The sequence below is a fragment of the Rattus norvegicus genome, chromosome 1 (assembly GCF_036323735.1).
Source record: "Rattus norvegicus strain BN/NHsdMcwi chromosome 1, GRCr8, whole genome shotgun sequence".
Lineage (NCBI taxonomy): Eukaryota > Metazoa > Chordata > Mammalia > Rodentia > Muridae > Rattus > Rattus norvegicus.
Window position 1 is genome coordinate 76,473,396 of NC_086019.1, and position 126,842 is coordinate 76,600,237.

General features: G+C 43.9%; 3 protein-coding genes, 2 long non-coding RNA genes and 1 pseudogene across 16 annotated transcripts; 2 read left to right on the forward strand and 4 right to left on the reverse strand.

Moving 5' to 3' along the window:
* Positions 1 to 1,975: 1,975 nt before the first annotated feature.
* Positions 1,976 to 49,893, reverse strand: Smim17 (small integral membrane protein 17). 4 transcript variants are annotated; one of them, XM_017589551.3, is made up of 4 exons: positions 49,760 to 49,893; positions 9,913 to 10,146; positions 7,590 to 7,666; positions 1,976 to 4,709 (listed from the first exon to the last, which is right to left on the reverse strand). In XM_017589551.3, exons 2-4 carry the CDS (start codon positions 10,052 to 10,054, stop codon positions 4,599 to 4,601), a joined length of 330 nt encoding a protein of 109 aa, XP_017445040.1. In that variant the 5' UTR covers positions 10,055 to 10,146; positions 49,760 to 49,893; the 3' UTR covers positions 1,976 to 4,598. The 4 variants fall into 4 exon arrangements, with proteins under 4 accessions (XP_017445040.1, XP_006228256.1, XP_017445041.1 ...); XM_006228194.5 differs by lacking the exon at positions 49,760 to 49,893 and adding an exon at positions 22,569 to 22,951; XM_017589552.3 differs by lacking the exon at positions 49,760 to 49,893 and adding an exon at positions 12,115 to 13,177.
* Zfp28 (zinc finger protein 28) lies at positions 49,384 to 66,442 on the reverse strand. 3 transcript variants are annotated; one of them, XM_006228205.5, is made up of 9 exons: positions 66,087 to 66,441; positions 65,399 to 65,490; positions 60,353 to 60,479; positions 60,079 to 60,162; positions 58,889 to 59,046; positions 57,375 to 57,489; positions 57,005 to 57,091; positions 50,932 to 56,408; positions 49,384 to 49,893 (listed from the first exon to the last, which is right to left on the reverse strand). In XM_006228205.5, exons 1-8 carry the CDS (start codon positions 66,289 to 66,291, stop codon positions 54,721 to 54,723), a joined length of 2,556 nt encoding a protein of 851 aa, XP_006228267.1. In that variant the 5' UTR covers positions 66,292 to 66,441; the 3' UTR covers positions 49,384 to 49,893; positions 50,932 to 54,720. The 3 variants fall into 3 exon arrangements, with proteins under 3 accessions (XP_006228267.1, XP_063141470.1, NP_001414668.1); XM_063285400.1 differs by lacking the exon at positions 57,005 to 57,091 and having other exon boundaries at positions 66,087 to 66,442; NM_001427739.1 differs by lacking the exons at positions 49,384 to 49,893; positions 57,005 to 57,091 and having other exon boundaries at positions 53,131 to 56,408; positions 66,087 to 66,358.
* A 3,681-nt stretch (positions 66,443 to 70,123) lies between these two features.
* On the reverse strand, positions 70,124 to 84,657 carry Zfp78 (zinc finger protein 78). Of its 3 annotated transcripts, XM_063286999.1 has the most exons (6): positions 84,520 to 84,657; positions 83,655 to 83,899; positions 78,083 to 78,172; positions 76,838 to 76,964; positions 74,627 to 74,722; positions 70,130 to 72,159 (listed from the first exon to the last, which is right to left on the reverse strand). In XM_063286999.1, exons 3-6 carry the CDS (start codon positions 78,113 to 78,115, stop codon positions 70,499 to 70,501), a joined length of 1,917 nt encoding a protein of 638 aa, XP_063143069.1. In that variant the 5' UTR covers positions 78,116 to 78,172; positions 83,655 to 83,899; positions 84,520 to 84,657; the 3' UTR covers positions 70,130 to 70,498. The 3 variants fall into 3 exon arrangements, with proteins under 3 accessions (NP_001414718.1, XP_063143069.1, XP_063143066.1); NM_001427789.1 differs by lacking the exon at positions 83,655 to 83,899 and having other exon boundaries at positions 70,124 to 72,159; positions 84,520 to 84,590; XM_063286996.1 differs by lacking the exon at positions 83,655 to 83,899 and having other exon boundaries at positions 74,432 to 74,722; positions 84,520 to 84,609.
* Positions 72,155 to 82,158, forward strand: LOC134482882 (uncharacterized). The gene is made up of 2 exons (XR_010059554.1): positions 72,155 to 74,557; positions 78,266 to 82,158. It is a non-coding gene; the product is annotated as an uncharacterized LOC134482882 (long non-coding RNA).
* Positions 84,274 to 96,149, forward strand: LOC134482884 (uncharacterized). Of its 4 annotated transcripts, none has more exons than XR_010059558.1 (3): positions 84,274 to 84,674; positions 87,710 to 87,900; positions 95,724 to 96,149. It is a non-coding gene; the product is annotated as an uncharacterized LOC134482884 (long non-coding RNA). The 4 variants fall into 4 exon arrangements; XR_010059561.1 differs by lacking the exon at positions 84,274 to 84,674 and adding an exon at positions 85,054 to 85,090; XR_010059559.1 differs by lacking the exon at positions 87,710 to 87,900.
* Positions 93,021 to 118,461, reverse strand: Znf829l-ps1 (zinc finger protein 829 like, pseudogene 1; annotated as a pseudogene). The gene is given in 5 exon segments (NR_175270.1): positions 93,021 to 95,671; positions 113,941 to 114,036; positions 114,350 to 114,466; positions 115,799 to 115,894; positions 118,377 to 118,461. The product of NR_175270.1 is annotated as a zinc finger protein 829 like, pseudogene 1 (transcript).
* Between the last annotated feature and the right edge of the window lie 8,381 nt (positions 118,462 to 126,842).

Here is a 126,842-nt window from a genome sequence, read left to right on the forward strand (position 1 = left end):
CACACACACACACACACACACACACACACACCAAGCATCAACAACGCTAATTGAATTTAGTGGGTTTTTTTTTTTTTTAAGACACAAAGTAGGAGATATGATTAAAAAAAAAATGTAGGGGTGGAGGAAGCTATAAGAAAGGGTGGAAATGGGAATAACCAAGATGTAAGGAGCCATATTGGATTTGGGCCTGGCCGCTTTGTGACTGCATAGCTCAAGGTGGCTACGTGACTCTGGGCTGCATGGCCTCAGAGGTTCAACCTTGAAATGACTGCCATACAGACATGAGATTGTTGAACTAAAGCCTCTCCCAGGAAGACCCTGGGAGCAATGACAGGATGTTTCAGCCTGAGCAAAACACCGGATGTCCCTGAGCAGATTCCTGAGAAGGGTTTGACCTTTTCAAAGAACAAAGTCCCCGGAAGACTGTTGCCTCTGTTATAGGAGGATATCTTGCAGTGTGGTGATTCACCTTATATCCTTGGGCACTTCCCAAACTCCCCCACCCTAAGCTTCAGTTCCCACTTCTATTCCTGCCTCAGCTTTAAATGCTGTACATTTCTCTCAATAAACAAGTCCTTGACAACAGAACTTTTGCTTGGTCTCCTTCTCTCGCCCCCCATTTAGGCCCAAGGGTAGCGCCCCTTCGGAACCCTGAATAACTGGGTCCCTGCTGGCGGGGACACCAAGATACATTATATACATGTATGACATTTTCAAAAAATAAAAAATAACTAAGGGCTAGGGAGATAAGTCAGTTAAGAATGCTTACTGCTTTCAAAAAATTTTTTGTTTTGAGAAAGGGTCTCAAAATTGGACCCCAGTTCAATCACCTTGTCCAGTTCCAGTGAATCTGATGCTGTCTTCTGGCAGGTCCTACAAGCATGTAGTGCACAGACAAAACACTCATACACATAAAAATAAACATCTTTCCAACACACACAAAAAGTAACAGTAAAACCAATGATTCCCTGAATTCCATGAACTACTCTCAGAAATCCTCACACTCCAGCAGAGAAGGGGCATGGGAAACATTCTATCTCTCATGTAACTCTTTGTAGCTGTCTAGAATGTGTCAAAGGAGGGATGTGTGTGGGAGGGATGTGTCGAAGGAATTTGCTTCTCCTTATCTCTGAGCTTGCCTGTGCCCCTCTTAAGCCCCTGTGCATGGCTGCCTCCTCTGGCTGATGTCGAATACTATCCAGGGGGTACAGTGAGTCACAACAGCCACAGAGAAGGGCCACATAGCTTGAGTTACCAGGGCAGAAAATGATACTGCCGGGATTGCCTGGTGGCTGCGATTACCCATTCGGGGACCCCACGAGGCTTACTTGGACCTGAAGACCCCTGCTGAGCTTCCTCCATGAGCGGGGGACACTGGCTAAATCCCCACTGATATACACACAAGATCCTGTACATTCTGAGGAGAGCTGCCTCTCCACACACACACACACACACACACACACACACACACACACACACTAAATAAACAAATAAATAGTTTTTTAAGAAAAAAAGACTTGCACACACATACACAAAATATATAAACAAACAAACAAAGTTTTTTTAAAGAAAGAAAACTCTATATGCTGGTGAGATGGCTCAGGAATTAACAGCACTGGCTACTCTAGTAGAGGGCCTGGGTTTGGTTCCCAGAACCCAGAGTGACTCACAACCATCTGTAATCCACTTCCAGGGGAGTCAACACGCTCTTCTGACCTCTGTAGGCACCTGGCCCACATGTGGTACACAATCAGGTAAAACACTCTACCCACAAAGTAAAATAAATACACCTAAAAAAAGGAAAAAGAAAATCCACAAAGCAAAATAGTACAGTAGACAGATTCTGTGCACGCCCACAGGGCTTTGAAAATAGAGAAGGATACTCGTACCAATTTATACTTGACCAGGAGAATTTCAAATTATTGAATTGGCTAAAGGAAATCATTTCTCACGCAATAAAAGAGTCAGAACCTGGTTTAAACTGGCATTTATTGAGTGATTATTATATGCCTGATGTGCTTGGTGTTTTACATATGTCATCTAATCAGCAAGTTATAAGAGTTCCGGATTTGTTAGTATTGAATTACACAATTTGTATATACATAAAGCAAATATTATAAAAAAAAAACACTGATGAGTTAAAGAACAGATGAAGCAATCCAAAGCCGGGTGAAGCTGAGCTGCATCGCTGATGAGGCTGGGTTGACAGACATACATGGAGTTCTAGTCTTCAAAGAGTAGGTATTCAGCTTTAACACCCATCAAACAGGTATAAAGTCCAGACACGCTCTTGGCCATAGTTGAAGCTTCACAAATGTTTTGGAAGCAAATATACCATAGGTTACATTCACAAGAATTAGACGGCTCCATTTCCTTTTGCGTGTAGGGGGGGAATGCATGGATGGGGGGAGGGGGATTGGTTGCATCCATGTGAGTATGCATGTGCTCACTCATGCATGTGTTTGTGGAGATCAGAGCAAGACATGATGTCTTCCTCCATTGCTTTCCAACCTGTTTGTTATGTGGATCCCAGGAATTCAAACTCAGGTCTCCATGTTTGCAGAGCAAGCGCTCTTACCCACTGAGCCATGTCCCCAGCCCCACAGCCCCGCAAAAATAATGTTAGACAGAAAACAAACTAAACCACTGGACTTTGACGCATCTACTAGGGCTGCTACAAAAAAAGTCAAGATGAGCAAGGATGTAGATTATTATATAATGTCATGACATGGCCAGTGTTATTAAATCCAGAAGGGCCTTTCTATTATTAAGTATGTTATTGCAAATACAGAGAGAATGCAAATTAAGTATTCTGCTTAAAATGTGACACAAGAAATAAAAGTAGTCAGAACTAAGCACAGTATGTATAGTCTGTAAGTTAACATATTAGAAATAACAAAAGAAATAATAAATACAAATATTTATAATTTTACAAACTATGAATACATATAAATAAAGCCAAACACTAGATCTTTGGGAAAACAATAATAAACGCCAGATAAGTGTTTGGTAAAAGCAAACAAATAACAAGGGAGCAACAATGGCAAGTTAAAAGGAAAACAGTGATGGGGGGGAAATGCAGAGAATCTTTTTGTTTAATTATAAAAATAGTGTTCATAACTAAGCTTATAATCTCAAAAGATCTACAGAATGAAGGACTCTCTAGAAGATAAAAGACTATTATAAATCATCAAAATGAATCCAAAAAGTAAAAAAGTATTCATAAGGTACCAAGATAGAATTATCATAGTAATGGCTTGCGATAATTCAAACTGCTTTCCAAACATCATCTGAGATTTCCCTCTCACAAACCTTGGAATTGATTACCGGTGAATTCTTTTTAAAAAAAAATTAAAAGATTTATTTTTTAATTATATGTATGTGTGTGGGGGAATATGGGTGGGTATGTGCATATGGGTGTCATGTCCCCAGAGGCCAGGAGGGGGAGTCTGAGTCCCTGGAGCTGGAATTATAGGTAATTGTGCACTGTCTTGATGTGGGTGTCAGGAAGCAAATTGCAAGGGAGGTATACACTATAAACCATGAAGCCATCTCTCCAGACACAGTAAATTTTTTTTAAGCTGTCAAGGACCTGATATTCCTCAAGCTACAGAAATTATTCAAAAGCATAAAAAAAATTACTCAGATCTCTCAGTGATGTAAGGTTAAGCCATGAGTCCAAAACTTCACAAAAATAGCACCAACTTAACACATCAAGATAGAGGCAAGTGTGCTCATATAAAATAGCAAGAAAAGGAAGTCTATATGGAAAGACTACACACTGAAGATGCTGTGATAATGGGGCGGGAAGATGGCTCCACGGTTACGAGATCTAGCTGCTCTTCCAAAGGATCCAGGTTCAATTCCCAGCACCCACACGGTGGCTCACAACCATCTGTCACTCCAGTTTTAAGAGATCCAACACCCTCTTCTGGCCTCCACAGGAACCAGGCACACACATGGTACATAGACACATAGTCAGGCAAAATGTTAAATTGTACAAGGATAATTTTATAGAAGACAGAGATGGTTCGACATTGATCCTAAGTTGCACATTTTTTAGCTTCTCTGAAGAGATGTCTTCCAATTCATAATGTCTTATAATTAATTCACATTTTTTTCTTTCTCAGCAGTTTCTTACACAACTTCTCAATAGTGTGCAAAATAATGTTTTTATGATCAATGATGTATTCATTTAAATAAATTTTAGTAATACAGAAACCTCATAATAAAAAGTTTTATGGGGGGGGGGGGATCTCATAAAGCTACAGACACAGCTCAGCAGTTAAGGGTACCAGAGCTCTGCTCCCAGCACACATATCGGGCAGCTCACAATTGCCTACAACTTTAGCTCCAGGGGCTTGATCAAACTCCCTCTGCTGGCTTCTGCGGGTACTGCACTCACAACAACAAACACACACAGACACATAATTAAAACAAATCTTTCGGATAAATAAATTACAAATAATTATAAACTCATCTCGATGGATGTGAAAGGCATTTCTTAATGCTCGGTATCCATTCCTTGTTTCTAGCCAGGACAGTTTCTTAACGTGACGCGGGATTATGTTTCCATACAGCGGCTTCTGTGGTAGTTAAATGTGGAGCATCATGGGCATCCCAGTTAAAACCAAGAATAAGAACAGCACGCACACTACCAGCACGATGGTGGTTTGCTGTGGAGCCTTGGACCACTCCACAAAGCCCTAAAAGAGGGGGAGAAAGAAAATATCAGTCCTGGAAAGGAAGGAGGTTGACACCATTAACCACAGGGAAAGATGACCGTATGATTAAGGGTCTACCAGCAGAGAAACTGTTGGAGTTTAAACTGCATGGCACAATAACCAGATGTTAGATAAACATGGAGGCAAGCAATGTACCTGTGCTTTGAAGAAAAGAAATTCAGAATAAAGGATGAAAATTGTGAAATATCACTATATAGAAAGACTGAGTATTGTGACACGGGTGTGTGGTTCTTGACCCAACCCCTCTTTTAAATTCCCAACCGTCTATCTTATTGTATGAACATTCATTTATAGATATAACAGCAGCTTTGAACTTTTCCCCATGTTTGTGGCATTCGTGTTTGCATGTGTATAGGCACACATATATATTTACACAGGCGCGCGTGCACGTGCGCGCGCGCGCGTGTGTGTGTGCACGTGCGTGTGCACATTTAAATGCCTGTGGAAACACATATATATTTACACAGGCGCGTGCACGCGTGTGTGTGTGCGCACGTGCGTGTGCACATTTAAATGCCTATGGAAACCTGAGTTAACATTAGCAATCTTCCTTAGTTGATCTCTACCTTATACATTGAGGCAGGGGCTCTCAATCAAACCCAGAACTTGGTGACATAGGCTAGTGTAGTTAGGTTACTTGCAACAAGGATTCCCCAGTCTCTGCCTTCCACATTCAGAGTGCTAGAATTACAGGCAGATTGCCACATGCACCCAGCATTTACATGGGTTCTGAAAATCCAAACTCGATCCTCACTCTTGCCAAGTGCTTCTCCTCTGAGCACCACAAGTCGTTCCTTCAAACCCCCTCCTCTAAAACATGGCTCTGGGCTTCCTTTCTCTCCACCCAAAAAAGGGCATCAGCAAGTGCTGTTGGCTTTGCCTTCGAAGCATTTCCATAGTTAACCACTTTCTTTTATTCCTATTACTGTAGCCAAAAACATTGCCACATCATCCTATCACTACAGACAACTGTTTCCCTTCTTTTTAAAAAAAAAAAATCCGTTTTAGTTTTATAAGCTTTTACTTTTATTTTTTTTTATTGTATATAGGGGAGGGCATCTTGCCTGCGTGTATCTCTGTGTCCTGTGTGTATGCCTGGTGTCCCAGGAGGCCAGAAGATGGATTCAGGTCCTCTGGGGTTAGAGTTACAGATGGTTGTAAGCTGCCATGTGGGTGCTAGGGACTGAACCTTAGTCCTCTGATTCAGTTAAAGTTAAGACTGGTGCTCTTAACTGTTGAGCCATCTCTCTAACCCCATATTTATAATAAATTACAGGTGTATGTGTGCCTGTTGGTGGTAGTGGGTTCTGTCCACATAAATGCAGTACCCACAGACACAGAGGCCGGAAGAGAGCATTGGATCCCGTGGAGCTGGAGTTATGGGTGGCTGTGAGGTATTTGACATGGGTGCTGGGAACAGAACTCAGATCCTCTGGAAGAGTGGAAATCACTCCTAACCACTGAGCCATCTCTCCAGCCTCAGATACCTGCTTCTTAATACTCAAACTCCTTTTTTCTCTTCCCAGGTCAGACGGTGCTTGTTCTGGTCTACTTCTGGATATCTCCACAGAGTCCTGCCTCGCGTGTTTGTTCACAGCCTTGTTCTGGGAGGCTTCGGGAGATGGGGAAAGCTGAGGGAAGTAGTCCGGGTAAACCTATGCAAAGCCCTGATTCCCCATTGTTTTGCTTCCTCCTAAAATCCTCCTAAAATTCCCCCCTAAATCATGAGCCAAAGTAAATCTTGCCTCTCATGCATCATCAGGTGTTGTGGTAGCAATGACAGGAATGCTCACTAATACGTTGTTTCTTCTAAAGTTGAAGTAAATTTGAAAATGACCAATATGCATGACCAATATGTTTTTGTGTTTTCTGTATTGCCCTATTTAAATAAACCTTTTTTTACTTTACATCCAGATCAAAGCTTCCCTCCCCCCTCTCCTCCTAGTCCCTCCTTCTCACCTCCATCTTCCCACTCCCCCTTTCCCCTTCCCCCTTCCATTTCTCCTCAGGGAAGGGGAGACCTCCCATAGATATCAACCTGCCTTGGCATATCAAGTTGCAGGAAGTTGCAACTGAAATGTAAATTAATTGATTGATTGATTGACTGATTGATTGACTAGTTAATTAATTAATGGAAAAACATTTTAAATTATTTTTTTGAGACAGCCTCATGTAGCCAAGACTGACTTCAAACTCACTACATACTCAAGGATGATCTTTGAGCTTCCTATTTCCTGCCTCTACTCCCTAAGGGCTGGGTTACAGAATCATGCTATGCAGGAGATCGAACCCAGGGTATCAGTGGGAGAGAGTGACTGCATGAAGGGGGTGGGTGGATGGGTAGGCAGGCATATGGAGGGATGCATGCATGGTATTATAGGTGGGTTGGCGGGTGGGTAGATGAGTGAGTGGATGGATGGATAAGTAGATAGATGAGTGGACAGGTGAGTAGGTGAATAGATAATGGATGGATAGATGGGTGAATGGGTAGATGAATATGTGGATGAATATATGAGTGGCATAGGTGAATGGGCGGGTGTGTGGATGGATGGATGGATGGATGGATGGATGGATGGATGGATGGATGGATGGATGGAAGGATGGATGATTATGAGTGGAAAGCTATGGGTGGTTTGTGTCCATAAAGATACACACATATCATATGGTCGTGTGTGGGGTGTTACTATGTCTGATCATCACAGGAATGTGGAATATCTCCCACAAGAGAGCACTTGGAACTACTGAGCAGAGAAGTCATTCCAGGCTGAGGAATGAAATGTAAGAACTCACTGGGATCCTCAGGGTAACATTTATAATAAAGGAAATAATCCCTATACACACCTGAGAATCCTCTGACTCCTCATCTTCCTCCACTGAGCTCCACTCCTGAGAAAGCCCAGTCTCTTGAGAAGACAGATCTGTGAGGCAAAAGAGCAGAGAAGAAAAGGGCTGTGGATGAGCAACCAGACTCGGGGGTCAGCTCACCAAGCTCTCTCCATGGCGTCCAACGACCTGACGCGTTTAAACACACACACACACACACACACACACACACACACACACAGACACACACACACACCAGAGAGAGACAGAGAGAGAGACAGAGAGAGAGAGAGAGAGAGAGAGAGTACTTGTGTGGCTAATAACATTATCATGATTTGTTCTGATCCTACAGCTGACTATATGACTAAAACTGGGCCATCTGATGGGCTCCTCCGTTCACCTGTCCGGAAGGTAAAAGTTCCCTAATGGGCTTCCAGCTAAGATCTGAGTGAGGCAACAAAGAGAAATTATTCCAGGATCTTCCCTACCTTCCACAAGAGAAACTTCCAGGGAAGAACTCCTCACACAGTTACTACCCATGCATCCTTCTCAATCCTGAGCTGAATGAGGTTAGCAGAGATTGTTTTGTTTTATGAAACTCAGGTTGGCCTGGAAACCTCTCTCTGAGCCAGGTGAGCCTCACACGCATGAGCAATTCTCCTGCCTCAGCCTCCTAAGTACTGGATTACAAGAGTCAGTCACCATGCCCAACTTAGAGTCTACTTTTTTTTTTCTGTTAACACTTTGAGGGGTGAGTGGAGGCACACACCATAGCACACGTGTGTAGGTCAGTGGGAATCAGTTATCTCCTACCGTGTGGAGGTCAAACTCAGCCCGTCAGCCTTAATAGCCAGCATCTTTATCCACTGATCCAGCATGTTGGCCCAGGGGTCTGTCTTAACTGATCTCTTACCTTTCACCTTTGACTTCCTAAGCCAACCTGTGTTCTAGAAAGCAGCTAAAAACAGGCTTGATGCCCTCAATCCATCTGACATTTAAGCTGCATAATTATTAGAATAAGGGCCTGAATCATTTGTTGTGGGTTTAACAACACGTTGGCCTCTGCCCATTCATGTTCTTGTTAGTAACTTCATTTGTGGGTTCCCTATCTGAGATAAGTAGGTAAGGGTGCGTGTGTGTGTATGTGTGTGTGTATGTGTCTGTCTGTGCGTGTGTGTGTGTGTGTGTCTGTCTGTCTGTCTGTGTCTCTGTGTGTGTCACTGTGTGTGTTTTTCTGTGTGTGTCTCAGTGTGTGTGTGTGTGAGTGTGTGTGTGTGTGTGTCTGTCTATCTGTCTGTCTGTGGGGGGGTGTCTCTGTGTGTGTCACTGTGTGTTTCTCTGTGTGTGCCTCTGTGTGGGGTGTGTGTGTGAGAGTGTGTATGTGTCTGTCTGTGCGTGTGTGTGTGTCTGTCTGTCTGTCTGTGTGTGGGGGTGTCTCTGTGTATGTCACTGTGTGTGTTTCTCTGTATGTGTCTCTGTGTGTGGGGTGTGTGTGAGAGTGTGTGTGTGAGTATGTGTGTATCTGTGTGTGTGTCTGTGTGTGTCTGTGTGTCTCTAAGTGTGTGGGGGGATGAGTGTGTGTGGGTGCACGCATGCACGCAGGCACGCACGCACGCGCACATGCATGTGTGTTGTATCTCCACGTGGAGTTTCATACAATCACATAGGATCATCAAGCTGCTAGCAAAGGCTTAAAAGTGCCTAGGAGGGCTGGAGAGATGCTCAGTGGTTAGAAGGGCTTGAGGGATGCTCAGTGCCTAGGAGGGATGTGAGGATGGATGAATGGAGAGATTCTCGATGGTTAAAAGCAACCACATCAAACATAAATGCCTTTAACTCCAGCTACAGAAGACCTTGCGCCTTCTTCTGGCCTCTGTGGGTACTTGCATACACTTGCTCATAGACACACACACACACACACACACACAATTATTTTTAAGTTTAAGTGTTTGGGTATCCCAGCATTCCCTGTTCCTCACTACTCTCCAAGGACCCGTGAGAACAAACCTCTTGGAGACACAAGGCTCGAGTATTCCAGATAGTCAACCAAGCTGTGTGTGAAGAAAGCCATCTAAGAAACAGCTCTGCCGGCTCCCTATGACCCCACAGGCACATGCAAAAACAGACAACAGGAGAAATGTCCCCTGAGGTCACGTCAAACTGTTGACCTACAGAAGTATAAACCCATAGATGCGTGTTGCATAATGTGACTAAATGTTATGCAGAGAAAAAAATGACCAGTTCAACATTCCACAAGTCAGTGAGTGACGAATGGATGTTCAGCTCCTCCTAAGCTCTGCCGAGAGCATCTCCCTTGCCCAGCTCCCACAGGACCCCTCACCTTTCTCATCACTGTCACAGCTGGAGGCCCCGACCTCCACAGCCTCCCAGTCCTTGGGGAAGGTGGAGTGGCATGGCTTCTCCCAGGCCTTGCTGTCCCGAGGCAGTAGTCCCTGTGTCTGCTCAGTCCTGAGGCTCTGCATCTCCTCAGGAGGAGGCGTGGCTTTTTTCTTTTTACTTCTCCTGCTTCAGTGTCCTGTGGGTGTCTTCAGGTACAGGATTCAAAACCTAAGGACTGAGGGACAGTGGTCAGACAGTGAAGGGTGCTAGGCAAGGTGCTGAATGTTAGAAAGACAGCAGGGGCCCAGAGAGATGGTTCAGTGGTTAAAAAGGAAGGGTTTATTTTTGACTCACAGTTTGAAGAAGCAAGCTACCACTGGGTGTGGGGAGGGGCATGCTGCAGGAGCATGAAGCAGCAGGGAGCATTGCGTGCACAATCAGGAAGCAGAAAAATGTCGGATGCTAGTGCTGGCTCACTTTCTCCTCTTTACTCAGCCCTGTACCCCACTCCCTGGACTGCAGGTGTCATTCATGGTGAGGTTTCCTAATCTGTTAAACCAGTCTGGAAACATCTTCATAGATATAGCCAGAGGGTTTCCATGGTGATTCTAAATTGCCATCATAGCTGGTGATTTAGATGACAAGATTAACCATCTTGGTGGCAGATTCCAAGCAGTGTGCTATGAAACAAAACAATACTTATTGAAGAAAAATCTAGAAAGTGTATGTGGGCTTGGGATTTGATTAAACCCAGTGTACGTCACAGACATACATTGATTGTAGGGGAGGCATACAGAAATGTAAAAAGATGTCTGCCTGCCTATTGGTTTGTCTGTCTGTCTGTCTGTCTGTCTGTCTGTCTATGACAAGGTCTTGTTATATAGAGCAGGCTAGCCACAACTTACTGTATAGCCAAGTCTTGACTCCAAATCACAATTCTCGCATCTCAGCCCACAAAGTGCTGTGATTACAAGTGTTTGTCACCACACCAGGAATACCCAACTTTGTTTTATTAAAGGTGTTCTTGAAGTAGCTAGGGGAAAATTGGTGTGATGGCTACAGAAACACTTTTGCAAAGATAGACACCTCATGATAACACTTATACACTGGGATGGTCAGCTTTATTAGCTTGACACGACATAGAACCGCCCGGGGATAGAGTACTAGCGAGGGATGGTCTGCGTTGGGTTGGCCTGTGTGCATGTCAGTAGGGGATCATCTTCGTTAACTGAGTGGGAAGATCTAGCCCACTGTAGGTGACACCATTCCCTAGGCAAGGATACCAAACTGTGTAAGAATGGAGAAACTGAGCTGAGCATCATCAAGCAAGTGAGCACGCAATGCACTCATTTCTCTCTGCCTCTCCACTATAAATCTGATGGACCACAAGTCTCACGTTCCCGTCAGCGTGACTTCTCTGTAGCATGGGATTGTGTTCTATAGTAAACTCTCCAAGAAGCTGCCTGTTGTTAAGATATCCTGTTGCAGTAACAGAAATGAAACTAGAACATATGTGGAAGCTAAAAAGCTGATGTCGTGGAAGGGCATTGTTATATTGGTGTGAGGTAGTATCTGGAGCCTGGGGAGAGTGCAGGGGAAGGAGACAAAGTAAGAGGATGAAAAACAGACTAAAGTGCTTGGTTTTTTATTAATACAAATAGCTGTTGGGTAACTGTAGTTGACCTCAGTTAGTTAAATGATTAATGCAATTAATTAATACTTCAATTAATTAAAAACAAATAGGATTTTGAACATTCTTGTATAAAGAAATAGCCAGTATCTGAGGGGATAGACAACCAATGACCCTGATCTGGTTGGTCATAATATGCCTATTGTAATGCATTTAACCCCTCGAGTGTGTTCAACAACCATGTATATGTTTAAAAAATACTTCTGAAACAAAAAGGAAATAAACGGCCACCAAGCTGGCTCAGTGGGTAGAGATGACTGCCAACCAAGTCAAATGACCCGCATTTGATTCCCAGGGTTGTGTGACAGGAGAGCACTGACTCCTGTGAGCTGTTGTCTAGCTACCAGCTGTGCCTGCCAACATGCTTGCAGGATACATACACACAGATAAATAAAACACAATACAGCTAAATAAATAAAATATAACAGAACATTTAAAATTTGCACTTAAGGGGGGAAAGGAAAGGAAAGGGCAGAAGCATGAAAATAAAGCAATGACTCTGGGCATTAATACCTGAAAACTTTTCATAAGTGAGATATGTGTCCCAGGGAAGATGGCTCAGTCAGGAAAATGTTTGCTATCCAAGAATGGGGGCCTCACACCCAGGAAGGAGGCTCTCTGGGACTCACTGGCTATCCCTAACCAACAAGGCCCAGGCTTCAGAGAGACCCACAGTGGAACCTGAGAAATGACTCCCAAAGTTGTCCTCTGACCTTCATACCCCCCAACACACAAACATGCACACCCCCACACACATGTGCACTACATGCGCGCGCGCACACACACACACACACACACACAGCATACAATTTACACTAAATTATCTCTATATTAAATAAATGATATAAGAACACATATTTATGTTAAATTGTGTATACTGGCTGTGTGAACCATATATTTTCTATCTGTATGACCAGTTATCACTGAGGTTGTTTGAATAGGAAGAGTCCCCATAGACTCATGTGTTGGTAACCTTGGCTCCATAGGGAGTGGCCTTGTTGGAGGAAATGTGTCACTGTGGGAGCATGCTTTGAAGTTTCACTTGCTCAAGATACTCCCGGTGTGTCTTACAGTCTTTCTCTGCTGCCTGAGGATCAAGATGTAGAACTCTCAGTTCCTTCTCTAACACCATGTCTGCCTACACAATGCCATGATGATAACGATCTAAGACTCTGAAACTGTAAGCAAACCCCAAGTTTTCCTTTATAAAAGTGGTTTGGGGTCATGGTATCTCTTCACAGAAATAAAACCCAAACTATGACAACTACTTAAAGAGCTTTGTTTAATTTTTAAATTATATGTATGCCTGGGTGTCTTTGCGTATGTGTGCCTGAGTGCAGTGCCCTTGGAAGCCAGAAGAGGGTGTCAGATTCTTCAGGAGCTGCAGTTAGAAGAGGTTGTGAGTTGCCCAACATGGGTTCTGGAAGAGCCACGTGCTCTCCTAACCGCTGAGCCATCTGCCCACCAACCACTCTGTTTCTCTTGGAAATGTCTCAACGGCCTCTGAAACCTACAACTAAACGCATCATTTTCCAAGGAAACTCAGCTCTCTGTACCTCCAGCCCATTCTCCTCCCACCCCCTCCACTCTTGCTCAGGACCCCTCCACCCTTCTAGAAGCCTTTTCTTTGCCTCATGCTGCACACAGCCAGTCAGCAAGCCCGCCTGCTGTTCTGTTAAAAAACGCTCTGCTCTCTGCCTGCTGTCCCGGCCTTCACCCTTGTCTGAGACTTTGGTCCTTAGATCCAGAAGCTTCTGTCATGATTTTCCTATCTCCTGGGATTCGCTCACTGCTTCGCCTTGATGATGCCAACCATTAAACCTACTCCCCAGTTCACTCAATAGCTTTGTGCTGGCAAGATTGGTTCAGCGAGCAAAGATGGCGGCTGCCAAGCCGGATGCTCTGAGTTTGATCCCTGGAACACTTGGTGGAAGGAGAGAACCGCCTCCCTTAAGTTGATCTGTGACCTCCATATGTGTACCGTGACCCATCCCACCCCACTCCACCCTCCACACACAAAAGTAAACAGCTAAGTATAAAATACCTACCAGCTTTGTCCTTCTCTATTCTGGTTGGTTGCAATGGCATAGGCTTGGGCAAAGGGTACCATCTCTTTACCCTAACATCCAAAGATAAACAGGCAAAGATTTTAGACCCCCACCCCAAGAATTCCTGAAAGAAAAACACCTGCTCTCAACTGGGACCAGGAAGAATGCCTCAGCTTGGTGACAATGTATATGCTCTCTGTTTAGTTGGTTGGTTTTAAGATTTGTGTGTGTGTGTGTGTGTGTGTGTGTGTGTGTGTGTGTGTGTGTACGCACATGCACATACACATGTGTGTGTGAATCAGAGGACAGCATTCAGGAATCAGCTCTGTCCTTTTTCCATCGGACCAAGGAGTAGAACTCAGGTCACCAGGCTTGTGCAGCATATACTTTTACTCCCCAAATCATCTCGGCACACCTTGTTTTATTTTGTTTTTAAATGCTGCCTAGGTAGCTCAGGGTAGCCATGCACTCACAACATATCCCCCAGCTGGCCTCAAACTCCCGATCCTCTTGCTGCTGCCTCCTGGACACTGAGGCTGCAGGTATGAGATGTCACGCTCTGCGGCTCTGTCACCAGTCTCTTTCCTGTTGGGGTGCCCCTCGGTTAGGAAGCAGGGAGCAACTTCAGCTGCCAATGGGGCAGCCTTAGCAGGAATGCTCAGAACACAGTCTGGTATCTGCTTACTTTTGCTGTGTTTGTTTGCATTATTATTCTCAAGAACTATAAAAAACTAAAGATGAAAAGAAGCTGCCTGGCGCTCCTCCCACTGTGATAGAAAGTCTTCCTGGGAAATCCCCAGAGGTAGCTTTTAAAAGCAAGCTGACTCACAAGCTCTGGTGGGAGTGTCTGTAGCCCAACAATCACTTAGTAAAACCCCACAGCACCATCTGCTAAGGCTGATTATAGGCCTACCCTCCTGAAAGCGATGTTCCCATCCTGGGCTCTTACAGAAAACAGAGAGAAACCCGCGGATCCCGGCCCGCAGCAGCTCTCTGCTCCCAAACCCCGTGGGAGAGAGACCTCACCGCCTGATCAGGTGGGCACTCCTGAGGCTGCAGAGCGGAGGAGACCACCAATACTGCCCACCCCTGCCCACATCCCTTGCCAAAGAGGAAACTGTATAAGGCCTCTGGGTTCCCGTAGGGGAGGGCCCAGGAGCAGCAGGACCCCTGCGCCTGAGACACCGCCAGAACCTGAAGGAAACAGACCGGATAAACAGTTCTCTGCACCCAAATCCCGTGGGAGGGAGAGCTAAACCTTCAGAGAGGCAGACACGCCTGGGAAAGCAGAAGAGACTGCACTCTGCGCACATCCAGACGCCAGAGGAAAGCACCAAACGCCATCTGGAACCCTGGTGCACGGAGGCTCCCGGAAAGAGCGGCGCAGATCTTCCCGGTTGCTGCCGCCGCGGAGAGGACTTAGGCAGTACCCCACGAGCAAACTTGAGCCTTGGAACCACAGGTAGGACCAACTTTTCCCCTGCGGGAAACCTGCCTGGTGAACTCAAGACACAGGCCCACAGGAACAGCTGAAGACCTGTAGAGAGGAAAAACTACACGCCCGAAAGCAGAACACTCTGTCCCCATAACTGGCTGAAAGAAAACAGGAAAACAGGTCTACAGCACTCCTGACACACAGGCTTATAGGACAGTCTAGCCACTGTCAGAAATAGCAGAACAAAGTAACACTAGAGTTAATCTGATGGCGAGAGGCAAGCGCAGGAACCCAAGTAACAGAAACCAAGACTACATGGCATCATCGGAGCCCAATTCTCCCACCAAAATAAACATGGAATATCCAAACACACCAGAAAAGCAAGATCTAGTTTCAAAATCGTATTTGATCATGACGCTGGAGGACTTCAAGAAAGACGTGGAGAACTCCCTTAGAGAACAAGTAGAAGCCTACAGAGAGGAATCGCAAAAAAGCCTGAAAGAATTCCAGGAAAACATAAATAAACAAGTAGAAACCCATAGAGAGGAGACACAAAAATCCCTGAAAGAATTCCAGGAAAACACAATCAAACAGTTGAAGGAATTAAAAATGGAAATAGAAGCAATCAAGAAAGAACACATGGAAACAACCCTGGACATAGAAAATCAAAAGAAAAGACAAGGAGCTGTAGATACAAGCTTCACCAACAGAATACAAGAGATGGAAGAGAGAATCTCGGGAGCAGAAGATTCCATAGAAATCATTGACTCAACTGTCAAAGATAATGTAAAGCAGAAAAAGCTACTGGTCCAAAACATACAGGAAATCCAGGACTCAATGAGAAGATTAAACCTAAGGATAATAGGTATAGAAGAGAGTGAAGACTCCCAGCTCAAAGGACCAGTAAATATCTTCAACAAAATCATAGAAGAAAACTTCCCTAACCTAAAAAAAGAGATACCCATAGGCATACAAGAAGCCTACAGAACTCCAAATAGATTGGACCAGAAAAGAAACACCTCCCGTCACATAATAGTCAAAACACCAAACGCACAAAATAAAGAAAGAATATTAAAAGCAGTAAGGGAAAAAGGTCAAGTAACATATAAAGGCAGACCTATCAGAATCACACCAGACTTTTCGCCAGAAACTATGAAGGCCAGAAGATCCTGGACAGATGTCATACAGACCCTAAGAGAACACAAATGCCAGCCCAGGTTACTGTATCCTGCAAAACTCTCAATTAACATAGATGGAGAAACCAAGATATTCCATGACAAAACCAAATTTACACAATATCTTTCTACAAATCCAGCACTACAAAGGATAATAAAGGGTAAAGCCCAACATAAGGAGGCAAGCTATACCCTAGAAGAAGCAAGAAACTAATCATCTTGGCAACAAAACAAAGAGAAGAAAAGCACACAAACATAACCTCACATCCAAATATGAATATAACAGGAAGCAATAATCACTATTCCTTAATATCTCTCAACATCAATGGCCTCAACTCCCCAATAAAAAGACATAGATTAACAAACTGGATACGCAATGAGGACCCTACATTCTGCTGCCTACAGGAAACACACCTCAGAGACAAAGACAGACACTACCTCAGAGTGAAAGGCTGGAAAACAACTTTCCAAGCAAATGGTAGGAAGAAGCAAGCTGGAGTAGCCATTCTAATATCAAATAAAATCAATTTTCAATTAAAAGTCATCAAAAAAGATAAGGAAGGACACCTCATATTCATCAAAGGAAAAATCCACAAAGATGAACTCTCAATCCTCATCTTTGGTCGGTTTATATACAAGTGTGCAATTTCTAGGCTTGAAAGTAAAATGATGCTATCTGGTGCTGGATAGAGGAGCCTTATTTTTTATTATGGCAGCTTGCTATTTTTGTAACATGGTGATTTGGTTGAACACAATAAAGTACAGTAGTAACTGATCTCCCCTTCTTCCTGGATGAGTGAGGAGATGATTAAATGTTGATGTCAGCATCCTTGAGCATATTCAGATGAGCTTCTGCTTCTGTTGAAAAGGATGCTGTGTTTGATTGTGGTCCGAAGCTTTGAAGCACTACTTGGCATCTCCTTCCTTGGAGGTCTCACTGTTTAAACATAACAGATTTGATTGCTTGTTGGTAAGGTGAGGTCCAGCTTGTCTCCACTAGGTCATATTCATGTGAATTCGGTGGTTATACGGTTTTGTTTTAGGGATATTTCATTTTTTTAATAACGGTTTTAGCTGACATTCATGGAGAGAATGAATCCTTAGAACTGTGCCACTAGTGAAAGGAAATCCTGTCTAGAGTATGTTTCTTTACAAAGCTGTGTCACACCATCCTTTGGGCCCTCTGCTGGAAAAGTAGAATCAAGTCTCAAATAATGCCTTTTAAATTGTATCCTGTAGTATTATAGATGTAGGACAGTACTGTATCATACCTCTGTGGATGTAAAATAGCTTGTACCTGCTTTATGATACGTAGTAGTGACCGTGCTTTATCAGAGCTGTTTTTAATGATGTTGCTCAGAATGTTTTCTTTCCAGATGATGATTGAGAAGCTAATTTAAAAAAAATGGTGCCAGGTACCACAAGAGTAACAGAACTGTGCTGTTTTCTCGGGTTTTGTTTTTTTACTTTTTTTTTTTAATGGAGTGTGCTGGATGTCTCTACAGTTTTGTTCAGATGACTGCAGAACCTGGAAAAGCTGTTGCTGCTGTTGATGCATAACACACTGCTATTATTGGTCTTTTTATATAAATATAAATATATATATACAGATATATAATTTGAATTTTTTGAAACTTTAGCTGTGCTGTCAACTTTGGAAAAAAGTATCCCCGTTTACTGTGTTGAGTTGGCACTGTACAGAAATTAACAGCCATATTGGTCTAGAAATGTTGAACTTAAGTTTTTTCCATTTGTACAGGGGTAACACACTGTATTAAATATGTAAGGTCTTATCTACGTGGGTTTGATTACAAAAACTAATAACGTATTCTCTAAATTAAAAAAAAAGAAGAAGACAGAGGGAAAATTATCCTTTGTCCGCTTGTTTGTGGAAGCCATCACGCCTCTGTCTATGTTAAAAGACAAAGCTGTCTAGGCACACGGCTCAGTGGGCAGAGCATGCTGCGCAAGCATGAAGACTTGAGTTCAAATCCCAAGCACCCATATTTTAAAAACAAAAGTCAGGCAGCACGAATCTGTAACCTCGGCGCTAGTGGAGGAGCAGAGACAAAATTTCAGGAGCCTGCTGGCCAGCAATGCAACCAAACAGCGAGCATTCACCAGGCTCGGCAGTTTTGAAACTCTGGTTCAGTTCCCAGCACCCACATCGTACAGCTCGTGACATTCTCTAACTCCATTTCCAGGAGATCTAACATTTTCTTCTGGCCTCTGAGGGTACTTCCGTGCAAATACACGTACATACTGATTTTAAATTAAGTAACATTAAAGAAAAGGAATTGAGGAAAACAGCCTTTGGTTTTTGTGTGCCAACATGGGCTACTGTGTGTGCACATTTGCATATGCTATACACAGAAGAACAACACAAGAGTATTTGTATTCAGAATTGGAGCTACAGCTTTATAGCTAACTGGAAAAAATGGTTCAGTGGTTACAAGCACTGGCTGCTCTTGCAGAGGACCCCGGTTCAGTTCCCAGCACCCACATCCGACAGCTCACGACATTCTGTAACTATTTTCAGGGAATCTAACATCCTCTTTTGGCCTCTGAGGGTACTTGCATGCACACAGATACGCAAACAAATACAATTTTTAAAATGCAAACATTTTAAAAATATTACCTGCTGGGGCTGGGCAGTGGGCACTTGCCTGGCATGCTCAAAGCCCCAGGATCACTCTCCAGTTCTACAAAGTGGGCACAAGCTGCGGTGGTGCAGTCCTCTAATCCCAAATTTCAGAGAGTGGAGGTAGCAGGAAAAGAAGTTCGGCTACATAGCCTGTTCATTATACCAGCCTGGGCTACATGCGACCAAAACAAATCTTAACAACCACTGGATGCAGCCAGAACATCTGTAATATCAGCATCCCGAAGACCAACACAGGATCTCAAATTTGAGGCCAGATTAGACTGTGTAGTGTCTCTCAAGAAGTTAAAGCATTATAACTTAGATGTCTATCAACAGGAAGTGGGTAAATAAACTCTTATTCATATATACAATGGAAACCAGTGTGGATTAACTTGAAATATATATTTGCCTGCATATTACCTGCATTACCTACACATATGTATGTATACGTGTGAATACATGTTATATATTTAAATATATAAAGACCCAAGTTCAAATCCCAAGCACTCATGTTTTTAAAAACTGCCAGTACAGTGGGAAGAGAGTGGCTACAACTTTCTGGCTGCTGACCATCACCGGTGGCAGGTAAAGCCCAGGGATAACTTGTGCCCTTGAATGTAACCTCCACCATGCACTTGCTGTGTGTCCTGGGACACACAACCTCTCTGAACTTCAACCCCCTCATCCATGAAAGACGCCGGTGGCAACAGCAGCCAACCTCGTGCAGGCATTTTGAGATTTCTGCAGGGACAGATCACCCACTGATCAAAAGTTTAAAGGGCACGTTCCTTCTCCTGACATAGTGGGCTGCACCCTGCCTTCAAGGCTAACTGTCTTAGAGTTTCCATCACTGTGAAGAGGCACTGTGACCAGGGCAACTCTTGCGAAGGAAAACATTTAATTGGGGCTGGCTTAGAGCTTCCAAGATTCAGTCCATTATCACCATGGGGGAAGCATTGGGAGCATCCAGGCAGACATGGTGCTGGAGGAGGAGCTGAGCGCTCTACATCTAGAGCTGCGGGCAGCAAGGAGGAGACTGTGTCCTACACTGGGCAAAATTTGAACAAGAGAGACCGACCTCAAAGCCCGTCCCAACAGAGACACACTTTCTCCAAGGCCACACCAACTCCAATAAGGCCACACTTCCTAATAGTGTCATTCCCATTGAACTGATCATTCAAACATATGAGTCTATGGGGAGGGGAGGATACCTATTTAAACCACCACACTACCCTTAATTTAAACATCACCTCTCCTTAATTAAATACTTGCACCCATTTTGAAATTTCCCAAAGATTTCTCAACAGAACTTTGGGTCAGGCCCCTGTGGAATCTTGAGAGCCTATGGATGCACCGGTTGCACACTGGATAGCTCCAGACTTCCTGGAGGTGAGCGGGCAGGACCATCCAGGGCAGCCCATGTGTCTGTGCAGCAGATGGAAATGCTGTCCCCAAGGATCAGAACACAAGCACCTCCGGAGCACATCAGAAACGGAGCAGGAATAAAATAAATCAACCAACAACCTCCCTGTGGCTTTCACTTCCACAACTGAAAAACAAAATGCAAACCCAGAGGAATACGTCACAGAACAAATAAGAATGAACAGGCACGTCGTGGCGTGGGAGGAACAACTGAGGATGGTAGGAGACCAATCAAGTGTCCTTTTGGGAGGGGCTGCCCTGCCTCTGCAGCCTAGCAAACACAAGAGACACATGGCTGCCACCTGATTTCTCAGGAGACCGGAAAACAATCTCAGATGACATCGTTTGCACTTTTAAATTGTTTCAACAACAACAACAACCAAAAAAAACGTTTTTTTTCTAATGAACTCACAAATAAAAGCATTGCAAGGTCAGGTTAATGAAGCCACTCAAATACATGCCCAGCCCCCCAACTATGTTGGTTGGTTGGTTATTTATGTCATGGTTCTTATTGCTTCAGTATCCAGAAAGTCGAATTCACTTATACACCATTTAAAAAACAAAACTAAGCAAAACAAAACAAAAAACTAAAAAAAAAAAAATCTTTTTAACATCTTTCTAACTCATGTCCTTTTGCCTACATTCCACCCTTCCCTTCCTCATCTTCATATTACCCTCTTGTGGTCTTCTTTCTTCTGACTTTCATTTATTCATTCATTCATTCATTCATTCATTCACTCTTTTAGAGACAGAGCCTGCAGTTTATAATATCCATTTTTTCAAATGACATCTCATGAAACAAATAGCAATGTCTGACTTACAGTAGACCCTAGGGCTGACAGTTTGCAACCTCAGTGAGAGTTGGGGTGTATGTGGTGGGGAGGGTGAAAAGATAAGACTGTTGGTGTGGACATAACAGGGATAGGGATGTAGCTGGATGGCAGAGTGCTTGCCTAGAACTCCGTCCCCAGCACTGTGTTGGTAAACACAGCACAACTCCCCAGCAGCTCCAGCACTTAGGAGGTAGAGGCAGGGGGTCAGGCCAAGATCATCCTCACCTACATACATAGAGACTTTTGAAACCAAATTAAGATACAAAAGTGCGAATGTGAACAATGGTTTCTCACAGGTTCAGGCTGAGAAGCAGGAGCTGAAGAAGAAAACTACAGGTGTGGGCAAGGGAGAGTGGCAATATGGCTCAGCCAATAAGAGGCACTTGCTGCCAAGTCTGACAGCGTGAGTTCAATTACCAGGAGAACCAACTCCCATGAGTTGTCCTCTGAATTCTGTGTCCCATACAAATAAATGTTACTTTAAAAAAAAAAATAAGAAAAGGCAGGTAGGAGCCAGTGGCACATGGGGAAACCTGGGGGAAAGATTAGACCCTGCAAGTACAGTGTGTGGAAGGGGCAGAGAGCGAGGAAGTGAGAGGGAACCAGGGGGTTCATGTCGCACTATCTGTTGGATTCTTTGTGAATTAGAAAACGTATCACCTGCAGATGGATAAGGATGAGAGGCGTGAGATCGAGGAAAAGCCTCATGATAGTGGTGATGATGATGACGATGACGACGACAATGACAACAGTAACAGAGCACTGTTTCCTGGGGTAAACGTTCTGATTGTAGGCCCTACTTAGTAGTTACAGTTACGGTTCCATTGCACGGATGGGCAAGGGGGCTCCATTACAGCCTCAGAGCTCTGGAGAGTTGAGATTGTCTCTTAAACCCTGCACCTGTGGTACTTCACGACCCATGTTCCTGGCCTGTTGCAGGATACCACACAAAGAGCTCAGGGCAGACACAATGCATGCATGCAATCAGATACCCAGGTGCAGCAAGCCCAACAGAAAAATGGGAACCTCCCTTAGGGGACGGAGAGACAATGTGCACGTGCACAGACCCACGAAGGACCACAGACGCCAGAGTGTAAGCTCCCTGTAGGATCCCTTCTCCCTGGTTGCTGAAATTCCTGTTCGATGTTCAGACACCGAGTAAACGACCAGGTTAGCAGAAAAGAGGACCCAATCTAGTTAGGCGCCCCTCCCCGCCACCTTCTCCCACATGGACCCTCCATTCCCATACCCCAGACCTAGAGCAACTCTACTATGAACCCGCCCACCCCAGAAACACGCATGCACACGCATGCACAGTCACACGTGAATGCACCTCCCCGGATCACTGCCCACGCCCCCAGCCCAATCTCCCGCCCCCTTCCCGCCTGCGGGGTCCCTCTAAGGACTCACCCTCCCCAATCAGACCCTTCCAGGCACTGCAGAACTGGAGCTGCAAGGACTGCGGCTGCGCAGACGCGGAAGCTGCGGGTGGGAGGTGGGACGTCGGGGGAAGAGAAGGAGGCGGCCTCCTTTCTTCCTCCTCCTCCCTGCTGAGAGCCTGCGTTTGAAGAAAACTGGAGACAGAACGCAGTAGTGACAGAGGCCGCTGGCCTGTGGTATAGTTGCCGGGAGAACGGATGTAGTGCAGGTCCTGAGAGTCTAGCCAAGGTGGAGTTTGCCCTCCATCCCCAATTAAGTTATGTCACAGTCCAGCGTGCAGACACCTGCTATGCTCAACATTTTTGCACATGCCTTTTCTAGGTTCTCTCCTCTAAAAACCCCCGGCTCTAGGATGAGAGAAGACTGGAAGGAACTAGGGCAAGGGCCTGGCAGCCCGGAGACCCTGAGGTTCCAAAGCTGGAGTTAGGAACTGTCATCTAGGGATATTACTTAAATTTCTATGCCTCGGTTTTCCATTCTGCTAAGTGGTAATAATAGGAATAACTACCACCACTCTCAGGATTTCTGTGAAGGTAAAAATAAGAAAATAATACATGCAGAGTTGTTAATTGTTGTTCTGTTTTCTCCGAGGTCAGATCTATAGCCCAAACTCTGAACTCAGTATGTGGCCTTGAACTTCTGATCCTCCAGCCTCTACCACCCTATCGTTGGGGTTATTAGGGATGTACCACCAAGCCCCATTTAACATTCAGAGTTCTTAGAAAGTGTCCAATAACTGTTAGTGGTATCGTAATCACCATCATTCGAATTTTACAACAGAGACCATTGCCAAGTTGCTCTCAGAAAAGTCACATCAAAAATATTTTAATTCAGGTGGATGGAGAGATGGCTCAGCAGTTAAGAGCACACACTGGGGCTGGAGAGATGGCTCAGAGGTTAAGAGCACTGACTGCTCTTCCAGAGGTCCTGAGTTCAACTCCCAGCAACCACATGGTGGCTCACAACCATCTGCAATGAGATCTGATGCCCTCTTCTGGTGTGTCTGAAGACAGCTACAATGTACTTATATATAATAAGTAAACAAATTTAATAAAACGAGCACCCACACACAACCATCCATAACTCCAGCTCCAGGGGATTTGACACGTGAGCAAATGAGCTCATATGAATATAATTTTTAAATAAATGTTTAGGGTTATAACTGAGCTGTAGACAAGGAAACTTATTTTCTTTTTCCCCCTTTTTTCAAGGTCCCTGCAGTTGTTTATTATATATTTCCAATACTTTAAACTGGAATGTAACCACATAACTAATAGTCATAATTCTCAAATAGCCCCAGGATTATATTGAAAGGACAAACTGCCCCTGACTTCTTTTATTTTTTAAATACTTTTTATTAGATATATTTCTTTATTTACATCTCTCTCTTTTTTTTTTTTACTGTGTGGAGAAGTTTATTAGGGCACTATAAATAAGATAGAATTGATCTAGGAGCCCACCAAGGACACAATGAAAAAGATAACAAGTGTGGCAGGTAGGGGGTTGATCTGTACTCAAATTAGAATATATATGAACGGTTGTACAGCATCCTTTTACTCACAGATAAACTTGAATTGGAGAGCATTTTACTAAGTGAAACGAACTGAGCAAATTGAGACAGTGCTGTCTTTGTCTCTTACGTGGAAACTTTGAATTGGAAAACTGGGCGTAGAACAGTAAATACTTTACTTACATTTCAAATGTTATTCCCTTTCCCGGTTTCCTGTCCATAAGTCCCCAACCCCTCCCCATCCCCCATACAGGTGTTCCCCTCCATTCATTCCCCTTACTGCCCCCTCATTCCCCTGCACTGGGGAAGGGGGGTCCAACCTTGGCAGGACCAAGGGCTTCCCCTTCCACTGGTGCCCCAATAAGGCTATTCTCTGCAACATGTGCAGTTGGAGCTCTGGGTCAGTCCGTGTATAGTCTTTCGGTAGTGGTTTAGTCCCAGGAAGCTCTGGTTGGTTGGCATTGTTGTTCATATGGGGTTGCAAGCCCCTTCAGCTCTTTCGATCCTTCCTCTAATCCCCCCCCCAAGGGGTCCTGTTCTCAGTTCAGTGGTTTGCTGCTAGCATTAACCTCTGTATTAGACATGCTCTGGGTGTGTCTCTCAGTGTCAACGAGGTTGCAGAGGGTACCTGGAAGAGAATGGGGGACAAGAGATGCAAAGAAGGACGCCAAGACAAGAGTCTGATCAAGGTGACAATTTTATTTTTTCCCAAGACTGAATTTATACCATAACAGGGGTAACAGAGAGATGGGGGAAATGGGAAACATTTATGCTGGCCAAGGACATAGCTCTCTTGTGGTCAGGCAATCGGCTGACGTTAACAGGATGTTAGAAAGGTCACAGGTTTGTCATATCTATTAGTCAGCAGGATGTTAGTATTTCAGAAAGGTTACAGGTCATCACGTTGGGCATCTTGTCATCAGATGTATTTCTCAGCAAGGTCACAACTTTATCATATCATTATTCATCCTGACCACCAGATTTGTATTAGTCTTCTGCAGCTGGCTGGGGATTTTCCATGAACCCAGTCATACTTAACTCTAACCATACTATTAACATCAATAATGGAGGGTTTTAAGGGCGTCGCTCCCAACATCTCAGGAAAGATCTATATCCCGTCCCTTTCAGCATGCACTTTTTAGCTTCATCAATCTTATCTAGTTTTGGTGGCTGTATATATATGGGCCACATGTGGGGCAGGCTCTGAATGGCCGAGGAAACTTATTTTCACTTATGTCCCTGGAAAATGTATTATCACCTCTCTAATTTGTAGTAAAATAGAGCAAATGTGACCATCAATCAGATTAATTTTCTCTAAGAACAAAAACACTCTAGCCAAATCCAGGTGACAGGAAGAAAGGATTTGTTTGGCTTACAGTTCCAGGTCACAGGCCATCAGTGAGGAAGGCTAGGACAGGAATCTAAAGCAGTAACTGTAGAACACTGCCTGCTGGTTCACCCTCAGGCTCATCTCAGCTAGCTTCCTTACACAGCCCAAGGTCACCTGCCCACGGAATAACAGAATAACGATGCCCACATTGGGTTAGCCCCTCCCAAGTCAGTTAACAATTAAGGCAATCCTCCCACAGACACGCCCACAGATTAACAGAACCTCTAGTGGTGGTTCTCAATCTGTGGGTCTCAAACCACTTGAGGAGCAAAAGACCTTCTCGTGGGGGTCACATATCAGATACCCTTCCTATCAGATATTTACATTTTGATTCATAACTAGCAAAACGACAGTTATGAAGTAGCAACAAAAATAATTTTATGGTTGGGGGTCACCACAACATGAGGAACTGTGTTAAAAGGTGGCAGCATTAGGAAGGTGGAGAGCCGTTGCCTCTAGATAATTCCTCAATCAAAGCTTTCCTCTCTAGGCTGTGTCAAGTTGATGAGTTAAAGATGACCAGGACACCTAGGAAACAAGGGTCTGGGCATGCCTGTGAGAGATTATCTAGATCAGGTTAGCTGTGGTGGTAACAGTGGTCAGTAACATCCCATGCTCTAGGGTTCCAGACAAAATGAAAAGGGAGACGTGAGCTGGGCACAAGCATCCATCACTCCCTGCCTCTGAGTGTAGATGCAGTGTGACTAGCTGTTCTAAGCTCCTCCTCCTGTGGCTGTCCACACCCTCAAAGGGTGGAGCCAAAATAAACCCTTTCTTCCTTTACTCGTTTTTTTTTTAATTTATTCATTTATTATATATAAGTACACTGTAGCTGTCTTCAGATACACCAGAAGAGGGCATTGGATCTCTTACAGATGGTTGTGAGCCACCATGTGGCTGCTGGGAATTGAACTCAGGACCTCTGGAAGAGTAGTCGGGTGCTCTTAACCACTGAGCCATCTCTCCAGCCCCCTTTATTCATTTTTGTTGGCTATTTTGTCATGGCACCATTGAAAGTAACTAAAAGAGGTATGCGTTCTCATTGGAAGATGATCCAAATGGAAGATTTTATCAAGTACATAGCAAACAAAAGAAAAAGAAAGAATGAATGAACAAATGAATGAATGACAAATAGCAGACAGACAGCAAGACACATCAGGTGTTTCCAACACCCAGTGGGCAACTGAAGTCACCTGACAGAGGGAGCAAAGGTGGCTTCAAGCTGACAGTTCTAACATTCAGCAGAAGTGACACATAAAGGCTTTAACAGGGCTTAACTACTAATTGCTTTAACTGTGGTCACTGATTGAGAGTCCCAGGAAGAGTTCAGTTTACTCACTACACGACCTTCCAACATCTCTTTCCCACCATGGGCATTTGTTTGGTTTGGTTTGGTTTGGTTTGGTTTGGTTTGGTTTATACCACAGAATAAACAACAGTAATGTCTATTACTAATGGTTTACCTGCTGGCTTTTCTCCAGGACAGTGTGGTTGGCTGGCTGGCTGGCTGGCTGGCTGGCTGGCTGGCTGGCTGGCTGGCTGGCTGGTTGGTTTGGTTTGCTTTTGGTTTTTCATGACAGCGTTTGTATGTGTAGCTTTGCCTGTCCTGGACCTTGCTCTGTAGACTAGGCTCGCCTCGAACTTTCAAACATATGCCTGCCTCTGCCTCCTGAGTGATGGAATTAAAGGGTGTGGCACCACTGCCTGGTAAACAGTGTGTTTTTGTAACACCCTTAGCTGTTTACCATTCTCTGTCTTCCCTGTTACAGAGCCAGGGGGCCAGGCTGCCTCCGGTCTGAAAGCCTTGGAGGACATTGAAATAAATAGGATGGAGTACGGGACACGCTGCTCTTTAGCTCCGAGTCTGGTTTTAACAAGCACAGACAGCATGTGTTGGATGGAGAAGGGACACAGGGGTGGTTCTACCTCTCACTGCTTCACTGTTACTCTGTCTGATATATTCAGAGAACAGGAAAGCTACTGCCCCCTGTTCCTCCCGATGACCCCCTCCCAGGATCCAGGGGATAGGGCCCTGGTTAAAATAGCAAAACAAAATATCACAAAACAAAGCCAAAAGTCATGAACCTGCAAATTGTTGGGTCTGGGGTAGGGATTGATAATCACAGGAGGGAGATAAGAGACTGTAAGGGGGACAGAGTCATGGAATAAATATATGTATGTACGAAATGGTCAAAAATCAAAGTAATGTTTTTAAATACAAGACAATTTGCCAATATTTACCATTTATATTTCATTGTTCCATGGTTGTTGGGAGACACTTTGTGTTTTGAAAATTAGGAGATGAGCCTCCAAATGTGAACTGGAGGAAGATGAACGGCAAACCAAAACACTCCAGTCAGGTCTCACCATCTCCTTTAGTACCAAGAGGTTAGGGAAATGGCAGATTAGCTTGTGATGTTGTGAGGAATTAACAAGCCAGGATCCTGAATGGAGATTCAAGTGTGTAGTAGTGTAAAATTAAGATGTTGATTAACTGGATCCCAGTTTCTTTGCCTGAAATGAAAAATGAGGATAAGAATATTTCCTGCCTCAGAGGGTTATTCTGAGGGTTAAATGAATTAGTACTCATTTCTTATGCAAAGTGAGTGTTTAGTAAAGCATTCTACAACCAGGGACCAGGGAGGTGACTTAACAAGAAAAAGCACTTGCTACTGAGACCTGAGTACAATCTCCAGGACCCACATGGTGAAAGGAAAAATCCTCTGACCCTGAATACAAGCACCATGACACATGTGTGTGGGGACACACACACACACTAAACAAACATACTAATTAAGCAAATGAGTTTCTATCAGATTATTATTTTAGTTTTTTTCTTTGTACATGTGGTGTATGTAGGTATAGAGGGAGGAACCCTCATTTATACATGTGCTTGTGGAGAGTAAGTCCCTGGAATCCATCTGTCTCCCAAACCTCTCACTGCTAGCACTGGAGTCACAGGTATATGCCACCACCCCTGGCTTTTATACAGGTGCTGAGGACCTGAACTCGGGACATCAAGAGTTTAACCCACTGAGCCATCTCTCTAGTCCCTATTATAACTACTGAACATAGGGTCATAGCACAGGAAAGAACTCTAGTTTTGATCTTGAGAGTTCTTCGAAAATGGGCCTGGGAAAAATGATGTCACAAACAAATTCCTTGGGACAGTTTCTCTTTCAGAAAGATAAAAGGACTGAAGAGATGGCTCAGTGGTTAAGAGCACTGGCTGCTCTTCCAGAGGACCCGGGTTCAATTTCCACAACTCCCATGGCAGCTCACAACTGTCTGTAGCTCTAGCTCTGGGGTGGGCAGGTGGTGGGGGGAGAGGGAGAGGGAGAGGGAGAGGGAGAGAAGGAGGGAGGCAGACGGACATGAAGAGGGTATCTGGAACTTAAGCTAATATTTCAACTTTACTCAGACTCCAGTCTCCTGCCCGCAGGGCAGTCAGTGGAGGTTGGGGACCACCTAGGAGAGAATGGGGTACAAGCGACGAGAAGAAGGACGCCAAGACAAGAGTCTGATCAAGGCGACAATTTTATTTTTTCCCAAGGCTGATTTATACCATGACAGGGGTAACAAAGGGAGGGGGGAAGTGTGAAACATTTACGTAGGCCAAGGACACAGAGCTCTTGTGGTCAGCTGATGTCAGCAGGATATTGGTTTCTCAGAAAGATCACAGTTTTGTCATATCACTGGGCATCCTGACCACCAGATTTGTATTAGTCTTCTGCAGCTGGCTGGGGATTTTCCATGAACCCAGCCATACTTAACTCTAACTATAATATTAACATAATGGAGGGTTTTAAGGGCATCGCTCCCAACAGTCTCCCAGGCTCCCTTCCTCACCTTGGGTCCTGTTTCTCCATTAGTGAGAGATACATTCTTCATGGATGCTTACACTTCTATGTAACACAACAATACTATTTGTTTCCATTTATTTTTCTTTTGGTTTTTCTTGAGACAAGGTCTCATATAGCCAAATTAACCTCAAACTTGCAATATGACTGAAGGTAACCTTGAACTATCTATCACCCTGCCTTCACCTCCCAGGAGCTGGGATGAGAGGTAGGTGCCACTATTTGTAACTTACTTAGCATTTTTATTTTAAAGTAATTCACTTTCCAAAAACCCTTTTCAGAAGTGTAGTGGTTTGAATAAGATTGGCCCCTACAGGCTCATATATTTGAATGCTTGGGGGGGGACATCAGGAGGTGTGGCCTTCTTAGAGTAGGTGTGGCCCTGCTGGAAGAAGTGTGTCAGTGGGAGTGGGTTTTGAGGTTTCAAGTGCTCAAGGCATGCTCAGTGTCACTCTCTCTTCATGCTGCCTAGAGATCCAGATGTAGAACTTTCAGCTCCTCCTTCAGCACAATGTCTACCTGCATGCTGCCATGCTTCCTGCCAGGATGACAATGGACTAAACCTCTGAACTACATAAGCCAGCCCCAATTAAACTGTTTTCTTTATAAGAGTTGCTGTGGTCATGGTATCTCTTTAAACAATAGAAATTAAGACAAGAAATAAGTTTATTTATTTTACTTGAAGTTCTGGGGATTGAACCTAGGGTCTCAGGCATGATGGCTGCATAGTAGGCAAGTACTTTCCTATGAAGTTAGAAGCTTTCCTATGAAGTCAGCCGCTTTCTAGAAAGTGGGCTTCTAACTTGTTGAGACGTGGTGTCTTAGGGTTTTATTGCTGTGAAGAGACATCATGACCAAGGCAACTCTTGTGAAGACAACATTTAATTGGGGCTGGCTTACAGGTTCAGAGGTTCAGTCATTATCACCATAGTGGGAAGAATGTCAGAATGTAGTCAGACACGATACTGAAGAGCCAATAGTTTTACATCTTGATCTGAAGGCAGCCAGAAGGAGATTGTCTTCTACAGGCAGAAAGGAAGAAGCTGGAATTCTGTACTGGGTAGAGCTTAAGCATAAGAGACCTCAGAGCCCATGCCCACAGTGACCACTTCCTCCAATAAGGCCACACTACTTCAACAAGGCCACACCTCCTAATAATGCCACACCCTGTGGGCCAAGCATTCAAACGCATCAGTCTATGGGAGCCAAACCTATTCAAACCCCTACACATAGTCTCACCAAGTTTCCCAGACTAGCTTGGTACTAACTTTGCAGCCCAGCAGGGTTTGAACCTGTGATCTTCCTGCCTCAGTGCTGCAATTATCTTCCATTGCAGACATCTCCCACCAGGACCAGTCAAAAATGCCTTTAATGGGAAATTGAACGCATTGCAGTGTGCAGAAAGGGATTTTCATGTGCTATGGTCTAAATGGAAATGAAAGGAAAATGGATTAACCAAAGCTGTGTGCCACTAATTGGGGTGATAGATTCTATTATTGGGGTCTCTCTCTTTTTTTGCTTACTTTCCATCCCCCTTCTTTCTGAGACAGTGACTCTCCAAGATGCCTTGGCTAGCCTGAAAGTCATCATGTAGACCAGGCTGGCCCCAAACACACACATTAGCTTACCTCTGCCTCTCAAGTGCTTGAGAGGGTTAAAGTGGGTTAAAGATGTATGCCACCATGCCTAGCTCTGTTCTGTATTCCTCATTACCCTGCTGTTACATAATGTACCATGAATGGCAACACAAATTACCAAGAAACAAAGCAACAATATTTTACTCCCATGAGTCTTTTCCTTTTGATGACCGTATTGTAATTTTTCCCCACTGTGATAAATCATCGCTCAGAGTATGGTGACTATAAGATGAGGAGTTCTTAAGTCTTCCCAGTGAATTATCAAGTCAGGAGGATGGGTTGATCTTGAAAATCACAACAAGATCCCCAAGCCTTGGGCCATGACTCAACAAAGCAATGAGGCCTGTAAGTATCTTGTTGGGGTTCCATGATTAACTGACAAAAGGCTGATCAATGTGAGGCTAGAATTTCATTCAATCACTCATTTAAAACATTTGTTCAGCAAATACTTATTAGACAATTGATATGTAGTAGGTCTTGGTGATTGGGACAATGACTATCTATGGTCCACCAATAAAATGTATATCCTTTAAAATACACATAGCATGTCCTTCTAGTATGAACCAATGCCCCGAGCAGACCGTGGGCTCTGTCTGTACACCTGGTCCCACAAGGGGGAGCCCAACTCTGAAGCGCCCAGGATCATAAAAGAGGCCACATTATCTGCCCCAACACCCGGAGTAACTGGGTCCCACAGGAGCAAGAGACACAGGAACCACAACCCCTGGCCCATTGCCCAGCCAGTGGCACAGATCCCTCTGGTCTGAACCAATGCCCTAAGCAAACCTTGGGCACTGGTTCTATACCCAGTCCCACAACACCTAGAGGAAGCCCAACTCCCAGGTGTTTTAACATGCCCAAGGATCACAGTGGCACAGGTTCCGTCCCATTTGAACCTGCACCCAGAGGAGAATCTGAAATGCCCAGGATCACAGTTAAGGCTACAACATCTTTCCCAACACCCAGCAGAACTGGGACCCCACAGGAACCAGGGAAACCCAAACCCCATCAGCCAGGGGCACAGGTTACTTCCAGCTTGCAGACTCAGAGCTCTGTTTTCCAACTCACTCCTGCAACACCCAAAGAAAGCTTTACTCCTAGGACCTCTGACACAACAGGATCTCAGGAGCTGGACCACATCAGGATTTCAGGATCCTAGAGGAAGCTAGACTCCCAGGAACTCTGACACACCCAAGATCTCAGGATCACAGGATCCCTGAATCATAGGATCAGAGAGACAGCTGAACTCTGAGGAGTTCTGACACAAACAGGATCACAGGAGGAAAGGCTCCAGTCAAACACAGCAAGGGCAGGTAGCACTAGAAATAACCAGATGGCAAGAGGCAAGCACAAGAAGAAAAGCAACAGAAAGCAAGGTTACTTGGCATTGTCAGAATCCAGTTCTCCCACCACAGCAAATCCCAGATACCCCAACACACCAGAAAAACAAGATTTGGATTTAAAACCACATCTCATGATGATGATAGAGGACTTTAGGAAGGATACAAATAACTCCCTCAAAGAAATACAGGAGAACACAGATAAACAGGTAGAAGCCCTTAGATAGAAAACACAAAAAGCCCTTAAATAATTACAAGAAAACACAACAAAACAGGTGAAGGAATTGAACAAAACCACCCAGGATCTAAAAAATGGAAATAGAAACAATAAAGAAAGCTCAACAGGAGACAACCCTAAAGATAGAAAATGTAGGAAAGAGATCATGAGTCATAGATGAAAGCATCAGCAACAGAATACAAGAGGTAGAAGAGAGACTCTCAGGGGCAGAAGATACCAGAGAAAACACTGACACAACAGGCAACAAAAATGCAAAATGCAAAACCCCCTAACCCAAAACATCCAGGACACAAAGAAAAGACCAAACCTAAGGATAATAGGTACAGAAGAGAGTGAATATTCTCAAATTAAAGGGCCAGGAAATATCTTCAACAAAATAACAGGAGAAAACTTCCCTAACCTAAAGAAAGAGATGCCCAAAAACATACAAGAAGCCTACAGAACTCCAAATAGACTGGACCAGAAAAGAAATTCCTCCTGTCACATAATAATCAAAACACCAAATGCACAAAACAACAAAAGAATATTAAAAGCAGTAAGGGAAAAGGGTCAAGTAACATATAAAGACAGACCTAACAGAATTACACCAAACTTCTTACCAGAGACTATGAAAGCCAGAAGATCCTGAACAGATGCTGTACAGACCCTAAAAAAACACAAATGCCATTCCAGGCTACTATATCCAGCAAAACTCTCATAGAAAGTTTTCTTAGACTTCTCTCATAGAGAACTACAAAAGCCTACATTCAACAAAACTAGAAAATCTGGAAGAAATGGACAATTTTCTAGACAGATATCAGGCAAACTTATGAGACACAATGAAAGCAGTGGTAAGAGGAAAACTCATAGCTCTGAGTGCCTCCAAAAGGAAACTGGAAAAAAGCTTATATGAGCAGCCTGACAGCACACCTGAAATCTCTAGAACAAAAAGAAGCAAATACACCCCAGAGGAGTAGACAGCAGGAAATAGTCAAACTGAGGACTAAAATCAACCAACTAGGAACAAAAAGAGCTATACAAAAAAATCAACAAAACCAGGAGCTGGTTCTTTGAGAAAATCAATAAGGTAGATAAACCCTTAGCCAGACTAATGAGAGGGCACAGAGACAGTACCCAAATTAACAAAATCAGAAATGAAAAGGGAGACATAACAACAGAAACCAAGGAAATATAAAATATCATCAGATCCTACTCAACAATGTTGTTGTAAAAATATAAAAAGTAAAAGAAATATGGGTTGTCTTTTACCCTGCTAGGTCCTGCACTGTGGTGCCCCAAGATATCTGCTAGATAGCTTGGCAGAAACACGTCCCAACTCCTCGGCAGCCCAGTGTCTCCTGATGCCACACACTTTCCTACACTCAAATCGTCACATAAAAGAACACATAACACAATAATCTTTGACCCAATTGATAAGATATAATTGCCCACCTAAACATACAAAGCCCGGTACCATCCATCCCTTAGGAACATTAATAACAACCTGTAAATACACAGAGCAGAATCTTAACGTCAGCCTCCATTGTCCTGTTATGGCTTCTCTCTCTCCTCTTTCTCTCTCTCTCCTGTCTCTTCCTTTCTCTTCTAGTCTCCTCCTCTTCCTTCAAAATTCTCTCCTGCCCATCCTTCCTTCTCCTCCAATGACAGGCCTCCTTCTATCCTGTACCTGCCCCTCACCTGTACTTTACAAATTCAATGGAGAGAAGGTTCTGGTGAAGTCACCTGATTGCTGAGTATGTGACTAGGCAGCTGTCCTTGGGGCACTGGAATTAGCAGCAAAATACAGATAACTTCAGGGCAAACCACAACACGACAAAACTAGAAAAAGGACAATTTTCTAGACAAATACCAGGCACCAAAGACCTAATACCAATACTCTCCAGACTATTCCACAAAATAAAAACAGAAGGAACCCTACCCAATTCTTTCCATGAGTTTCCACAATGAAACTTATACCTAAACCTCACAAAGACCCAACAAAGAAAGAGAACTTCAGACTAATTTCCCTTATGAATATCAATGCAAAAATACTCAATAAAATTCTCTCAAACAGAATCCAAGAACACATCAAAACGATCACCCATCATAATCAAGTAGGCTTCACCCCAGTGATGCAGGGATGGTTAAATATACAGAAATCTATCAACATAATCCTCTATATAAAAATACTCATAGAAAAAAATCTCATAATCATCTTATAAAATATGAAGACAGCATTTGACAAAACTCAACACTCCTTCATGATAAAAGTCTTGGGGATCAGGAAGTCAAGGCCCATATACCTAAACATAGTAAAAGCCATATACAGCAAACCAGTAGCCAATATCAAACTAAATGGAGAGAAACTTGAAGCAATCCTACTAAAATCAGGGACTAGACAAGGAGGCCCACTTTCTCCCTACCTATTCAATATACTACTCAAAGTCTTAGCCAGAGCAATTAGACAACAAAAGGAGATCAAATGAATACAAATTAGAAAGGAAGAAGTCAAAATATCACAATTTACAGATGATATGATAGTATACTTAAGTGACTACAAAAATTCTACCAGAGAACTCCCAGCAAAGTGGCTGGGGATAAAATTAACTCAAACAAATCAGTAGCCTTCCTCTACTCAAAGTATAAATAGGCCGAGAATGAAATTAGGGAAATAACACACTTCATAACAGCCACAAATAATATAGAATACCTTGGTATGACTATAAGCAAGCAAGTGAAAGATCTGTATGACAAGAACTTCAAGTCTCTGAAGAAACAAAGATCTCAAGATGGAAAAATCTCCCATGCTCATGGATTGGCAGGACTACTATAGTAAAAATGGCCATTTTCACCAAAAGCAACCTACAGATTAAGTGCAATCCCCATCAAAGTTCCAACTCAATTCTTCATAGAGTTAGAAAGAGCAATTTGCAAATTCATTTAGAATAACAAAAATAGAATAGCGAAAACTATACTCAACAATAAAAGAACTTCTGGAGGAATCACCATCCCTGACTTCAGGCAGTATTATAGAGCAATAGTCATAAAAACTGCATGGTATTGGTACAGAGACAGACAGATAGATCAGTGGAACAGAATTGAAAACCCAGAAATGAACCTACACACCTATGGTCACTTGATCTTTGACAAAAGAGCTAAAACCATCCAATGAAGAAATTTTGATTTTCAACAAATGGTGCTGGTTCAACTAGAGGTCAGCATGTAGAAGAATGCAAATCAATCCATTCTTATCACCCTGTACAAAGTTTAAGTCCAAGTGGATCAAGGACCTTCACATTAAACCAGATACACTCAACCTAATAGAAGAAAAAGTGGGGGAAAGCCTTGAACACATCGGCACGGGGAAAATTTTTCTGAACAGAACATGAGTGGCTTATACTATAAGAGCAACAATAAACAAATGGGATGTCATAAAATTACAAAGCTTCTGTAAGGCAAAGGACACTGTCAATAGAACAAAATGGCCAACAACAGATTGGGGAAAGGTCTTTACCAATCCCACATCCAATAGAGGGCTAATATGAAATATATACAAAGAACTCAAAAAGTTAGACTCCAGAGAATTAAATAACCCTATCAAAAAATGGGGTACAGAGCTAAACAAAGAATTCTCAACTGAATAATATCTAATGGCTGAGAAGTACATAAAGAAATGTTCAACATCCTTATTTATGAGGGAAATGTAAATCAAAACAATCCTGAGATTCTACCTCACACCAGTCAGAATGGCTAAGATCAAGATCTTAGGAGACAGCAGATGCTGGTGAGGATGTGGAGAAAGAGGAACACTCCTGCATTGTTGGTGGGATTGCAAGCTGGTTCAACCACTCTGGAAATCAATCTGGAGATTCCTCAGAAAATTGCACATAGTATTATTACCTGAGGACCCAGCTATACCACTGCTGGGCATATACCCAAAAGATGCCAACATATAATACAGACACATGCTCCACTATGTTCACAGCAGCCTTATTTGTAATAGTCAAAAGCTGGAAAGAACCTAGATGTCCTTCAATAGAGGAATGTACACAGAACATGTAGTACATTTACATATAAAGTACTAGTCAGTTATCAAAAAACAATGACTTCATGAAATTCTTAAGCAAATGGATGGAACTAGAAAATATTCTGAATGAGGTAACCCAAACATAAAAGAACACACATGATATGCACTCACTGATGAGTAGATATTAGCCCAAAAGCTCAGAATACCCAAGATACAATTCCCAGACCACATGAAGCTCAAGAAGAATAAAGACCAAAATGTGGATGCCTAAGTACTTCTTAGAAGGACAAAATACTCACAGGAGGAAATACGGAGACAAAGTGTATAGCAGAGACTAAAGGAAAGGCCATCCAGAGATTACCACCCATGAGGATCCATCCTACATGCCGTCACCAAACCCAGATACTATTGGGAATGCCAAGAAGTGCATGCTGACAGGAGTCTGATATGGATGTCTCCTGAGAGGCTCTGCCAGAGCCTGGCAAATAGAGTGGTAGATGCTCCCAGACAACCATTGGACTGAGAATGGGGTCCCCAATGGAGGAGTTATAGAAAGGTAGCTGAGGGGGTTTGAAACCCCTTAGGAAGAACAATATGAACCAACCAGATTCCCCAGAATTCCCAGGGACTAAAACACCAACCAAAGAGTAAACATGGAGAGACCCATGGCACCAGGCGCATATGTAGCAGAGAATGGCCTTGTCAGGCATCAATGGGAGGATAGGACCTTGGTCCTGTGACAGCTTGATTCCTCCATTGTAGGGGAATGCCAAGGTGGGGAAGTGGGAGGGATTAGATGGGTGGGAGCACCCTCATGGAGGCAGGGGGTGGGAGTATGGGATAGGGGGTTTCCAGAGGGGAAACAGGGAAGGGAGATAACATTTGAAATGTAGATTAAGAAAATATCCAATAAAAAATGAAAAAAATACACATAGCATTTATTTTATTTATTGAGTGTGTGCATTACACATGTGCATGAAATGGTATGCTTGTGAGAGGCAGAGGGCAACTTGCTGGAATTCGTTCTTTCTCTCCACCATGTAGGACACCAAGCTTGGCAGCAATAACCTTTACCCACTGAGTCATGAAAGTACAAAGAGACACACAAAACAATAAAATGTAACTCATACTAAAGCCTATGAGATGGTTCAGTGTGGTAGTGACTCCAAGAGTCTGTCTACCTACTCATCTACATATCTATCATCTGTCATCTTTCTATCAGTGAGGGGGGGCTACTGGAAATAGAACTAAGGTCTCATGCATGATAGACAAGTGTTCTTACACTGAGCTACCAGAGCCCAGAGAAGACCTACGTGGCACTTGTACTAAGACCTAAAAGATGGGATGGAGCTAGTTAAATAAGAACCCATGGCAGAATGAATCAATAAAGCCACAAAGGAATAAAGAGAACAATGTGGGTAGTGAAGCTAGACAAGGGACAGAAGTGAGATATAAATTCTGAAAGGCATCCAGGGACTTGAAAGCACAAGAAGGTTGTTGGGTTTGATTGTGGGTTGCTTGGGAAGCAGTAGCAGAGAACTGAGGAGTGTTGGGATGAACTCTAATTTACATTATGAAAGTGTGCCCAAAATCTCTGTGTGGGGAATGCAACAGAAGGGAGCATGATGGAAAGACTGTATAAGAGGGTCCTGCAGTGACAGTTGTGAGAGGAAATGGTGGCCTGAAGTGCAGTGGTCATTAGATGACAAATGTGGATATATTTGACACTCACCATATCTAGCCTCACTACCCACATTGTTCTCTTTATTCCTTTGTGGCTTTATTGATTCATTCTGCCATGGGTTCTTATTTAACTAGCTCCATCCCATCTTTTAGGTCTTAGTACAAGTGCCACTTAGGTCTTCTCTGGGCTCTGGTAGCTCAGTGTAAGAACACTTGTCTATCATGCATGAGACCCTAGTTCTATTTGGTCTTGGAGCTAAGAAGGCTGATAAGCAGATTGCTTTGATGTATAAAAGCAAGGGATGAATCTAGGAAGACCTGGGCCACGAGTCCATGCAACTGAATGCCATGTAGTATATTGAGTGGTATCAGTGTTTGTTTGTTTGTTTGTTTGCAGTGAAAACCCAGACCTGTGTTTCTGTGGGTGAGGTCCAAGACATCCTTGAAGGAAACAAATATCCCCAAGCAGAAACTCTACGATTCAGAGATTGGAGAAGTAGGCTTAGGATACTGCTAAAAAATAAAAATAAAAAAGCTGCAATTTGATCTCTGATGCTGGAAGTTCCCTTTGAGCAGCATGCTGTGCTAAGCCAGTGGAATATGTCTGACCTGCTGAACCATTTGTAGGTGAGTTGTCTCTGGTCCTAACCAGTTTGGGGGTGGAAGGGAAGAGCCAGAAACTGCAGAAACCACTCACCTACTCAACCACTGCAGAAACTGCTTTCCTTCAGTGTTGGTCAGAGCTAAACAGCTTTGGGGACTGTCTGCAGTTCTGAAACCAAGAAAGTATGCTGTCCGTGGTGCTGAACCACGGTCCGTAACGCACCAGACAGCGACTACGCTATCCGTGGTGCTGAACCACAGAGCAATGTATGCGGACTAAAACGACTGCAGCTATGCGCTGTCCGCGGTGCTGACTCACAGCACCACGAATTGCCCCAACCTAGGACCAGTTACTACATGACCTATATTGGTGCTGATTTTATGCAGTATAACAGAGAGATCTCCTTAACCTCCAATACAGACACCTCAAGTAACTACCTGAGTAGGAAAAAACCCCGCTGTTGGGGCTGGGGATTTAGCTCAGTGGTAGAGCGCTTACCTAGGAAGCGCAAGGCCCTGGGTTCGGTCCCCAGCTCTGAAAAAAAAAAAAACCCGCTGTTGCTGGGAAACACAGTTCTCTGGAGACTGTGGAGAGCACAGGACAGAAGCTAATTAAGACAAAAACTGCAGAGTCACTTTAAAGAGGCAGCTTTAGTCCTCAGTAGAGTACGGTCAGATGTCTCCTTCAAGTACTCTCCACCTTCATATATAAAGGTGGAGATATATTTAAATTTTATTACACCCTCTATACATTTTTTTAACTGAATTTCTAAAACATCCTTGGAAGGCAATGCAGGAAAAAAAACTGGAATGACCTGCCTCTGGTTCAGGCTGCTGATTTTCAGTATAGTAAAGTGTGATCCTGAGTTCTTATGGTTATTTTTATGTTGTAGGGTGGGGTCATAAGAAAGGTGTAGATACTGGGAGCTAAGGAAGTAGCCCAATAAATAAAAACACCTGCCATGACAGTGTGAGGACTGCTATTCAGATCCCCAGCACCAATGTGAATGCCATGTGAGTATGGAAGCCTTCCTGTATTCCCAGCGGTGTGGGAAGCAGAGACAAGGATAACCCAGAGCAAGCAGGCTAGCCTATCTATCCAAAATGGTGATCTCCGGGTTCAGTGAGAGGCCCTTCCTTGATATATGAAGGTGAAGAGTGCTTGAGGAAGACATCTGACATCAACTTTGGTCTCCCACATGCATGTGCACCTTCATACATGCATGCACCCATGTACAGTCAAAAACATGCATACACTAAAGGTTTGCATCTGTGCGCTGTCCACGGTGCTGACACATGGCCCCTAACCTCAAACCAGTAACTAAATTCGAAAAAGAGAGGGGTGTGATTGCTAATTTATAAAGGTATATCATTACTACATATTACTTTGAACACTTGAAAAGATGAACTTTGAATGGTATTTTATTTTTTTCTAAGTTTTATTTATTTGTTACATAAGAGTACACTGTAGCTGTCTTCAGACACGCAGAAGAGGGCATCAGATCCCTGTATGGATGGTTGGGAGCCACCATGTGGTTGCTGGGAACTGAACTCAGGACCCCTGGAAGAGCAGTCAGGGCTCTTAACCACTGAGCCACTTCTCCAGCTCAAGTGGTATTTTCTTAATGATAAAAAGGTTTGCAATTTAAAAATGCTTCAGGTACCTGTACTTTAAAATGTAACCAAACCTATCTTGTAAAGTAGTAAGTACCTTTGTTGTCTTTTGTATCCCCTTAAGTGAAGAATAGGCATATCTATTACTGTCTGTCAGAATTAGCTTTGAGTTATGTGTGTTTTGAATTATGCAGGCTCTTTAAAGAAAAAGTCACTGGAATAAAATCCACTTCCTAAAAACATGAATTAATTAATTAATTAATACACACATACATACATACATACATACATACATACATACATACATACATACATACCTAAATAAATGAAGATTTGGTCACCAGGGAGAGGTACATCATCAAAGATATGAGGAACCTTTGTCCTAAAATGGCCTCACAGATCAGAACCCACTTGTAATGCAGCGTTAATGTTTTTAACTTATTTTTAACTTACATTGTGGCACTCAGAGGACAGCTTGAGGGAACCGGTTCTCTTCTTCCACTATATGGGTCCCAGGACTGAACTCAAGTTATCAGGATTGGCAGTAGATGTTAAGATATCTCACCATGCCTTGAAGCATTTTCTTCTCCTGTCTAATCCTTCTTCAAACTGCTAAGTGTCTCTCATTCTTTTGTTTCTAGAATGAGGAACTAGAGGGACAAGGGGGTCAAATAAAACTTGCTTGGAGCTACTCAACTGGGCTCCGATTCTTCTCCCTCTTGCTTCTTCTCCAACAGCACTTCAAATTTGCACACCTTGTCATAACATCTTCTGCATGGCAATGGGAGCTCCAATCGTGATGAGTTTATAAACCCTACTGTGCCTGGACCTCCACACAGCTGCCCTTGGTATCGCTGCTTTCTGTAGAACGAGCAAAGATGGAGGTTCTCTTCCTACAAGCTTTTAACAATTATAGCAGTTCTCAAAGGACTAGCAATGCTAGAGATGCTTATTAAAATATTACTCGGGATATTGACTCCAGGCCACAGATTCTCTGGGACACACCACCAGGAATCATAGAATCATAGCAGGAGTCTCAAGGTGGCAGGGACCTAAACCAGCTGGCCACATCACATCTACAGTCAAGAGTAGAACAGGATGGCTGTCAGCATACCTAATCCAGCTCTCTTTCTCTAAACTTAAGCGATCTAGGGCCCAAGCTCAGAAAATGGTGCCACCCACAGTGGGCTAAGTCTTTCCACATCAATTAATACAATTAAGAATCCCCAACATACATACACTGGGATGACCTGTGAACCAACCCAATGTAGCCAGCCAGTGTCTCTTCAAGACACTCTTCTCGGGTAGTTCAAGATTGTATCAAGTTGAATAAAGCCATCCCACCTACCTTTGTATACTTTCTAAAGAATTCTAATTCAAATGGCTTATAATGTAGTAGCATAAATAACCAACATTTTTTAAATTCTTATTTTTCATGAAGTCACTAATAACTGAAGATTGTCATATCTCTAAAATTGAAGTTGAATTTGTTGGGGGGGATATATATCATCACTCTAACATGCATTTCCTTGATTACCAGCAAATTATCATTTCCAGGAAATAATCCTGGAAATTTCCCACTAATTGCTTATATTTCCCATGTCAGTTGCCAATGTTGCTGCTAGGCCTTAGCACAGGGCCTTGCCCAACCTAGACAAGTACACTACAGGTAAGCTCATCCCCAGCCCTGTAATATGACTTTGAATATCAAGGGCCATACCCCTTTGCCACCCACATTTGTTTCTTCAGAGTGGTCTTTGTCTTGTGTGTGTGTGAGAGAGAGAAAGACAGACAGACATACAGACAGATCTTGCATCAATTTCAAAGAAACCAATGTCATCTTCTGGGTTACCTGTAATGCTTAATTACAGCCTTGTCAATTTCCCTTGTACTTCTTTTACATTTAAGTCTTCAGTCTCTTAGGCTTTCCTGTGTGAAACCACAAATCTGTGTTTTTCTAGAGAGGTAAGTGCCCCAATAACACTTGGTTAGCCCATCTCTTCCCTACTCCAAGTGAAAACCCTAAAATTAAGCATAGGAAATCTGAAAGTTCTACACACAATCTGAGTAAAACTTCCCGTATCATAGACAATTTGGGCTGGTGAGATGGCTCAGCAGATAAAAATGTCTGTGCAAATGCCCTGACAAACCTGAGGTTAATCCTGGATCTCACAGCAGCAGCAGAGAACCAATGCCTGAGAGTTGTCCTCTTACCTTCCACATGTGCTATATCACATGTTCATACATATGCACATATAACATACACACACCCGAATGCATGCACACCTAGCACACACACCTTCATACATGCACATGTTCATACATACATACACACACATCACACACACACACACACACACACACACACACACACACACACACACACAATTTAGAAACTAAACCCTACCTTCAGTTCTTTTTTTTTTAAGATTTTTTTAAAGGTTTATTTTATGTATGTGAGTACACTGTAGCTGTCTTCGGACACACCAGAAGAGGGCATTGGATCCCATTAAGATGGTTGTGAGCTGCCATGTGGTTGCTGGGAATTAAACTCAGGACCTCTGGAAGAGCAGCCAGTGCTCTTAGGTGCTGAGCCATCTGTCCAGCCCACTTACAGGTCTTTAAGCACCATGACCAACAACATTCTCATGGTCCTGCTTAGGTCACAGATTCTCCAGTAGACACTCATACCATGACTATTTACCATGAGCCTGTCATGCTCTCACCGCACCTTGGTTTTGATGGCTCTAGCTACTCCCTCGTCCTCTGCCTCCAATGTCATTCAAGGTTTCCCACACCCAGCACTCCCTACAGCCTCCTTCAAATTTATCTTTATGGCACACAGTATGTATTTATCGCACAGCACTGTGGTGTGTGTCTTCTCCCAACCAATCTGAAACCATGTCCATTTTGTACCATGTTCTATCCCCAGCACCCAAAACTCTACCTGATCATTACTAAATGTTCACTGTCACCAGAATGAGTACAGCAGTCATGAACAGTAAACTACAACCCTTCCTATAATCACAAATGTGTACAGTCAGACTCAGGCTGTCCACTGCAAAGTACATTGGAGTTATTGCACTATCAATGACTATTTAACTTGAGAAACATGTTCACCCAACTATTTCTGTGAGACACATCTCGCTTCCCTAATACTTGCTTTGAAAAGGGTCTCCACTGTGTAGACCAGGCTGGCCTCAAACCCACAGAGATCCATCTCTGTCTTTTAGGCACAGGGATCAAAGGCGTTCGCCACCACACCCAGCTGCATCCATGCTATTTTAGAGGTTAAAGCACTGAGCCACACGTTCAGTTGACGCGGTACAGCTATTCACCTGTTGAAGCTTTCTCATTTGTTTTTAATACTGTCCCCTGGGAAACCTTTCACAGTAACAACAACAGGATGCTATTCTAATTGACTGATTCTGTCAGGTGAGGAGGACTCATCATCAACAGTGTTATCTGTGATACTGACATTCTACACAAAGAGTGGTAAACCATTATTTTACTTCCTGGGGCAACTTTACTGCCACCTGTGAGAGCAAAGGCTTCTCTCTGTTCCAAGACTGTAGGTTTCCTAGTTTTGGTCCACCATCTTTTTCTTACAGCTCCTTGTAAAGCAAGGTTTCACTGCATAGCCCTGGAACCCACTATATAGACCAGGCGGGCCCTGAACTCCCAGACATTGTCCTGTCTCTGGCCCTCTGCCTTGAGAATGGTAGAGTTAAAGGCATGTACCACCACAGCAAGCTGAGGAAGCATTTACTCCAATAGCTAACGTTCATTTAGCACTAACTATATACCCAGGATTGCATAGTAAGCCTTTAATATTTGCCTATTTTATGTTAAAAATGTATTTTAAATGGAAAACAAACATCATCATATATTTTTATTTTTTAAAGATAAAACTGCACTTATTAGATGGTGTTAGAGAAGCGCAAGATGGACAATAGCTTCACATTATCACAGAAACACAGATGACAAGGTTGTATCTTGCACTACAATGATATAATGTGGATTTGAAAGGGGCATTTAGAAGGCTGAAACTACAGGCCTTGGTGGCAGGTGGTGAGAAAGAAATGCCCCAGGATGACCCTTCAGGTTGAGTGCGCTGATGGTGTGCAAGACAGGCACTCTGCCTGAAGGCTTTTCCACATCCATATCCCTAGGGCTGTCCTGTGTGCATTCTCTGATGCTAAGCAGAACGGAACCCTGACTAAAGGCTTACCTACAGTCAACACATTCATAGGACTTCTCTCCAGTACGGGTTCTCTGATGAAGAGGAAGGGTTGATATTCTGTTAAATGTTTCTCACAACCACTAAATTTTATCTGTTTTTCTCCAAAGTCTGTATGTATTTGTTCATGACAATGTGTGTTCTTATCTGTATTGAAATTAGGCATTCTCTTAGGTAAGATAATGTCGTGGTCCCTTTTCATAAGGGCTTCTCTATGAGTGAGCATCTCATGCCTAAGAAGTGCTCTCTGACCAACTGATTACATTTCACGAAGTCTTCACATCACCAGTTTCCACCTAATGCACCAGTCCAGGGCACACTTTGTAAGTCTCTCCACCATTCTCGCCTTGGAATATGTGTCCTGATTTGAATGTAATTCTTTAGTCACCCACATGTACTCCAGGTCTGAAAGATAGTGGCAGACAATTCCTCTAGTAGGTGTTAGAAAGAAACCCCGCCAATCAAATGGTTATTGGAACCCAGAAGAGGCCTGTGGCTTTTACCGTCTCTTAAGTGAAGTCAGATGCCACAACCATCCATGCATACCTGGAATGAACCAGCACTGGCCACAAGACAATATTATATACAGCCTTTCCTTTGCACCGATATTAGTATTTGGAATTTATCTACAACTTACATTTTTGGTGGTTTTGGTAAACTCTGTTGTCAAAGAGCCTGCTGTCTTTATCAACAATGATTTTGGTAAGCTTTCTTTTTCATTTTATATTAAAATAATTTTTAAAGCTTTATGTGCATGAGTTTTCCCTGCCTGTAGGTGTATGTACCACATACGTGCCTGGTACACGAAGAGGCCAGAATTGTACATCAGAACTGGAGTGACAAATGTCTGTGAGCCACCGACTTGGTGCTGAGAACCAAACGCGGGTCCTTCGCAAGAGCAGCAAGTGCTCTTAACCACTGAGCCAGCTCTCTGACCACAGCTTGCTTTCTTACTATTTACCCCAAGTTTCATTCTAAGTAATGTGGAGGGCATTTTCCCTTTAAGGGTTTATGGATTTGTGAAGCCATTTAGATTGTGGCTTATCCTCTTTTGGTGGGAGGTGGCAGCTCAGAAACAACTTCCTGTGTTGCTTTCTGATCTCTCTTGGATTTGCTGTGCTCCTCTGTGGTCTCCTACAATACCACCCTTTCCACCTAGGTTTTCAGCTTAGTGACACATGTTTATGATTTTGTTTTATTTATTTAAACTTGGGGAGGGGTAGTCACTGAGGGTCAAATCCAAGGCCTGGCATAGGTAAACCCACACCCTAACTCTTCATACGCTTCTTTTAAGTCCTTTGTGTCTGTGGATTTGTACATTTCCACTCACTTGTCCTCAAGTTACATGTTTTATTGCTTTTCTTAAAGACAAGCATACTTGATTTCATTAGATACAGTTTCCCCATTCATTTATTCCTACTCTGATCTCTACAAACACCAATGAGTATTGATAACTTATTTTGGCTTAATTCATTCTGTTCTTTATCTCGAATTAGATGCTTATTTGTCCCACTTTTCAGCTGCTGTGACAAAACACTCTAAACTTAGAAAAGAAAGGGATTTATCTCAGCTTACACTTCCAGGTCACAGTCCATCAGCAAGGGAAATCAGGGCAAGACCCAGGCAGGAGGTGAAGTAAAGCTGAGGAAGAATACGGCCCCTGACCCGCTCACCCGCTCAAGCTCAGCTCCATTCCTTGTACGACTCAAGGCCACCTGATCAGAACTATGGGAACATCAGTGGAACAGAAGTCAAGAAACAGACTTTGGTATGCATAGGAAATAAATAAACGTAAATGTGGTAGGTTGTATCAGTGGAGAAGAAACACAAGAACTTCTACTGTAACCAGTAAAGAGAGAGTCGGAGAGGAATCTGGCAACAAACAGCAAAGGGAAGAAGCTCCTGAGTATGACTTCTCCAGCTTTAATCACCGTGCGCTTGCCTGGCCACAGACCTCTGAACAGCTCTCCTTCTATTTCCCACAGCTCCTTCTCTTGCTCCAGGAAAATCACATCTGGTTTAGAAATGCAGAAGACCTCGGACTGGAGAGATGGCTCAGATGGTTAAGAGCACTGACTGCTCTTCCAGAGGACCCAGGTTCTATCCCAGGACCCACCTGGAAGCTCACAGTCCTTCATAACTCCAGTTCTAGGGTATCCAATGCCCCCATCTGACCTCTATGCACTCACAGATGCAAAAAATAAAATAAAATAAATCTTTTTTAAAAAAAAGAAATACAGAGACATGCACATAAAATATGAAAGTTGACTGTGAAGTTTGTAAGCAAGGGCTACTGTTGGTCTAAAGAGGGATAGTGTCAGAAACTGATAGAGACCTAAGAAGATCCGGAGTCACGGTGAGTGCCAGTGCTACCCTTACCCACGGCAACTGGGTTCCTGTGGTTGTCCAGCATCACCTTCCTGTACAGACTCCTCTGCACAAGATTCAGCCATTCCCACTCATCTTGGGAGAAATTTATGGCCACATCTGTGGGAGTTATTAAGCCCTAAAATGACACAAACAAAATCTTAGCCGAGGTCCCTGGGGTCATTGGCACTAGGGCAAAGAGTCGCACTGTTCTCATTTACGGGATAAAAGAATGTGCAAGTCTATGGCCATACCACCCTGAATGCGCCCGATCTCGTCTGATCTCAGAAGAATGTGCAAGCAATCCCAAAGGTCTGAAGGACCCAGGTGAGATACTCTCTCCGCTGCAGCCTTGGCTGTGTAACTTGTGTACTTTGCTGTGTGGATGTTGCTACACCACACAGTGCCAACAAAGGCTTTGTTCCAGGTACAGCTCAGGAATTGCAAGTCCTTTGACCACTTTCCCCTCCCAGCAGCGAGTCAAACTCGGCTGTTACATCCCCTACAAAGATCCGTCACCAAGGAGGCACGGAGTTAAGTGAAATGGACTTCCTGGTGGTTTGAATGACAAATGTTCCCCACAGACTCAGGTACTGGAACACTTGATTCTGAAGTTGGCAGAACTGTCTGGAGAGGCTGTGGACATCTTAGGAAATGGTAGCCTCCTGAAGAACGTACAACACTGGGGGTAGACGCTGAAAGTCTTTCAAAGGGAAACAAACATTGCCAAATCCTACAAGACTTTATTTCAGTAGGGAAAGAAGGAATATGGACTACTGACTTGCTCAATGGGGACAGGTCTTTAGCCAACTTGACTCTGTCACTTACACTTATTCCTGGTTCTTCATTTGTAGGAGGACTTCAATTAGAGAGCACACAACTGAGGAAGAAGAAGTTGTGGAGATCAAGTTGCAGATACAACTCAGAAACACACCAGCACACCACGCACACACACACACACACACACACACACACACGCTCGCACACACACACAAGCCAGACCAAGACTGAGTCCAACTGATCAGCTCTTCAGTGGAAACCTAAATATAGCTAAGAATTCCCTTCCACTCTAGATTTGCAGGTTGAACACAACCAACCAATCCTTCAATGTTTCCCCCAGCCAGACCCATTCATGAACAGAGATGTAAAGAATATGACGCATATTTAATACTTTTTCTAATTTTTAAAAAAATTGTATCTTATATATGTATGGATGTTTTGACTGTATGTATACGTGTATACCACCTGCCAGCCTGGCCCATGGAGGCCAGAGAAGAGCACTGGCTTCCCTGGGACTAGAGTTACTGACAGTTGTGAGCCATAGTATGGATGTAGACTGAAGCCAGGTCTTCTGGGTTAGCAGCCAGTGCTCTTACCCACTGAGCCATTGCTCTGGTCCTTTTAATACTCTTTTAATTTTTCAGAATCTTCAAAAAGAGGAATAACATCACCATTTTATATACGAAATCCCTAGGAAAGCTTTTCTACAAATCAAACAGCCTGTAAGTAAGAAGAAATAGTCACCAAGCTAAGTCTGCCAGACCCCAGTACTCTTTATTCAAGTAGACACTACAAAATACACCTCTCTGTGAAACTAACTAGTCCAGCTTTGATGAGCCGTGTTCCCCAAAGGCTGTAACTTTAATACAACAAATAGCCCTTGTGAGTTTCAGAGAATTGCCTGAGACCCAGTTTTCAGTTTGCTTCATGGCAAATGAGCTTTGAAGAAGTCCCTTGTTACCTACTCTGACTTGTTCCTTTAATTACAAAGGGGGAGAACAGCTGTATTAATTCTAAAGTTTTTAATGTATGTGTGCATGTGGGGGGGGGTGCGCGCGCATGCGTGTTTGTGTGTGTATGTGTGTGTGTGCACGTGTGTGTGCCTGAATTGTGTTATCTGCATCACATGCATGCAGAACCGAGGATGTCTGAAGAGAGCATAGGATCCCATGGACCTGAAGTTACAGATGGTTGTGAGTCACCATGTAGGTGCTGGGCATTGAGCCTGGGTCTTCAGCAAGAGCAGCAAGTGCCCTTAACTGCTGATATGTCTCTTCAGCCCCTGATTCTGACTGTTTTAGTACAAATTCCATCACCTTCTCAAAAGATTAGTATAATAAAATGAACTCTTAAGTGAACTCATATGTGGCAGTCCCTGCACCCAGGATGTGTGAGCTCATTTAATCTTTATGAAAGTCTTATGAAGAATATATTAGAGTTCTCCATTTAGCCTAAGAACTAAGAGTCATTGTCTTAGTGAGGGTTTTACTGCTGTGAACAGACACCATGACCAAGGCAACTCTTATAAGGACGTTTAATTGGGGCTGCTTACAGGCTCAGAGGTTCAGTCCATCATCATCAAGGCAGGAACATAGCAGCATCCAGGCAGGCATGGTGCAAGAGGAGCTGAGAGTTCTACATCTTCATCTGAAGGCTGCTAGCAGAATACTGACCTCCGGGCATCTAGGATGAGGGTCTTAAAGCCCACAACCTCAGTGACACATCTACTCCAACAGGGCCACACCTTCTAATAGTGCCACTCCCTGAGCCGAGCATATACAAACCATTACAGTCATAAAAGACAAAAACTCATGGAGTGAAGTTTGAAGTCTGAACTCTTGATGTTACTTAACCATCTGGAACAGCTGTCAAAGGGTATTAAAAAATACCTACCTTATACAGGCCCTGAGGAGATTTCATGACAGCAAGAAAAGTGGGGGGACACTGGAGTCATCATTTGCTGATTCTTAATCCTGCCTTTCACCTCCTGGTGATTACTTGCCCCCTTTGTGCTTCAGAGTCTTTATCTATTAAAAAGAAAGAGGTCCACATCAAAAAAAAAAAAAAAAAGAGTGACTAAGTAGTTTCTACTTCACACTCTTTTATTAATACTCTCTTCCCCAAAGGTCTTAGAATTACCAGGAGACCCAGTCTGTGTCTGCCACATAATAAGCACTCAATAAACACTAGCTGTTGTAACTCTGTCCAGGGAAGCAAGCATAGTGGGCTGGAATGAATGGAACAGTTAAGTGGCTCAGAGGACTATGAACAATTCTTGCCCCTCCCTCTTTGTTACTAGGGTGGGCAGTGAGAGAAAGGAAGCAAGTAACCTTGGGAAAAGTGAATAAATTCTTGCACGGAATAAAAGCTTGGAAATCCCTTGACATTTCTAAATAAAGCTGTGAGTATCCTCTCCAATCCAAGTCTTAGTCTCCCATGACAGGACAAGGAGTTGACAAGTGAAAAACTAAAAGCCGGTATCGGTGTCCTAGAACAGCAGTACAGCACCCTGAAAGAATGTAGCAGAGTCTGGTTAAATAATTCTGAGCAAGTCAAGGTACCTTCCTGAATTTGGCTCCACAGTATAAACCAAAGTGACCTTCCAAATCTTTAGACTGGAGTTTACCAGCATTAGAGACCACCGACAGACACCCTCTAACACTTGGCACTCCAAATAACATCTTTCTCAAATCTCAACTTCTCACTTTTTTAGCCAGACCCAAACTATCTCTCATTTTTACCTAAGTAAAAATTACTTTTAGAGGAGTCCTGAGCTCTGTCTCCTCCAGAAAGGTCAAGCAAGAAATACTTAAACTGCCTGCACACTATCTCTAGATTCGTGAGTTTGCCACCTGAGACCACGTATCTGAAGGTGAAAGGGTATCGCCTCAACCACGTATCAGTGTTTCACTCATTCCAGTACACACAGTAGTCCCTGCTGGAACTTAAAAGCAAGCCAGGAGACACATACCCCGCCCACCACGCATCCCGTTTCACACTTTCCCGCCGTCTCCTTCCAGTCAGTCCCACATGCCCACATTCACACAGAACACATGTGTCAGTACCACGGATGCCAGACCACACTTGCGCGGATCAAGACATCGCTCCTGGAAGTTTTCCCAGACCTATCCAATTTCCAGCCCATTTCCACCAAGACTGGGCTGAAGCGTCAGTGATTTCCGGTTTATACCGGAGGTGGGTGAGTTGCCCCTCGCAATGGCACTTGGGATATGTAGTCCTCGCTAGGTGAGTCTAGATCAAGATTTTCACAAGAGAATGACAAGAAGCCTTTCCAGTAGGTCAATTGGTCGCGGCTCTTTTCCCTAGTTGATGTCCTCCGTTTTAGAATACAGTCATTAGAAACCTCTCGGCCTCGTGTCTGGATCCAGAAGTTCAGGCGGACCGTAGAGCACCGGCTCAGGGGTGACTATCAGCTTGGGAAGATGAGGACTGGATATAACTAAAATGAGAAGCTTTAAAGCCAAGGAGGCATCTGTGGCTTCTGCAGTGGAAAATAGCTGAGAGCAGCGAGTGAGATTTAGAAAGCATCAGGGACACAGAAAAAGATAGGATAAAAATATTTGATTTTGATTTGTGTACTTGTGATTTCAATGTGTAACCAATTACATGCTTTAGCTTCCTGACATAACCCACCTTAACCCCGTGTCTACCTGCGTCTACAAGGCTGAACATTCCAAGACTACACATCTTCACCCTATTCAGGACTTTATGTTCAATGACAAAAGAGTGTTTGACACATAGGAGCTTCGGAACAGATAAGGCAGATGTTCGGTGTAATTAAAGCATACTCTTTTTTTTTTTTTTTTTTTTTTTTGGTTCTTTTTTTCAGAGCTGGGGACCGAACCCAGGGCCTTGCGCTTCCTAGGCAAGTGCTCTACCACTGAGCTAAATCCCCAACCCCTTAAAGCATACTCTTAAAGTCACTACTCGCTGGCCATGGTGGCACAAACCTTTAAACCCAGTACTCAGGAGATAAATTGGACAGGCTGATCTCTGAGTTTGAGCCAAGCCTGGCCTACATAGTGAGTTCCAGGACAGCTAGGGCTATGTAGAGCTCCTGTCTCAAAAATAAACAAACATACAAACAAAAGCCATTACAACTATTAATGTAAGGTTGTTAAAATTCATAGCAGCACCTCTAGTGTTCTTCATTTCTTGTTACTAGGCAAACATGTTTGGTGGAGTGGTTCAAGCTTCCAGATGGCAGCTTCAGTCTCTCCCCTCTCCCTCTCTTGCTGCCTGGCTACTTTAAGCAAAAGAATCATCAGTCAAAAAACTCAAATTAGACTACCTTTATGTAAGCATGGGTTGTTTTGAACACTCAAGGCATACCCCGAGTGTGCAACTATGGGAGCTGATTTCTCCAGCCCCTAAAGGCACAGACAGAGTCAAGTGTGTCCCCAACAATCCATATACCATAAGCCCCAGTGAACTCTAAATTACAGCTTCTTAAGCTGCCTCACTGAATATAAACACTGAAAAAATGCAAACAATAAGCTCCTGAATGTACAACTAAAAATTCAGATTTCAACACGTAATGAGCCTGAGGCTTTTCTGGTAGCAATCTCCAATTTTGCATTACAGCTCCGCTGCAGCCTTGGCTGTGTAACTTGTGTACTTCGCTGTGTGGATGTTGCTACGCCACACAGTGCCAACAAAGGCTCCCTGGACCACCTTGACTGAGACTTGAATGCTATGAGTTGCAGCATCTATACTACAGATACAAAGCTTGCTGCTCTTAACATAAAATGAGACAGTATTTTCCTCCTGTCATTCCTCAGCATGTATTAAATATCTTTGGATTGGATTGGCATATTTTTTTAAAATTCCTGTTCTGAATTGTTCTCTTGAGGATCCAGTGCTCTCTTCTGGCTTCTGTGGGTACACAAACACACGTGGTGTACACACACACACACACACCACATATATAAATAAATAAATAAACAGCCAAGCCTGGTGGTACATGCCTTTAATCCCAGTACTTGGGAGGCAGAGGCAGACAGATTTCTGTGAACTCAGAGATAGCCTAGTCTATATAGCAAGTTCCAAGATAGCCAAGGCTAAAAAGAAAGACTCTGCCTCAAAATAAATAAATCAATCAACAAATAAATAAACAGATCTTTCTAAAAAAATAATCTTTATGATTTTGCCTAATTATTTCCTGAAGTTGTCCACATACCTTTATGAGACCGTTTTGAAAAGATAATTTATAAACATTTTAATAATACTTCTTCTACATATATTTCTCTATTATAGGCTTTTATTTCATTTAATAATTTTACCTCTTTATAAATTGCTTTATAAGTTGTATTTTAAATATGTGTTGTATGTGCTTGGGGTACGCATGTGATAGCGCTTGTGTGAAGGTTGGAGGACTCTCCTAGTGAGATTTCTCCTTCTACCACTAGAGCTACGAGCATCCACCTCAGGTCATCAGATGGCAAGAGAGCCTTTACCGGCTGAGCCACCGCACTGGCCTATTCTTGGGCTTTGTTGTTGGTTGCTTGGCTTGTTTGGTTTGGTTTGGTTTCCGTCAGGGCTTATTACTGCTGTGGGGTTAGAAAGCTCTGTCCATTCTCCTCCATTCTTTAGCTCTGTCTGTGTCTCTATAGGGCCAGACAGTCCCCAGTGTAGCGACTCAATCCTGACACTGTAAGCAAACAGCCAAAGACCATGGGTAAACCAATGACTGGGTGTGGCTCAGTAAAACTCTATTTTCAAAAACAGAACAAACTGTTTTTGCACAGTTCAGCAGGCATTTTCCATAAAGATTCAGGTATCGTCTTTTTTTCCTCTCTGAATCAAATGGTCTTCACCACAGAACAATTTCCCGTTTGTAGACAGAAGCACCACAAAAAGTATGTAAGTGAGTATGTGTCTTCATGCCAATGCTTCACCTTCAGACAGTGAAATGTAAACTTCACATAATTATCATGTTGAAAATATTTGTCCAATTTAAAGCTACATAAAGGTATTTTCAGGAATTTAGATTATGGGCCCTATGAAAAGAGTCGGTGAAGCTCTGACTGTAAGTCGGTTTGCTGCCTCTACTGTAGATCGGTTTACCCCAGAGCTCATACTCCTTTGCAAGTATACCAAGAATGCATTCACAAAGCAGTGACTTTTAAATAGATCAAACCCTTCGATTTTCTTTCTTATTTGTTGGTAGTTTTAACTTCATGAATATAAAATCTTGTATTTTCCAATTATTTTGATTCATTTGTTCCAAGTAGCCTACATACACTTATGCTGTCTGTCCTTAAGGATATTGCCAAGTGTACAGGAGAACTTCCTCACTCACTGTCCTTACCTTACATTCACATAGTTCAAATCCACAGCCACAATACCACTCAGCACTGTAGGACCAGCTGTTTCATTTTTATTTGGATAGGGTCTCGCTAAGTTGCAGGATCGGCCTTGAATTCATGAACTCTAGCATTGCAGGTAAGCCCACCATACCCCTGGCTTAGAACCAAGTTTTCAAGGAAAAGAAGCCAATCTCATTACCAACCTAGAGAACTTCTTTCCTGTTCTAAACTCTGGTTTCTCCTAATCTTGTTCTATTGCATTGTTTCTATCAGAGCTGATTACAAAAATTTTCCATTTTCAAAAATAAATTTCAAAAGACCCAAGTTTGCTGAATACTTGGTATGGATCAGGCACTGTGCTAAGATAGGCTTTAACCAGTGAATATAAGTTTTATGTGATCAAATTAATTACATTTACACTCCAAAAATAACCCAACATGGTTGTAACATAAAGGGCTTATAAGCAACAAAAATGAACAAAGGGGCAGTGAGATGCGTTGTGGTGGAAATAGTGAGGTTTTAAGACTATGACGATGACAGTGAGGATGGATTCCAGACGAACTTGGAGAAGAGATCCACAGGATTCGATGTGGAAGGCAAAGTAGGGTGAGCTGGTAACTCTCCAGAATGAATCCGCTGATGGTGGGCAAAACGTGCAATCTGCCTGAAGGCCCTCCTGCCCTTCCTGCAGTTATACGTTCTCTCTCCGGCATGGACTCTCTTGTGTTGGTTGAGGTGTCCAATCTGAATGAAGGTTTTCCTACACTCCTTACATTCATACGGCTTCTTCCCAGAATGAATTCTCTGATGTACACTAAGGGACTGACGATGGCTAAAGGCTTTGCCACATGCACTGCACTCGTAAGGTTTCTCTCCTGTGTGACATCTACGATGACAGATAAGGGACGACTTGGTCTTGAATGCCTTCCCACATTCCACACACTCATAAGGTCTCTGGCCAGTGTGAAGTCTCTGATGTTGAGTACAAGATGAGTTGTCACCAAACGCCTTCCCACATTCTAGGCATTTATAGGGCTTCTCTCCGGTATGAACCCTCTGATGTTGAATGAGGTGAGTGGTCTGGCTGAAGGCCTTGCCACATTCCTTACACTCGTATGGCTTCTCCCCGGTATGAGTCTTCTGATGTTGTGCAAGGTGAGCCTTCTGAGTAAATGCTTTATTACAAACCTTACATTCATAAGGCTTCTCTCCTGTATGAATTCTCTGATGCGTGGCAAGCTGAGAACTGATGCTGAAAGACTTCCCACAATCCCCACACTCAAAGGGCTTCTCCCCGGTATGGATCCTCAAATGACTAGCAAGATGTATATTCTGCCTAAACGCTTTCCCACACTCTTTACATTTAAAAGGCTTTTCTCCAGAATGCACTCTCTGATGCTGAGTGAGGGACGCGTGGTGGCTGAAGGCTTTTCTGCAAATCTCACACTCGTACGGTTTCTCTCCAGTATGAATCCTTTGGTGCACAGTGAGGGATGAGCCATACCTAAAGGACTTGTGGCACACGTCACACGTGTACGGCTTTTCTCCGGTGTGAATCCGCCTGTGTTGATTGAGTCCTATGTGGTCACTGAAGGCTTTCCCACAGTCGATGCAGTCGAAGGGTTTCTCCCCAGTGTGATAGTACCTCCAGTGACGGACTAGCGAGGTGTTCTGAATGAAAGCTTTGCCACACTCCAGGCACTCATACGGCTTCTTGCCTGTATGGCACCTCTGGTGTCGTGCGAAGGAGGAACCATCACTGAAGGCCTTCCCACACTCATTGCATTTATAGGGCTTCTCTCCAGTATGGATTCTCTGGTGAACAGTAAGGGATGAGCTCTGGGTGAAAGTTTTCTTACATTCATTACATTTGAAAAGTTTTTTTCCTGAATAGATTCTGGTTTCTTTTATGACTGTTGGATTTGGGAGGGAAGTTTTACCTGAGTCACAATTATGACTTCTCTCTTCCGAACTGTTCAAATGAAACCATCTTCCAGAGTTGAGACACACGCCATCTCTCCCCTCTGAGAAGGCTCTGTTCTGGCTCTCAAATGCTGTGTCCTGCCCATTCCTTTCAAACACACACTCAGAATCCCGATCTCCTCTGAAGGCGGAGCACGCACGTTCAGTGCTCCAAGTGCTGCCTGTTACCCTTCCAGCATGTGAGTCCTGCCTTGGAAGTGAATCCTGGGCTTCCTGTACAGACTGCTGGCCTGAAACAGACCAAGAAAACACATCTCCTTTATTATGCATCAAGAGGAAGAGATCTGCTCTGTCTCCTTGCAATATATCCTCTGTCTGCCCTATCCTGCTGGCATAAAGGAGCCACTAAGAATAACACCTTTGTTTCCCTGCAATACCTGAACTTGACACTTGTCTCTCTCTCTCTCTCTCTCTCTCTCTCTCTCTCTCTCTCACACACACACACACACACACACACACACACACACACAGACAGACAGACACATACACACAGACAGACAGACAGACAGACAGACAGACAGACGCAGTTTTTCCTTTCTCCAGTCCTCTGCTGATGCCCAGCAAGTATGCAAAATGAAACCAACAGGTAACTTAACATTTAAAGATGCTCAAGAAACTGAGAGGATGACAAGCACCAAGGGGTAAGAATAAAAAGAAAACTACAGGGAAATGAGCTGTTAAAAGAAGGCAGAAAGGAAATGGAGTCACTCTGAAGTCTAAGATTGTGATTCTCTCTAGGATTATGAGACCTGGTAAGTGTGTGATGGTGAGGATTCCCATCCTGATCAGAGCTACAGTGACATCACCACGCCATCTGCATACTCACCTGAGAACAAGTTGGTGCTAGCTGTCTCTGTACCTGAGGGCTCCTTCTCTTGCCCCAATAAAGAGATAAAATGCGTTTCAGAAACACCTAAAAACGACAGTGTCTGCTTATTCTCTAGTCACTGTGAAACTGAGTAAGCAGCTTCCTGATTCTGACTGAAAACAACTGTTACTGCAAGAAGAACTAGAACGAGGGAGAAGGATCCCTCAAAGACAGACTTCTCCTGAAGAGGATCCGAGTTTGGTTCTCAGAGCTCATATCAGGCAGTGCACAATCACCTGTAACTGCAGCTCCGGGGATCTAATCTCCACAGGCAGGAAGTAAGGGCTCCTGAAGGTAAGGCTCAGACCTGGGAGGGAGCAGGCCTTACCTAAGAGCCCCAGGTCATCACAGTTCTCCCATGTCGCATTCTTACGGAAATTCTTCTGAGCTGACACAAGCTCTGGAGGACTATCTCTAGCCATATCCGAGTTGGTCTTTGAGCCCTGAAACGGTATGAACATATGTGTGAAATGGGTGGCCAGAGTATGGTGGAATGTGTCCATCCACTGGAAGTGGAAGTCCGTGTTACTGGGTGCTAAGCAATTGAGGTTAGATTGGGAATGGCCTTATTTTGTATGTGGGGGTTGGGGGATGTCACAGAGTGGGGTCCTTTGGGAAAACTCTCTGCTATCTTCATCAGATCAGCTGTCTGCTTGCATGAGACCAGCAGAGAAACCTGTGGGCTGGTGACACTCTCATAGACAGGTAGGGGAGAGTCGCAGGACTTACTTGAGATTCCAGCCCCCATCCCAGACAGCAGCCCTAACTGCACATGGTGTCAGGAAGTATACAGGCTGGAGAGGTTGGTTAAAAGTGAATTCTACGTCTGCCAGTGTGTAAGAGCCACCGTCATAATGGGTGAAGACTTTCTGGTACAGCCACTTTGGGGTCACCCACACTTCTCCCAGAATCTCCTGACCTATGCTCTGGAGTTAAAACCAGTAAGTGCATTAGTTCCCCTGGAGGAACTTTGGTGGAACCATACATTGGTGTGTTGGCTAGTTTTCTGTCAAGTTGGTACAGGCTAGAGTCATTCGAGAAGAGAGAACCTCAGTTGAGGAAATAATCCTACCGGAAAGGCCTACAGGCAAGCCTGTAGGGTATCTTCTTAATTAGTGACTGATATGGGAAGGCCCAGCCCACTGTAACTGGTGTCACACTAGACCTGTGGTCCAGATGTAAAAAGACAGGCTGAACAAGCCACGGGAAGCCAGCCAGTAAGCAGCACTCCTCTATGGCCTCTGCATCAGCCCCTGCCTCTAGGTTCCTTGACTTGTTTGAGTTTCCACCCTGACTTCTCTGGACAACGGTCTACGAGCCATTATATGAAATAAAACCTTTGTCCCCAGGTTGCTTTTGGTCATGATAGTCTATCACAGCGACAGAAACCTAACTAAGACGTTTGGTCATTAGGTCCTTATGAGGAGGGGTAGATGTCCTCATCTTCTCAGGGAAGGAATTCTCCCAGCAGAGAGGAATAGGAGGGACTACCGAGATCCTGCTCACAGTTTTCAGACATTCACTCTAAATCACATCAGACACATGAACAGCGTGTTTGTGACTCATCCCACCCCCACACTCTTGCTCTATGATTCGAGGGACTGCCATAGAGGTACTGCCATAACTCTCTCCTCTTCCATCTCTTGTGGAGAGGTTGTATTCAAGTGGAAATTTCTCTACTCTCCAAGGAGTCATAAATGCTGCCTGAAGTTTACCCCCAACTTACCCTCTGTGTCTCAAACATTAGCCTCTGACTTGTAGCATATGTATAAATACACACGGGTATATTCACCTAAACCTAAACACACCCAGGTACACACACATAAACACATACCAACTCACCCTCTGTGCCTTGAACACAGCATCTCCACCCCAGGATGCCCCTGACATGTAGCACATGGGTCTACGGTGCAGGAGCCGTCTTCTTAGCACTGCCTGGGATGTTTCTTCACTTAAGTCCTTTGGAGGGAGCTCCTTGGTCTCCTGCACAGCCTTCAAGTCTAAAAGATATTAACAAAGCAAACAGCTCAGAGTATGTGTTGTGTGGGGACAGGGTGTGCGCACGTGGTGCACAGACATGCATGCCCGCAAAATACCCACACGCGCAAGATAATTCTTTTTTTTTTTTTTTTTTTATTAACTTGAGTATTTCTTATATACATTTCGAGTGTTATTCCCTTTCCCGGTTTCCGGGCAAACATCCCCCTCCCCCCTCCCCTTCCTTATGGGTGTTCCCCTCCCAACCCTCCCCCATTGCCGCCCTCCCCCCATAGACTAGTTCACTGGGGGTTCAGTCTTAGCAGGACCCAGGGCTTCCCCTTCCACTGGTGCTCTTACTAGGATATTCATTGCTACCTATGGGGTCAGAGTCCAGGGTCAGTCCATGTATAGTCTTTAGGTAGTGGCTTAGTCCCTGGAAGCTCTGGTTGCTTGGCATTGTTGTAATTTTGGGGTCTCGAGCCCCTTCAAGCTCTTCCAGTTCTTTCTCTGATTCCTTCAATAGGGGACCTATTCTCAGTTCAGTGGTTTGCTGCTGGCATTCGCCTCTGTATTTGCTGTATTCTGGCTGTGTCTAAGATAATTCTTAAAAATAAAAAAGAAAGGCTAGAGAGATGGCTTGCTGCTCTTCCAGATGGCCTGAGCTCGATTCCCAACACCTGAATGGCGGCTCACAACTGTAACTCCAATTCCAGAAGATCTACTGTCCTCTTCTACCCTTTGCAGGCACCAGGCATGCATGTGCTGCCGTGCCCAGACACATGCACAGGTAAAGCACCCACATACACAAAACTAAGTCATACAGACACATCGTAGATAGATAGATAGATAGATAGATAGATAGATAGATAGATAGATAGATAACAAAGATGATTCTATAAGAGTGGGAGGCAAAGAAGGCATGCGGAGAAAAGTAAATTGTCTACAGAGGGCCTGAGGCCATGCTGCAGAGCAGAGAGAGAATGGAGCAATTCTAAGTCTGAGGGAATAAGCTGGGCCAGCAGCAGCCACTCTGTCCACTTCCTCACACTCACCTGTGCACCGGCCTCTTCCCATCATCCAGGGGTCCGTACCTTGTTCCAGCAAGGCAATCATATCTGGTTTAGAAGCACAAAGTCCTAGATCCATAAGAAAAACAGGAAAAAAAGAAAACAAAGATGTGGTCATGCTGGGGGTCTTGACTTGGAATGCAGTCCCCTTGGCTTGACAAAAGTGGGCCCTGCAGGGACCGTGGAAGAATAAATGGAAGATTCTACTACCTCAGGCATGGATGAGGAAAAAGTAGGGCAGGAGTGGGGATTCCCTCACCCAGGGATGCCAGGTTCCTGTAGTTGTCCAGCATCACCTTCCAGTACAGACTCCTCTGCTCAGAGGTGAGCCATTCCCACTCCTCCTGGGAGAAAACTACAGCCACATCCCCAAATGTCACCAAGCCCTGAAATGACAAAAATGTACTGTTGCTCAGCCAGTGCCCATGATCACAGGTCACCAGGGGGTTCTAAAAATAAACTGTGTCCTCCCACCCTGTGTTCAAGTCCCCATCCTAGTCCTTTAGGAGGGAAATGCATGTGGAGAGTGTCTTAGTTAAGGTCACTACTGCTATGATGAAACACCATGACAAGTTGGGAGGAAAGGGTTTATTCAGCTTACACTTCCACACTGTAGTCCATAATTGGAGGAAGTCAGACAGGAATTCAAGCAGGACAGGAAACCAGAGTCAGGAGGTGAAGCAGAGGCCATGGAGAGGTACTGCTTACTGGCTTGCTCCTCATGGCTTACTCACTTTTCTTATAGAACCCAGGACCGCCTGCCCAGGGGTGACCCCACCCATGATGAACTGGGCCCCATTGATCAGTAGGTTAGAAAAATGTCCTACAGGCTTGCAAACAACCTGATCAATGGAGACATTTTCCTGAGGTTCCCTTCTCTCAGATGACTATAGCTTGTGTTAAGTTGACATAAAACAAATCAGTACAGGCATGTAATCACATAAAAAAAAAGTCATCAATTTCTAACAATACAGAATGAAAGCTGAGTTGTCCTGGGCACTCCAGGTTCTTAGAGTCTGTCTCGATCTTGTGACACATGTCACAAGACCAAGGACCGGGAAAGAATCCAGGACAGGTCATCCCTCAGCAGGGCCTGAGGGATGCTACTGCCTGTCACTTTCACTGGAGGCTCATTAAGAAGAAAACAAGAGCAACCGTTTTAAAATGTGAGTGTGCAGCAAGAATGAAAACCACTATCAGTTTTTAAATAAACAGAATGCATTCAGGTGCTGCCATGGAGGCGCAGGCCTGAAATCCCAGTACTCGAGAGCAGAAACAGAAGGATTTCAAGTTTGAGGCTAATGTGACTCACAGTCACACACGCATGCACGCACGCACGCACGCACACAAGATCCTGTCTCAAAACAAAAGACCAGGAAGAAAGATAGATAAGCCAATCTTTTCAGCCTTCCAATCTGAGTATCTCTCACTGTACCAAACCTGATGACACCAAACCTAATAAATATAATAAAAATCGCAGCACTGACCAACACCTGAGCTCTTCTACTGGAAGGTCTATACACTACAAAGCAAAGTTCCCACAGAATGTCAGTCTGTGAATAAGACACCACCGTAACTTTAACCTAAAGGCACCTTACTCAATCTTGGAAAAACAGGACCAAATGGCTCTTAAGTGGTTATCTTTGAGTGAGTGAGTGAGTGAGTGAGTGAGTGAGTGAGTGAGAGAGAATGTGTGTGAGTGTGAGTTGGTGTGAGTATGTGAGTGTGTGTGTGAGGGGGTAGGAGTGGGTGTGAGTGTGTGTGTGAATGTGTGTGAGTGTGAGTTGGTGTGAGTATGTTGGTGTGTGTGTGAGGGGAGTAGGAGTGTGTGTGAGTGTGTGTGTGTGTGAATGTGTGTGAGTGTGAGTTGGTGTGAGTATGTGAGTGTGTGTGAGGGGGGGTAGGAGTGGGTGTGAGTGTGTGAGTGTGAGTTGGTGTGAGTGTGAGTGTGTGTGTGTGAGGGGGTAGGAGTGGGTGTGAGTGTGTGTGTGTGAATGTGTGTGAGTGTGAGTTGGTGTGAGTATGTGAGTGTGTGTGTGAGGGGGGTAGGAGTGTGTGTGTGTGTGTGTGTGTGTGTGTGTGTGTGTGTGTGTGTTGGAATGAACTCAGGGCCTTGTACTTACCTAGCAAACACTTTACCTACTTAGCCATCTCCTAGTCCAATGTTAGTAAACCCCTGATAGAGAAATTTCCTTAGCTGGAGACTGAAAAGAGCTGATGCTGACAACACTTGGAGAGCTGAGAATTGCTCTGTGAGCCTGAGCAAAGCACAGCCTACCATGCCTGTCTGAGCCATCTAGCCTAAAACAAATGCTTCTTGGCTCTCACCATCCTGCCTGCCAGTGTCCTGTTACAAAGAACAGAACTGAGTGCCAACAAGAGCAGCAGCACTCTAGCAGACGGCACTAACTGGATACAGTGGAAATGACGTGAAGTTGGGGGACGGGGGTGGGGCTGGGGGTAAGGAGGCTATCTTCAAGGTACATTGATTGCACACCAAGAACTGACAAAGAGTAAGTAAAGATACTCTCTTTCAAAATAAACAAAGAAAGCAAGGAAAATCCTGGTCTCAGACCACTGCTGACCTTTTGTTTTATGTTTTGTATTTTCACACAGTCTCCCAGAGGCTGTCTACAGCGCCCAGTCCTAGAGTCCCAAGTTCATGATTCTGGAAAATCAATCTTGTACTTATTATTTTCCCCTTCAGATCTTCTAATACTTTTCAGATTTGCTTTAGTAACCAAACCAAGTCATATTTGTATTTTTAGAAATCTGTGTTTTTACAAAAATAAGAGAATGAGAAGATGGTGCCTAATTTTGGGGGTAATATGAAAAGCCACATTCTGTGTGCAGTAATACAGTTTACATGTTAAGTGGAACCACAATAGAATGATTTTATAGTTTTTAAACAAAATTTTTTAAAAAGGGAAAATCTTCAGGTTACAAAACTCATCCTAAAGGTGTTTTTTTTTTTTAAATCACTTTTCTAAGTGGGTCAATGGGACAAATATGTTCAGTGTCTCCTTATGCCTGAGTCCTATAGTGCTTGTGTCTATTTCTCTAGCAATTGTTGCTACTTTGTCACCATCAAAGAGAAGAGAATTGCATGACTCCCGAGGGAAAGAAAAGCAGTAGGGTGTCTTCTCATAGCTGGCAAGAATTTGTTTTGACTTTTCCTTCTTGAAAAAAAAAATCTCACTCTGATGCCTGGCTTATCTCAAACCCCTAGGCTCAGTGCTGCTGGTCCTACTCATCACAGCATCCTTAGTGCCTGAGGCAACAGCCCATGACCGCACACCTTGCCATGCCATCCTTCCTCCCTTTTGATTTTTTTACATTCATTTTCTCTCCTTCATGTGTGTGTGGGGCGGGGGGGTAAGTGTGAGTGTGTGTGTGTGTGTGTGTGAGTGTGTGGGGTAGGTGTGAGTGTGTGTGTGTGAGTGTGTGGGGTAGGTGTGAGTGTGTGTGTATGTGTGTGTGTGTGTGTGTGTGTGTGTGTGTGTGTGTGTGTGTGTGTACCCATGCACCTGTGCCTGCAGAGGCTAGAAGTAGGCATCAGATCCCAAAGCTGCCTGATTTCCATGTTGAGATCCATACTCTGGCCCTCTGATACAGCAGTAAGTACTCTTAACCACAGACCTATCTCTCCAGCCCCAATATTTGAGATTTTAAAGGCTCTGATCATGAAATGTGAAGGCAATTTTCCAGACACAAAGAGAATGAAGATGACAGGCAGAAGTCAGAGGTAGTGAGAAACCACGTCTCAGTCATCTATCTGCTCTGTCACTTTCGGGATGGGCCCTTTCTTCAAAGACACCTTGGAGAGTTTTGAGCAAGAGCTGACCTGTGGTGAACTATCTGGCATTCAGAAGAGAAAGGAGTAGAAGCATATATCACAGAAACACAGTCATGAGATCAACAGTAAGCAATAAGGTTAATCCTAGCATTAGGAAGACAGAGGCAAGAAGATCTCCATGATTTCAAAACTGTCCACATAGTGAGCTCCTGGTTAGCCAAGACTATATAGTGAGACCCTGTCTCAAAATTAAAGAAATGAGAGAAAGGGGTACCAGACCCAAGGTAGGGAATCTGGACTCTTACATGCTACCTTGACTTTCTGTGAACTTTTCTGTTGTAAGCTCCTAGAGATCAAGAAATGTTCTTTAAACTTAAAATCAGTTTCAAAAATCTCATTACATTTATGTGTGTGTGTGTCTGAATGGGTCTACAAGTGCATATGTGAATGTCAGAAGAAAACTTTTCAGGTTCTCTTCCTCCTTCCTGTGGCTCCTGGGGATCAAACTCAGGTTGTCTGGCTTGGAAGCAAGTAGTTTACCTCTGAGCTATACTACCAGCCCAGTCAAAAACTGTGGGTGGGGCTGGAAAGATGGCTCAACCGTTAAAGGCTAGGTTCACAACCAAAAACTGTGGTGTGTGTGTATGTGCATGTGGCGTGTGCGCGTGCGCGTGTGCGTGTGCGTGTGTGCGCGCGCGCATGTGTGTGTGTGTGTGTGTATATGCGCGCGCGCGCAGGTGTGCTGTATATGTGTGTCCCTGCCATAACCAGCATGCTGAGCTCTTTCTTTATTGCTTTGAGACAGGTTTTCTCACTGAATTAGAAGTTAACCTTTTTGGCTAAGCTGACTAGCCAGAGAGCTCTATAAATGGATCTGCCTCTGCCTGGAAATTCCAGTCTATAGGAACAAACCTGCCGTCTTACACAGGTACTGGGTATTCAAACTCAGGTCCATCTGCTTCAAGAGCAAGTGCTCTTACTCATTGAGCCTTCTCCTCAACCCACTAAACAAGCCCCAGCCACTATATATTTCTCCTCCCTTGTGAGCATCATAGAAACCAGGTAGGACTGCTACAGTTCTGAACACAGGAATCCTTCTGAAGTAGGATATGGTGGTAAACCCCTCTAATCCCAGCACTTGTAAGAGGCAGGCAGAGCTCTGTGAGTTCAAGGCCAGCCTGGTCTGTATAGTCTACATAGTGAGTTCCAGGGCAGCCAGGGCTATGTAGATAGACCTTATCCAAATCAAAACAAACAAACAAAAATCCTTCTGAAATAAATGGAACAATGAAGGGGATGAGTCATTTCCTCAACCAAGAAAGAATAGCTGGGATGAAAAGGAAGGAGAATCAGTTTGAAGCTATCCCTATAGCCCATCACTCACCAGAATAGGAAGAAGCAGCAACCAGAACAGGTCTCTTTAACTGAAAAATTTTCAGAGAAAATAAACAACACTAAGTGTTGTGAAAGCAAGACTATTTCAGGAAGCAGAGAGGAAACGTGACTCACCTGAGACTTGGCTTTAAGTTTAGTCCCTGTAGGGGCAGCTTCCTCTTTGCGGTTTATCTCCTGGAGGAAGTTGGTATCTCTGGAAAGCAGAGCTGGGGGAAAGGAAGGACTAGATACCAAGTCTACACAAGACTACACCCTGCATGAGCAGAGCAGGACAGTTTTTAAAAGAGAGATGAAATCCCCCTATTACACTGTGCGGGAGTAAGGAGAGGGTGGGATGTGGAGTGGGATTGTCTCTCTTCTCTTTTTTGTCTTGCTTGCATGAATACATGTGCACCACGTATGTGCCTGATGCCCATAAAGTTCAGAGGAGAATGTTATAGCCCCTGTAACTGGAGTTAGGGATGGTTGTGAACCACCATGTGGATACTAGGAACCAAACAAGTACTCACAACGGCTAAGCCATCTCTTGTCCCACTGAGAGTTTCATTTCTTGAAGCATGGACGTGGAGACAAGTCTAAACTAAGTTGACCCTGGAGATGTCAATGTCCCTCCAGTACCTCTGCCTGACTGCTCTGATTCAAGTTGAGCTTTCAAGGACTGATTCTTATTTAACCATCACAATCAAGAACACAGAGACACCATCTCCAACACCAGGGCCTCGAGAACCCTCGAACCTTAAGCTTCCTTCACACCCAGAATAGATTCATCTTGGTCCACTCAGCCCGGACACATGACACTTACCTTTGTGCGCAGGCCCCGAGGTCACTGCTCCTTGCCTGCCCTGGGAGGCCAGGCTGTTCCTGGAGCGCGGCCTTCCCCGGGCGGGACGCCCACGAGCAGCTGTAGTCCCCGCCGGACCTCCACCAGGCCAGGGCTTTGTGCAGAGCACGCCGCGCCCCAGGAGGGCCCGAGGTTCGCAGGACCCCATACTGGCCACTCCCCGCATGTCACGCGAGGGGCGCACGCTCTCCTTGCCAGGCTGCAGGCACCCCAAGACCGCTGCTCAGGGACACACCCCCGGCAACACCCACGCCCGCCACGCCCCGGCCAGCCACGCCCTCACCCCCGCCGAACCCGGACCTGAAGGATCCGACCCTCAGACAGTTCGGCCGGAACGCGCCGGAAGTGGACTTTGCTTGAGCGCAAGGCCCGCTGGGAAGTGTAGTCCCCAAGGAGAAATCTGGTTGGTTGAGCCCAGCAGGCTCAGTGGTCTTTGAAAGACAACCTAGGAGAACCGTGGGACCCTGCCGGAAACATAGGTCCGGCGAAATACAAAACAGTTCCTCAGAGGCTTCTGGGAGTTGAGGTGCAATCGGAGCGTACGTGTGCAGCGGCAGGGCTAGTGGAGCGTGGTTTGAGATCGATTTGAGGGAGGGCAGTTGGAGGATGGTGTGAATTGGGCGGGGGTAATGCCGGGCTTTAGACAAGTCCACAGTGGTTCTGGTTGCAAGTACTTTTCAGTTTGGGATTCAACTTCTGCCATACTTTCAATACTCTCCAGACCACCTCAATTCTAGGGTCTAATGTTCAAAATGCCCCTCTGTAAGTACTACCAAGTCCTAGGTCTGCAGGCTTCCCCCAGGTTTTCTTCTTGGGTGTTCCTTTAAAATATTTATTCTTGCCTTTAATCCCAAAACTCAGGAGTCAGAGGCAGCCGGATCTCTGAATTTGAGGCCAACCTGATCTGCAGAGCAAGTTCTAGGACAGTCAGGGCTACACAGAGAAACGGGGTGGGGTGGGGATAGATATAGATATAGATATAGATATAGACATAGACACACACACACACACACACACACACACACACACACACACACACACTGTATCTTGATCATCTCCAGCACAAATCTCCTCTCCCAACCACCAGCAACACTTCCACATTCTTGCCCCGCTCCCCAACACTGGATATAGCCAACTAAATCCAGTTAGTGCTGCCTACCAGTACAAGGGTGTAACACTGCCCACTTGAGCTTGGACAATCTACCAAGGGCCACATCCCAAAAGAAAAATGACTCCCTCTCTCCCAGGTGCCTTCAGTTGCCTATAGTTCCTCAGCTAGGTGTGGAGGCGCAAGCATGCTAGAATAGTGATTGACTCCATCTTGTGCTGGTAGTCACAGTTCCTACGAGCTCATGAGTACAACAGTCATGACATGTCCAGAACCATTCCCCAGCACTCATTGCCATTCTCAGTCTTACACCTTCCTCCTCCGTATAGTAAGATGTCCCCCGACACTTGAGAAGGTATACATAAATGTCCTGCTTAGGGCTGCGAGCTGCCTGTTTTTGTCATTCGATTATCATCTGAGAGAGTGCCATGTAGCCCTGGCTGTTTGGAACTCTGTAGACCAGGCTGGCCTCGAACTCAGATCCGCCTGCCTCTGCCTCCAGAAGTGCTAGTTTTACAGGTGTGTCATCTCTGCCACCAAGCAAGTGGCATGTTCTTTATATAAAATGTTTGAGACCGGGGTTGGGGATTTAGCTCAGTGGTAGAGCGCTTGCCTAGGAAGCACAAGGCCCTGGGTTCGGTCCCCAGCTCCGAAAAAAAGAACCAAAAAAAAAAAAAATGTTTGAGACCAGAAGTATTCATTTTTTTCTGAGTTGGAGATATGTGCATACCATAGGGAAATATTTTAGAAAGGAAACCAAAGTCTAAATATAAAAAGCATCTATGCTTCACAAATACCCCATCAACCTGAAGGAAATGTTACACTAAAAAATTTTTAAGCAGAATCAGTCTTGCAGGATTGATTGTTGCCTGAAAGATTTTTAAAGGGTTTATCTGTTTCTTTATGTAAATGAGTGCTTTATCTGTATGTACATCTGCTTGCTAGAAGAGGGCATCAGATCCTAGGAGTGTGAGCCCCCATGTGGTTGCTGGGAATTGAACTCAAGATCTTGGAGAGAGCAGACTGCTCTTAACCTCTGAGTCATTTCTCCAGCCCCTGAAAGATTTGCTTTTATTTTATGTGTATGAGTATTTTGTCTTTGTGTATTTATGTGCATTGTGTGCCCACAGTCCTTGTGGAGGCCAGAAAGCAGCATCCCCTGGAAGTCGGGTTGCAGATAGCTGTGAGCTGCTAGATGCTGGGACCCAAATCCAAGTCCTCTCTAAAAACAAGTGCTCCTAGCCACTGAACCATCCCCAGCCCTGGCAATTTTAAAACAAAATTTTATTTTCTTATTTTTCTTATTTTTATTGCAACCTGTTACATGGGATTGGGAGTAGAATTTGCCACTTGTGATGTCCTGTAAGCATTCAGAAAGTTTCAGACTTTGGAGCATTTTAGATTCTAAACAGTCACGTTAAGGATGCTCAACTTGGCCACTAAAAGACTACCTGGGGTTCATTCAGGGATGGAAGGCTGGTTCAACATTCAAAACTCAATTTACCTAATTTACCACAGTTAACAAGCTAAACAAAAATCACACTCAACTCTAGAGTCTTAGAACTGTGGTGTTCAACCTTCCCCAATCTGCAGCTCTTTAATACAGTTCCTCACATTGTGGTCCTTATAAAGTCCAACAGAACCTACCATGAGATGGACATTACAAAAATCACCCGTAGTCCTCTAGAACAGCTAGAATAGAAGTGTGAGTCCCTGTATTTTCCTATTTCTGCAGTGTGTACTCATCTTGCATGTGATCTTTTCATTTTGTTTTTATTCAAGGTCTCACTATGTAGCCCTGACTGCCCTAGAACTCTGTAAACCAGGCTGGTCTCTAATTCAGAGATCCACCTGACTCTACCTCCAGAGTGCCACCAATCCCAGCCACAATCACCCTTTTAAATTTTATTTTTATGTATTTGTATTTGTGCGTTTGTGGGTTTGATCACCCATGTGGGCATGTGCAGAGAGCAGAAGTCGTTATTGGTTATCACCCTCCACCTTATATTTTCAGATAGGATCTCTTATACTTTCAGATAGGAGCTATTTCAGCTAAACTGGTTTGGGGAGTGTGTGTGTGTGTGTGTGTGTGTGTGTGTGTGTGTGTGTGTGTGTGTGTTTCCAAATAAATCCTAAAATTTATTCCAATCTCTAACTTCTAGGCACTTCCAAACAGATTCTCCATATCAGACCATATTTAATTTCTTTACCAAGAAGGAGCCTTAGAATCATTAGAAAGTTTCCATCTTAAACACTGCACATGCTAATTGTCATCCACCTGAAGACACTTTCAGTTTCTAAATTACTCGCATCACCTAAGCTGTATCCCAAGTCCCAGAGGCCCTGGTTTAGAAATAATATTTCTGGCCCCACACATTTTCTAGGCACTTTGTACGGGTCAGTGTGCTGAAGTCCTATCATTTTATGTTCTCTTGATATCTATTTCCCAGGCTGGAAGTGAAGGTCAGTCACCCTTGACACTTCCGACTATCATGCTGTCCACAGATGGCTCAAGCTGGTGCCAAGAATAAGAACTTAGAAGCACTTCTGCCAAACTGGGATCCCTGGTCTCAGGGCTTCCTGTCAAACAGACTGCTGAAGGTGGAGGGGGCACGTATGTCACAACGATCACATTCCACACGTGAGATGACCTCCCAGCACTCATGCCTGCTTGTTGCCACTGAGCAGAGGAAATCTGTAACCCTGGCCCCCATGAAGCATCGGCTCAGGGATACCCCGCCCCCATGTCCCTTTGCCCCTGTGCGCGGCCTCTGTGCTTTGGGCCGATCTGTCTCCTGTTCATTGGAGGGATGTTTTCCATCCAAACTTAATACAGTCAGTCTCATCGCCGAGCATTCCAAATGCATTAAACGTGTCACAAGGAGTATTAGAAGAGTTACATAAATAACATTTATATTTTTATAAAGCGTTTTTCTGACTGTAAGACGAATGAATAATAAACTTGAAGGAAACAGGACAAGCTACAGACATTTGGAAAAGTCCAAGCGAGACAATCGTGCTTCGGAGCAGGCTAACAGGAACAAAAATAAATGGGAATACTTAGCAAGTATACGCACAGGACTTGGTGACAGAGGGATGCCCGAGATGACAGTGTCAAGTACTCACCAATGATGGATGGTTTAAGAACATTTGTGAAGACGTCTCCCCATCCCTCGCATTCCCAAGAGCTCTCTGGCTTCTGTGAAATCTTCCACGTGAACAATCTGGTTGGAAGCTAAATTCTCTGGTGAATGCTCCAGGTTTGTCAGCGGCTAAAGGGTTTGCCACCGGGGACACAGTTTTGCGGTTTCTTTCCGGTGTGACAGCTCTGGTGGCAATTAAAGGATGACTTTGTTCTGAACGCCCTTCCACATCTCTCACACGCGTAGGGCCTCTCACCAGAGTGAAGTCTCTGATGCTGAGCGCGGGAGGAGCCGTCACCAAATGCCTTCCCACACTCAGAACATTTGTACGGCTTCTCTCCAGTGTGAACCCTCTTATGTCGTATGAGGTAGGCAGTATGCGTGAAGGTTTTGCCACATTCGTTACACTCATAAGGTTTCTCTCCTGTATGGATTTTCTGATGTCTGGCAAGATAGGTACTTCTTTTGAAAAATTTACCACACTGCTTACATTCGAAAGGTTTTTCTCCTGTGTGGTTTCTCTGATGACTGGCCAGTTGGGAACTCTCTCGAAAGGCCTTCCCACATTCCTTACATTCGTAGGGCTTTTCTCCAGTATGAATTCTTGAGTGAACGACAAGATGTATACTCTGCCGAAAAGCTTTCCCACACTCCTTGCATGTATAAGGTTTCTCTCCAGAGTGTACTCTTTGATGGCCAGTGAGCGACATGCTGTGGCTAAAGGCCTTCCCACAAATGTCACATTTGTAAGGTTTCTCACCTGTGTGAATCCTGTGGTGTACAGTCAGGGACGACCCACTGCGGAAAGCTTTCCCACAGACGTTACATGGGTATGGTTTCTCTCCGGTGTGAATTCTCCTGTGCAAAGTTAGTCCTATGTGAACACTGAAGACTTTCCCACAGTCAGCGCAATCGAATGGCTTCTCGCCGGTATGATAATGCCTAGAGTGACGGGTTAGGGACATGTTGTACCTGAAGGCTTGACCACACTCAGCACACTGAAAGGGTCGCTTATCATTATGACACCTCTTATGCTGAGCAAAGGTAGAACTGTCCCTGAAGGCCTTCCCACACTCTTTACACTTATAGGGCTTCTCCCCAGTGTGAATCCTCTGATGCTGAGCCAGGTGGGCGGGCTGCCTGAAGGACTTCGTACACTCCTTACACTTGTACGGTTTTTCTCCGGTGTGGATTCTTTGGTGCACAATAAGGTATGAATTCTGGCTGAAGGCTTTGTTACATTCCTTACACTCAAAGAGTTTCTCGTGGGTGTGTGTTGTGTGGTGCTGAGCCAGGTGGTGGCTCTGCTTGAAGGCCTTTCCACAGACTGTGCATTTATACGGCTTTTCGCCCGTGTGAATTCTCTGATGCACAGTCACAGATGAGCTGTGGGTGAAGGTTTTCTCGCATTCGTTACATTTAAAAATGTTCTTCCCTGCCCAGATTTTCTTGTATTTCCGTACCTTGGGATTTTTGGAGAAGCTTTTCTTATTTGTCTTGTGACTATAAATATTCTCTTCTACACTATCCAGATGGACAGATTTGAAAGATTCCGTGTGTTTGTAGCCTATTTCTTTAGTGTGAGTTCCTTTGTGAGTGACTGTTTCTTTCAGGTTAAATATTTCCTGACTCATCTTCTGTCTATCAAAAAGGTCTTTGCATTTCTGCTTTTTTCCAGAAGTGGGAGACTCACAACCGAGGCTTGCAATGTTCTCCACTGACACGGCATCAAAAGCCAATTGCCTCAGAGATAATTCTTGTGTCTTCTGTACAGATTCTCCACCTGAAAAAATGTAAAACAAGGGGGGTTGGAGATTTAGCTCAGTGGTAAAGCGCTTGCCTAACAAGACTAAGGCCCTGGGTTCGGTCCCCAGCTCTGAAAAAAAAATAAGAAAAAAAATGTAAAACAAGGAGTCTTCTTTATCATGTGTTATTAACAAAAGCAGCACTTCAAGTGAAGCAATTCTAAACAATTTAATAAATTCCATACAATCGCATGCAAGTAATTCAAATGGAAAAGGTGCAAGGATGTGCCTGAGAATAAGAGCTTTGTGTTAATTAATCTTGACTTTATTGGATGAAAAACTGAACAGGAGACTAGGAAAGCACACTTCTGGGTGTATATGTGAGGTTGTTCCCAAGGCCATTAACTAGGAAGGTAACGCCTTCCCTGGACATGGGTGTTACTATCCAATGCACTGAGAGATTGAAATAAAGGAAAAAGAAGGAGGACATTCCATAGCAGAGCCAGGCTTCTATTTGCTTTCTGCCTGCCATGACTAAATAGGTTTCCTCCACCATGCCCTTCCTCCATTCTTCTTCATGGCCACCAGTCCAAAAGCAACAGAGCCAGCTGACCATAGATGTAAAACTCTGAAAGCATGGGCCAAAAAAATACCCCCCCTTAGGCTGTGCTAGAAACAACTGTGGCAGCAGGGAAGAGATACAGAACAACATGGGGAAATGACAAGGAAAACTATGATAAGGTCCTAGAAGTCATCTGTAATGAAAATGCTAATTTGGCCAGAATACAAATTAAATTCACTTCTATAATATTTCCTACCTTTAAAACCTATTTATTTACTCATTCAATATGTGTGGATGATTTGTCTGCATGTATCTCTGTGCACCCTCTGGATGCCTGGTGCCTTCAGAGGCCAGAAGACTCTGCTAGATCTGGAGTTACAGATTGGAAGCTGCCATGTGGGTGCTTGGAATGGAAACCAAGTCTTAGCCACTCAGGTAACTTCACAGCCTCCTGTTTCCTACTTTTAATTAATTAGTATATATAGTTAAGTTCACTTAGTTTAACTGCCAATATATTAATTACTACTGTTTCTCGGAACTCTCAAGAGATTCCAGCACACACACACACACACACACACACACACACACACACACACACACTATGCTTTATGACTTCCCTTGGGATTTAAAGGCAAGCGAGTGAATATAATTCCCTAGTCAGAAGACAGTGCTCTTAAGTAAGCCCTTTATGTGTTAGTGTCTCAGTACACCAAACGCTTTATTTCTCATAGAACTCAGGCTTCGTAGCAAGGAATTTTTTTCATTCATTTTCTCACTTTCAACAACGTAGGAAAGGCGTCACTTTTCAGGCCAGTTAATATGGGGGTTTAGAGACTGGAGAGATGGCTCAATTGTCTGCTCTTCCAGAGGTCCTGAGTTCAATTCCCAGCACCACATGGTGGCTCACAACCATGTGGACATGCAGAAATAGCATGTTGTATACATAAAATAAATGAATGACTCTTAAGAAAAGATTGCTTTTTAAAAAAATATGGGGTTTTGTTGTTATCTGATGGTTAGGAAAAGGTGTCTCAGTGAAGGACTATGGAGCTGAGATTGAATCGTGAGCATGTCTGTAGGGGATCGTCTTGACTGAATTGATGTGGGAAGATCCAGCCTGAATAGAGGCCGCACCATTCTGTGTTGCAGGATATTTGATCACATTGGCAACTCCAAGATTGTGAACTGGGAAAACCTTGTTGTAGTATGGCTCAGCTCTAGCACACACCTTTGATCCAAAAGCTAAATAAAGTCAACCCTAGGTCAAGAGGCAAAGCAAGTAACCAGCCAACAGGGAGTGAACATAAGTAAACAGAAAGGAGGGACACTGAGGAAAAGGGTATTTTTTAAGACAGCATGGGGAGACAGAGGCTTTTTTGTTCTGGGACATCAGTGAATAGGAAGGTCAGCTGGGTGCTTTTTCTGCCTCTCTGAGCTAGCAGACTGTCACCCCAGCAGCCAGTTGGAATCTTCATTGGTAAAATGGAATGGCTAGGATGTTTGCTTTGAAAACAACAGGACTGTATCTGAGTAGAGAAAGCTAACTTCGTAGCAGGCAAGCATGCTTCCACTGTCTGTGACCAGCTGTTTCAATGTCGTGCCTATATGAATTCCCCACAATGACGGACTACAATGTGGAACTACAGCTAGAATAAACACTGTCCCCTTTAAAGCTGCTTTTGTCAGGGAGCTTCATCACAGCACCCAAAGTGAAACTAGGACATTCTCCTTTGTACAAAGTGACTTACTACCAAGACAAGAGGAAAGCAGAAGAGACAAGCGTGAAGAGAAGGGAATCCATGCCAGGCAAGGAAACTTCAATTCACACCCAGGATCCTCAGGCTTAGGAAGAGTTTCTGGCAGCTTCAGCCCAGGTAAGGACCTCTGAAGATGGTGGAGCCATTCCTTACAAAGGTTTTTCAATCTGCTTCTTGAATTCTCACCTTGTACCGGGCTTCTTGTCACCTGACCCTTCACCTCCCAAGGCTCCTTCCCATGCTCCAATAAAGAGATTAGAGATGGTTTGGAAATGCAAGCTCCTGCATTTAAAAAAAAAAACGACATGTTTTGGTTGTTTGGCTTCCTAGGTCAGCTCCTTAAATATGATGCAACTACAAAATAAAAGGATCAAACACATTTGAAGGATAGACAGCATAAAACTCTGAAATCGTCTGGTGGCAGCTGTCAACAGGCAATCCTACAGCAATTATACTGTTTCTTATGGAGTGGGGGAAGGGCAAGAACTTAGCTCAAGGTAAAGGGCCATCACAGTAATAAGTGAGATTTTTTTAAATAGCCCGACAGGAGATAAGTGTAAAGAGATAGCTCAGTGCTTGGGAGCACGGGCTGTTCTTGAAGAACTAGGTTCAGTTCACAGCCCCCATAACTAGCGGTTCAGCCACACCGATAACTGCAGCCCCAGGAGATTTAAGACCCTCTTGTGCATGCGACTACACTCAATGTACACACCTCCAGATAGACACATATACATATACATTTTTGTTTTGTTTTTTGAATCGAGGTTTCTCTGTGTAGCCCTGGCTGTCCCAGAACTTACTCTGTAGGCCAGGCTAGCCTCTAACTCAAGAGATCCACCTGTCTCTGCCTCCCAAGTGCTAGGATTAAACACATGTACCACTGCTACCTGGCAGCATAGACATATTTTTTTTCCTTTTTCTTTTTTTTGGAGCTGGGGACTGAACCCAGGGCCTTGTGCTTGCTAGGCAAGCGCTCTACCACTGAGCTAAATCCCCAACCCCCATATTTTTTAATGAATACTTTAAAACACAAATGAAATCTCTTTTTAAAATTAAAATAAATAAATTTTTTTAAAGACTACTAGAGACAGTTTGGCGTTTGAGTCAATGAACTACCTGTCTAAAACAGAACACAGCATAGGAGTTTGTGGTTGTAATCCCAGCACTTGAAACTCTGCATCAAAACAACACTCTTCAGAGGAGAAGGGCAGGATCCAGAGCCTCTGTAGTTTTTACTTTCCCTGTATTTCCCTGGCTTAGAAGGGCCCATATTAGTATCTACAAGAGCAAGCATCTGAAGATATTTTAAGACATTGGATTTCACTTGTTTATCATAAATTAATAAAAATACATATTTTGGGGTCAGTGAGATGGCTCAGAAATTAAAGTCATTTGCTACCAAGCCTGATGACCTCAGCTGATCCAGGTTCTATACAAGTCATACTCTAATGTGTAGGTGACATACACATGCCCCCTCCACTAATAAAAATCAATGTCATAAAAAAATTTAGGATATATATTTGAAAAGTGATTTTCTATATTTTTAGTAACCAGGCCCTATTCTTCTCTATCCCTGTTACTTCCTACCGGTTTTGAGACTCTCCAATGGCCAGGCGCAAACCTCCAGGTTCCACATACAGAACACTCTAACTGTGCTAACAGCAGGACTAGTCCAACACACACACACACACACACACACACACACACACACACACACACCACACCGCACACCACACACCACACGCCACACACTCGTGTGCACAGTAAAAAGCCCCAAGCTCTGAACTCGAAATCCCAGCAATCCCCAGCCTGGAAATCTCTGCCACCACCCTCAGGCCCACCCCCAAGTCCCCACACTCCCCCCCACCCCCGTGTCTCCAAGAAACACTACACAATGCCCACCTCCCCTCAGTTCCCTGCTGCTTCTCACCAAAGCAAAGGCAGTCACCCTCTTGTGTCTCTCCCAATAAATCTCTTTTGTGAGATTTGCTGTGCAATGTAACTTTTTGGTATTCCTTTCGCTCCTGACTGTCAGGATACCTTTCCCTTGGAGAAATCTCCCTGCCTCCCCTTTCCCCACCCCCAGAGCTGTTAAACTTCGTGGGTGCCTTTCCCCTCAGAGCTATAACACACTGGGGAAACCTTTCCCCTCAGAGGTGTAACAGTTACACTGTTGAGAATAGCAGAACTGTAACATAAAGGCAACATAAAACAGAGGGGCCTGCCACAGTTCCCACCATGTCTGCAGTTCCAATTGCCTGAAGATATACCTGCCAATATCTGATGTACATCAAATTCACAGGCTGCATCTGAATTTTTCACTAACCCTGACACAATAAACTCAGCTTTGGTAATAAAAGTAGGAAAGGATTATCCACAGGGAAAAGTATTGCTTACCCACTGAAACCAAGTTCCGATAGTTCTCCAGCACCACGTTCCTGTACAAACTCCTCTGAGCAGGATTCAGCCACTCCCATTCCTCCTGAGAAAAGTCTATGGCAACATCTTTGAATGTCACTGCGTCCTGAGATGATACAAATACATTTGCAAATTTTTGTTAGGTTTTTATTCTTTTGTTTGGGGGAGAGGGAAGAGTTCCCCTTGCAAGTCAGTTGCTAAGAGAGAAGACACAAGGGACTGCATCTTGCATCACTGCACTTATTAGAAATGTCTGGAAAGTTTGAATATGTAGATAGAAAACAAACTAGTAGTTGGCTGGGAGCAGGACAGAGATTAAGTGTGATCGTTTAGGAAGTGAAGATGTTTCTGTCTAGGAGTTTAAAGCCAGCTTGGCCAACATGTTGGGCCACCTCCTGCCATCTCAGAACAAAAAGAAAAAGAGTAAAATGACTCGTGATGAGTGACAGAATATTAAACAAACAAACAAAACACTCCTTTTCTCCTCCCACACTCTCAAAACATCCATGATCTTTGATGATCAAAATAGGTCGGATCTGCCTACCTGCAACCAGTCAGCTCTGCTTGACATACATTCTCCAAATAGTGTGAGATATCATAGGCTGAGGGTTGAATGTCACAAGACTTCCTCAAATTCAGTTGCCAATTACAAGCTCCATGTTATAAGAGACTTGGACTAAAATTCATGTGGACGGATACACGGGAGGGGCTTTGTATATCCATCTAACCCGGAATCCAACTCATACTAGTACTGAGATACCTCTGTTTGATTTAAAAAGGAGACAAGTCTTTTGACAAGGCATGGCGGTACACACCTTGAATCCTACACTGGAGCAGGGGGCCGGAGGGTTGCTACAGGTTTGAAAGCAGCCTGAGCTTCATAATCAGACTCTCTCTCTCATCTGAGTACTAATCAGGCCCAACCCTCCTTAACTTTCAGGATCCAATGATACCAGGCACATTCAAGACTACCGTGTCCATGAACTAGTAAGATTCTACATCATAAAAGTGTATATATGAGGCATGAAGACAAAGGGGTTCTGAGTGGGCTCTACACCTTATCATAGTTATTCGTCACCTACTAGGCAGTTAAGGTTTAAGGATAATGTCCTGTGGAGAAGGAACGACCAAGCCCTGGAACAGACTTGGTCAGAATTTCCCAAGTATCATTACTTAGTGGTAATCAAGACCCCTTCCCATGGAAGAGAGCAGACACAAACTAACCTGTAGCATGGCTTTCATTAGTTCAACGGTCATGTTCTGTCTCCCCCTGGTTTCTCTCTTGGAGAACAACTGTGTCCTGGGAAGTCCAGCCTAGGGGAAGAGAGGGTAGTTGAAAGCCAAGGTGTTCATTGTCCTCCCAGATTTACCAGTGTAAACTGTTCCTTGTCTTTCCTCCCAGTTTAGGTGGCTAAGAGCAGGCATGACGCTTCAACTCCACTGTCAATGTGACTGGATCTAAAATAATCTATGACACCAAGCTGGGAATCGGATCTGTGTGATTCTCACCCATTATCAAAGAAGCTTCCTTCCATGGGAGATGGGAACTAACACAAAGACAAAGCTACTGGACAGTGCACAGAGAGAGAGACTTTGGAACTCTTGGTCCTAAATGGGATGTCTTCCTCCAACCCATCCTCTCAGGGATTAGGTAAATATATGGAAGAGGAGGTAGAAGATGGTAAGAGCCAGTGGGGATAGAGGACACCCAGAAACGAGTGTCTTCTAGTGTCTTCTACACACAACAGCACTGATGCTCGCATGAACTCGCAGACACTGTGACGGCATGCACAGAACCTGCATGAATCCAAGCCAAAAGGGGTCCCAGATTTGACAGTGGAAGCAGAAATGAGCCACTGTCCTTAATGCAGGAGCTATCTCCAACTGTCAACCTCCACCAAGCAGTCTCACCAGGGTACAAACTATGCTCAAGGGCAGGCTTCAAGGCAGTAGATGGCCAACACAAAATGAACTCCGTGGAAAGGTTATTTAAACCTCATAATGTTTTGCTATGTCTGGGCATTTTCTATATCTTACTGATCTGTGGCCTATATATCATTATGGTTTCTGATTTGGTGTTTTTCGGGGGTTTGTTTGTATGTGTGTCTGTATGTCTGTGTATCTGTGTATCTGTGTGTCTGTGTGTCTGTGTCTGTGTGTCTGTGTGTAGGTGTTTCTCATACCTTTTCTTTGCTTTTTTTCTGTTTTGTTTTATTTTGGTTTATCTGTTTTATTATCTGCCTGGTTTGTTTTGTTTCCTAAAGAGAGAAAGAGAAGGCATGGTGTTGGATGGGTGAGGAGGAACCGTGATCAGAATATATTTATGAAAAAAAATTATTTCAAATAAATAAATAAACCACAAAATCTCCCAGGAGACATGATACTTGACATGTCTGTGAAGGTTTTTCCAGTGAGGTTTAACAAAAGAAGTAGATTCACCCTGAGGGTAGCACCATCCTACGGGCTGAGATCTCATGTTAATTTAAAGCAAACAACAACAACAACAAAATGACAAAAGAGGCAAGTCAGCTATCAGTTCATGACTTGTCTCTACCCTTCAAAGGCCATCTGACCAGTCTCCCCACACTTTGATACTGTGACTTCTGTGCCGTGACAGACTGTATTCAAGTCGTGAGTCTTTTTTTTTAATATTTATTTTATTTTTACGAATACTCTGTCACTGTCTTCAGACACACCAGAAGAGTGCATTGTATTCCATTATAGATGGTTGTGAGCCACCATGTGGTTGCTGGGAATTGAACTCAGGACCTCTGGAAGGGCAGTCAGTGCTATTAACCACTGAGCCATCTCTCCATCTTGAGTCTTTTTTTTTTTTTTTTTTTTTTTTGGTCAGGAATTTTTGTCAGAGCAATGAGAAAAGTAACTGCTAAGCTGGCAATGCATGCATGGATGCATGCTCACTAGGAGAGTAGAGCAAATCACTCACTCAGTCACTCCCTCCCATACAGTAGAAGTCCTACATTGTTATCCCTAAGGCCCCTTCCTGGTATCTGGTCTGACTGTAGATAAAAGGTCCTACAAATAGTTATTCCTTCCTTCCATTTTCTAGGCAAAGGAGGAATAGTTCCCTTTGGAGGTTTCTGATCTATGACTTAGCACAGTCGGTTTGAAATCCCACACCTAATGCCACAAGGGTTTCTATCTGTGGAAGTTTTAATATGATTGGCCCATAGGAAATGGTGCTGTTAGGAGGTGCGGCCTTGTTGGAAAAAGCGTGTCACTGTGGGAGTGGGCTTTGGAGGGCTCCTCCTACGCTCAGGCTCCACCCATTGCAGAAGAGCGCTTCCTCCCTACTACCTGAGGATGTCAGTCTCACCTGGTTGCCTTCAGATCAAGAGGCAGAGCTCTCAACTCCTCCTCCGGCAATATGTACGCCTGCTGCCCTGCTTCCCGCCATGATGATAATGGACTGTACCTCTGAACCTGTAAGCCAGCTCCAATTAAATGTGGTCCTCTGTAAGAGCCGCTTTGGCCATGGTGTCTCTTCACAGCAATGGAAACTCTAAGACACTATCTTTCTCTACCCCAAACCCCAGTGCCTTCACTTCCTTCTCACTCTGGAACAACAGAACTTTGGGAACCAGTTGCATCACATCTGCCCTTAGCTCACCCATTGCTCCTCCTTTCTGAACTAGATTGGAAGGCTTCCCTTTCCCTAGATGGCTCAGCCCAGCTATTGCAGCTTCTCAAATGCTTAGCTCTAGGATTCTTTTTTTTTTTTCTATTCTGTTTTTCGGAGCTGGGAACCGAACCCAGGCCCTTGTGCTTGCTAGGCAAGCACTCTACCACTGAGCCAAATCGCCAACCCCTAGCTCTAGGATTCTTAACCCACGCCACACACCATTGCAAACAGCCAAAAAGAGAGAATCTAATGCTGGGGGCCAGAGAGATGGCTCAGCAGTTAAAAGCACCCACTGCTCTTGAGGACCCAGCTCGGTTCCCAGCAGTCATACAGCAGGGCACAACCATCTGTGACTCCAGTTTCAGGGGGACCAATGTCTTATTCTGGTCTCCACAGGAATGCCTGTGGTACAAAGATAAACATTCAGACAAAACACTCATACACATAAAACAAAAGTAAATAAATCTTTAAAAAAAAACTTTAATGCTTATGTACTATTGTACCATCGTAGTGAATACCTGCAATCCCAAATATTAGACGTCTGAGGCAGAGTACTTCCCAGGAGTGCAAGACTAGCCAGCAAAACCCTGACTAGATAGATAGATAGATAGATAGATAGATAGATAGATAGATAGACAGACAGACAGACAGAAAAATAGCTCAGAGAGGTAAAGGTATCTGAGGATCTGAGTTTAATACCTGGGACTCACATGGTAGAAGGAGAGAACCAATTCCTAAAAGTTGCCCTCTAACACACACACACACACACACACACACACACACACACACACACACCACACACACACCACTCCATGCTGTGGCATGCATAAGCCCCGGCAACAAAACTAACAGACAAAAATTTAATTCAAAATATTTTTTCTTTTTTTTTTTTTTTCCCGGAGCTGGGGACCGAACCCAGGGCTTTGCGCTTGCTAGGCAAGCGCTCTACCACTGAGCTAAATTCCCAACCCCTTAATTCAAAATGTAATAGTTCTTTTATGTTTTAAAAATCTAATTCGGGACTGAAGAGGTGGTTCAGCAGTTAAGAACACGGGCTGCTCTTCCAGAGGTCCTGACTTCAGTTCCCAGCAACCACATGGTGGCTCATAGCCATCTGTAGTGGGATCGGATGCCCTCTTCTGGTGTGTCTGAAGACAGCCACAGTGTAGTCTTATACGCAAAATAAATAATTCTTTTTTTAAAAAAATCTAATTCTATAAACTTTCAAAGTAGTCATCCCATGCACGTAGGGCTATGATTACAGCCTAAAAGGGGAAATGCAAGTACCCACCTGATCTCACCTGCTGACTAATCTCATGCTACACACACCAGCAAGGACCTTCCAGACAGAAGACACATCACAGATACACACACTGTGATCTCAGGGAGGCCTACGGTACGCACATCTTCACAGGCACCTTAGTCTCTCATGCCCACACCAAGCTCATAGCCTCTTATCTGTTCCTCTCACATGCTCAGACTCTACAACTTCAACAACCCTACATCCCTAAAGTCTTCCAAATACCACACCATGGTTCCGAGTATCCCTTTCATCCAAGCTGATCTTACGCAGAACTGCTCGTCCTTTTCTCCCATTCCCACCCACATGAATGTGATGTTTTCTGGGCACAGAGGTATACTACTATAACCCCCCCCCACATTTGGAAGGCAGCGTCTTAGTTAGGGTTTTATTCTGTGAAGAGACACTAAGACCCTGGTAACTCATTTTTGAAAAGCATGTTGTTGGGGCTGGCTTACAGTTTCATCAGTTTAGTCCAGTAGTACCGTGGCACTACACATGGTGTGTGTGTACCATGACCCTTCTCATTCAACCTCTCCAAGGAGCTTCATGCATTTCTTGATATTTAATATATTAGTATATCTGGTTCTCATTGCATGAGCTTTTTCTGAGGAGATATAGAACAAATTCTGTTTACCTCAAACAGGGGTACCAGCGACAGAACAACATAATGATCCCACAAAAACCTAACCTGGGGAAAGAGCAGGTTTATTGGGTAAAGAGTTACTTATAGGAGCATGGGTAACCCCCAAACTTCTGTATCACCCCAAAGTCTCACCCTGTCATAGATGACAGCTTCATGAATTCTGCATCTGAGTTGCCCTTTCAGTTAACCCCTCACGTGCTATATCCTCTAACATCTCCCAAGAGACACTGTGACTATGGCATTCCTGTAAGAGAAAGCATTCCATTGGAGTCTGCTTACAGTTCCAGAGGTTTAGTCCATGTTCATCAGGGTAAGAGCATAGTGCCACACAGACATAGTTCTGGGGAAATAACTGAGAGCTCTGCATCCAGAGCCACAGGCAGCAGGAATCCCCAAAGCCCACCCCCAGTGAATCACTTCCTCCAATAAGGCCATACCTACTCCAACAAGACCACACCTTTTAATTCTTCTCAAGTAGTACCCTGATGACTAAGCATTCAAATATATGAGCCTATGTGGGCCATTCTTATTCAAACCACATTTCACTCCCTGGCCCACATAGGCTTATATCATAATGCAAAAATGCATTCAGTTCAACTTCAAAGGCCTTCATAGTCTATCACAGTCTCCACACTAAAGTCCAAAGTCGAAGTGTCTTCTGAGATTCATGCTTAACTCTAACCACTGCAGATAACATAACTTCCAACATACAATGCCAAACATTATTATTTCCAGACATGGGGCTGGAGAAATGACTCAGTGGCTCGGAGCACTGGATGTTCCTCTAGAGGATTAGGGTTCAATTACCCGAACCCACATGGCAGCTTACAACTTCCTGCAACTCCAGTTCCAGGAGATCCATCCATGGTACCAGGCATGCATTTGGTATATATATATATATATATATATATATATATATATATATATATATATATATATGTATATATGTATATATGTATATGTATATGTATATATGTATATGTATATGTATGTATATGCATATGTATATGTGTATATGTATATGTATGTATATATATGCAAATGCCCATACAAGTAAAATAGATAAATCTTTAAAAACACATTCCAAAAGGGAGGAAAAGGAGCACAGTGAGGAAATCAATACTGGATCAAAGAAAAGACCGAAAACAAGCAGGGCAAACTCTAAATTCTGCATCTCCATGTCAGTCAGATCTCCAAATCTTTTCACCTTTGTTGACCACTGTGTACTTCTCTCTCTCAGGCTGGTTCCATGCTTAGGATGCAGCTATCCCATGACTCTACCATCTTCAACATCTTGAAGTCTCCAACACAATCCAGTCTTCAAATTCCCAGCTTCACTCAACCGTCTCTCAAGATTTCTATGCAGGGATACCCCTGTCAGAAAGCTCTTTGAATCCTTTCCTTTTGAGTTTCTATGGCTGTGTAATTCACTTATCTGAGTGTGGGTTGCACCTGCCAGTAATCACAGACAGCATTTGAAAGATAGACTTAGGAAGATCAGGGTTTCAAAGTCATCTTCTACTTACATAAAGAGTTTGAGACTGCCTGGAGTATATGACACTCTGTCTCAAAACATCAACAAAAGGGCTGGCCTCTAGTGATCAATTTACCCTTCAGCCCCTCTCCTCTCCTCTCCTCAATGGGGTTTGGGACCGATCATCTAATCCCGTTTAGTGAAGCTACCTTGAGTCTGTCAGCCACCAATCAAGAGCGGTCAACAAGATCTTTATTACTTTGGAGATTCCAAGCATTTAAGTGTTGTAATGCAGATCACCAGAAGACAGACCTACCATACGTTTCACACTCCTCTCACATTCACAGCACTTAATTCTCTGAGAGACTTGTCTCCCTCTCTCACACTGAAAACTCACAACCCAGTCCGTTTCAAACACACGCCGGCCTGGCACACCCAAGCACAGACTTAGTTCCGGACGCCTGTCGTCTGAGCCCTCGCGCCCCCCAGATTCCACGCAACCGCCCGCCTACCTCCAGACAGAAAACACAGGGACCACGAGGATCTCCCCTCCCCGCAGCGCTCGGGCTCCTACTCCCTAACAAGAGCCTCAACTCACCCGCCAGCTACCTTATCCAGACGCTGTCAACCGAGGGACGCTGGGAGGTGTCATACAAGCTAAATGTGCGCAAGCGCAGCCTGTGCCAGCGACAACAGAAAAACCTAATCTGAGAAAGGCGGGGCTTAAGGGGCGTGTACTCGGCGAAGTCTGCGGTGAGAAACTGGTCTTACGGAGAACAGTTTCTTAGTCTGAGGGTGAAGGCAAGGCTAAGCAGAGAAGAGCAAGGATCTCAGAAGTTTATTGTGAGGGGCTGTACTTATTAGGGAAGGTTCCCAGCAGAATCTGGAGTAAGGGGCGGGGCTTGGTGGAGAAAGGGCGGACTCTCAGCGGAGTCCCTGGAGAGGGCTGTGCTAAACTGAGAAGGGGCGTGAGCTTATCAGTATTAGTGAGGGGCGGGGTTATCAAGTAGGGCGGGTTCTCAGCTGTCTGAGGTGAGGGCAGGGCTTGGGAGAGGGGCAGGTTCTCAGCCGAATCCGAGGTGAGGGCGGGGCTTAGGCAGTAGGGTTGGTACTGGCAGCCCGAGGTGAGGGCGGGGCTTGGGGGAAGGGGCGGTTCTCAGCAATCCGAAGTAAGTGGTGGGGCGAGTAGGGCGGTTCTTCGCTCAGTCTGAGGTGAGGGCGCGGCTAGGAGAAGGGGCTGGTTCTCAGAATCTAGATTGAGGGTGGGACTCAGTGGAGAAGGGCGGGTCCTCAGCAGAATATGAGGTAAGAGGCGGGGTTTGAGCCCAAAGAGCAGGGTCTCAGCGTAGTGTCTGGTAATGGAGGCGCTAAGCGGAAAAGGGGAGGATTCACAGCACTCTGAGGGGAGGGGCGGAGCTTAGCCAGTAAGGCGGTCCTCCTAGCAGTCCTAGAGAGAGCACCGGTTTGAAGGAGAAGGGGCGGGTTCTCAGACGAGTCAGAGGAAAAGGACAGGGCTCGAGGAGAAGGGCACAATTTAAGGCTGTTCTACTACAACAGGTGGCAGAAGGGATGAGAGCTGGGACAGTGTGTGGCTGAGTGCGTGATTATGCAGAAGTGTTGCCTAGGGTTCCTGGCCTTGTCGCTTAGGGCGACTCTTGCTCCAGCTCTTCATTAGGCTTCCCATCTTTCATGGAGACCAGCAATGTCTCTAGGTACCAGCTGCTGCGGATCCTCACACTATTCATCCATCAATCTCCTTGATGTCACTGTTCATTACTTAACTATGCTCGATCTTTATTGTTAGATTTTGAGACTCTGATTTTTTAGAGAGAGAGAAGATTTGAGGTGGTTAGCCCAGACTAACTTCTAAAATGGGTAAACAGCCAAAGATGACTCTGAACTCTTGATCTTTCCGAATCCATCTTCCAAATTGAGATTAAAGGTGTAAGCCTCCACGACTCCAGGCTTGGAATTTTGACCTTTGCAAGCTAAGCTTTGCCACAAGAACAGCCACTATTCTGTATCTGATTGTCTCCTCCCTCTCACTCATGTTCATCACCTCCGTGACCAGCAAACCAGCATATGTTTCACCTACAAAATGGAAATGTCATTATTAGTGTTGGAAGCAGCGAATGTGACAACGTCATAGGAACCAAAATACAACAGTCAGATTTTTTTCTGCCTTTTGCCAAACTAAAAAGTATCCCTGTTTTGAAGGATCAAGAAATCAATAGTTGTATTAAAAGCTGAAACAAATAAGACAAGGTCACTTGGGTGAAGAGAGGGGGGAAAAAGAAGCAAACATAATTCCCTGGCTTCTTAAATCTTAATTTCGACAGATACAGACCTGACAAGTAGGGGAGGGGCTATAAAGAAATATAAAGTAGGAAGGGTGTATCAGATATTTCCTAATTTCTTCAGATAACATTTCAACATCTTTGAAAACTTATTCCATAAAAGATATATCCTGGTTGTCATCAATTCAATCTTGATGCTACCTGGAGTTGAAGGCTTGTCCCTACAAAACTTCCCACTGTTTGTGATGGAACTCCCAAACTTCAGTTGTTTTGCCTGTGTTTCTGACTCTAAACTGGGGTGTCTACCACCCTCGCTTCTCGAGTTCTATTAATTTGCTAGCATGAAAGATATCAAGGAAATGCAGGATTTTTCTTCTTGTTGTTTACTATAGGAGACCTTAAAGGACACAAATGAACAAATCGAAGACAAAGTCCAGAAGGACCCTAAGAATTGGAGCTTCTCACCCCACAGGGTTGAAGTGTGTCACTCTCCTAGCACATGGCTGTATTCTTCTTGGTCTTTCTGAAAGCCTTGAATTGCTAGGGGGTAGGGGGCAGGAGAAGCTGAGGCTTCATTAGATATGATTGATGAAGTCATAGGCTACTGTAAGTCAGTGTTACCTTTATGCACCTCATGGCCCCCACACACACACCCTCACCTCCCATCCTCCCCCATTCCAAAGATAGAGCTGTGAGTTACAGCTGTCTTAGCCCTTGATTGGTTCCACTGGCAACCAGCTAGCTCCCTGTAATCACCTAAAGTACCTTAACATAGTGGTTCTCCACCTTCCTAATGCTGCGACCCTTTAATACAGTTCCTCATGTTGTGATGACCCCCACTACAACATTACTTCCATTGCTACCTCATAACTGTGATTTTGCTACTGTTATAAATCATAATGTAAGTATCTGATATGAAGTATATCTAATATGCAACTCCTGTGAAAGGGTGGGCTGACCCCCGCCCCCCAAAAGAGGTCTCAACTCCCCAGTTGAGAAAAGCCTCCTTAACAAACCATGTTGAGTGTAGGGGCTGATTCCTGCAATCTCAGCACTCCACTCAGGCAGGAGAATTGCCACAAATTCAAATCCAGCCTTGGTTTCATAGTGAGTTCGAGGCCAGATTAGGCTAGCATGAAATCGTTTTTCCAAACACTTTTAGCTCCCGGGAGCTGGAGGTGCAGAAGTGAAGAAAACATAAATTAGCAAAGCAAAATATGGAATGACTTCATTAACAGAAACTCATAAATGATTGAAATGGTCTTATAAATAACAAAAGGCTATTTTCCTTGCGGAAATGTTGAGAGAACATATAGGTGAGTGAAGTATGGTAGATGAATAGACATGAATTACTGATAGATGGGGAGGCAGATGGTAGGTGGGTAGATATGGATGGAGAGAGAGAGAGAGAGATGGATGGATAAAAGCCTCCTTGTTGGTCTCACCATCTAGACATCTTTCCTGACTTTCTATACTTTTTTGTGTTCCTAGACAGAGAACAATATGAATCTAACCCTGCAACTGAGGTAAAGAGTAGATGTATTGTAAGGGTCCACGACTTGCAAACACTGATACCCCATCCTCAAATAATCTGCCATGTCGAAGAGAATTTATTCTGCAGAGAACCTGCAAGCAGGAGTCCACCATACATCAGGATGGAAGACACATGTGGACTTTGCAGGGTCAGTTTTTTTTTTTTTTTCTTTTTTTTTTTTCGGAGCTAGGGACCGAACCCAGGGCCTTGCGCTTGGTAGGCAAGCGCTCTACCACTGAGCTAAATCCCCAACCCACAGGGTCAGTTTTAAGCCTGTTAGGGTAAGAGTGGATGACTTTTATCTTTCTTCCCCTTGATTGGTTAGCTCTTTCTTCAGGGGTATGGGTGCCTTTGTGATTGGTTAAGGCTCTGGAGGATTTGGGGAACTTTTGCTGATTAATTATACTTGGCTCAAGCTATGTGTTGGGGCAGCTTCTACAGCTCCTAATTGGCTGCCTGTAAGGTTGGCTCAGGCTACGTCGTGGGGCAGCTTCCTGACTGGCTGCCTGTGAGGGGTGGTTTTTCTTGGATTTGACTTATTTTGGACTTTTCCAGTTCTGGCAAACAAAAACGTGGGCCTAGTCTCTCAAACTGCCAGTTTGCAGCCTGCCATGGAGTCAGCTTGGCTCTGGCTAACTCTGTCCTTTAGGTATTAAGCTCCTTGGGCTCCCGCTTCTACAGTGGGGGCTGGGGATGCCAGAATTTAACTGACACACAAAAACCACGTTTGTAGGGAAGGAAGGTAAATTGCACTAGATGCAGTGTCTTACTGAACTTGCAGAGGCAGCTCAGCGCTAAAGCATGAAAGTGGGGAGGTCACAGATTGGATCGAGGGGGAAAAATACCAGGGAGGGACGTGCTTACCTGCAATCCCAGCCTTAGCTACGTAGTGAGATCCTGTCTCAACAAAACAACATCACTATTTCTGTCCTGCAAAGCCATACGCAAGGGATCAGAAGATATTGACCAATCTGGGGCTAACACGTGAAAAGATGAAAGGGTTTTTAATAATCTTTAAAAGCACCAGGGTATTGAAGGATGTTTCACAGTACTCTACTGCCACCTACCGGGAAAAGGGTTCAGATACACCTTCTCTCTCTCTCTCTCTCTCTCTCTCTCTCTCTCTCTCTCTCTCTCTCTCTCTCTCTCTCTCTCTCTCTCTCTCTCCCTCTTTCTTTCTTTCTTTTTAAGGTGGAATATTGTTCTCTGGAAGTTCGAGGTCCCAGTGATGCTCTTGTATTACATGCCACCACGCTCAGCCAACCTGTTTTCAAAACATGGGATAGTTTGGGTCCTACTACTACGATTTTGCTCTTTTTTTCCATTTTCATTTATTTTTATTTTATGTGTGTTGGTGTTTTGCCTGCACATTTGCCTGTGTAGCGGTGTTGGATCTCCTGGAACTGGAGTTAAATTGTGACCTGCCATGTGGGTCACATGGGATTTGAACCAGGGTCCTCTGAAAGAGCAGCCAGAGCTCTCTCAATCACGGATTCATCTCTCCAGCCAGAGATGTTGCTCTGTTAAGCCAAAATTTTCTCACATGCTTCCCCCAGGTAGACATTCACATTTTGGGACAAGTTACTCCAGACTCAATGCCTTGAAAAGAAGGGACTCCTTAAGCCACTATTAATAGTGTTTTTATGAACTCAGTAGGCTGGGCTTCCAAACTAATCCTAATTTTACTGAAGGGATCATGAGAACTCCTAAAAGGCCACCAGATCAATGGATTTTCTAGTCAGAGGTCTCCCTAAGTACCCGAGTCCAATTTCCTGATGTTCTGACTGAGAGCTCGACAGCTCGTGGCAGCTGGATGGTGGCTACTGTCCAGACACAGCAACAGTTCTCAAGTTGGGCTGCAGTTGTTGGGGTAGGCTCGCGTCTGGACAAAACTCAACGGGCCAACATTGTTCCACGCGGAAAGGTTTAATGAGAGAAGAGTAGGAGAGGAGTAAAGGCCGGCCATGAGCACACGGAGGGAGGAGAGGGAAATGGGGGAGAGAAGGGACACAGGGGAAGAGGGCAAGAGCAAGAGAGTAAGAGAAGTGGAGGGGCCAAGCAAGCCCCTTTTATAGCGAGTCAGGCATATTTGGCTGTTGCCAGGCAACTGTGGGGCGGAGCATACCTGACTGTTGCCAGGTAACTGTGGGGGTGGAGCTTAGACAGAATGCCAACAGCAGTGAGTAAAGCTGCACGATCTAGGTATCTCCCATTAGACCTCTACCCTGGAAATATTCTTGTGGATGTAACTCCCCAAGTTCCCTCCAAACATGGATGGATAAGATGCCCATCAGAGTGTTTTAAAGCTGAATATTCTGCAACAGAGAAATGGAGACAATCATTGCTGGGCCTCAACAAGGCAGTTAACACTGCGGTAACAGCAAACAATCAGCTGATGTATCAACATAAAAAATCCTTTTTACTCCTAATAGTGGGGAACACGGGGCCTGAACCAACCATCTTCTGTAACCAGGCAAGGCTGGTTGGGACTAGAACACCAATCCTGCCACAAAAACTTCAACCTGCAGTCTGCCCTGCCTGCAGACTGGGGCCTAGCAGAATCGCTTCAAAGAGACCAAAGAGACTCCATCCAGCAAATGATGGGAACAGATGCGGAGTCCCAGCCACACATTAGATGGAGCTTAGGAGTCCTGTGGAGAAAGACGAAGGGTCAGAGAAACCAGCGGGATCAGGGACACAAGAACACAGCCACAAAATCATGGACTCGTGGGGCCTCTCAGAGATCAGGCAGCCTGTAGGGTTCTGACCTAGGTTCTGTGTATGTTATGGCTAAGCAGATTGGTGTCCTTGCAGAATTTCTAACAGTGCTATCAGGGCCCGTCTCTGACTTTTTCCTGTTTATAGGATCCTTCTCCTCCTACTGAGTTGTCTTATCCTGCTTTGATGCGATGGCATGTGCCTGGTCTTATTGTAGTTTGTTATCCCGTTTGTTTGATGTCCCTGGGAGGCCTGCTCTTTTTTGAAGGGAGGAAGGGTTGGGTCTAGGAGAAAGGTGAGGTGGGAGGGAGAAACTAAGGGGAGGGGAGGGAGGAGAAATGACAGTTGGGATGTAGTGTATGAGAGAAGGGAGGAAAAGACCGAAAAAAAAGAATTTTTTTTTAAACTTTTGAAGACAAAGCTAGGAAGTGGTGGCTTATACATCTCATCCCAGCACTCAGAAGGCAGAAGCAGACAGATCTGTGTGAGTTTGAAGCTAGCCTGATCTACAGAGTAAGTGTTGGTATTCTGTCTAAGCTCCACCCCCACAGCTACCTGGGAACAGCCAGGTGTGCCCCGCCCCACAGTTGCCTGGCAACAGCCAACAGTGCCTAACTGTAAAGCGGACTGCTTGCCCCCTCCTCTCCCTCTTACTCCCCTCTTGCTCTCTCTTTGTTCTTCTCTGCTTTTGCCCTCTTCCCCGTCCCTTCCCTCTATCCCCTCTTCCCTTCACGTGCTCATGGCGGCCTCCTTTGCTTCTCCCTTCTGTTCTTCTCTCATTAAACCTCTCCACATGGAACCATGTTGGCTTGGTGTGCTTTTTCCAGGCTCGAGCCAAGATTTAAATAACAGTAACTTCCAGGACATCTACTTAAAGGGCTACATAAAGAAACCCTGTCTTGAAGAACAATAACAACCAAAACCAAAAAAAAAAAAAAAAGAAAGAAAGAAAGAAAAGAAAAAGAAAAAGAAAGAAAGAAAGAAAAGAAAATCATGAAGACACAAGTCAGAAAATATTGGGTTGTGGACCCAAAAAATGTCATGCCTTTGGGAATCGTGGTACTGTGGTACTGTGGCAAAACGACAAGGAAGAGCCTAAGACTGCAACATAATTTCACAAACTAGATACCCACAATAGAGTGTTCTGGCTAGATTGTTTTTCAACTGGACACAAGCTAGAATCTTCTGGGAAGAGGAACCTTAACTGAGGGAATAGTCTCCATCAGATTAGTTGGTGGACACGTATCTGCATGGAGCATTTTTTAAATGATTTTTTTTTGAGCATTGGTGTTTTGACTATTTGTATCTCTAGATGGGGGTGTAGGACCCCCTGGAACTGGAATTACAGACAGTTGTGACTAGTGCTAGGAATTGTAACCAGTGCTCTTAACTGCTGAACCATCTCTCAAGCCCCGGGGTGTTTTGGCTTTCTGTTGTTGATGGTGTTGTTTTCTTTATCTGTTTTTATTAAAGACTGGTGTCTGAGGGTTCAGCTGTGAGTGGTGCTTCCCTTGAGCAGATGGTCCTCTGTAGGAAAACAAAACATCTGAGCAAGCCAGTAAGCCAGAGAGGTTCATGGTCTTAGCTCCAGTTCTAGCCTTGAGTTCAGTTCTCAGTAGACTGTAAGCTGGAGGGTGAAGTTAACCCTTTGCTCCCTGTGTTGTTTGCTCACAATGTTTATCACAGCAATAGAAGGAAAACTAATACAAAGAACAAGGAAATAGCATTTCAAGGGCACTGTGGGGATTTTCTGGTGCTGGCACTGTTCTCTATCATAGATGTTAATGATGATCTCCACCCCACTCCCATAAACTGACGCCTATAGTATTTCAAGGTGCGTTGAAATGTTCAATAGGAGCCTCTATCTCTCTTTCCCTCTTGATGTTCATCAGTCCCTGAGGTCTCTGCCATCTATCTAGTCTTGTTCACGGGTAATAAAACACAGCAATTAAGATCTTTAAAATAACAGCAAAATTATAGGATCATATAAGAAAAATCAAGTGCATTGTAATCAGAGAGTGCAAAGCTAGATCAGGGAGTGGGTTGGGGCATCACTTTGAGGATGCAGTGGTAGCTGTTTGTTCCTTCTCACTGCATGGCCTCAAAGGCCCTCCACCCTGAGGTACATTTTCTGTTGCAAATCGGTTTGATAGGCTAACATCTCTCGTTAGGACATGAACTTCTTTCCAGAAGCCTCCATTAGATTCCAGGTGGAAAAGCCCACAGCGACAAGACTCTAAAGCAAGAGGCAGGGTTGGGGATTTAGCTCAGTGGTAGAGCGCTTAAGGCCCTGGGTTCGGTCCTCAGCTCTGAAAAAAAAAATAAAAAAAATAAAAAATAAAATAATAAAGCAAGAGGCAGATGCTACCAATAACTGGGTACCACTGACAGGCGAGCAGCAAAACAGGTGAGCACTAAAATTCTACCTGTGATACAAGTCAAATGAGGACCCCAAAACAATCGAACTACGTAGAAATTGAGAAACTCTCCAAAATCAAGGCTATACCTGAAACAGGAAGAAATAACTGAGAGGAATATAAGACTCGGGCATAGGACAGGAAGACCTTTTACTCTAGATTTTTATGCCTTCTAGTTTGGAAGCCATGAAAATATAGTGTCTACAGAGATTATGAACATTTCAGATTAGAAATAGAGTCAGACTTTGGGTCTCATGCCTAAAATCCCAGATCTAGTGAGGACTGCCCCAAACTGGAGACTAGCCAGGACTACACAGTCATATCTTGTCCAGGCCCCAATCTTATAAATAACCGAATTTAGAAAAATTCCTTGGACTATTAAACAAAACAAAACACGAGACTACTACCTTTTTTTGTTTTAGATCTATTGCCTGGATGTTTGGTACTTTGTGTTTTAGTGCATCACCATGTAGCCCAAGCTGGCCTTGACTTGTGGCAATCCTCCTGCCTCAACTTAAGAGCTAAGATTCCAAGCACTCACCACCATGCATAGCTGTTTTGTAATTCTGACCCCTTCATTTAGTGTGTTTGGATACTCATTTGAATTTTCATATACAAGCATGTATTTAAAACTTGCAAACCATTCATTCCTCTGGGAGTTAAATTTTTTTTTAATTATTAAAAAGGCCAGTGAGGTAGCTCAGTGGATAAGCCTGATGATCAAAGTTCAATGTCTGCAACCCTCATAAAGGAAGACAGAAAGACGTGACTCCACAAGTCTGCCCTCTGATCTCTCTCTCTCTCTCTCTCTCTCTCTCTCTCTCTCTCTCTCTCTTTCTCTCTCTCCACACACACACACACACACACACACACACACACACACACAGAGAGAGAGAGATTTCTAAACAAAAAAAATCTTTAAATTCCTCTGTGCTTTTGGGGATGGAGTTGTTGTTATTGTTTGGAGACAGGGTCTCACTGTGTAGCCAGCTGGGCTAGAACTCAGAGAACCTTCTGCTTCTGCCTTCCAAGTGCCAAGGATTCAAGGTGTGGGCCACCACACCCTAGTTATAGCTTCATCTTACCTTTCTTAGCATGTAAAAGTATCAAGCCATTCTTTTTCTTGCAGTTCATGGAGTTTGAAAAAATACTAAATGAAGAATGATTTGGCTTTCTTTTCCTTGTTGCTAAAACTGGGTGTTGTGGCACACACATCTAATATACCCTGAAGGGAGAGGCAGGCAGATCTCTCTGAGTTTCAGGTCAGCCTGGTTTACATAGCAAACTCCAGGCCAGCTAGGGCTGCAGAGACAGACCTTGCCTCAAAACAAACAAACAACAAACCTTAAACAACGCAAAAATCCCACGACTAGGATTGTGTTGGGAGACAACATACACATTTTTTCATTTAGAATAAATGGGATAGTGGTGTCTCATGTGCAGCGTGCTTATCTACCCTTCCTTGAAGATGCACAACCTGTGATTACCCTAAGCTAATGGGCTCTTTGCATTACTTCCACTCACGTGGTTGCTTGCCAACCAATTCCCCGATGATTAGTAGTGGGTAAGTGCCAAGGGCTGGCTTTTCTACATTTACTATGTTCACATGTGTTCCTCTATCACGCAGCCTCGGGGCTCGGATGTTGGATCATGATTTATGCTCTCCCGGCATCCCTTATGCTTGTAGGGCTTTTCCTCGGAATGGATCATCGGACGTTGAGTCAGTTGTGAGCAGTGACTAAAGGCGTTTTCCCATTCCTCACATTCGAACGGCTTCTCAGCCATATGAATTCTATAATGTACTGTGAGATGTGAGACCCGCTTGAAGGCCCTTTTGCAAACCTTACACTGGTACGACTTCTCTCCAGTGTGAATTCTGTGATGTTGCTTAAGCTGTGAGTTCACTCTAAACACCTTGCCACATGCCTTACACTTGTAGTTTCTCTCCCGTATGAATTCTCTGGTGTTAGATTAGAATGGACCCTTGATTAAAAGCCTTCCCGCACTCTTTGCACTCAAAGAGTTTCTTGCCAGTATGAACAGTGTGATGTTGAGTCAACTGAGACCTGTGACTAAAGGTCTTCCCACACTCTTTACACACATAGGGCTTTCCCCACTATGGATTCTGTGATGTACTTTGAGATGTAAGATACGATTGAAGGCCTTGCCACACTCCTTACATTGATAGGGTTTCTCCCCAGTATGGATTCTCTGATGCTCAATGAGCTAAGACCTTCGACTGAAGGCTTTAGCACAGTCTTTACACGCATAAGGTTTCTCGCCTGTATCAACTCTCTGGTGTTCTATGAAATTAGAACCAGAATTGAAGGCCTTCCCACACTCTTAACACTCATAAGGCTTCTTGCCCGAATGAATGTTCTCATGCTGGATTAGTCACAAGCCGTATTTAAAAGCCTTCCCACACTGCCTACACTTGTAGGGTTTCTCATTCGTAACCAAGTTCTTGGTTAATAAGGAACTGCTCTTTACAGAAGTCTCTTCTGTGTTTTTTATACCTACGGGACTTTGTCTGGTAAAAAGTAAGAGACATGTGCTGGTTTAATGCGGGCATTTCTTGGTGACAGATTAACACTGGCCCGGCGTTTCTGGCTGGATTGCCTGCTTGTCTATCAAATAGGCCTTTGCCTTCCCAGTCATTTCAGAGACTTGCGCTCTCAAGACTGCAGCTTGGAAGGCTTTCTGTTGTCGCCCACTGTGGGGAGTCCTCCTCATGAGTGCGTTGCTTGGAGGGCGTTATCTTGGTACCACATCCAGACTCCAATGCTGAAAAAGGAGAGAAGCCAAAAGACAGCTATTTTTTTTTTCTTTTTTCCAGAAGAAGAAAACTATGGTGAAAACTGGAAGGCACTCAGGAGGGTCACCAGCAAGAAATGTACGCCTCTGCTTGCCCCCTTCCTAGTCACTGCTCAGCATTCTTGTCAGGGTTCCCGGCATGGTGTATGTGGGTCACACACAAGTATCCCATGGTGACAGCTGGAAAGGCAGTGGCTCTGTTGTGTGACTCCATGGGGGAAGATCTTCTTTCCCACACTCTAGCCAAGCAATCTGTTGGGGAGCATGGAGAGCCAAATGTTTGTTTGTAGGCGACCAAGACATTGCCAAGATTACCCTTGGAAGCATGCTGATGTTTACTACACTCTAACTTGTGTTATAGGCCCAGTGCCTACAATTACCATCATTTCCTGGTTCGTCTTTTATTCACTGTGATTAATTATCTTTCTAATATATCCTTGCCTGATGAGATTTTGTGTGTGTGTGTGTATGTGTGTGTGTGTATGCACACACATATATATGGAAGATATATATATGTATATATATACACACATATGTGTGTACACATGCGCACATGCGCACGCGCGCGCACACACACACACACACACATATTAAGGCTTGACATCTATACACCCTTGAAAATGGCTAAGCAATTTGAAATTAGACAAACAGAATGGAGGGGAAGGCAGCACTAGAAATGAAAAGTGGATAAAGACAGAGTGTTATACTAGTTCTAAAACAGTGTAACTCTGAACCATGCTTAGAAAAACACCAGTAGAGCCTATATCAGCAATTCTCAACCTGTGGGACAAGACCTCTCTGGGATCAAATGGCCCTTTCACAGAGTTCACCCCCATAGGAAAACACATGTTTACATTACGGTTCCTAACAGCAACATTACAGTTAGGAAGTGGCAAGGAAAATAATGTTATGACTGGGGTCACCACAACATGAGGAAGCATGTTAAAGGGTCGCAGCATAAGGACAGAAATATAATCAAGAGTAACTTCTGTAAATGGCAGGCTTCCTGGGCTGGGGCTTCAGGGGTTGTGCAGAGCAGGGTACAAATCTTGACTGTGGCAACACAGGTGCACGAACTTGCCAATATCCAGCATGTAAATTATACTCTAGTAGAAACGCATCTACAAAAATCATAAGGATTTTGCCAGATGCTCTGAAGATCAGGTGATGGAATGTGGGTGGAATCACACAATGTGAATGATCTTAATATTGCTGAACTGTGTGCTTTAAATAGCAGTTAACATGGTACTTTGGTTATGTATATTTAACCAAAAATTTAAAAAGTGATGGAAGCCAGGTGGTAGTGACACACACCTTTAGTCCTAGCACTCCAGGCAGAGGTGGAGGCGGGGCGGGGCGGGGCGGGGCAGAGAGGCAAAGAGGCAGAGAGGCAGAGGCGGACAGATTTCTGTGAGTTCAAAGCCAGCCTGAGCTACAGAGCGAGTTCAAGGACAGACAGGGTTACACAGAGAAACTCTATCTCAGTTAACCAAAAGGGAAAAGAAAGTGATGGAGGGGTGAGGGGCTGGGTCCTTGTCCTGTGTCTGCATTTAAAAGCATGTGACCTGGGCCACAGCTCCCTGCTCCCAAACCCTGTGGGAGAGAGAGCTCACCACCCGGCCAGGTGGGCACTCCTGAGACTGCAGAGCAGGAGAGACCACCGATATTGCCCACCCCTGCCCACATCCCTGGCCAAAGAGGAAACTGTATAGGGCCTCTGGGAACAGGAAGATAGGGGCACTCAAGCTGCAGGTCCCCTGCCGTGCAGACACCACCCGGATCTGAAGGGACCCAATCAACAGAACCCTGCACCCAAATCCGGTGGGAGGGAGAGCTAAACCTTCAGAGGGGCAGACACACCTAGGAAGCCAGAAGAGACTACACTCTGCCCACATTTCTGACTCCAGAGGAAAACACCTAACGCCAACCAAGGCCCCGGGAAAAGGCAGGGCAGGCCCTTCTGGTTGCCACCCTCATGGAGAGCTCAAACACAGCCCCCCAGGAGCAACTTCAGCCCCGGGACCAGAGGTAAGACCACCTTTTCTGCTCCAAGTGACCTGTCTGGTGGACTCAGGACACATGCCCACAGGAACAACTGAAGACCAGTAGACAGGAAAGACTACATGCCTGAAAGCAGAACACTCTGTTCCCATAACTGGCTGAAAGAAAACAGAAAAACAGGTCTACAGCACTCCTGACACACAGGCCTATAGAAAGGTCTAGCCACTGCCAGAAATAGCAGAACAAAGACAACCTGATGGCGAGAGCCAAACACAGGAACCCAAGCAACAGAAACCAAGACTACTTGGCAACATTGGAGCCCAATTCTCCCACCAAAGCAAACACTGAATACCCAAACACACCAGAAAAGCAAGATCTTGATTTTAAATCACATTTGATCATGATGATGGAGGACTTCAAGAAAGACATAAAGAACTCCCTTAGAGAAACGCAGGAAAACATAAACAAGTAGAAGCCTATAGAGAGAAATCACAAAAATTCCTGAAAGAATTCCAGGAAAACACAAACAGGTGAAGGAATTAAAAATGGAAATAGAAGCAATAAAGAAAGCACAAAGGGCGACAACCCTGGATATAGAAAACCAAAGGAAGAGACAAGGAGCCATAGACACAAGCATCACCAACAGAATACAAGAGATAGAAGAGAGAATCTCAGGAGCAGAAGATTCCATAGAAACCATCGACACAACTGTCAAAGATAATGTAAAACAGAAAAGGCTACTGGTCCAAAACATACAGGAAATCCAGGACTCAATGAGAAGATCAAACCTAAGGATCATAGGTATAGAAGAGAGTGAGGACTCCCAGTCTGGTGAAAGGACCAGTAAATATCTTCAACAAAATCATAGAAGAAAACTTCCCTAACCTAAAGAAAGAGATGCCCATAAACATACAAGAAGCCTACAGAACTCCAAATGGATTGGACCAGAAAAGAAAATCCTCCCGTCACATAATAGTCAAAACATCAAACGCACAAAACAAAGAAAGAATATTAAAAAACAGTAAGGGAAAAATGTCAAGTAACCTATAAAGACAGACCTATCAGAATTGCACCAGACTTCTCACCAGAGACTATGAAAGCCAGAAGACCCTGAACAGATGTCATACAGACCCTAAGAGAACACAGATGCCAGCCCAGGTTACTGTATACACCAAAACGCTCAATTAACATAGATGGAGAAACCAAGATATTCCATGACAAAACCAAATTTACACAATATCTTTCTACAAATCCAGCACTACAAAGGGTAATAAATGGTAAAGCCCAACATAAGGAGGCAAGCTACACCCTAGAAAAAGCAAGAAACTAATCGTCTTGGCAACAAACAAAGAGAAGAAAAGCACACAAACATAACCTCGCATCCAAATATGAATATAACAGGAAGCAATAATCACTATTCCTTAATATCTGTCAACATCAATGATCTCAACCCCCCAATAAAAAGACATAGATTAACAAACTGGATACCCAATTAGGACCCTGCATTCTGCTGCCTACAGGAAACACACCTCAGAGACAAAGACAGACACTACCTCAGAGTGAAAGGCTGGAAAACAACTTTCCAAGCAAATGGTCTGAAGAAGCAAGCTGGAGTAGCCATTCTAATGTCAAATAAAATCAATTTTCAACTAAAAGTCATCAAAAAAGATAAGGAAGGACACTTCATATTCATCAAAGGAAAAATCCACCAAGATGAACTCTCAATCCTAAATATCTATGCCCCAAATACAAGGGCACCTACATACATAAAAGAAACCTTACTAAAGCTCAACACACACATTGGACCTCACACAATAATAGTAGGAGATTTCAACACCCCACTCTCATCAATGGACAGATCATGGAAACAGAAATTAAACAGAGACGTAGACAGACTAGAGAAGTCATGAACCAAATGGACTTAATAGATATTTATAGAACGTTCTATCCTAAAGCAAAAGGATATACATTCTTCTCAGCTCCTCATGGTACATTCTACAAAATTGACCATATAATTGGTCAAAAAACAGGCCTCAACAAGTACAGAAAGATAGAAATAATCCCATGCGTGCTATCAGACCACCACCGCCTAAAGCTGGTCTTCAATAACAATAAGGGAAGAATGCCCACATATACATGGAAGTTGAACAATGCTCTACTCAATGATAACCTGGTCAAGGAAGAAATAAAGAAAGAAATTAAAGACTTCTTAGAATTTAATGAAAATGAAGGTACAACATACCCAAACTTATGGGACACAATGAAAGCTGTGCTAAGAGGAAAACTCATAGCTCTGAATGCCTGCAGAAAGAAACAGGAGAGAGCATATGTCAGCACCTTGACAGCACACCTAAAAGCTCTAAAACAAAAAGGAGCAAATACACGAGGAGGAGTAGAAGGCAGGAAATAATCAAACTCAGAGCTGAAATCAACCAAGTAGAAACAACGAGGAACATACAAAGAATCAACAGAACCAAAAGTTGGTTCTTTGAGAAAGTCAACAAGATAGATAAACCCTTAGCCAGACTAACGAGAGGACACAGAGAGTGTGTACAAATTAACAAAATCAGAAATGAAAAGAGAGACATAACTACAGAATCAGGAAATTCAAAAAATCATAAGATCCTACTACAAAAGCCTTTTTTCAACAAAACTTGAAAATCTGCAGGAAATGGACAATATCCTAGACGGATACCAGGTACCGAAGTTAAATCAGGAACAGATAAACCAGTTAAACAACCCCATAACTCCTAAGGAAATAGAAGCAGTCATTAAAGGCCTCCCAACCAAAAAGAGCCCAGGTCCAGATGGGTTCAGTGCAGAATTCTATCAGACCTTCATAGAAGACCTCATAACAATACTATCCAAACTACTCCACAAAATTGAAACAGAGCGCTACCTAATTCCTTCTATGAAGCCACAATTACTCTTATACCTAAACCACACAAAGTGGACCAATTTCTCTTATGAATATCGACGGAAAAATACTCAATAAAATTCTTGCAAATCGAATCCAAGAGCACATCAAAACAATCATCCACCATGATCAAGTAGGCTTCATCCCAGGCATGCAAGGATGGTTTAATATATGGAAAACCATCAACGTACTCCACTATATAAACAAACTGAAAGATAAAAACCACATCATCATTTTATTAGATGCTAAAAAAGCATTTGACAAAATTCAACACCCCTTCATGATAAAAGTCCTGGAAAGAATAGGAATTCAAGGCCCATACCTAAACATAGTAAAAGCCATATACAGCAAGCCAGTAGCTAATATTAAACTAAATGGAGGGAAATTTGAAGCAATCCCACTAAAATCAGGGATTAGACAAGGCTCTCACTTTCTCCCTATTTATTCAATATAGTTCTTGAAGTTCTAGCCAGAGCAATCAGACAACAGAAGGAGATCAAGGGGATACAGATTGGAAAAGAAGTCAAATTATCATTTGCCGATTATATGACAGCATATTTAAGTGATCCCAAAAGTTCCACCACAGAACTCCTAAACCTGATAAACACCTTCAGCAAAGTGGCTGGGTATAAAATTAACTCAAATAAATCAGTAGCCTTCCTCTACACAAAAGAGAAACAAGCTGAGAAAGAAATTAGGGAAACAACACCCTTCATATTAGTCCCAAATAATATAAAATACCTTGGTGTGACTTTAACCAAGCAAGTGAAAGATCTGTATGATAAGAACTTCTAGCCTCTGAAGGAAGAAAGTGAAGAAGACCTCAGAAAATGGAAAGATCTCCCATGCTCATGGATTGGCAGGATTAACATAGTAAAACTGGCCATTTTACCAAAAGCGATCTACAGATTCAATACAATCCCCATCAAAATACCAATCCAATTCTTCAGAGAGTTAATCAGAACAATTTGCAAATTTATCTGGAATAACAAAAAACCCAGGATAGCTAAAACTATCCTCAACAATAAAAGGACTTCCTGGGGAATCACTATCCCTGAACTCAAGCAGTATTACAGAGCAATAGTGATAAAAACTGTATGGTATTGGTACAGAGACAGACAGATAGACCAGTGGAATAGAATTGAAGACCCAGAAATGAACCCACACACCTATGGTCACTTGATTTTTGACAAAGGAGCCAAAACCATCCAATGGAAAAAAGATAGCATTTTCAACAAATGGTGCTGGTTTAACTGGAGGTCAGCATGTAGAAGAATGCAGATCGCTTCCTGGTTGCTGCCGCTGCAGAGAGCCCGTGGGCAGCACTCCACGAGCGAACCTGAGCCTCGGGACCACAGGTAAGACTAAATTTTCTGCTGCAAGAAAGCTGCCTGGTGAGCTTGGGACACACGGAAGCAGAATTTCTCTAGGACCGGGCACGTTCTGTGTTTACCGGAAGTCCCACACCCGCAGATCCCGGCCCGCAGCAGCTCTCTGCTCCCAGACCCGGTGAGAGAGAGACCCAACCGCCTGGTCAGGTGGGCACTCCTGAGGCTGCAGAGCGGAAGAGACCACCAACTCTGCTCACCCCTGCCCACATCCCTGGCCCAAGAGGAAACTGTATAAGGCCTCTGGGCTCCCGTGGGGGAGGGCCCAGGAGCGGCAGGACCCCTGCCTGAGACACTGCCGGAACCTGAAAGAAACAGACCGGATAAACAGTTCTCTGCACCCAAATCCCGTGGGAGGGAGAGCTAAACCTTCAGAGAGGCAGACAAGCCTGGGAAACCAGAAGAGACTGCTCCCTGCACACACATCTCGGACGCCAGAGGAAAAAGCCAAAGACCATCTGGAACCCTGGTGCACTGAAGCTCCCGGAAGGGGCGGCACAGGTCTTCCTGGTTGCTGCCGCTGCAGAGAGCCCGTGGGCAGCACCCCACGAGCGAACTTGAGCCTCGGGACCACAGGTAAGACCAAATTTTCTGCTGCAAGAAAGCTGCCTAGTGAACTCAAGACACAGGCCCACAGGAACAGCTGAAGACCTATAGAGAGGAAAAACTACACGCCCGAAAGCAGAACACTCTGTCCCCATAACTGACTGAAAGAGAGGAAAACAGGTCTACAGCACTCCTGACACACAGGCTTATAGGACAGTCTAGCCACTGTCAGAAATAGCAGAACAAAGTAACACTAGAGATAATCTGATGGCGAGAGGCAAGCGCAGGAACCCAAGCAACAGAAACCAAGACTACATGGCACCATCGGAGCCCAATTCTCCCATCAAAACAAACATGGAATATCCAAACACACCAGAAAAGCAAGATCTATTTTCAAAATCATATTTGATCATGATGCTGGAGGACTTCAAGAAAGACATGAAGAACTCCCTTAGAGAACAAGTAGAAGCCTACAGAGAGGAATCGCAAAAATGCCTGAAAGAATCGCAAAAATCCCTGAAAGAATTCCAGGAAAACATAAATAAACAAGTAGAAGCCCATAGAGAGGAGACACAAAAATCCCTGAAAGAATTCCAGGAAAACATAAATAAACAAGTAGAAGCCCATAGAGAGGAGACACAAAAATCCCTGAAAGAATTCCAGGAAAACACAATCAAACAGTTGAAGGAATTAAAAATGGAAATAGAAGCAATCAAGAAAGAACACATGGAAACAACCCTGGATATAGAAAACCAAAAGAAGAGACAAGGAGCTGTAGATACAAGCTTCACCAACAGAATACAAGAGATGGAAGAGAGAATCTCAGGAGCAGAAGATTCCATAGAAATCATTGACTCAACTGTCAAAGATAATGTAAAGTGGAAAAAGCTACTGGTCCAAAACATACAGGAAATCCAGGACTCAATGAGAAGATCAAACCTAAGGATAATAGGTATAGAAGAGAGTGAAGACTCCCAGCTCAAAGGACCAGTAAATATCTTCAACAAAATCATAGAAGAAAACTTCCCTAACCTAAAAAAAGAGATACCCATAGACATACAAGAAGCCTACAGAACTCCAAATAGATTGGACCAGAAAAGAAACACCTCCCATCACATAATTGTCAAAACACCAAACGCACAAAATAAAGAAAGAATATTAAAAGCAGTAAGGGAAAAAGGTCAAGTAACATATAAAGGGAGACCTATCAGAATCACACCAGACTTCTCGCCAGAAACTATGAAGGCCAGAAGATCCTGGACTGATGTCATACAGACCCTAAGAGAACACAAATGCCAGCCCACGTTACTGTACCCTGCAAAACTCTCAATTAACATTGATGGAGAAACCAAGATATTCCATGACAAAACCAAATTTACACAATATCTTTCTACAAATCCAGCACTACAAAGGATAATAAATGGTAAAGCCCAACATAAGGAGGCAAGCTATACCCTAGAAGAAGCAAGAAACTAATCGTCTTGGCAACAAAACAAAGAGAATGAAAGCACACAAACATAACCTCACATCCAAACATGAATATAAAGGGAAGCAATAATCACTATTCCTTAATATCTCTCAATATCAATGGCCTCAACTCCCCAATAAAAAGACATAGATTAACAAACTGGATACGCAACAAGGACCCTGCATTCTGCTGCCTACAGGAAACACACCTCAGAGAAAAAGACAGATACTACCTCAGAGTGAAAGGCTGGAAAACAACTTTCCAAGCAAATGGTCAGAAGAAGCAAGCTGGAATAGCCATTCTAATATCAAATAAAATCAATTTCCAACTAAAAATCATCAAAAAAGATAAGGAAGGACACTTCATATTCATCAAAGGAAAAATCCACCAAGATGAACTCTCAATCCTAAATATCTATGCCCCAAATACAAGGGCACCTACATACATAAAAGAAACCTTACTAAAACTCAAAACACACATTGCACCTCACACAACAATAGTGGGAGATTTCAACACCCCACTCTCATCAATGGACAGATCATGGAAACAGAAATTAAACAGTGATGTCGACAGACTAAGAGAAGTCATGAGCCAAATGGACTTAACGGATATTTATAGAACATTCTATCCTAAAGCAAAAGGATATACCTTCTTCTCAGCTCCTCATGGTACTTTCTCCAAAATTGACCATATAATTGGTCAAAAAACGGGCCTCAACAGGTACAGAAAGATAGAAATAATCCCATGCGTGCTATCGGACCACCACGGCCTAAAACTGGTCTTCAATAACAATAAGGGAAGAATGCCCACATATACGTGGAAATTGAACAATGCTCTACTCAATGATAACCTGGTCAAGGAAGAAATAAAGAAAGAAATTAAAAACTTTTTAGAATTTAATGAAAATGAAGATACAACATACCCAAACTTATGGGACACAATGAAAGCTGTGCTAAGAGGAAAACTCATAGCGCTGAGTGCCTGCAGAAAGAAACAGGAAAGAGCATATGTCAGCAGCTCGACAGCACACCTAAAAGCTCTAGAACAAAAAGAAGCAAATACACCCAGGAGGAGTAGAAGGCAGGAAATAATCAAACTCAGAGCTGAAATCAACCAAGTAGAAACAAAAAGGACCATAGAAAGAATCAACAGAACCAAAAGTTGGTTCTTTGAGAAAATCAACAAGATAGATAAACCCTTAGCCAGACTAACGAGAGGACACAGAGAGTACGTCCAAATTAACAAAATCAGAAATGAAAAGGGAGACATAACTACAGATTCAGAGGAAATTCAAAAAAATCATCAGATCTTACTATAAAAACCTATATTCAACAAAATTTGAAAATCTTCAGGAAATGGACAATTTCCTAGACAGATACCAGGTATCGAAGTTAAATCAGGAACAGATAAACCAGTTAGACAACCCCATAACTCCTAAGGAAATAGAAGCAGTCATTAAAGGTCTCTCAACCAAAAAGAGCCCAGGTCCAGACGGGTTTAGTGCAGAATTCTATCAAACCTTCATAGAAGACCTCATACCAATATTATCCAAACTATTCCACAAAATTGAAACAGATGGAGCACTACCGAATACCTTCTACGAAGCCACAATTACTCTTATACCTAAACCACACAAAGACACAACAAAGAAAGAGAACTTCAGACCAATTTCCCTTATGAATATCGACGCAAAAATACTCAATAAAATTCTGGCAAACCGAATTCAAGAGCACATCAAAACAATCATCCACCATGATCAAGTAGGCTTCATCCCAGGCATGCAGGGATGGTTTAATATACGGAAAACCATCAACGTGATCCATTATATAAACAAACTGAAAGAACAAAACCACATGATCATTTCATTAGATGCTGAGAAAGCATTTGACAAAATTCAACACCCCTTCATGATAAAAGTCCTGGAAAGAATAGGAATTCAAGGCCCATACCTAAACATAGTAAAAGCCATATACAGCAAACCAGTTGCTAACATTAAACTAAATGGAGAGAAACTTGAAGCAATCCCACTAAAATCAGGGACTAGACAAGGCTGCCCACTCTCTCCCTACTTATTCAATATAGTTCTTGAAGTTCTAGCCAGAGCAATCAGACAACAAAAGGAGATCAAGGGGATACAGATCGGAAAAGAAGAGGTCAAAATATCACTATTTGCAGATGACATGATAGTATATTTAAGTGATCCCAAAAGTTCCACCAGAGAACTACTAAAGCTGATAAACAACTTCAGCAAAGTGGCTGGGTATAAAATTAACTCAAATAAATCAGTTGCCTTCCTCTATACAAAAGAGAAACAAGCCGAGAAAGAAATTAGGGAAACGACACCCTTCATAATAGACCCAAATAATATAAAGTACCTCGGTGTGACTTTAACCAAGCAAGTAAAAGATCTGTACAATAAGAACTTCAAGACACTGAGGAAAGAAATTGAAGAAGACCTCAGAAGATGGAAAGATCTCCCATGCTCATGGATTGGCAGGATTAATATAGTAAAAATGGCCATTTTACCAAAAGCAATCTACAGATTCAATGCAATCCCCATCAAAATACCAATCCAATTCTTCAAAGAGTTAGACAGAACAATTTGCAAATTCATCTGGAATAACAAAAAACCCAGGATAGCTAAAGCTATCCTCAACAATAAAAGGACTTCAGGGGGAATCACTATCCCTTAACTCAAGCAGTATTACAGAGCAATAGTGATAAAAACTGCATGGTATTGGTACAGAGACAGACAGATAGACCAATGGAATAGAATTGAAGACCCAGAAATGAACCCACACACCTATGGTCACTTGATTTTTGACAAAGGAGCCAAAACCATCCAATGGAAAAAAGATAGCATTTTCAGTAAATGGTGCTGGTTCAACTGGAGGGCAACATGTAGAAGAATGCAGATCGATCCATGCTTATCACCCTGTACAAAGCTTAAGTCCAAGTGGATCAAGGACCTCCACATCAAACCAGACACACTCAAACTAATAGAAGAAAAACTAGGGAAGCATCTGGAACACATAGGCACTGGAAAAAATTTCCTGAACAAAACACCAATGGCTTATGCTCTAAGATCAAGAATCGACAAATGGGATCTCATAAAACTGCAAAGCTTCTGTAAGGCAAAGGACACTGTGGTTAGGACAAAACGGCAACCAACAGATTGGGAAAAGATCTTTACGAATCCTACAACAGATAGAGGCCTTATATCCAAAATATACAAAGAACTCAAGAAGTTAGACCGCAGGGAAACAAATAACCCTATTAAAAAATGGGGTTCAGAGCTAAACAAAGAATTCACAATTGAGGAATGCCAAATGGCTGAGAAACACCTAAAGAAATGTTCAACATCTTTAGTCATAAGGGAAATGCAAATCAAAACAACCCTGAGATTTCACCTCACACCAATGAGAATGGCTAAGATCAAAAACTCAGGTGACAGCAGATGCTGGCGAGGATGTGGAGAAAGAGGAACACTCCTCCATTGTTGGTGGGATTGCAGACTGGTAAAACCATTCTGGAAATCAGTCTGAAGGTTCCTCAGAAAATTGGACATTGAACTGCCTGAGGATCCAGCTATACCTCTCTTGGGCATATACCCAAAAGATGCCTCAACATATAAAAGAGACACGTGCTCCACTATGTTCATCGCAGCCTTATTTATAATAGCCAGAAGCTGGAAAGAACCCAGATGCCCTTCAACAGAGGAATGGATACAGAAAATGTGGTACATCTACACAATGGAATATTACTCAGCTATCAAAAACAATGACTTTATGAAATTCATAGGCAAATGGTTGGAACTGGAAAATATCATCCTGAGTGATCTAACCCAATCACAGAAAGACATACATGGTATGCACTCATTGATAAGTGGCTATTAGCCCAAATGCTTGAATTACCCTAGATCCCTAGAACAAACGAAACTCAAGACGGATGATCAAAATGTGAATGCTTCACTCCTTCTTTAAATGAGGAAAAAGAATACCCTTGGCAGGGAAGGGAGAGGCAAAGATTAAAACAGAGACTGAAGGAACACCCATTCAGAGCCTGCCCCACATGTGGCCCATACATATACAGCCACCCAATTAGACAAAATGGATGAAGCAAAGAAGTGCAGACCGACAGGAGCCGGATGTAGATCGCTCCTGAGAGACACAGCCAGAATACAGCAAATACAGAGGCGAATGCCAGCAGCAAACCACTGAACTGAGAATAGGTCCCCTGTTGAAGGAATCAGAGAAAGAACTGGAAGAGCTTGAAGGGGCTCGAGACCCCAAAAGTACAACAATGCCAAGCAACCAGAGCTTCCAGGGACTAAGCCACTACCTAAAGACTATACATGGACTGACCCTGGACTCTGACCCCATAGGTAGCAATGAATATCCTAGTAAGAGCACCAGTGGAAGGGGAAGCCCTGGGTCCTGCTAAGACTGAACCCCCAGTGAACTAGTCTATGGGGGGAGGGCGGCAATGGGGGGAGGGTTGGGAGGGGAACACCCATAAGGAAGGGGAGGGGGGAGGGGGATGTTTGCCCGGAAACCGGGAAAGGGAATAACACTCGAAATGTATATAAGAAATACTCAAGTTAATAAAAAATAAAAAAAAAAAAACATCAGAAGAATGCAGATCGAGCCACGCTTATCACCCCGTACAAAGCTTAAGTCCAAGTGGATAAAGGACTTCCACATCAAACCAGATCCACTCAAACTAAAAGAAGAAAAAGTGGGGAAGAATCTCAAACACATGGGCACTGGAGAAAATTTCCTGAACAAAACACCAATGGCTTATGCTCTAAGATCAAGAATCGACAAATGGGATCTCATAAAACTGCAAAGCTTCTGTAAGGCAAAGGACACTGTGGTTAGGACAAAACGGCAACCAACAGATTGGGAAAAGATCTTTACCAATCCTAAAACAGATAGAGGGCTTATATCCAAAATATACAAAGAAGTTAGACCGCGGGGCTGGGGATTTAGCTCAGTGGTAGAGCGCTTACCTAGGAAGCGCAAGGCCCTAGGTTCGGTCCCCTGCTCCGGAAAAAAAAAAAAAAAAAAAAAAGAAGAAGAAGAAGTTAGACCGCAGGGAGAAAAATAACCCTATTAAAAAATGGGGTTCAGAGCTAAAGAAAGAATTCACAGCTGAGGAATGCTGAATGGCTGAGAAACACCTAAAGAAATGTTCAACATCTTTAGTCATAAGGGAAATGCAAATCAAAACAACCCTGAGATTTCACCTCACACCAGTGAGAACGGCTAAGATCAAAAACTCAGGTGACAGCATATGCTGGCAAGGATGTGGAGAAAGAGGAACACTCCTCCATTGTTGGTGGGATTGCAGACTGGTACAACTATTCTGGAAATCGGTCTGGAGGTTTCTCAGAAAATTGGACATTGAACTACCTGAGGATCCAGCTATACCTCTCTTGGGCATATACCCAAAAGATGCCCCAACATATAACAAAGACACATGCTCCACTATGTTCATAGTAGCCTTATTTATAATAGCCAGAAGCTGGAAAGAACCCAGATGCCCTTCGACAGAGGAATGGATTCAGAAAATGTGGTACATCTACACAATGGAATATTACTCAGCTATCAAAAACAATGACTTTATGAAATTCATAGGCAAATGGATGGAACTGAAAAATATCATCCTGAGTAAGGTAACCCAATCACAGAAAAACACACATGGTATGCACTCATTGATAAGTGGCTATTAGCCCAAATCCTCGAATTACCCTAGATACACAGAACACATGAAACTGAAGAAGGATGACCAAAATGTGAATGCTTCACTCCTTCTTTAAAAGGGGAACAAGAATACCCTTGGCAGGGAATAGGGAGGCAAAGTTTAGAACAGAGGCAGAAGGAACACCCATTCAGAGCCTGCCCCACACGTGGCCCATACATATACAGCCACCAAACTAGATAAGATGGATGAAGCAAAGAAGTGCAGGCTGACAGGAGCCGGATGTAGATCTCTCCTGAGAGACACACCCAGAATACAGCAAATACATAGGCGAATGCCAGCAGCAATCCACTGAACTGAGAATGGCACCCCCATTGAAGGAATCAGAGAAAGGACTAGAAGAGCTTGAAGGGGCTCGACACCCCATATGAACACCAATGCCAAGCAATCAGAGCTTCCAGGGACTAAGCCACTAACCAAAGACTATACATGGACTGACCCTGGACTCCAACCTCATAGGTAGCAATGAATAGCCTAGTAAGAGTACCAGTGGAAGGGGAAGCCCTTGGTCCTGCCAAGATTGAACCCTTAGTGAACATGATTGTTGGGGGGAGGGTGGTAATGGGGGGAGGATGGGGAGGGGAAGCCCATACAGAAGGGGAGTGGGAGGGGTTAGGGGGATGTTGGCCCGGAAACTGGGAAGGGGAACAATCGAAATGTAAATAAGAAATACTCAAGTTAATAAAGATAAAAAAAGAAAAAAAGAATTATAATTTTTGCTCCTTCTTAGATTTGTGAGGAGCATTCCTGATGGCCTTAAAGAATTATATTTTTGTTAATTCAGTCTCCTCATTAACATCACAATAGCAAAAATTCTGCCCTGTTTAGCTGTGTCTATACATAGTTTATAATTAAAACAGTATGTGAAATAGTCATCAAAATATAAGAGTTCTTATCGATAACAGTAGACCTAGTCCTTGAGCAGGTACAGCAAGTATGCCTTGTAAAAGTAAGTTACACAGTTGTTTGTCCAAAGAAAAGATTACACCTTGTGGGAAGACAATGTTTTATATACTAGATAAATCTCTAAGAAAGAAGATTATGCAAAAACCCCTCCATGAAGGTAGACATATAGTAATTCTCCACATAATGGTGCATTGGTTCTAGAAGCCAAGAGGATATTAAAATCTGTGTATGACTACGTTTTATATAAAATAAATTGCATTTCCATATACCATATACTATATGCTTAATTATCTGTGTACTTTAAATAATCTCTATAATGTTAATAATATATAACGTGATGGAAATAGATATAACACTATATTTTAAATAAATAAATAATGGGGGAAAAAAAAAAGCATGTGGCACATCTGTCTTCCGGGACTTGGCAACAGCACAGCACCAATCCTCAGGCACACAGGGTCCTCCCTCTCTGCTGTGGTTTCCTGTTCCTGAAATTTGACTAACTGCTGTGGCCATTGTCAACTCTGGAGTAGTCTCCCTTAGACTTTTCCAAGGCTTAAAGGGAACTGTGGAAAGGATGACCTCGTGCCTTGCTTAGACTGCAGTTTACCGGGTGTGAGACTTCTGCGGCAACACGCGTTGATCTTATTCAGATTATAAGAAGAAACTGCACTGGAGAAGGCAACATAGTTCCGTGCATAAATGCACCAAAGCCTCACAACCTGAGTTTAATCCCAGGACCTAGAAGAAGTCAGATGCACTAGCTATGTCTGTAATCCCAGCACTCCTACAATTAGATGAGAGGCAAAAAAGGAAGGGAGGGAGGACACAAAACAGTAAAGAATCACCTGGAAGCTCCTGGAATAGCCTGGATTATGCAGTATGGCCAAAAACTAAGAGAAACTCTATCTTAGTCAGGTAAGGGATCCACTCCCAGACGTTATCGTTTAACCTTCACACAATTGCCTCAGCATACAGGCATTCACACACACACACACACACACATAATTTTTAAAGGCTCCAGGGTGTAGTCCATCCAGTTCTACCTGGCACGTGACTTGAGTCACAGTAGCAGCTTAACTGCAACTGACATCAATAGTAAAAAGGCTCATTTACAGTCTGATGCAATGAACCATGGGTGAAAGCAGCAACTGCTCCTGAATATGTTCATAAAGTTCATGAAGCAGATGACCCCAGAGGACTGCACAATCACAGCAGCACCTGAAGTCCACTCACTCTGTTTGAGAATGTACTGGGTGAAGGCAGCAGGAGAATAAGACGCTTCTAGATTGGAAAGTAAGAAATGCTGTCAAAGAGGCATCAGAGTCTGTGAGGAAGACATTGGCTGCTTTCACCTCGAGTATGTATGCCACAAACATAATCAATCCCTAGGACACTGAAGGACAAAGCAAGGTGAAAAAGTCACAGAGTAGGACCAGCAGAAAGAATGGAAACAGAGGTCGGGAGGACCCTCTAGAATGTGCCAAAGACCTGGGAAGTGAGAGACTCTCAGGGCTCAAAGTGGGGGGGGGGAGCTAAATGAAATGCCTACAGTGGGGAGAGGGAACTGACTGAACCTACCTCCAGCAGAAAGACAGGGCATCAAGTAAGAGATGGGTTTGCTATCCCACAGTCAAAGCTCTGACTCATTAATTCTTCCTGTCTGAAAAAAATGCAGGATAGAAATGGAGAAGAGTGGGGCTGGGGATTTAGCTCAGTGGTAGAGCGCTTACCTAGGAAGGACAAGGCCCTGGGTTCGGTCCCCAGCTCCGAAAAAAAAGAACCAAAAAAGAAAGAAAGAAAGAAAGAAAGAAAGAAAGAAAGAAAGAAAGAAAGAAAGAAAGAAAGAAAGAAAGAAAGAAAGAAGGAAAGAAAGAAAGAAATGGAGAAGAGCCTGAGGAAAAGAAGGTCCAGTGACAGGCCCAAAGTGGGGTACAGCACAAGGGGAGTCCCCAAGACCTGACACCATTACTGAGGCTATGGGGTGTTCACAAAAAGGGATCTAACATGACTGCCCTCCGAAAGACCCAACAAGCAGCTGAAAGAGTCAGATACAGAGATGTCCACCAAAGCAATGAACAGAAGCTGCTGACCCCTCTGGTTGAATTAGAGAAAAGCTGGAGGAAGCTGAGGAGGAGGGAGGGCAACCCAGCAGTCTCAATTAACCTGGACCCCTGAGCTCTCTTAGACATTGAATCACCAACCAGGCAGCTTAGACCAGCTGAGATGAGGCCTCCAACACATATACATCAGAAGACTCCAGGGTCTGGGTTCAGTCAGAGAAGATGCACCTAGCCCTCAAGAGATTGGAGGCCCCAGGAAGTTTAGAGGTCTGGTAAGGTGGGGACATCCTTGTAGAGACGGGGTGCGTAGGGGGTGGCAGGGGCGGGGAGGAGGTATGGGTTGTGGAACTGTTTTAGAGGGTGAACAAAAGGGGAATAAAATCTGCGGTGGAAAAATAAATAAAATTTTAAAAAAAGAAAAAAGAAAAGGTCACAGAGTAAAGTTTTTTTTTCTCAAACACCAGTTAATTGGTCAAGAGAAAATTGAGAAGTATCTACTGTGGTCTAACCACCTGGTGAGACAGACTCCAAATATTAGGATGCCCACTTATATACTGACCCACTCAAAGGCTAGAACAGCTGCCTATCATCTTAAGAAGGAAGGGGGCTAAGAGTAGAGCAGGCCATGGACATTAAACTACTGGCTTGATGGACGAGCAATCTACACCTTCATGGACAGAGCTGTGGGAACTCCGGTGACCCCAGAGTGCTTGTTCTATTCTGGTCATGTGGAAAAATTACTTTAGCTACTTGTAAAGAAATAGCTTTAGAGCTAGAGGTGCAGGGAGTGGCACACACCTTTAATCCTAGCACTCAGGAGGCAGGGCAGGCAGATCTCTGAGTTCAAGGCCAGCCTGGACCAAAGAGCAAGTTCCAGGACAAGTAGGGCTACACGGAGAAACTGCCTTTCAAAAAGCCCACCCACCACCCCCCCCAAAAAAACAAGCTTTCAAAGGCTCTCCTTTCTCCAAATTGCAGTTTTCTCTACCGTATCCACTTCAAATAACTGAGTTTTGTAGGTTCATTCCACGTTTCTACTCTTCTAAGTAAGGCCATTCCTAATTCTATACTATACAAAGCCTTCCAAATACTGGGGATTTCTAATTCTGCTTAACTCTAAAGGTGCAAAGTGGCAACATTAGTGAGGTGTTCTGAGCCTCTGGCTCCTGACGAGGTCTGGCACTCACCTGAACCCAGCACTACTGCTGTGGCCCTTTCCTGTACCCAGGGCTCATTACCTTGCTCTAGGATGGATATCACATCAGGTTTGGACATGGCAAGACCTGGAGAAGAGGAGAGAAAACCACCAGGTGGTTACACTGAGAGGCCTTGGAATTCAGATCCAGGGACCTGTCACTGAGTAGGGAGATAATTGCAGGAAGGGCCAAAACAAAGAAAAAACAAACAACAAAACAAAACAAAAAATGTAATAGTGACCTAAGAGTAGCAGAAAACATGGCTTCAAACAACTGGCTGCCTTTTGTTAGCTCAAAAGTAACCAGACACGGAATTGAAAGACACCCAATGGTTAACTGACCGGGAAGGGCTATGCCAAGGATACCCGATAACTAACCACACCACTTTACCCAGTGAGACCAGGTGGCTGGAGTTCTCCAACATCACATCTCTGTACAAATCCCTCTGAACAGGCTCCAGGCACTCCCACTCTTCCTGGGAGAAAGTTATGGCTGCATCCCTGAACAGTTCTGAACCCTGAAACCAGAAGTATGAATGAGGTGTGAATATTTCATTCAGGGACTGGTTCACGGTGGGATGACAGGAGCTGGAGATCTCTGCAGGAAGGGGTGGTTCTCGCACACCACAGCTGGAACCGGCTGTCAAGAAGAAAATGAGCACAAGGAAGACACAGTGGTAAAATATTTTCACATAGCCCACCTTGCTGCGGGCCAACATTTCTGTGTATAGGTCTGGGATGAAAATTCAAAGGTTAGATGATTTTTTCTCATGGTAGCAAACATTAGAAGGCATAAATGTTCAATTCAGGGAAGAAGTGTCACGTCTAATTTATGGAATAACAAATATTTGATGAACTGTTCCCTAAATTGTAGAGGGCTGGGATTAAATATTTCTACAACACTAAATATTTTAAGAAAATATTTCAATATTTTATAACCACCACGGTATCGTGTACCTATAACACCAGTACTCCAAGAGCCAAGGCAGGTGGATCACTGCGAGTCTGAGACCAACCTGATCTACAGACCGGGTTCCAGGCCAGCTAGCGCTATGTTGTAGGACCCTGTCTCAAAGTGTATCTTAGGACAAGGAGCTTCACATCTAGTCCAGAGTTTGTTGCCAAGCTCAGCTCACCATTACTCAGAACACAGCATAAGCATTATACTTTTATGAACTACACATAAGTGAAAAGAATGACTAAAACGTCCTCATAGTGGGCCAAAGCAGACATCAGATCTCTAAAGCGCTTCAAAGCTCTGAGAACTCGCGCACCAACCCGCGGTCTGAGAATCCCACTTGCTATTCCTAGGATCCTCAGCTCTGTACTTCTCTCGTGTTACAACTGAAGGAGCTGGTGGAGAAAGACACGAATGCTTAGTGTGGTGGTTTGAAAGAAAATGTCCCCCATAGGCTTGTAGAGAGTGGCACTATTAGGAGGTGTGGCCTTGTGGTGGGCATGGCTTTGCTGAAGAAGGTGTGTGAGTAGCTTCTAGCATTGTCATGGTCATGGCATCTCCCTCACACCCAAACATCAATCTCTTCCAAGGCAGGGCCATAAACCAAGGGCTGAAACGGTGATCAACACCACCTCCCCATTTTCCTGTGTGGTCACTCTCTCCTTTCAAATTTGAGTTCCCACTTCATGAGGGGAAAGAAAGATCTGCTAGGAAAATCTCTCTACTGAATTAACAAATCGCATTTGTCAGAGAAAATGGAACAACAAGAAAGGGCCTAGCTGACCATGTTTTTTTTTTTTCACTTAAACAGATCTCAGGGGACCAGATTAACTCATGGAATCCGAGTGGGAAGTCTCGGGATAACAAATATTTACATGACTTTAAAACTCACGAGCAGCATGACTTTCAGGAATCCAAGGACTGATGGATCTTCCTCCAGGTTTCTCTCTTGGGGAGAACTCTATGACAGAGTCCTCAGGTGTCAGAGCTGAGGAAAAAGCAAACATGGAGGTCTAAGCTTGCCTCGAAGCTCCCTGAATGCCATGGTATGTCCCCACCTGTTTTTCTCTAACTGCCCATTATAGAGAGCTAGGTTAAACTGTCACCCATCACCAGCAGGCCAATTTAGCTACTGCAGAAGAGGTATAGAATGAGTGGTGCTTCCTCTCCTGTGTCCTGAAATACCACAGGTAGTGCAAAGCTCAGACAGAGGTCCTCAGACCTATTCCAGACCCACACGGTACTCAGAAGACAGTGAAGGCTCTCCTCGACCAGGGAGCGAGGAGAGCTTGCAAAATGTGCACAACCCAGACTCCACAGGACTTCCAGCATTCACAGCACTCGGCCATTTCATTCTCCCATGCATCAAATGGAACCACTCTCAAGTCAACCCAGCCATTTCTACAACTTCCAAACTCACAAAGAACGCCACAGCCCAAACTCGACCTACTTTGAGTGGAGAAATAGGGTGACACTGTAGAGAAAAATCGCCCAATTAGATGGAGCAGACACAGTTGTGTGCAAAGCTGCGCACACAATCATATCCGCTGAAGAAAAAAAACCCACAAAATCAGTGATTCCACAAGCAGTTAAGTGTAGAATCTTTTTTGGCACAGCCATAATAATAGAATATGACACCCAATGATCAAACTTGATTTCAAGGGGCAAGAGATGGCTCAGTGGTTAAGAGTACTCGCTGCCCTTGCGGAGAACGTGGGATCAGTTCCCAGCACCCACAACTGGCAGTTCACAGCTGCCTGTAACTTCAGTTCCAGAAGACAGCACACCCTCTTCTAGACTCTTCAAGCAACCACACTCACATGTACCAATACAAACACACACATGACACAAATTTTTAAAAATCAAAATCTAAAAATATGATACTGAGGGCTGGGCACAGTGACACAGACTTTTAATCCCAGCACTCAGGAGGCAGAGGGAAGTGTATCTCTGTGAGCTCCAGGCCAATCAGGGCTACATAGAGACTTCCCCTCTCAAAAAATAAATAAAGCCAGGCATTGGTAGCTCATGAATTTAATTCCAGCACTTGGAAAGCAGAAGCCAGCCGGGCCTACAGGGGGAGTTCCAGGACAGCCAAGGCTACACAGAGAGACCCCGTCTCAGACAAACAGCAGTTATCAAGGGAAGTTACTCATGACTAGCACAACTGGATCCTTTGCACAACTTTGCAAAAAGAAATCAAACTACCAAGCTACTGAGAGATGGGTTCAAAACATAATAAAACAAAGCAACAGAACAGAAAAGCATCGTAGGTAGCCAATGAAATGGCGCCGTAAAGGGTAAAGGCACTAGCTGTGAAGTGTGACAAGCCGAGTTTGACTTACATAGAAGTCTGACACGGTGGGAGGAGAGAATCTACTCCTGCAAGTTGTCCTCTGTCCTCCGCTCCAGTGTTCATGGCATACAAGCCCCGCTCCCCAAATGAATAACAACAAAAACAAAAACAAAAAAAAAATCCAAGGTTTTGTTTCATTGTCATTTAACTACCTCTTGAGTTCATTGGACAAATGCTACCTCGTAAAGGGTCATAAAGGAATCCCTGTCACGTTACAAATACTTCTAACTTGTAAGTACTAAGTGTGATGTAATAGGAAGCACCTCCTTATTATAAGCACCATTTACTGGTACAACATCCGATTGCGCGAATAGCCTGTGACTCACTCAACGGTTGGACAGTGAACCTAAACCTAGATCATTTAGATGTCCTGAGTACTGTGTCTACTCTAGTGTGCTCTGGTTCTAAAATGTTTTGGAACTCCTGCAATATATATATATATAATATAAAACAAGATCTCCCTTTAGAAGACTATACTCGCACTTGGGTATGTTATTCTTTCCTAATCGCTCATTAACCCCGGTGCTTAAAACTGTTAAAATTTTTAACTGAGATGGCTATGAGAATTTGCTGCCCCTGGGGAGGACTCAGATTGGAATCTCAGCACACACATGGCGACTGCCAACTTGTATGTAACACCACTTCGAGATCCAACACCTTCTTCTGTTCTCTAAGGACAATACATGCATGCAAAACACCCACACACACATGCAAATGAATAAATGCTTTTTAAAATTATTTTACTGTTTTAAATGTATCGTAATCAACGCCAGCTCTCCTTTAATATGCAATAGATATAATAAAACAAGATTTCGTCTCAGAATAAATAAGGGCAAACATAGTACTGAATGCAAAACATCCCTAATTTCAGAAGGTGGAGAACACTTCCCAAACTGCCCTAAATCTACCAGTTGGCTGAGAAACTGGGCACTGAATTGGGGGTACCAACATAACTCAAGCCCGCGAGGGACAATGGGAAATGTAGTCCAAGACAGGGAAGACTGGAAACGGTGGGGCCAAGCATCGCAATTAGTCTGAAGGCTGAGACTCTTTGTTCCGCAGCGCCTGCTCCTATACTCACTGTGGAGCTTCCGGATAGCTCCGGATCCTTTACCTGTTACCTCCATGGTCCAGCTGCCTGCTGCCCACAGAAAGATCCCCCTCCTCAATACCAGCAGACTCTGCCCGCTGCCGAAAAATGGCGCAAGTGTAGAAACGCCGCTGATGCTGCTAACATCGCATTCCTTTCTGGGAAATGTAGTCTCGAGGCAAGTAGACCCCCAACCCAGCTGTCAAGCAGCTGTTTTGATGTTGTGTGAAGGGTGTGCCTATGTACTAAGAGGTTCCGATCCTGTAGTCTTTTGAAAGTCACATGTGGTTCCCTCTCTGGCTATGAGAGCATGGCCATGGCTGTGTATGCAGTAACTCCTGAGAACAGGTATGGTGTTTCGTTTTAATCCTGTGCAAGTAGTTGAGTGTGCAACTGGGACTGGTTAACCGTGATGCACACTTGTGAAAATGTGACTGAAAAGTTTTCAATTTGTTGAAGATCTACAATTAACATATCACTTAATATGGGAAAAGAACAAAACAAACAAAACGATAGCTTTAACCTAAGATTGAAACAAGGCAATGTGTAGATCAGAAGGTAAATAAAAGATTCTTTTTACAGATGATATGAGTAGCCAAATAGAAAATCTCAGGAAATCTGGACTGGAAAGATGGTTGAGTAGTTAAGAGCTCTTGTTGCTCTTGCAGAGGACTGGAGTTTGACTGGAACCATAACACAGTGGGTGACTTACAACTTCCTATAATTCCATCTTCAAGAAATCTGATGCCCCCTTATGATCTCCTTGGGCACCCGTGTACACGTGCATATACACACATACACATAAATAAAAACAAATTTTAATTAATAAATAAAATCTCAAGAAAACCCAAATATGCCAGTGTTCCTAGAATTATTACATGAGACCAGCAAGGTGTCAAGATATAAGTTCTCCAAGAATTGATCACGTGCCCCTATGCTCAACATGACCGTGTGGAATGTGAAATTTCAAAATACTGTTTGTGTGTTCACCCAAATAAAACACCAGTGGTACACTGTAACTTCAGCATTCGGAAGGCAGAAGCAGAAAGGTTACACAGGGAAAACAGGCAAGACCTTACCTCAAAAGAACAAGGGTTGTAGATGTAGCTCAGTGGCAAAAGAGATTCTCTAACTTGTGAAACGCCATTGATCTGCCCCAGCACCCAAAACAACCAAGCACCAACCGTATACATGATGCATATGCATATAATCAGTCAAAACACTCAGACAAATTTTTTTAAAAAAAATGTTTGTGGTGTTTTGAATACCAATAGCTTCATAGGCCAGTATATTTAAATGCTTGGTCATCCCAAAAGGGTGGCACTACTTGAGAGGGATTAGATGGTCTGGCCCCTTTGGAGGGGGTGTGTTACTGTGGGTGGACTTTTGGGATTTCAAAAGGTCAAGCTAGGCCCAGTGTCTCTTTCTTCCTGCTGCCTGCAGATCCAGATGTAGAACTCTAAGCTCCTTCTCTGGCACTATGGCTGCCTGCATGCCACCATGTTCCCTGCCGTGATGACAATGAACTTAACCTCTGACCCTGTAAGTCAGTCCCAATTAAATACCTTCCTTTATAAGCCATGGTCATGATGCCTCTTCACAGCAATAGACCACTGACTAAGACAATGTTTTATTTTATGTATGTATGGGTGTATGTATGTGCATTCTATGCATGTGGTGCCAACAGGGACCAGAGAGAACACACATGCCCCGGAACTGGAGCCATAGACAGTCACGAACCACCTTATGGGTGCTGGAAACTAAACCCAGGTCCCCTGCAAGAGCAGTAAGTGCTCTTTTTATTCCCCCATCATTTATGTGTTCACTTTACATCCCAATCTCAGCCCCGCCCCACCCAGTCCCACCCTCACAAGTCCCTCCTCCCATTACCCACTCCCCTTCTCCTCAGGGAAGTCCCCTTAAGGACTACCTCATCCTAGGACATCAAGTCACAGCAAGACTAAGTGCATCCTCTCCCACTGAGGCCCAACCAGGCAGTCCAGCTAGGGGAAGGGGAACCAATGGCAGGCAACAGAGGCAGGGACAGCCCCCTCCCAATTGTTAGGGGACCCACATGAAGACCAAGCTATACATCTACTACAAATGTGTAGGGGGTCCAGCCCCTGCAGGCTTCTTGATTGGTGGTTTAGTTTGTGAGCCCCCATAGGCCCAGGTTAGTGGGCTCTGTAGGTCTTCTTGTGGTGTCCTCGACCTCTCCAGATCACTCAATTCTACCCCCAACTCTTCCATAAGATTCCCCAATCTCTGCCTGCTGTTTGGCTGTGGGTCTCTGCATCTGGTTCCATCAGCTGCTGAACGAAGCCTTTCAGGAGACAGTTATGCTAGGCTCCTTCCTGTCTACAAGCATAGCAGAGAACCATTAATAGTGTTGGGGGTTGGCTCTTTCCCATGGTCCCAAATTGGCCAGTCATTGGTTGGACCTTCCAACAATCTCAGCTCCATCTTTATCCCCGTGCATCTTGTAGGCAGAATAAATTTTGTATTGAAGGTTAGAGTGGTAATTACTCTTAATCACGGAGCCATCTCTCCAGGGTGAAAGTAAAAATAACTTTAAAAAAAATACAAGTTACACAGTTTTAAATACATGTTGGACGTTTTCTGCTTTTAGACACAGTGTTCCTGTTTATTTTACTACAACTTTCTTTACAATCTTTGTAAATATAATTGCATTTTCACTCAAGAGTAAACTTCTTCTCATAGAATGCTTGCTATTTTACCATAGTAACGTTGGTAGAACAATTAAACTGAAACATTGAAGTCTAGTCAAATTCCAAAGAAATGGAAAGATGAATGAGATATTAATAATAATGATGGCTAGAGATAAGAGTTAGTAAACTACTTTCAGAGAGCTGGAGAGATGGCTCAGCGGTTAAGAGCACTGACTGCTCTTCCAGAGGCCCTGAGTTCAATTCCCAGCAACTACATGGTGGCTCACAACCATCTGTAATGGGAGTCGATGCTCTCTTCTGGTGTGTCTGACAGTGTACTCACCTACATGAAAACAAACAGATTAACTTCAGAGAGAAGTTGAGTATCTAAGAGGGTATAACTGAACAATCTTGTTAGATGCTCTTTTGTTTGTTTGAGTCAAGATCTATGTAGGAGGATAAGAGCCTGGGCCCTGGAAGCCCTAACAGTCTGTGCTCAACTTCAGCAATAAGCCAATTAAAGAGACAACAGCGAAATGCAGAAGAAGGGGGTTTATTTAGCATGGCCATGTTTGGAAAATTGTTGAGGCCTGCCCCTCTAGCATAGCTGTAGCCATTTTGTTCCATGCCCGCCAACTATTTCTCATTGCTGCTATAATATGGTTGCCAGTCACCGACAAAGACAAATAACTTGACTCAGAGCAGGGTCGTGCTGACCATGTGATACTCTGCATGTTATGAGGTTCGTTGATATTAAGAAATTCCTCAACCAAAAGCTTCACTTAGCACCCATCAAATTAAAGGACAATATAAACTGCTATGTCTAAAATGGCTTGAGTCGGTACCAACCACCAGGAAGCACTTCATGCCCCTGCCTATGAGCTCATTGTGGTTTTAGCCTTTTAAGCTGGTCCTGAGAAATGTTCGGAGCACAGCTTTCAGCTGTTGCCCTGACCAATCTGTCTTTAGGTGTCTATGCTCAAATGAGTCATCCATGTCTGACTGAGACTAGTGTTCAGATGGTTTGTGTGAGGACTCCTGAACTCGAAGAAGAAGAAGAAGAAGAAGAAGAAGAAGAAGAAGAAGAAGAAGAAGAAGAAGAAGAAGAAGAAGAAGAAGAAGAAGAAGAAGAAGAAGAAGAAGAAGACGAGGAGGAAGAGGAGGAGGAGGAAGAGGAGGAGGAGGAGGAAGAGGAGGAGGAGGAAGAGGAGGAGGTGGAGGAGGAGGAGGTGGAGGAGGAGGAGGTGGAGGAGGAGGAGGAGGAGGAGGAGGAGGAGGAGAAAGAAAGAAGTGTGGTGACATCCTACACGCACAGCCCCGAACTCCATTTCAGAGTCCTAACAAAGGTTTGGGTTTACGTTCCTTGTCTGGCAGGCACCAGGCTTTGAGCTTTTCCCACTTCCCCAGCATGAGATTCCTGCAGGAAATTCCAATGTCTTGGGTTCAACAGTCTGATCACTGAGAAGAGTGATTCCTCTCAACCTGTGGGTTGTGACCCCTTTGCATGGTGGAATGACCTTTTCACAGGCTTTGCCTAAGACCATTGGAAATATCTGCTATTGACATTACAATTCATAATAGTAGCAAAATTAGAGCTATGAAGGAGCACCAAAAATAATTCTATGGTTGGGATATCTGCAACAATGAACTGTATTCAGCATTAGGAAAGTTTAGGACACTCTTGTTCTATTGCCAAGCCTGATCTCCAAGTCTTCTTCTGTTTGCTTGTTCTTTGAAGACAGTCTCTCCACATAGCACTGGCTGTCTGGGAACTAACTGGAGACCAGGCTGGCCTTGAACTCACTGAGATCTGCCTGCCTCTGCCGCTGAGAGTGCCGGGATTGAAGGCGTGCACCACTATACCTAGTTTGTATATCCAAACCTTTGTTCATTTGTTTACTCATTCATTATATGAGTACACTGTGGCTGTCTTCAGACACACCAGAAGAGGGCATCAGATCTCATTACAGATGGTTGTGGGCCACCATGTGTTTGCTGGGAATTGAACTCAGGACCTCTGGAAAAGCAGTCAGTGCTCCTAACCACTGAGCCATCTCTCCAGCCCAGGATCTCCAAATCCTAATCCTTCTTTCTTCCAACTCAAAAAGTCCCGCAGGGATTATAGACGTGGATCACCACACCTGGCTTAACTGAATGACCTTAATATCTTGTTAAAAGTCTATTTCCTATGTGTTTAGTATCATTTAAAATTTTTAATTCCCAGAGGTGAGTGGCACAAACCGTCCCCAGAGCCCCATTGTGTAACTCTGGCCTTGCTCCTTGGTCTAGAGGAGCCCCTTAGGACTCCAAGAGCATCCTGCCTCCCTGTGGAAACCTTTGGGGAGCCCAAAACTGTTGGGCTCCCCAGCCTCGAGACAGGATCGGAGTTCTCAACTGGAAGCAGGGATACCTGGAAGGCACACAATCAATAAACACAGACTATTTCGGGGGGTACAAACTGACAGGCAATTTTTCAAGGCTTAAAGTTACTCTCTCTTCTGTCTTTCTGCTCTCTTTCTCTCTTGCTCCCTCGCTCTCTCACAGCTTGAGGCAGAACATACTCTGCATTCTCCTGTGCCCTCTGCTTTTCTCCTGTGAGCTTTTCTCAAACTTCCACACTCCTACACACCTTTGTGTGTTCCCCTTTCACTCTCTCACACACACAGTTCACACACACCTCACACACACCACATGCACTCTCCTTTCACTCTTCACACACACCTCACACACACCACATGCACTCTCCTTTCACTCACACATGCCCTCTCCATACATGCCTCACATGCTCTCCTCACCCCCTCTTCACTTCACATGCTCTCCTCATGCTCTCCCATTCTCTCCAGTTGCTCTCACTGGCTCTCTTGCCTTTCTCTTGCCCCAGTCTTTTATTGATACTCCAAAAACAGGTAGAAAAAAGACATTATATAATCATTGCCAAATCAAACTCAAATCACATCCACAAAGAATCAGAATTACAATGGTTCCCCAAAGTTTCAAGCTTCTCCTATTCCCAGGCCTGTGGCCAAAAATAATTCCAAACTTGTCATTATTTAAACTTTAAATTTTGATTTATTATACTTCAGAGCTCAGAGTTCTGGTTAGCTACTTGCATTTTCTTGTGAAGCTTTAATGATAAATGACTGCCAAAGAGTGGCCAGAAAGAACCAAGTTAACCCTTAACTCAGTAGTTCCTCTAGCTTCCTGCTTCCGCACATTACACACAATGACTCTCCTTCGAGTCCCAGTATCTTGACTTAGTTTTACTAGTATATAATTTTAAGCACTCTATACTTTCTTATCCAGGAACCACTCTCAAATGTTGTGCAAAACTTATTTCATAACTTCAATAACTTTTTCCTTTCTTGGGGTCCCAGTATGGATCTAATTCATTTTCTAATAATTTCTTCAAACTTTCTTTGCAAGTCAAGCACTAATCTGGAACTACCACTGTGCAGTTATTACATTGTTTCCAAGATGAGAACACACAGCACGCACCTGGGCCATTAGGGCTGTGCTGTGCCCCTTCGACTCAATTTCTAATTGTTTAAGAATCATTAAATCAAGGAACATCTAGTTTCACAGAATTCACCAGAGCAGAAGGAGAGAGGAGTAAGAAAGTCAGATATAATAGAATAATTATGCACAACAAGGCCAACTGAAAAGCAGTCACACACAAATGAAGTCTATACAGCCGCTGTCCAGGGTTAAGGTTAGGAGAAATCGGAACAACCGTTTTTGTTTTTTTACAAAGAATTGCCATGGGCTACTGAGATGTCTCCATCCTGGCCCACTGCAGGCAGTCCCTTCCCTTATTTCAGATGACTGGTTCCCTGGAGGGATGTGTCTCCTGCTTCTCAGGGTCCCAGATGCCATCCTTTTTTTTATAAGGAGCTGCTGTGGGCTTCTGAGGTGTCTCCATCCCAGCCTACTGCTGGCAGTCCCTGTCATGGTATGCTGTCCAGCACGAAACTCACCAACTAACCCTACCTGACTTCCCATCTTAGTGGGATTGATTCACCTGCCACTCAAGCTGGTCTACCTGGGACAACCTGCAGAGTGGTATCTGCCTGAGGCGCAGCCAACAGAGTAAGGGTACCCTGACCCCCACTGTCTGGCCCATGGCTTCCCCCACCTTCCAAAGAAGTCCTGCTGCCATCAGGATCATCCAGCCAACACCAGGGAAAACCAGATGCTTAAAGAACACTGTAAGAACACAATCAACAAGTCCCAGGGCAATATGGCACCACCAGACCCCATATCTTGCCATAATAAACCCTGAATATCCTAAGGAAACTGAAGCACAAGAGAAGGATCATAAAGCCAGTCTTATAAAGATGATGGAAGACTTCAAAGAGGGCATGGATAAACCACTTAAGAAAATACAGGAAAATACATCCAAACAGGTAGAGACATTAAAAGAGGAAGCAAATAAATATAAAGAAATATAGGAAAATAATCAAACAGGTGAAGGATATGAATAAAACTGTCCAAGACCTAAAAAGAGAAATGAAAGCAATAAAGAAAACACAAACTGAGATGATGCTGGAGATGGGAAATTTAGGAAAGAGAACGGGAACTACAGATATAAGCATCACCAACAGAATCCAGGAGATGGGAGAGACAATCTCAGGTATAGAAGATACAATAGAAGAAATTGATGTATCAGTCAAGGAAAATGCAAAATCGAAAAAGTTCATGACACAAAAACATCCAGGAAATTTGGGACACTATGAAAAGACAAAACTTATTAATAATAGGAATAGGAGAACAATATTCCCAGCACAAAGGCCCAGAAATGTCTTCAGCAAAAGTCATAGAAGTTCCCTAACCTAAACAGAGATGCTTATAAAGGTACAAGAAGCTTACAGAACACCAAACAGATTAGACCAGAAAAGAAAATCCTTTTGCCACATAATAATCCAAACGCTAAATATAGAGAACAGAGAAAGAACTTCAAAAGTAGCAAGGGAAAAGGCCAAGTAACATATGAAGGCAGACCTATCAGAATTACACTTAATTTCTCATCTGAGAATTTAAAAGCTAGAAGGGCCTGGGCACAGTTCTTTTTTTTTATTTTTATTTTTTTTTTATTAACTTGAGTATTTCTTATATACATTTCAAGTGTTATTCCCTTTCCCGGTTTCCGGGCAAACATCCCCCTCCCCCCTCCCCTTCCTTATGGGTGTCCCCATCCCAACCCTCCCCCCATTGCCGCCCTCCCCCCATAGTCTAGTTCACTGGGGGTTCAGTCTTAGCAGGACCCAGGGCTTCCCCTTCCACTGGTGCTCTTACTAGGATATTCATTGCTACCTATGGGGTCAGAGTCCAGGGTCAGTCCATGTATAGTCTTTGGGTAGTGGCTTAGTCCCTGGAAGCTCTGGTTGCTTGACATTCTAGTTCACTGGGGGTTCAGTCTTAGCAGGACCCAGGGCTTCCCCTTCCACTGGTGCTCTTACTAGGATATTCATTGCTACCTATGGGGTCAGAGTCCAGGGTCAGTCCATGTATAGTCTTTGGGTAGTGGCTTAGTCCCTGGAAGCTCTGGTTGCTTGACATTGTTGTACTTTTGGGGTCTCGAGTCCCTTCACGCTCTTCCAGTTCTTTCTCTGATTCCTTCAACGGGGGACCTATTCTCAGTTCAGTGGTTTGCTGCTGGCATTCGCCTCTGTATTTGCTGTATTCTGGCTGTGTCTCTCAGGAGCGATCTACATCCGGCTCCTGTCGGTCTGCACTTCTTTGCTTCATCCATCTTGTCCAATTGGGTGGCTGTATATGTATGGGCCACCTGTGGGGCAGGCTCTGAATGGGTGTTCCTTCAGTC

Excerpts from the sequence above, each read along its gene's own strand:
- Smim17 (XM_017589551.3), bottom strand. The coding sequence starts at position 10,054 with ATGCAGAGCCTCAGGACTGAGCAGACACAGGGACTACTGCCTCGGGAC. Across the intron at positions 7,667-9,912 it reads CTGTGACAGTGATGAGAAAG|ATCTGTCTTCTCAAGAGACT; the intron begins GTGAGGGGTCCT and ends TTTGCCTCACAG. Across the intron at positions 4,710-7,589 it reads AGGAGTCAGAGGATTCTCAG|GGCTTTGTGGAGTGGTCCAA; the intron begins GTGTGTATAGGG and ends CCCCTCTTTTAG.
- Zfp28 (XM_006228205.5), bottom strand. The coding sequence starts at position 66,291 with ATGCGGGGAGTGGCCAGTATGGGGTCCTGCGAACCTCGGGCCCTCCTG. Across the intron at positions 65,491-66,086 it reads CTCGGGGCCTGCGCACAAAG|CTCTGCTTTCCAGAGATACC; the intron begins GTAAGTGTCATG and ends CCTTTCCCCCAG. Across the intron at positions 60,163-60,352 it reads CAGGAACCTGGCATCCCTGG|GACTTTGTGCTTCTAAACCA; the intron begins GTGAGGGAATCC and ends TTATGGATCTAG.
- Zfp78 (XM_063286996.1), bottom strand. The coding sequence starts at position 78,115 with ATGACCGTTGAACTAATGAAAGCCATGCTACAG. Across the intron at positions 76,965-78,082 it reads TAATGAAAGCCATGCTACAG|GACGCAGTGACATTCAAAGA; the intron begins GTTAGTTTGTGT and ends GTATCATCTCAG. Across the intron at positions 72,160-74,431 it reads GCTTTCCTCTTGTCTTGGTA|GTGGAGAATCTGTACAGAAG; the intron begins GTAAGTCACTTT and ends ACATTTTTTCAG.